This window comes from Microtus oregoni, unplaced genomic scaffold (assembly GCF_018167655.1).
Source record: "Microtus oregoni isolate MIOR12 unplaced genomic scaffold, Mior012 000029F_ref0000214, whole genome shotgun sequence".
In the NCBI taxonomy this organism is placed as follows: Eukaryota; Metazoa; Chordata; class Mammalia; order Rodentia; family Cricetidae; genus Microtus; species Microtus oregoni.
Genome location: NW_024543088.1, coordinates 6,211,382 through 6,324,792, shown reverse-complemented (window position 1 = coordinate 6,324,792; position 113,411 = coordinate 6,211,382). Strand labels below are relative to the sequence as shown.

Here is a 113,411-nt window from a genome sequence, read left to right as displayed (position 1 = left end):
TGACCAAAATTTAGTTTCTTTGACTCACGAATAAGAAGCTCAGTGGCCACTAAAGCAGGTATGCAGGGTGCCCAGTCCTGAGTAGTGAGGTCCAGCTTCTTTTACTTGTACCCTACAGGTGAAAAAGAAAGTCCCAGCTGATGTCCTAGGACACCAAGGACATATTCCTTCTCTATTACATAGAGGGAGAAAGGACATGTTAAATCTGGGGCGATGAAGAGCTGGGGCCTGGATATGGGCTTGCTGGAGTCTCTGAAAGGGTTTAGTAATGGGATGGAGAAGGAGCTCATGCAGAGAGCCAAGAGCTGCCTCATATAAGGGCAGGCAAGGAGAGAAAAAGAGGGGATACAGGAACGCAGGAAGCCAGCTATTCCTAACAATGGATAAAACCTCTTCTTTTGTGGAAGAAACTGCAAGGGACTGAATTAGTTTCCTTCTGTCTAGGGTAATAGCCTTTTGAGTTGGAATTATAGTTAATCCCAAATAAATGAGGGGGTAGACAGTTGGGCCTTAGAAGGTGAGACTCGATAGCCTCTTTTGGACAGGAAATTTAAAAGAGCATAGGTATCAGTTTGCTGATCTCCAAAGATGGACTGCAAAGTAAAATATCACATACTGTTTGAGTTAAGACTTAGGGAGAGACAGTAAGAGGTCTGAAGCTAAAGCCTGACCAAAGAGGTGTGGGCTGTCCAAGAATCCTTGGGGAAGGACAGTCCAGGTGAGCTGTGTGGAGAGGTGAGTGTCAGGATCAGTCCAGGTGAAGGCAAAGATGTTTTGAGATTGTGAGCTGAGAGGAATAGAGAAAAAGGCATCCTTGAGATCTAGAACTGAGAAGTGGGAGGTGTCTGGGGGGATAGTGGGAAGAAGTGTGTAAGGATTAGGCACTACAAAATGAAGAGGGACCACTGCAAAGTTAATGGGCTGGAGGTCTTTAACCAGGCAATAGGTTCCATTAGGCTTTTTAACACCAAGTATAGGGGTGTTAAAGGAAGAAGAGGTGGGGCAAAGTAGGTTTTTTTTTTTTTTAAAGGTTAGAGAAAATAGGATTAAGTTTCTTAAGCCCCTGGAGAGAAAGGGGGTACTGAGCTTGGGTAATGTACTTAGTAGGATCTTGTAATTGAATAACGATGTGGGAATGGTGTTTAGAAACAGAGGGATTTTGGGTGTCACAGACTTGGGGGTCTTCCTGGGAGGCTGGTAGAGGAAAACATTGGTAGAAGTAGACGTTGGGGCTGGAGATTGGGAGGCTAGAAGGAGGAGGAGTAGAGCAGCTGGCAAGTTGGTGTAAGGTGAACAGAAGGAGCAAATGAAATGGAAGCTCCTACGTTTGCTAAAAAAAAATCTCTTCCCATAAGAAGTACCGGGAAAGTTGGCATGACTAAAAATGAATGAATGAGATAAAAACCCCTAAAAACACAGTTAAGTGGTGGGGTCTGCTGAGGTAGGAAAACAAGGAGAGATAGGCCCCTAGAACTCCTTCAGTACCGAGTATGTGGCTCTGGTGTTCAAAAGAAAGGAGATGGGCCTTCCTAATACCATGATGTTTACCCATGGCTCCCTGTTACAACTGATGGTTGTGGTTGGGTCCACAGTTTTACTAGTTGTTGGTCATAGGGAGAGATTTGTCTATTTAGAATATTCTTAGTCCTCCGAGACAGGCACATTATAGGGATTGAAAGGATCGGGACTTTGAAAATTTATTGTCCATGTGGTGACCTGAAAGTCTGTAGGAAAATGTCAATGATAGGTAAATATAGTTGTCAAAAAAAAAAAAAAACCAGTAGAAGATCTGAAGGGGGTGGATCACCACAGTAGAGCGAACTTGTCCTTAGGTACAGCACAAGCATTGATCTGATTTCCACATGCAGAGCAACCCCACTAACAATTCACTGCTCCACAGCTCTCTGTAAATGCGTGATTGTCCAAGTCTTAGAGGGATTTCACTTTAAGTGCCAGAATTTCTTAAAAATCTGCATTTCATTGGGAGTCACCACAGGTCACGGCTCCTGCAAAACTGAAAACTTTACAGTCATCAGGGAAGCAGACTATGACCACAATCAGAAAAGTCATTCTTCTTGATGGCAACTTCCCTTTATTTCCTTAAAGGAAGTGTAAACTCCAGCAGGGGACCACCTGACGTTTATCCTTGTGCTCTCCCATGGCTGACTATTTACCACTTTTGGGCGAAACTCAGTCTTGTGGTTTTATTGTGTCAGTCACATTTTAAAGACTTGTATTATCAGTTTCTCTCCTCAAGAGTTTTCCTTGTTTAGTGGAGATTTGGGCTCAGAGACATCTTTGTGCACCATGTCTAAGTTAGTTTATGATGCTATTAACCATCTTGTATTTCTTTTGGGTCACAAGGAGTGAGGTAGAGACGAACTCAGGATCACCCATTCACACCTCACTGCTACAATGACATGTTCATAGGCTGAATAGATGGCTCAGCAGATGAGAACACTGACTGCTCATCCACAGGGCTGGACTTTGAATCCCACAACCACCAGAGGAGCTTACTACTCTCTTTAAATCCAGTTACAGGGGATCAGATAGCCTCTTGTGGCTCCACTGGTCCCTGGCATCCACTTGGAATATACACTGAGAAATTCAAGTCATCAGGGTTAGCAGCCACTTAGTCCACAGAATAACACATTCCACAGAAAAGGAAAAAAAAGATACCAGTTTATCATTTTAAATTGTTAGATTTTATTATTCAAATTGTACTGTTTTCTTCTATCCTGTAATGAAAACATGTTTACAATCTGAAAAGGCAATATTTTACTGACTTAATGTTTCAGTTTATCAGGGTGATGGCCCAGTGGGAAATGTGTATGGTGTGCAAAGCTGGTGACCTAATCTTGATCACCATATGAAGTGAGACAAAAATCAGCCACACAATGTTGTCTTATGGTCTCCACATATCTGTCAGGCCTAAAACCCTATAATCATATTACACATACATATAATAGAAGCTTTTAAAAATACACCTTATTGATATTACATTATCTGGCATCTATAGATAATTCCCTCAGAAGAAAGCAATTCCATTAGGACTTCAAGCTGTACTGTGAAATATGCAATTGATGACTGATCATCCGACATTATTATATCTCTACCAGTCCGATGTAGAGGTTGGTTTGAACCACATTTGAGGTATTTAAGATTTTTTTATATTCTCTATTAAGCATGTTAACATTAACTTTGTTAAAATATGTTGACAAAACAGCAAATGTTTGAGTACATCATGTACCATTAGATTTACACTCAAGAGACTAAGACTTGAGGTTTCTCAGTTCAAATATATCCATAATTACTGACATACAAGCTAGGCAGGGTAACAAACATCTCAAGGGAATTTGTAAAGATATGAAAAACAAAACCAAGAACAACAATCCTCTACCCTTTCACAGACACCCTTACTTGAAAAGCATGATCACACACTGCCTGATATTTAAATAAGCAATGTAACACTTAGATGATGGGCATCTGATTCTTAACATTTCAGCAGAAAAAATACCTATCACTAAGTTAAAGCACAGTGGGAGATAAACAAAAGTCACAGAAGGAACACAAAGAGCACAAAATAAACTTCAATAAATGGGTTTGTGAAACATATAGAACACTTTAATATCTGTCTCAAATGCTGAAATGTAGAAATCACAATGCAGTGATCTCCACCATCAGTCTTCAGTGAAAATAGTAAATAATTAACTTTCTTCATAATAAAAAAGACATGAAACAAGAATTTCTTAAAACTACAGACAATTGTGATGTCTAAAGTCTTTACCAAATCATTTATATAAAGAGGCTTTTTCTCTTGCAGGAGTTCATTCCTTTTACCTGATATCAAGATGATACAAAAAGTCGTTAAAATATTTATAGGGCTAGAGACACGGACAAGCAGTTATGTTCAGTTCATTGCTAGCAAAAAAAAATTCAAGTTTTTGAGAATTTCCTGTAGATCCTGCTACAGGAATACACAAAAATCTAACCTTCTTGAGAACAAGCACGAAGATTCCCAGACCATACAATGGCGTTATATAATTCAAATCAAAACAAATCTACAAGCAAACAAACTTTCACTTATGTTTGTCTTCTCTGAATATTCATTCGTGTAACACAGGTGTTGAGGCATTTAAAGGCTTACTATCAGAGTTTTTCTTCGTCACTCATGGGGTCATATAATAGAATGCAAACATGTAGACTTGGAGTTAAAGAAATAAATCCTTCTCAATTGGTGGCATCATTTGGGATGTTTTAAAAAACACGGTTCTTCTGAAAGAAGTTTGTCATTGGGGTTCTGCCTGAGATTGTACATCCACACACCATTTCAAGTTCCTATCCCTGGCTCATGCTGCAGGCTAAGGACGTATGTTCTTAGCTTCCCAATGTGGCTGCCATGTCTGACACTTGACATGATACATTTATGGTGATCATATAACCCTCTGGAACCCAGGATCAACTTAAACTCTTTCATAAATTGACATACACATTATGTTTTATCACAGACAAAGATGAGGCACTCATACACATCTATAAAATTTTAAATCTGGATAAGTGTATTTATGTAATTGAAGAAAATATTACACAATGCTTGAACCTACACCTGTAGATTTTTTTCTTCACAATCTTATGTAAGTAACTACGTGTTGACTGAAGATATTACCAAAGATTTATAGTCATATTCCCTTCAGTATGAATTTTCTCAGTGCCTCAAAGGGTACTGCAATATGCAAAGGCTTCAATAGACCTACTATTCAAAAGTTTTACTCTTGTATAAAGAATACTAAAAAGAGGAAAACTTTACCACACTCATTGCACTATTAGAGTTCCTCTGGCCAGAGTCTGGTGGCACACCCCTCTAATCCCAGCACTCAGGAAGCAGGGACATGTGAAACTCTGTTACTTCAAGGCCAGTCTGGTCTATGACAGACTCCCAGTGCTACAGAGAAACCCTGTCTCAAGAAACTTAAAAAAAAATTTTCTCTGCAGTATGATTTTTTTTCTCATGATTTTAAAGACTGATGATACCCTACATAGGCGTTATTGCATTGGCTAAATTTATAAGGTTTCTATTCAGTATGTGTTCTCTGTTGGATGTGAAGACTTCTACAACATACAGTGGCTTTATTACATTGATGGCATTTATAAGATTTCTCTCCAGTATGTGTTCTTTAATGTTTTTGGAGACTACTAAGATGTGAAAAGGCTTTATCACATTGATTACATTCATAGGGTCCCCCCCCCCCCATACGTGTTGTTTTGTGTCTTTGGAGTTTGCAGAGCTGTGAAAAAAAAAAGCATTATCACATTGGTTACATTCAAAGGGCTTCTGTCCAGTATGTGTTCTTTTATGTCCGTGAAGCTTGCCATTACTTGCAAAAGCTTTACCACATTGATTACATTGACAAGGTTTCTCTCTCCTTATGTGTTCTTTGATGTACTCGGAGATGACTGTTCTGGGAATAGGCTTTACCACATTGATTACATGTGTAGGGTTTCTCTCCAGTATGTGTTCTTTTATGTATGGAGAGACAATAGAGATATGCAAAGAATTTACCACATTCAGTACATTCATAAGGTTTCTCTCCAGTATGTATTTTTTTATGCTTGTGAAGTGTGCCATAATCTGCAAAAGCTTTATCACATTGATTACATTGATGAGGTTTCTCCCCAGTATGTGTTCTTTTATGAATTTTGAGATGATGCAGGTGTGCAAAGGCTTTACCACATTCAGTACATTCATACGGTTTCTCTCCAGTATGTGTTCTTTTGTGATTTTGGAGTTTAGAGTGTTGTGAAAAAGCTTTACCACATTGATTGCATTCAAAGGGCTTCTCTCCAGTATGTGTTCTTTGATGTATGCGAAGATAATTGTGATATGCAAAGAATTTACCACATTTAGTACATTCATAAGGTTTCTCTCCAGTATGTGTTCTTTCATGTCTGTGAAGCATGCCATTGTCTGCAAAAGCTTTATCACATTGATTACATTGATAAGGTTTCTCCCCAGTATGTGTTCTTTTATGTGTTTTGAGATGACTTGGGTATGAAAAGGCTTTGCCACAATGATTACATTCAAATGGCTTCTCTCCAGTATGTGTTCTTTTATGTTTTTGGAGCTGATCGTGACTGGCAAAAGCTTTACTGCATTGATTACATTCATGGAGTTTCTCTCTAGCTTGTGTTCTTTCAGGTATTTGGAGACAACTGGTACCTGCAAAGTCTTCATCATATTGAACACCATCGTATGCTTTCTCTGCAGAATGGCTATTTTCATGCCTTTGAAGATGAATGTAACATGCAAAGGCTTTAACACATTGAGTATATTCAGAGGGCTTGTCTCCAGGATGGCTTCTTCCATCCCTGCAAAGATAATTGACACATGTAAATGTTTTACCACATGCATTAGACTGATGAATCTTAATAGCTTTATGAATTAATTTTATACTTTTGTCTAATTATAAAGAGGAATCAGATTTTAAGTTTTGCACTCCTGGTACTTTCCTTCATTATGGAGTGTTTTGTGTCTATGAAGAATCTGTGATGATAATAATAAGGGTCATCATTTCATAGACCACATTTATAGCATCATTTTATATGAGATTTTTTACATTTTTGAAAAGAACCAGATGAACTCAGTTTTAAATAAGCTTTACCATATTTATTGCATTTTTAAGTTTTTCTATAATATAATATATACTATATAAGAAAGTATGCCAGGACAAACAAAAGTAAGTATACAGTCCAACACTCATAGGACTTTTCTTCACTGTGAGTTTGTCTTCCCAATAAAGTTGGAAAACTAATTAAATATAAACTTGTATCACATTCAAATAATCTATTCAATGTTGAAATACAAAATACCTTTCACATCTTATTATTCTGAGTGAGGTCCAGTCCTTTCCATAACCTGAATATTCACTTGCTCGTGTTCAGAGTGACATATGATATTCTTATTAAATGAAGAACAATTTTTTTTTCATTGAATTCACACAGCTTCACTTTCTGTTCCTCCAGCTTATGTGATACAGGGATTAAAGCTTCTCTCCACAAGAGTCTTTTTGACTCTCATGATATCATCCTTTCAATAGGGTTAATAATATCACAATTATTTGAGTAACTCTACCTTTACTACAGACTGTTTACTTCTCAGACAGATTTTGACATGTACTTATTATCTATTCAATGTGTATGCCTTGTATAGTATCAGAGTTGTATGAAAATAAATGGATTGGCTGTTCTATAATATAGTTATCAAGGGGCTATAATTCAAATGGTGGTGTCAGATAAGTCATTGTTTATTTCTTTTCTTTATTAGAGGAATGCCTTAAAAACACTGATATTGCGGCATATGATTTTGTGAGAAATTGATAATGATCAATATACTTTAATCTGTTCATATGTATATTGTTCCTTTGCTTTAAATCTTCTAGGAGACATTACAATTTCTTCAGAGGCGAATTTATATCCAGTTGCACATGAAAATTACCTTTCATGTCTTCTAGGACTTTGGCAATGTTCTTCAAAACTATGGTCTTCCCAACTGTAGCCTAAAATATAGTACCAGAAAATATAGGATATATTATTGGGTATTGTAAAAAAAAAATAATAATTTAAGTGAACTATGCCTTGGTTATCCAGCTCATATCTCAAACTTTCTCCAACAAAATCACACAAGAGTATCAGTAACCAAGACACAGTTGTCCCCTTGTTTCAAAATGTAAGGGAAAGTTTACAGTCTCACCTATAGCCGTGAGGTTCCTGTATGTCTCCAGCATCACATCTTTGTAGAGACTCTTCTGGGAAGGATTTAGCAAAGCCCACTCATCCTGAGTGAAGTCAATGTGCACATCATCATAGTTTATGGTATTCTAGAATAATAAAACCAACAGTAAAACAAAGTCTGATCCTGATATTGTAAATGGATACTTCTTTTACAGTAATATATTCACATAATTCTGGTATGTCCTTCCATGACATAGGTATTATAACTACCTATGTATATTACATAGGTAATTACCATGTTACTTTAGAAAGAAACTGAACAGGAGGACCACATGTGCCATTCCTTGGCCCTTTAAATAGGATACAGCCTTGAGAAAGAAATGCCAATGAACAGACATACAGAGACAGACAAGCAAGCAGATCAGTGCTACTGAGAACACATCAGAAAGATTGCATAGACAATTATTAACTACAAAAGAGATGGATAACTTTAGTATGTTGGCTTATGCCTCTATATTTATTTATTTATTTATTATGTATACAACGTTCTGTCTGTGTGTATGCCTGCAGGCCAGAAGAGGGCACCAGACCCCATTACAGATGGTTGTGAGCCACCATGTGGTTGCTGGGAATTGAACTCAGGACCTTTGGAAGAGCAGGCAGTGCTCTTAACCTCTGAGCCATCTCTCCAGCCCCTGGCTTATGCCTTTAATACCAGTATTCTATGTAAAAGCTGATAAATTAAATTGAGTTGGGTGCCAGCCAAAGCCTATGCAGTGAGTTACAGTTTAGCCAGAGTTACAAATTGATAACACTAGGTCTCCTCCTTCCCAAAAAATCATTCAAATAAAAAATGTAAAAAGAAATCAGAGGTTTTTGCTGAAGTTCCTACAAAAAGTTTTGCATTCATTCTTGTTCTACATTCATCTTCCAGAACATGCAGTGGGCCAGTTTAAAGTGTAACAGAACAAGATCTTTCTAAATAGTGGGCCTGTTTCAAAAGTTACAAATGGACCAAAGATAACATCAGCAATGTAAATGTTGATCATAAATAACACAGGGCAGGAGAGATGGCCCTGCACTTAAGGTGGTCTTGTTGGTCTTGCAGATAGGTGGGCTCAATTGTCAGTACTTACACAGGGGCTTAGAACTATCCATCACTTCAACTCCCTGGGTTTGAGGCCTGTTCTGACTACTTTTGGGAACAAGAACACATGTGATACAAATCAATGAATATAGGAAAAAACACATGTTCATTCAATAGATTGCAAAACAGAAAAACAGGCAGGAAGCATGTAATATACCTCCAATACAATGATTCAGAAGTCAAGGTATTAATATCATGGATACTGCTATCTTGGGAAAGAGAAGGATACCCTCCACTAAACATCAAAAGTAAGATGTAGGGAAGTTCAGCATAGCAACAAATGCTTGAAATGCACAAAAATCTACATTCAAGGTCCATCAGCAAATAAAAATTGCATAAAAAGAAGCATATTGGCCCACAATTAATCCCTGTGTCCAGAGGCCAGAATCATTTATATCTCTGATTTGAGGTCAGCGTGCTCTAAGGAGCTTCTTTCAGGACAGCCAGAGATACAGACAAAAACATTGTCTTTCAAAATCAAAACTGAACCTAAAAATAACTAAAATAAAAATCAGGATAGCAAAGAGTATTGAGTATCAATTACTTCAACTGTGTGTTTTGTCATTTAGTGATACCATCTATAATGGTGGTGAATTCATGACAGCAGGACACACATAACCAGAAATGGGTTGAGGCTATAGACATGTAAATCCAGTCCCCATTGAGGAATTTCATTCAAGAGGCTCCTCCTTCGAAAGGTTCTACAAACACAACAAAGAAAAGCATCAATAATAGACAAGGGTTCAAATGCTTAATCCAATTTGGGGATCTTTTCCGTCAATCAACTGTATTTTGATTATGATCACTAAATATTCATAGTCATCTTATGATAAAAAAAAAAGTATGTTGTCGCCGGGTGATGGTGGCGCATGCCTTTAATCCCAGCACTCGGGAGGCAGAGGCAGGCAGACGTCTGTGAGTTTGAGACCAGCCTGGTCTACAAGAGCTAATTCTAGGACAGGCTCCAAAGCCACAGAGAAACCCTGTCTCGAAAAAAAAAAAAGTATGTTGTCTAACTTCAATGATTGTCATAGCCTGGAACAGTCCCTGAACTGTTTCAATGTGAAATTTCTTATAACACTCATGATATTGAGTTGACTTGGCCATACCCAATCCAAAAAAGCCAGACCTCCTAAAACTGCCACTCCACAGGAGATAATGGGAGCCAACTACATGCAAAATACCACAGTGAGGTAGAGACTCCCAATTATCTGAGGAATTACCATATTGATTTCCATAGTGATAATAGGGATTTGCAATTTCATCAGCAATGGAGTAGTGTTCTCCTTGCTTAATACTCTAGCCAGAATGAGTGATCACTTGTGTTATTGAACCTAGCCATTCTCACATTAGAAGGTGAATTCTAAAAGCTGTTTTGATTTACATTTTATTGATGGCCAAGGATGTTGAACATTTAGTTATGTGTTTCTAAGCCAGTTTAGATTCAATCTATTTAGAATTCTTTGTTCAGATCTCTACCATATTTTTAGTTGATTTATTTGTTGATGTGTAACATTTTCAGTTCTTTTTCCTTCTAAGCAAATAAACTCAAACCACATAGGCTAACATGGTATATACTCATTTTAAGTGGACTTTAGCTGTTAAATAAAGAATAGTCACAGTACAATCCTAAGACCCAGAGATGGTAAGGAACAAGGATGTCTGTAGCAGGGGGTGCAATGAGGCCCCATGTAAACAAGAAATAGACTAAATTTTATGGGTGGACACAGAGCAAAAACAGTAAAGATCATGGAAGTAAATGGAGGGAGAGAGGGGAAGAAACAGCAAAAGATAACTGGAATAGAAAATCTTTCATTGGTGATGTGGAAACAGTGCAGTAGCAACTTTCTACAAGCTACGAGGTGACTCTGGGGAGAACTACCAGTAACTCAGAATATGGAGCTTGAACTGGCCATTTTCTGTAACCACATACAGTTCCCAAGAGTTGGACTAGGAAACTTAGCCAACCATAAAATATTTGACACACACTTGTTGTGTCCGGAATAGATATCAGGGAAATGGTGGCTCATAATTGGTCTAGTGGTAATCCAATGATTAGCCTAACTGAGGCCCAAGTTGGCCAGGATGCATGCCTAGATAGGCAGGAATCAAAAGTTGGATATCTCAGAGAACTAGGGTAGAACCAAATACAACTAAGGAAAAAGAAAAAAAAAAGTCAATGTAATGATACATAACTCTATGTCCAATGGCTCTCCAGGTCTCCAATTCTGTTCAGCCTTGTTGAGTACAACACACTTCTTCTTCTTGTGCTGTGCACTCCCCATTAGCAGCTCTCCTTGGCAGGTAACCTATGACACTGGCATTACTATCATCTTACATAGTTAAATACTTGTAACCTTCCAATATCAAAGATCCACTTACGATCTTCCAGACTCCTTCACAGGCCTTGTGTCAATTACACTGACTCTGCCCTCTGAAGTACAGACAACTGGTTTTCTAGCCTCTAGCTGGCTCAATTTCACTACTCCTGCCATTTTTGACGTTCATTTCACAGTGCTGGCATCTCCAAAACACTGGGGGCTTCTGTTACAACTGGGTTGCACTTTCACCAGTGGTCTCTCCTAGGATCTCCTCAAGGTGCCACACCTCAAATTCTTGGCATGACTTCTAGAGTCCAGGGCTTTCAACTGCCAATGAGACTACACCTTCAGTGATGGCCTTTTCTGGTCTCTACAGTGCCATGCCTCACATCCATCCACACCTTCAAAACCAGTACCACCTGGGTGATACACATTACCAAGTCTATCTACCAACATGAGGTACAACCTTGGCTACATCTAAAAGACAGCTTCTCTGTGCTCTGAGGAAAATAATCCCAAGACATTTTCATATCTGTGGTGCTGGTCTCTTAATCAACACTAATTTCTTAGCTCTACCTGACCAGCCTCAACTACTCAGCAAAGCAAAGTTTCACTTAAATACTTCTCATAACTTGCTCACCACAGCTGATTCTTCAGCCCCAGCTAACCAGAAACAAAGGATTTAATGCCTTTATTCTATTCTTAACTCTTAAGCCAGAACCATGTGGCCAAGGCTGTCAGGTTCTGCTGCTCACTGGGGCTGGAACTGGGCCCCTTGTTTAAATACATCTTCACCAGCTTTCTGTCTTTCACTGCCAAAGCTTGGCTGTCCTGAAACTTGCTCTGTAGACCACAATGGCATTGAACTCAGAGATATGCCTACCTCTCTTTTCTGCATGCTAGGATTAAAGGCATGTGCCACCAACCCCTCAGGTCACCATACCCTTTATTCCATTTCTTAATCATTTTATGTCCTCAAATTTTGAACGTAGCTACATCCCACTTTTGGGTGTCCCCCTTTCCTAAAGTATTTTTCCTTTTTTTAGCTGCTCCTTTCAATATATATCTTCAATAGAGTTACCACTAATATCCATAGACAGAGTCTCTCCTACACTGTTTTGAGATTTCTTCAAATGGAGTTAATCAAAAACTCTTCACTTTTGCCTCAGGCAGATTCTTGGGACCATGGCAAAATTCAACCACATCCTTCACCAAAATATCACAAGAATGACTTCTAAGCAACATACTTAAATCCTACTCTGAAACCTCTTGATCTGGCTCCCGATATTTCACATCATTATCAAGGTCACTCTCTCCCATGCTCCTCCTAGTATGAGCCAGTATGGAGTGCTTAATGCATTTTCTGTTCTTCCTAAGCCAAATTCCCAAAGTTCATATTATTGCAAACAAAAGTATGGGCAAGTATAGCGCAGCAATACCCCAGTCCCTTGGATCAACTTCTGTTTTAGTTAGGTTTTTATTTCCATGAAGAGATACCATTACTATTCAAACTCTTATAACAAAAACATTTTATTGAGGTGGCTCACTTACAGTTTCAGAGGTTGAGGCAACTATCATCATTACAGGGGGCATGTAAGCAGGCTGCCAGATGTGATGCTAAGGCTGAGAGTCCTTTGATCTTGACTCAGGGTCAGCAGAAAGTCATCTGACACACTGAGGATAAGAAACCTCAAAAACCCACAGTGACATACTTCATCTAACAAGGCCATGTCCACTCCAAACAGCCACACCTCCCACTACTGCTACTCTCTATGTGATTATGGGGGCCAACTGCAAACAAACTACCACAGTGTTATAGCTGAGTCTTGATTTAGTTAAATTCCCATACTGATATCCATAGTGGCTATACAGGTTTGCAATCCCTGCAGGAATGGAGAAATATACCCTTTGTTCCACATCCATGAGATGCCACTTGGGCTATTGATCCTAGCTAATATGGCATGTATAGGATGCATTCTCAAAGTAGTTTTTATTTTCATTTTCTTGATGCCTAAGGATATCAAACATTAATTTTAGTGTTTTTAATCCAGGTTAAATTCATCTATTTAGAATTATTTGTTTTGATCTGTACAATAATTTTTATTGGCTTATTTGATTTGTTGATGTCTACTTTTCTGATTCTGGGAGAATAGATCTAGAACTACAGAGACAAACATGATAGATACTCACATGTCAGTGGATATTAGCAGCTGAGTAAAGAATCATCACAGTACAATCCACAGACTCAGAGAGGGTAACAAGGAAGGTTGTAGTAGGGGAATACATTGATTTCCCATGGGAAGAGAAAATAGATTAGGTTTTTATGAGTGGACTGGGAGCAACAACAGGAAGGGTCATAGGAGTAATAGAAGATCAGAGGGAGAGAATGCAGGGAGAGATGACTGGAATAGAGAAACTTTTAGGGTTGATGTGGAAATTTAGTTCAGTAGAAATTTCTGCAAGCTATGGCGGTGACATCAGTGAGGACTCTCAATAACTAAAAATATGGATGCGTCATCTTCTGTAATGACATATGGCTCCAAGTAGTGGGACTAGAAAGAAAGCCAGCCATAAATTATTCAACACACACTTGTGTTGTCTGGAAAATAAATCAGGGAATTGGTGTCTTAAATTGGTGTAATGGCAAACCAGTGACTGGACTAAATTGAGGCCCAAACTAAACCAACACTGGCTGGATGAGAAGGAAGTAGTTGGATGGCTCAGAGATTTAGAGTAAAACAAAATTTAAGTTAACACAAAAGAAAATAATGGCCAATATAATGATTCCTAGCTCTACTCTGCCTGATAAAATCATAGATTGTTTCCTATCCTAATTGTCATCAGAGGGGTTTCCTCTGACAATTGATTGTGGCAGATGCAGAGAACTTCACCCAAACACTAGATGAAGCACTGGAAGGATGCAGAAATTTGGAGGGAGTTTGTATAGTGGCCAGAGATGTCAAGGACACCAGAAAAAACACAATCCACAGAATCAACTAAGTAGGGATCATAAGGGCTTAAAGAGCCTGACAGAGCAATTATGGAGCTTGCAGGGTCTGAGTCCGATCCTCTCTATGCATATTGTGGTTGCTTTGCTTGGTGTCTTTGTGGGACTCCTAACAGTAAGAGTGTGTGTATTTCTGACTCTTTTTATTGCTCTTGGGACTCTTTTCCTTCTACTGGGCTGCCTAATGTCCCCAAAATATGAAGGTTTGTGTCTAGTCTTATTGTATCCTGTCATAATATTCAGTTGATATCCCTGGGAGGCCTGCTGTTTCTGAAGAAAACAGAGCAACAGTGGATCTGAGGCAGTGGGAATCTTGGGGACTAGGAAGAACAGACAGAGTTTAGGCTGTGGTCAGGATGTATTGTATGAGAGAAGAACAAATAAAGAAAATAAACAAAAAGAAATGAAAAAGCAGTTTTAATTCTAACTTATGATCCTCATACTCTTTAACAGCCCCATGCTGTTCAAATATCCAAATTCACCTCTGATAATCAAGAAAAAATATTGTCTTGTGATATCTTGTAAAATCAATAAACAAAGTAAACTATTCAGATATATAATGGCACAGGATATATTCCCATTTAGAAAGAAAGAAATGTGACTGGTGGTGGTCCAGGCTCCAATTTGGGCAGACATTTCATACTCATATACAGACCACAACAGACAGAAAAACAGGTCAGCAGTCCATGAAACTCCCCCTTTCCTTTAGTTCCCATAGACACAATCCCACAGCAATTCCACAGCCTTTGCCCACGTAGCCATATCCGCACACCCAAACTGGGTGTGAGACCCCTGCTTATGAGCAGGTCAAACAAGCCAGAAGAAGAGGTAGGTGAACTCAGACTAAGACTCCCTGATGAAACAGAGTCCACATGAGCCATTATAATTCCAGGCAGACTGCCCACGAATTGATCTCCTCCACTCTTTGAGTACCTCCCCTACACTACTCCAAATCCCACTTGCCTCCTTGTCACTCTGTTTTAGTGCTCAACATCTGTGGGGATGCTCTGTTTGAACAAAAGATACACCAGCTGCTAGAAGTCCATGTAGGCCACCTGCCCACAGACACCCCCACTCTCAAAGTCCCCAACACCACACTGTTCACATCCACCATTCACATTTCCCCAGTCTGCAACTGTCACAAAGACACCCTAAAAGAACAAAGGGCACATCTACCCCCAGATTTCTGGTCCCAAATATGGATAAGGGGGACTGTTGTTGAACCATAGGCTAGCCACACAGACCAGAAAAAGAGAGGAGAGCAAATAGAAACCAAAGAACAAAACATCCATTCCAAAGACACAAAATGAGAAATAGGAGTGTAGACTCACAATCACCACAAACCCAGATACACAGATGCCAGCTAAAGAACACAAAGAACAGCCAGGGCAATTTGTACCCATCAAAGCCCAGCTCTCCTACTAAAAGTCCTCAATACTCCAACACACCAAAAGCACAAGTAAAAGACCTTCAACAAATTTTATAAAGATGATATCAGTCCTGACAGGGCATATGAGAATAAATCCCTTAAAGAAGGAAAGAAAAAGATAAATAAAATATTGGAGAAATGGATAAATCTCTAGAAATCCAAGAAAAAATATCAAAAAGTCAAAGGAAATGGACAAAACTGTTCAAGACGTGGAAGTGAAAATAGAAGCAGTAAAAAAAATCACCAATTCAGCCGGGCGGTGGTGGCGCACGCCTTTAATCCCAGCACTCGGGAGGCAGAGGCAGGCGGATCTCTGTGAGTTCGAGACCAGCCTGGTCTACAAGAGCTAGTTCCAGGACAGGCTCCAAAACCACAGAGAAACCCTGTCTCGAAAAATCCAAAAAAAAAAAAAAAAAAAAACAGCTAAAACAAAACAAACAAACAAACAAAAAAAAAATCACCAATTCAATGAATTTTGGAAATGAGAAATCTAGGTAAGTGAACCAGAATTACAGAAGAAAGCCTTGCAACAATAATAGAAGAGACGAAAGAGAGAATCTTTGGTGTTGATAATATGATAAAAGAAAATTATAAATCTAAAAACATTGCTGAAACATAATATTCAGGAAATCTGAAAATCTATAAAAAGATCAAACCTAAAAATAATAGGAATAGAAGGAAAACAATTCCAGTTCTTAGACCCAAAAATATTTTTTTAAAAAAATCATAATCAAAAATTTTCTTACTGAAAGGACATCAGGTAAACAGAGCCCACAGAATAACCTAAGCAGGCCTCATAGGTGTCCACAGTAAGCAAGCAACAATCATGAAGCCTGAATGAGTGTATGCCATGTTCTCTGCTTATATAGTAGGGCTGTGTAGCTTGGTGTTTTTGCAGGACTCATAAAACTATGTGTGGGAGGTGTCTTGGAATCCTATTCTTCCTATTAGGTTACTTCATCAGGCCTTGATAGGAGGATTTGTGCCTAGTCTTATTGTAAATTAATATGCCATGTTTGATTAATATTCCTGCAAGGTCTTCTCTTTTAAGAAGGGAATGGAGGAGGCGGGGATCTGGAGGAGATGGAGCAGGGGAGGGGAAGGAAAGGGGCAAAGGGAGGGGAAATTGTAGTTGAGATGTATTGTATAAAAGAAGAATTTTAAAAAGAAAAGAAAGAGAAATGTGGACATTGTTGGGAAAGACTGGACCAAAGCAGAATTAAAACTCAGCAGGACAAAAACCAAACCCCATAGTTCTGTCACAAACACATTGGGCTTCACTCTCAAAGAGTTCACATAGTGCTATCCCTGCATCTTTTCACTCATTTTTCTCACTTGCTAATTTCACTCCGTGTGCAGCCACCGATGGCAAATGCCTCATCCCTCAGTTGTGTCACTATCCTGTCTTCCCAACAGAACACAAGCTTCATCTTCACAGCTTCATGCGATCAACTCTCAAAGGCTCCTGACTAGGTTTCTGACCCTGCCAAACACAGATGGGTTCACCAGCGCTGAACTGAACCCACAGAGGGAGAATCCATGACCTTTACATTTGCATCTTTATTGTTTCCAGAACCAGAACAACATGGATGATCATAACAAGTCTGGCTTCTATGTTGGTGTAGGCCTATATTTCTGTATGGTGTACCAGCCAGGCATAAAAGCCATAGACCTGGTCTAAGCTGATCACGTAGCTCTGCAGACAAGCTGTCTCTGCGTAACAATAGCAAGGATGTACTGCTCCTTTCTTCTTTTGTTAGAAATGTAGATCTCCTGAGGAGAGGTGTTGGCTGAAACTGGTCAGGATGTTTGGTGCTTATTTCTTGGTAATTTGGAGGAAGTCTTATAGAGATGCTAATTCATGGCCTACACAGCTACCACACAGGCAGATGCGGAGGGACGTGACTAAAGGCCATTCACCAGGGTTACCAAGGATACAGCCAAATGTGTTTTCCCTGCTCAATTTATGCAATTTATAAACTGTTTGGAGAATAAACGAGAGAGATCTTGCCCTTCCATGACGACCGTGTAAGTTGTGTCTGATTATTCCTCGTGACTACGTTTCAGTCCAGTTTGGGAATATAATTGTCTGTGTTGAACCCACATGGGCTCCAACATGTTGGAATGGACCCTAACAGAGTTGCATGGACTAGAGTTGCAGTAGATTTTTTTTAGGAAGTTGATCCCTGGAACTAGGAAACATTTTGCTTACTCCTTCCATCAGTTGAAAGTTTAGCTGTATGGAATCTTACCCTTAAAACAACTTGCTAGGCTTTCACTCTAGAACAATGGGCTTTTCTTTAATGGTGACAGTCTACTTGAAAATTTCTGCCTGTTTCTCCATACGACTGGCATCTAAAACTTCCCAATGCTTTTTCTTCTACCAAACAAACTTTTCCTTTCTTTCTGTCCCACTTGTTTCATTTTTTACTGTAGACTTGAATGAGACATCAATAATCACCATCCAACAGAAGCAACACTTTGTCTGAGAAATCAGCCCTTGTAATACAGGTCTTCATTTGTTTGGTTAGAGCTACTCTGAGATACTTTATGTTGTTTGTGGCTAACGTAAAGGGTGATGTTTCCCTGATTTCTTTCTCAGCTCATTTATCATCTGTGTAAAGGAAGGCTACTGATTTATTTTTAGTTATCTTGTATCCTGCTACATTACTGAAAGTGTTTCCCAGTTGTCGAAGTTCCTTGGTAGAATTTTTGGGGTTGTTTATGTGAACTGTCATATCATCAGCAAATAGTGAGAGTTTGACTTCTTTTGCAATTTGTATCCCCTGGATCCTTTTGCTGTCTTATTGCTATCGCTAGGACCTCAAGAACTATATTGAGAGAGTGAACAACTTTGTCTTGTTCCTGATTTCAGTGGGATTGCTTTGAGTTTCTCTCCATTTAGCTTGATGTTGGCTGTTTGCTTGCTGTATATTGCCTTTATTATGTTTAGGTATGTCCCTTGTAACCCTGCTCAGTCTAAGACCTTTATCATGAAGGGTTGTTGAATTTTGTATAGGGCTTTTTCAGCATCTAATGAGATGATCATGTAGTTTTTATCTTTCTGTTTGTTTATATGATGGATTGCATTGACAGATTTTCATATGTTGAACCATCCCTGCAAGAAATTGAAGAATTCACCAGAAAACAGAAAGAGCTGCCATATTCTTGGGTATACAGAATTAACATGGTAAAAATGGCAATCTTACCAAAAGCAATCTACAGATTCAATATACAATGCCCATTGAAATCCCAGCAAAAATTTTCACAGACGTTGAAAGAACAGTACTCAAATTCATTTAGAAAAGCAAAAAACCCAGGATAGACAAAACAATCCTGTACAATAAAAGAAATTTTGGAGGCATCACAATTCCTGCCTTCAAACTCAACCACAGAGCTGCAATACTGAATACAGCCTGGTACTGGCATAAAAACAGACAGGAAAACTAAATAAAATGAACTAAAAACCCAGATATTAATCCACACACCTTCAAACACCTGATTTTTGACAAAGACGCAAAAACATATAAAATGGAAATAAAAAACATATTCAACAAATGGTGCTGGTATAACTGGATATCAACATGTAGAAGAATAAAAATAGATCCATACCTGTTACTATGCACAAAACTCATGTCCAAACAGATCAAAGCCAACCACACTGAACTTCATAGAAGAGAAAGTGGGAAATACACTTGTATGCATTGGCAGGAGACCACTTCCTAAATACAATCCCAGACACTGAGAGAAACAATTAATAAATGGAACCTCCTGAAACTGAGATGCTTCTATAAAACAAAGGACATGGTCAACAATACAAAATAGCAGCCTACAGAATGGGAAAACACCTTCATCAACCCCACACTGAACAGAAGAATGATCTCTAAAATATACAAAGATATCAACAAATTGGTCATCAAAAGAACAAAAAATCCAATTAAAAAATGAGGTACAAACCTAAACAGAGAACTCTAAATAGAGGAATCTAAAATGGCTGAAAGACACTTAAGGAAATGCTCAACATCCTTAGCCATCAAAGAAATGCAAAGCAAAACAACTGAGATTCTATCTTATACTTGTAAGAAAGGCCAAAATCTAAAAGACTGATGACAACTTGTGCTGGAGAGGATGTGGGGTAAAGAGAACACTACTGCATTGCTGGTGGGAGTGCAAACAGGTACAGTCCCTTTGGAAACTGATGTATGGCGATTTCCTCAGAAAATTAACAAACAACCTTCCTCAGTGCTCAGCAATACCACTTTTGGGTATATACCCAAAGGATACTCAATGGTACCACAAGTACATGTGCTCAACTATGTTCATAGCAGCATTGTTTGTCATATTCATAACCTGGAAACAACCTAAATGCCCCTCAACTGAAGAATGGATAAGGAAAATGTGGTACATTTACACAATGGAGTACTACACAGTAGAGAAAATAGTGACAAATTGAAATTTGCAGGCAAATTAATGGATCTAGAAAACATCATATTGAGTGAGGTATCCCAGACTCAGAAACACAAACATCATATGTATTCACTAATAAGTGGCTTTTAGACATAAAGCAAAGAAAACCAGCCTACAATTCACAGTCCCAGAGAACCCAGACAATAATGTGGACCCTAAGAGAGACATACATAAAACTAATTTACAATGGGAAGAAGAAAATGGTAAGATCTTGAGTAAATTGGGAACATGGGGACCATGGGAAAATATAGAAGGGGAGGGGAGTAAGGGAAGGGAGCAGAGAAAAATGTATAGCTCAATAGAAATCAATCAATCAATAAATAGATAAAAGCAAAAAAAGAAGAATGCAACAGTAAAAAATAAAATAAATCAGCCCTTTACTTTTGAATTTAGGCTTACTCAATTTCTCAGGTAATGGAAAAAGTAAGAATTATTTGGGGCAAAAATATAATACAATTGACCACTTGCTTAATTTTCATGGAGTCTGATTCTCACTAAAATTCTATGAACTCTACCTTCACTGTCTGCATTACTTTCAACAATCCCATCTTCCCAGTCCCATAAGAACAACCAGTGGAGCTCTGTGTATAGGTTTCTAGAAATTTTGCCATCTAAACTCCTAATATCTTCAACAGTCCTCCAAAAGACATGAATCACAGGTCATTTGCAATAACAAAATCACTCTGGTGTACCACTTTTCATGATAACTTGCTATTTACTTACTATGATTAAATTCTAACCTAAGCATCTCAAGGTTTATTTGGCTGATACTACAAGATCACAGTCCATCATTATTGGAGCTTAGGACAGAAACTAAAGTCAGCAACTAAAGTAACAATAACCATGCCAAAATGTATTGATTAGCTTTCTCTCTCACTTGGTCACTGTCTCATGCTCAGCTCGCTCTCTTATCCACTCCAGCTCCACTTGCTAATGAGTATTACCACACTCAGTGGAGGAGCCTTCCTACATCAGTCATCAATCAACACAATTTCTCACAAAGTAACTAGTGATTCTGAGTGTTCATGCCCTCAACTGATGTTTCCTTGGAAGACTCTAGGCTACATCATGTTGACAGGTGAATCTAATTCAAAGAGACCATAATATATGAAAAAGTTTTAAAAATCAAAATCAGTGTATTAACCACATCAATCACTTAAGGAGCATAAAAACATCATAAAGATAGCAACAATTGGAAAACACAGGTATCCATAGAAATAATGAAAGGCAAGACTCTAAATTCAAGAAAAGGAAACTAAAACTGACTCTCCACAGATAGCATCCAAACCAACAAAACCTCAAGGAAGTCACAAAAATATACTAAATTTTCTGAATACAAAAAATGACTCATGCTGGAGGGGATGTAGAATATGGGGAACACTCCTCCACTGCCTGTGGGTGTGCAAACTTGTACAACCATGTTGGAAATCAGTATTTGAGTTTCTCAGAAAATTGTGAATCATCCTATCTCAAGAACAAGTAATAACAGACTTTGCCATGTACCAAAGGATGTCAATCATACCACAAGGGCATTTGCTCAACTATGTCCATACCAGCATTATTTGTAATAGCCAGAACCTGGAAACATAGATGCCCCTCAACCAAAGAATGGATAAAGAAAATGTGGTACATTCACACAATGGATTACTACTCAGTGGTAAAAAACAAAACAAAACAAAAAAACCCAATGACATCTTGCAATGGAAATGGATGGAACCAAAAAAATCCCATCCTGTTTGCGGACACCCAGAGTCAAAAATCAAGAAAACAGTATTACTCACTCAAAAGTAGATACAACTTATAAAGCAAAGAATAACCAGTCTATAGTTCACAATCACAGAGAAGCTAGGTAACAAAGAGAACCTAAAATAAACATATATGGATCCACCTGGTAAGAGGAAATAGACAAGATCTCCTGAGTAAATAGGGACAATGGTACTGTTAGGCAATGACATTACAGTTTACAGAGATCTTGTATTTTGGTTAAAGTAGTAAAACTACAGCAATTGGGCTTCATGATAAAGTCCATTTTTTATCCAGATTTTTCTTTGCCTTTTCTGTGGATCCCAAGAAATGTCTAGTCATGCCATTTATCAACCCTCTAAAACTGATTACAAAAAAACATATTACTAATTTTTATTGGAAGCCTTGAGTACCAGCCCAAGTACCCTTCAGGTTTCAGAACTGGATATCTATGGCAAGCAAGGATCTCAGGGTAAAACATTTAACTCAAGTATATTACCTCGGCATCGTCTTTATTTTTCATGTGAGAGGAAAAATGAAATGAAGGGGGCATGGAGGAGAGGAAGAATAAGGAGAAGAAAGGAGTAAGGGGAAGTAGTAGAAGTAGTGGAGGTGAAGAAGAAGAGGAAGAGTAGGTGCAGATCTCCATAAGAATTTTAGTTTTTACAGACATGGTTGGAAAAATCCATAGGCAAGGACAGTAGTAATATGCATATCAAATTCCCAAAAGTGGTAGGTAGAACCTGGCAAGCAGTACTCCAGAACAGGTGACCTGTCCTAGGAAAGAGCCAGCATTCAAAGGGAAGATTCTGACATTCCAAGCCCTTAGATAAAGATATTAAACATCCCTGAATTCCTGATTCACCCATAGTCCTCATCTAATCTCTGCTGTGGTACACACCTCTGGGAACACCCAGATTTGTTTGTTAGCAAAAGTGGGGCATGCTGCCTTCCAGCTCAGTGCCTGTCTTCTAGAGAAATTTCTACTAAAGCCGTTGCTCCAAGGCCTCATCACCTGGGGAAATGGAGCAAGGTTAGTCCACTGATCAAGCAGAGGTTGCTCTGCTGTGGTGTTCTGGGAATGAGGCCCATTTCAAAGGAAAGAATCTTGGCTTAACAAGGTTTTTACAGATCTGACGGTGACTTTTTCAAAAGATAAGTGTTCCCACAGCTCTGCAAACTAGGTTGTTCCATGTGGATGAGTACATATACATTTCCCATGGATCTGCCTATTGGTCTGTGCTTTGACTGTATACTCCTGTGGACTCTAAAAATTTTAACAGCTGCGAAAGCAGGAAACCTCTCATGTTGCTTCCTTCCCTCCCCTTTCTGCACTCTGCCTTCAACAGCTACAGAGTAGGTAAATGGACTCAATTCTTTCACATATCTCTCTTCAATTATGAGTCCCCAGGAAAAGTCAGATGGATTAGAGGACTCACATTAACTGGTTTATTTTTCCTTCACAAGGACCAGTCAAAGCCTAGCCTGGAAGCAATTGCAAGAGTGTTTTCCCAGCACTGGACAAAAGCGGCAGAATTAGCAGTGGTCAAAGCAATTCTCAGATACTTAATGTGTGGGCAAGCTGGAGCTAGAAAACACAGATATAAAGAGAAATAAAAAAAATCAGTAACACTCAGGAAAAACAGGAATATAATGTTTAAAAAAAGTGGGGGAAAGAACAAAATAGACATTAAAGAAATGAAATTTGAAAGAGAATACAAATAATGGGCTTTTTAAAAAGATGAAAATAATGTATTTTAAAATCAGTAAGATAGGGACTGGAGAGATGGCTCAGCAGTTAAGAGTACTGACTGCTCTTCCAGAAGACCCAGGTTCAATTTCCAGCACCCACATGGCAGCTCACAACTGTCTGTAACTCTTGCTCCAGAGGATTTGACAACTTCACACCAATGTTCATAAAGTTAAATAAATCATAGTAAATCATTTTTAAAAAATCAGTAAGATAAACCTCAGGTATACTGACTTTGAAAAGGAGTAGGCCATTCCCTTTTAGATGGCATGGCTCTGATAAAAGACAGAATGATATTGCTCACGTGCTCATGTTTGCTGCTGAGATCTGGAACCTGATATACAGAGTTACAGTCAATGGCCTGTTTCACAATCCTTCGAGCTGTATTAACTGGATAAAGCAGGATTGAATCTGCACAGGACAGTTATCTAATTTGAAATCCAATATTCACTGGCTCAAGCTAACCTTCCTATTATAAACTCACAAATCAGGACTGTATTCGTTCACATGACATGAATTAGTACATGCCGGAATATAAAAATTATTACTGAGCTGGGCAGTGATGGCACACGCCTTTAATCCCAGCACTGAGAAGGCAGAGACAGGAGGGTCTTTGTGAGTTCAAGGCCAACCTGGTCCACTAGAGCTAGTTCCAGGTGAGGCTCCAAAGCTACAGAGAAACCCTGTCTCGAAAAACCAAAAAAAAAAAAATTTATATATATATATATATATTACTGTGTTAGTTATGAATTTTATGGATGTGAAGAGATACAATGAGCACCATAGCCCTTATAAAAAACATTTAAGGGCTGGAGAGATGGCTCAGTGGTTAAGAGCATTGCCTGCTCTTCCAAAGGTCCTGAGTTCAATTCCCAGCAACCACATGGTGGCTCACAACCATCTGTAATGAGATCTGGTGCCCTCTTCTGGCCTGCAGACATACACACAGATAGAATATTGTATACATAACAAATAAATAAATATTAAAAAACATTTAATCAGGGTGGCTATTTTAGACTTCCAGAAGTTGAGTCCATTGTCATTATGGTGGAGAGAATATGTTGTGCAGGACAATTTTGCTGCAGGCCACAGGAAGTTGACAGAAATGCTTGGCAGTGTCCAGAACATAGGAATTCTCAAAGCCTATCCCCAGTGCCACACTTCTTTCAACAAGACCATACAGATTCCAACAAAGATACACTGTAATAGCACCAATCCCTATAAGATTATAGAAGCCAATAACATTGAAACTACCACACTGCCACAATCAGGTCCTTTCTCAGACTGCTGACTTCAGCAGCTGATTTCCTCCCATTTCCCCTGCAGTGCACTCAGTAAATTATTCTTTCTACTCTGGTCTGAAGGCAGAAACCATGTTCCACATGCAGATCCTTCTCGTGTGAGTGTAATGAATAGTGGACTTCATGACTCAAGTGGGTAATTTTAAAAGTCTGAGGCCACACAGTCATTTAAGAATTTTGAATCAATGCCTTTAATCCCAGCACTAGGGAGGCAGAGGAAGGCGGATCTCTTAGAGTTCGAGGCCAGCCTGATCTACAAAAGCTAGTTCTGAAACAGGCACCAAAGCTACAGAGAAACCTTGTCTCAAAAAAAAAAAAAAAAAAGAATTTTAAATTAAGAGAGCAAGGTCGTTGACCTGGAATGCAGCAGAATGAAATTGAGGTCTCATATAAAAACATAAGAGACCTTATCTCAGCAATATTTTTCTACAATGCTGGAAGGGCAGCTACTCTAGAATATACCTTTCCAGTGAGAAAACATCATACACACTTAAGAGATTAATAAAGAAAAATCTGCACAATGATAGCATGGCCAGGCAGTGGTGGCGCACGCCATTAATCCCAGCACTTGGGAGGCAGAGGCAGGCAGATCTCTGTGAGTTCGAGACCAGCCTGGTCTACAAGAGCTAGTTCCAGGACAGTCTTCAAAATCACATAGAAACCCTGCCTCGAAAAACCAAAAAAAAAAAAAAAAAAAAAAAATAGGACTTTAGCCGGGCGGTGGTGGCGCACGCCTTTAATCCCAGCACTCGGGAGGCAGAGGCAGGCTGATCTCTGTGAGTTCGAGACCAGCCTGGTCTACGGAGCTAGTTCCAGGACAGGCTCCATAACCACAGAGAAAACTGTCTTGAAAAAAAAATTTCTAACAATGATAGCAAGCATCCATCTCTGGCAAATGCTCAAAGAGGAGAGAATCTAGAGTAAACAATGCATTCCATTACACTGCCATCCTTGAGTTTCTTTTAGGTTCAGACTCTAGCTTATACTTTGAAGAAATTAAATAGCCATGGGAAACTGCAAGTCTTGCCAGTTAGGGAATTGGGAAACTTACACAGCAAGGATATTGCCACGATTATGTCAAAAGTACATAAGTGACCTGAGCAGCAGGTCATACTTTACTGACAGGGCCCTACGCGCAGTGCCAGAAGGTGAGAAAGATAGGAAACTGGAACAAAGGTATGATAAAGCTGGGACAGAGAATTCTTGTATAAGCTATGTCTTATTCCAAGTAAGCTTCTGAAGATGAATAGCTTCTTGTATACCATTTGTAAGGGGAAATGGGAGGAAATAGGAGACTTCTAGGAAATCAGCAGAAATTACCACACAATGAGATAAACTCAGAATAAGGTTAATCAAGCAATGAAATACAAGAGCAGGGCGGTGGTGGCATATGCCTTTAATCCCAGTACTTGGGAGGCAGAGGCAGGTGGCTCTCTGGGAGTTCAAGGTCAGCCTGGTCTCCAAGAGCTAGTTCAACAACAGGCTCCAAAGCTACAGAAAAACCCTGTCTCAAAAATAAATGCAACACAAGAAAAACAAAGGTGTTATCAAGAATATTATAGACTATGCCCAAAGTGGTCTTGGGACCATAGCTCACTGTGGTGGGAAGAGTTGGGTTCTCAGGATCTCAAGAACCTCTCCAGAAAGGCACTGGTTCCAGATCCTTACCATCTCTCCCAAACATATTCCCGGTTTCAATGAAAGAGTTCTGTTTTATTCTCCATAATTCAGTACCTTAGGCAAAACCCCAAGGCCTAGACACTCACTAGGCTGTTCCTGGCTCTGTCAAGAGTATCCCTGGTTTTGAGAAGTAGCTATGTTCCTTCTCCATGAGTTGGACCAGAAATGGAAAGACATCATTGATATGGCCAGCTCTCAATACAACAGCATTTTCCTTTTCAAATGACTGTCACATTTCTCAGCATATACATCTGGCAGAACTATAATTTTCTCTAAAAAGAACTGGACCTTTAAGTCACACCATACCTTAATGTTCATTATGATCCTATAATGACCTTGACCAGCATGTTAGAGGTCTGTTCATTGACATGAGGGGAGTAGTGGCTGTTTATAAATCAGTGGTGTCTTTCTCATGGTCTAGAGCCAAATGTTTAAACAATCCTTGTGAACAATTTTGTATCCTAGCATCTTAATCTCTACCAGGCCTAGTTAGCACACTACTTTGCTATCTTTGGGTAATTTAGAGGCAGGCTTCCTCAGCTAACATCTCCTAAGCATTGGTGATGCCTTTATATCAAATTTCTACTCTTCTGCACCACCAGTTAGTAGTGGAGTGAGAATGAACACAAGGATGCCATTTACAAACTCCACAAAATTAACTCCAAAGGGATCATATTCCTAAATGTTAAATGCAAAGGGCAGAGCTTCTGAAAGATAATAGAAAAACTAGGCATCTCCAAGTTTAGTATCCTGCCTTCCATACGTATCAAATTCACGTTGATGTGGACCACAAAGATGTTTCTACACACAATTCCCCGCTGGAAATGCTTTTCACAGATGCAGCCCACAGAGGGAAGTTATTCAGAGGCCAAGACCTGGTTCTGAGGAGTTGCAAGGACCACATGGGACCTCAGAGAACTCTGATGGTAGCAGTGGGTTCCTACACTCGCTCAGGGAGGGCCTGCCACACTGTTTCCCATGGCTCCTCATCTTGGAACAGCAACCCCTTACTCACCATGTTGTGGCTTCCAGGCTCACCCATGCTCTTCTCAGAGCTCCCTGCAGTAGAACGCACAGCACAGAACACAATCCACTGGTGTCTGCTCAGCTTTAAAAACAATCCAGCAGTATGGCTCCAGGAAGTGTCCTGCCTGACTTCTGACTGACAGGTCGGCCTGGAGGTCTTGATTGGCTAGTGAGGCTTGAGTGACAAGAGCACCTCCCTGAGCTTTACAGTGTGCTTAAAGATACAGCACAGGGTTACTTGGTCCTGCCTTCCACCCCAGACCCAGACTTTTACAGATCTGCAGACATATGAATTTCAATATCACTTATGCCTCTATCAGATAGATGACACAGCTGTCTTCCTGCAATCCACAACCACACTGCCGTAATCCTCCTGGACATGAAGTGGCTAGCTAGCACAGCCCATTGCACAATGTGCAGTAGACTGATTGTCCTGTTCAAAAGATGGACGGGTGCACAGAATACTAATGAGTACAGATTTTAGGAAACCAAAGATGATGTTTGTTCTGTGGCTTCAGGCTGACACCAGGAGTCACAGGCACTTCTGACAGCCATGAGAGCAACCCAAGCACCAAATGACAACTAAGCTGATATCTTTATCTCCTGCCAGAAGATTGCGTGATAGGTACAGAGTATGACCAGCTGGCAAATTTAGCTCAGGTTCTCAGGTGTCCACCATTACAGAGGCTTTGAGACTGCCACATTCTTAAGCTTAAGTGGGTACGGTCATACTGATTTTTACTATACTTGCTGTATTATTTTAACTCATGTAATTACACAATAAGAAGAATTCTGAATCCTCTCCTCTGTTAAAAGCCATAGATTTATCCATTATAGGCTCCTTGTCTTATGAATCAATTAGCCTGTAGGTGTTTCCATTGGCTGACTCTGGGTGCTGACTAAGGGAGGTATAGCCCTTTAAACTTTCGTGTCTGCCTTTCTATTTTTTTTTATTTTACTATTAATTTCTCTGCCTCTGTGTCTCCAATTAACCTATTAGATGTCTGTGTCAGTCTGGAGACAAAGTCTTGAAATAATTTATCTGGTCTCCGTCTTATACTAGACAACTCCTCAGCCTGTTCTTTAGAAGATGGAAATATATGCCAGGCCTTCTTGGCAGCTGCATTAACTTGGACAATTCTTTTTCCTTCTGAGCAAGTAAACTCAACCTACATAGAAAAACATGATACGTCCTTACTTGTAAGTAGATATTATCTGTTGAATAAAGAATCATCACAGTATAATCCACAGACTCATAGAGGCTAAATAACAAAGATGTCTGTAGTAGGGGATAACATAGATATCCCATGGGAGGAGGAAATAGACTAGATTTTGTGGTTGGATTGGGAGCAGCAATAGAAAGAATCACGGAAGTAATGAAGGGACAAAAGGAGAGAATATGGGGAGAGAGGAGAAGAATAGGAAAGCTTTTAGGGTTGATGTGGAAACCTAGTTCTGTAGAAATTTTCTGCGATCTATGAGGGTGACCCTAGTGAGGACTCCAGGTAACTAAGAATATAAAGCCTGAAGTACCCAACTTCTGTAATCACATATGGATCCCAGTGTGGACCTAGGAAAGAGAGCCAGACATATAATATTCAACACACATGTGTTCTGTCTGGAACATATCCTAGGGAATTGGTGGCTTATAATGGTGTAGTGGCAAACCAATAACTAGACTAACTTGAGGCCCAAGCCAAAAGAGGCAATCCATGCCTAACATTGGCTGTATGGAAAGGAACAAGAAGTTGGATGGCTCAGAGGTTTTAGAGTGGAACAAAATACAAGTAACAAAAAAGAAAAAAAATGGACAACATAATGATTCCTGGTTCTAATCTGATATAATCATAGATTAATTTCCTAGCCTAATTGTCATCAGAGGGGCATTTTCCAGCAGCTAATTGTGGCAGATGCAGAGATCGTAACCCAAAGACTAGCTGGAGCTCTTGGAACTCTGCAGATATTTGGGTGGAGGATTTTTAGAAGCTGGAGGTTTAAAGGACACCAGAAGAACACAGCCCACAGAACCAACTAAGCAAAGATTATATGGGCTCAGATAGCCTGATACAGCAATTATGGATCTTCTAGATTCTGAGTCCAGTCCTCCGCATGCATGCTGTGGTTGCTTAGCTTGGTGATTTTCTGGGACTCCTAACAGTAGGAGTGTGGGTGTTTCCTGACATTTTCGCCTGCTTTTCTTCCTACTGGGTTGGTTGCCTAATCCTGCTTGGATATGAAGCTTTCTGCCTACTGTTATTGTATCTTGTTATTATATGTTCATGTGATATCCCTGTGAGGCCTGCTCTTTTCTGAAGGGAAAAAGAGGAACAGTGGATCTGGAGGAGTGGGAAGTTTGGGGGGGGGTAGGATGAGTAGACAGAGCTGAAGCTGTGCTCAGGATGTACTGTATGAGAGAAGAAGAAATAAAAAGAATGAAAAAGAAGAAATGAAAATGCTTTTAGTCTAACATCAATGATCCTCACAATCTTTAACAGCCCCAACACTGTTCAAGTATTCAAAGCTTCTTCTGATACTCAAGACAATATCTTGTGTGTGACATCCTGTAAATTCAAGAAACAAAGTAAATCTTTCTGACATACAATGGCACAGGATATATTCCTTGTCAGAGAGGGAGGAATGAGACTGGCTCTGTTCCAGCCCCTAACTTGGGCAGGCATCCCATACTCACATACAGAACACACAATCCAGAAGAACACTTAGGCTACCAGTCCATGAAACTTCTCCATTCCTTTAGTTTCCACAGACAAAATCCCCCAACCTCTGTCCTAACTCTACCCCTGAGTCATAACCCCACCCCCAACTTGGCTGCGAATCCTTTGCTCAAGAGCAGGCCACACAGGTCAGAGGAAGAGGCAGGTGGACTCAGACTCCCTGATGAAACAGACTTCACACCAGACATTAGAAATCAAGATAGACTGCCCACACATGAATCTCCTCTATTCTTTGAGTACCTCCTCAAACACTACCTGATGGCTGGGCAGTGGTGGCGCACACTTTTAATCCCAGCACTCGGGAGGCAGAGGCAGGTGGATCTCTGTGAGTTCGAGACCAGCCTGGTCTACAGAGCTAGTTCCAGGACAGGCTCCAAAGCCACAGAGAAACCCTGTCTGGAAAACCAAAAAAAAAAAAAAAAAAAAACCACTACCTGATGCATGACTAATAAAAACTCAGGGTCAGAAATTGGAGTCCAACCTGAATATAAGAAAAGTAAAACAGTAAGCCACTGGCTGTTACTTTGACCTCAGTCTGAAATGGCTATCCTGCCTCCAGGAATCTCAGAATGAGACTGTGTGTCTGAGAGCTGTCTCCCTCTGTCTTATATTCCTCTCTAGGGTTGGTATTAAAGACATGCACCACTGGGATTAAAGGTGGGATTAAAGGTGTGTGTTATTGTGGCCACTGGGATTAAATGCATGTTATTGTGGCTACTGGGATGTCGTTGTGGTGACTGGGATTAAAGGCATGTGTTACCATAACCTGGTCTGTAAGGGTGACTAGTGGGACTGCTTTACACTCAGATGTTCAGGTAGTCTTTATCTATTAAAATACAATTGAAATGCCACTATAACTATCTCTAGTCCTACTTGCCTTCTTGTCACTGTGTCCTAGTCCTCAACATGGATGCAGGTGTTCTGTTTGAACAGAAGACATCAGCTGTGAGAAGTCCATGTAGGCCACCTGCCCACAGACATCCCTACTCTCAGAGGCCCCCACACCACACTGTCCACATCTGCTTTCCCCTCTTCACATTTTCTCAGCCCTCAACTTGCACTAAGACTCACTAACAGAACAGAGACCACACCTGTAACCAGATTACCAGCCCCAAACATGATTGTGAAAGATCTCTGTTGAAACATAGGCCCCACAGACCAGAAGAACAGAGAGTAAATAGAAACCAAAGAACAACACAGCCATTCAAAAGAGACAAAATGAGAAACAGGAACCTAGACTCACAATCACCACAAACCTAGATGCGTAGATGCCAGCCTAAGATCACAAACAACATCCAGGGTAATATGTCCCCACGAGCACCCAGGTATCCTACTACAATGACCCTCAATACTCCAATACAGCTGAAGCCCAAGTGAAAGACCTGAAAATAAACCTTATAAAGATGTAGAGGTCCTGAACAGAGAATGTGAACAAATCCCTTAAAGAAGGCAAGAAAATAATAAACAGAATATTGGAGAAAATGGATAAATCCCCTAAAGAAAGCCAAGGAAAAACAAACAGTTGAAGAAAATGGACAAAAGTGTTCAAGACCTGAAAACGGAAACATAAGCATTAAAAAAGCACAAACTCAGTGAATTCTGGCAATGAGAAATCTAGGTAAGTGAACAGGGATTACAGAGGGAAGCTTCACCAAAATAATAGAAGAGATGGAGGAGAGAATCTCTGGTGTTGAGAATATGATAGAAAAATTTTTTAAATCGGAAATATTCCTGAAACATAACATCTGGGAATTCTGGAAAACTAGGAATAATAGAATAATAGAAGGAAAAAAATTCCAGATCTTAGACCCAGAAAAATATTTTTTTTAAAAAAAACTCATAGCCAAAAGATTTTCTCTCAAAAAGAAGGACAGCAGAGAAACACAGCCTGCAGAATCAACTAAGCAGGCCTCATAGGTGTCCACAGTAACTAAGCAGCAATCATGGAGCCCACATGGGCGTGTGCCATGTTCTCTGCATGGTATTTTGTAGCTTGGTATTTTGTAGAACTCTTAATAGTGTGTGGGAGGTGTCTCTGACTCTTGTCTGGTCTTGGGACCTTATTTCTCCTATTGAGTTACGTCTTCAGGACTTGATATAAGAGTTTATCCCTAGTATTATTGTAACTTGATATGCCATGTTTGGTTGATATCCCTGGAAGATCTTCTCTTTTAAGAAGGGAAATGGAGGAGGAGGAAATTTGGAGGAGAGGGGAGCAGGGGAGGGACGTGAGAGGACCGAAGAGAAGGGAAGCTGTAGTTGAGATGCATTGTACAAGAGAAGAATTTTGTAAAGAAAAGAGAGGAATGTGGACACTGTGGGGGAAGATTAGACCAAAGCAAGACCAAAACTCAGCAGAATAAAAAACCAAACCAAAACCAATTCCTGTAGTTCTGTCTCAGACACATAGGGCTTCACTCTCAAAGAACTTAGATAGTTCTCTACTTGCAACTTTTCTTCCTTTTGATTAGACTTTGCCTCTGGGTTCCTCCAGGCAGTGGCACACAGACACATGGCCTGGAAGGCTTTCTCTCTGAAGACTGAAGCATCCTCACTGAGGACAGAGGCGGCCGCAGGTCCTCTCAGTCCTGTCTCTGGCTTTCATCCCTGCAGCCGCATCACACTCTGTGTAGTTGGTGACCCTTCTCTCTTTTTTGATTGGTTTATACAACTTTATTAAAGAAAAATAAATCAATTACTAGGAGAGTTATTAGTTGATCACTCATCCATTGATGACCCCCATGTATTCAGTGTTATATTAAACAGTATTGGAAGATAGATTAACTAATAGCTCCAAGCCTCCAAACAATTTAAATGAAAATCTCTGATGTAGCTCAGACTCCTGTTGCCTCCTCCTCTGTGGAGGAGGTCACTGACTGTATGTTACTATAAGGGACGTACCAACTCTTCATCCTTTTTTATTAACTTGGGCATTAAATTTTTATAATTTCACTTTTTTGTTTTCTTATTCCCAGTCATCATCAAACAACTAGCCAAAGGTGTTGGGTCTTGACAATTGAGTTCCATGCTTCACAATGTAAAAGAAAAGGGGCAAACGGTGATGCCAAGCATCCTGGAGCTGCTGTTTGACCAAGATCACAGTGCTTGGATGACATGGATTGATCCTTAACTGCCCTTGCTGGAAGTTGCTGCAAGACTCTTGCCTATGACTTTGACATGTTTAATGGTTGACCCTCTTGCTATTAAGGGCCTCTCACCGAAGGCTAGACCTGGGACAATGTAACAATCCTTGTAAAAACTGATGTTAAGAATAAAATTTATAGTGATTCTCTGGAAGAATTAGCTGCATAAGAAACTGAGTCTTCCCCGGGCGGTGGTGGCTCACGCCTTTAATCCCAGCGCTCAGGAGGCAGAGGCAGGCGGATCTCTGTGAGTTCGAGACCAGCCTGGTCTACAAGAGCTAGTTCCAGGACAGGCTCCAAAAACCACAGAGAAACCCTGTCTCGAAAAAAAAAAAAGAAAGAAATTGAGTCTTCTATAGAAATTAGTGCTCAAGTGTACTAATAAGCATGACATATAGGATCTGGAATACATCATTTAAGAAGAAAACTTAGAGAAATTTTCAAAGTTGACAAATTATGACTGAATCATTAGGTTTTTTTTTGTTTTGTTTTGTTTTGTTTTTTGACTCAGAAACACAGAACTAGTATGAACACGGAAAACATTCTTGATTACAAAGTTAATGACAGGCCTTGGTACCCTCCCGAAAGCAAAGTAAACAGTTTTAGGAAACTTGATGTTCTTTTACCTCCTTTTTGTAAACTTAAAAAGGGATCCTGCAAGCTTCAGGTAGTTTACTTGATTCCACCTCTCACAGGTAACGGACTCCAGGTAAATACTAAGAGTCAACAGCCTGTTTCCCCACCTCCTTGGCCTATGGAACAATTCTGAACTAGCTACAAACAAGCAGTCTTTGCATCAGCAAATGAGAGCCATTGAGTTCAGCTCAACTCAATGACGCATTGGTTTCCGAGATTACAAAAAAAAAAAATTACAATCTCTCACTTCTTTTGTTTCAGGACAGAGCTTAAGTTCACAAACAAAAAGTGGGGGGAGATGGCACAGCCATATCTGATGGGGGTGGCACAGCTGTTTGACAAGATCTAGCTACATGATGGTTGCCGTGCCACCTTTGCTTTTTATCTTCACCTGGTGCATACTTGAGAGACTTTTAATATTTGTACAATTTAGTAATATTGGATTAACGGAAAATTTCGTATGAATCATTCATGCCTTCTCCCAGGAATGCTATTTCCAAGCTTCCCCAAGACAGTCTTGAACATACTACTTCCCCACCCCACTTTAGGGAGATATCCTTATCTACTTGAAGGTCTTCTTTACACCTTGGAGGTTGTGACACACATAAAGAAGCCAGAGGTCTCTTTATGAGGCTATGAGACATTTTTGAAACATCTGTCCCTGCACTTACTCAGGAACAAGATAACCAAAGCAAAGTAAACTTAAAAAGGTCAACAAGATTCAGTGGGCTAGAGGAGTTGACCACAGTTCAGATTACAAGCATCTTCCTATTATACCCCCGGGCAGTTACATAGCATATACAGCAGGAAAGTTAGGCTAGCTGAAGCTACCTCTGTCCTACACAGAGGCTTATACTGATGAGCAAAGAGTGATGTAAAAAGATGATAAAAGTATTCTATAAAGATATAAAATATAAACATTATAATATTCCAAAATTTAAATAAAAATACAAACTATAAACATTATATTATGCCAAAATTTAAATAATAACAGCAGCAGCTTTGGCCTGAGGGTATTTCTTGGGCACTCTGATGATTAAGGGTTAATAATACACTGCTTGGGACATGGCAGTATGCCCGGATGGCTTGAAGATTGTTTTGATCAAATATTCTCATAGTCACAGAAGCAACCCAGCCTGAGAAAAACTTGCCATATTTCTTAAAATTTGGGTTATGAATAAATGATAACTCTGTTCTGTTTTAGTTTATTAATGATGACTAAAAGATGAGCAAAAGAAAGTGAAACACATATCCAAAACAAAACATGAAACATATCATCTCCAAATGAACCTGCAGAATATTGCACTGAAGGGACACAGGTCAAAACACTAAGTTCCTTGTTAATCTGTTTCAGCGTCATAGCTATAGTCTGTGTTTTTCACCCGGGCTCCTCATCTTCTTGCTGATGCTCAAAGGTCAGACTAAAACTCCTGATTATCCTTGTGCGAGGAAGGAGTGTCTGTTCTTCTCACACTGGCCTGGCTAGGTACAGGCACAGCCATAGGCACAGTCTCTGAGCCCTTCACCAATGCCACCACTTATTGGTCCGCTAACACTGCCCCTATTGGCTCTCAAATGCTCTTGCATATCTATCTACCACTGTCAGTTCTTGGATGGTTGACAATTGAAGGGGGCGGTTTGGCTCCCTTGTTGGGGCCCAGTGGGCCCACTACCCTCTTCCCAGGTCCCTATTGGAGCCGCATCTCGATACTAAACTGGTTATGATTTGCAGGGGACTGAGGTGGTATATGGGCTATAAGGGAGGGTAGACCTGGTGACTCTTCCAAAGCTAAGTCACCTGCTCTCTAGGTATCTGAGCATTTCCTCCAGGGCTTGTTCTTGAGCAGGCTCTTCTGGGAATTTGGAACCATTGTCAGGCTTTTTTTTTTTTTGACAGTTATCACACTGAAGGGAGTTGATACTTTTCTATTCTTTGGATAAACTAGTAAACAAATATTTTGGCTTTGTGGCTTAGCACGCATGGGTCCCTTAGTCCAATCTATAACTGTGTAAAGTCAGGCATGGTAGCACAGACTGGTGATCCCATTGTGTAGCACACACCTGTAATCCCAGCATTTTGGAGGTAGCATAGAAACACAATATACACGTGTGCTTCAGATGGTCCTAAAAGTACTGTACTATACACGTGTGCCAGACATCTCCCATGAGAAAAATATAAATGATTCTGTATAAAGTCTACTGCGGGGACTAGAGAATTGGCTAGAGTTAAAGTGCTTGCCACACCAGCATAAGGACTGGAGTTCAAATTCCTCTGAAATCCATGTAAAATGACTTGTGTGCCTCAAAGCCTGCCTGTAATTCCAACCTCAAGACAGAGCCCAGTCTTACACGAGCATGAATAGCCATGTAGACAAGCTTGAGCTTGATGGAGAAACTCCACTTCAGTGAACAAGCTGGAAGAGCAATCAAGGACGCCCTTCAATATTAACCCAGGGTGCTATAAGCACATACATGAATGCACAGCCATGGTATGTGTGTGCATACACCTGCAAAAGCATGCATGCACATACATGTACACCATACACTTACTTACATGAAAATGGGAAATAATAAAGTGAACTGGAAATTGTGACTGCAGTTTTTCATGTTAAGTCTTCTTTGTTTGGAAAAGGCCAGTGGTCTCTCATCGGAGCATTTATAATATCATGATTTTATAGCGTGCTCTTGGCAGATGGGAAGACACGTAAAAACATGGAGAGGAGGGACTAGACAGACAAGTCAGCATTAAAAGTGTTTAACTGCTGTCACTGAGGCTAGAGTTGGCATCTGAGCACCCACATCTGGCTGCTCACTGGAACTCCGGATCCAAAGGATCTGGTGCCTCTTTCAGGCCTCTGAGAACACACACATGTACACATACACAAACAAAAGAAAAGACATTAATAATAATAAAGAACAGAAGGGTACTTACAAAGTAATAAAAAAGGAAATCTTCAACTCTGATTAAGGTAAGGGGCACACACTAACCCAGGGTTGCCTTGGAAAAACACCATTATGTGGGTACTGCCTCCCTTTCAGCTATCCATATTAAGTTCAGGGGCAACAGTTTATTCAGTGTGACTAAGTGAGGCTGGGAAACAGATTACATGGGTAGCCCACAGACTTATGAAGACGTCTACACTTCAAAGATATGTTCAGCTGTAAACAAACCAACTGTTATCTGTGTGTGTCTAGAAAGTACCCCTCTGTTTTCATTAAAGTGTGTTTTCTAAAGCACCTGATTAGTCTAATAAAAAGCTGAATGGCCAATAGTTAGGCAGTAGAGGGATAGGCAGTGATGATCTGCAGAGAGAATAAGTAGGAGGAGGAATGTGGGCTAGGGAAGGGGAAAAAAGAAGAGGGAAGAGAGGAGAGGGAGACAACAGGAGTCAGCCAGGCAGACAGCCATCAGCCAGCTAGTCATGTAAGAAGCAGGAAAAGTAGAATATACAGAATGAAAGAAAGGTAAAAAGCCCCAAAGCAAAACATAAATAAAGAGAAACAGGTTAAATTAAGTTATTAGAGCTAGTAGGACAAGCATAGGCTGAATATTCTCAACTAATAATAGTCTGTGTCACGATTTGGGAACTGGTTGAGAGCCTAAGGAAAGCCTGCTTCACTAACCTATGCACCACAGCTTGTCATAGATAAATGATAGATAGATAGATAGATAGATAGATAGATAGATAGATAGATATGTTTTATTTGGTGACTAGGCAGTGGTTTATGTAAGTGATATCTAAATTTACATATGTAGGATTCTTATTCTTTTTTCATGTATTCTGTGTTTAAATTTACCATTAGCTTTAATAATTATCATTTCATATTTTAAAAAGATTTAATTATCCAAAGACATAAAGATACAAAGAGATACAAAGTCACATATATGCCATTTCCAATAGGCAGCATGATAATACGTTTAATTTGCCTGGTTCCTAGTGGGGACCCCTCCCCGAGGTCTCTGTACCTTTCAGAGCGGAACTACTCAGGCTCTGGCCAGTACTCAGGATACCGATGAAGAGGAAAGGTTGGTACCATAACTACAGTCCCTTTGGGAATGAACACTCCATTGATTTCCACATTCTTCTTAGAGATTCTGTCTAGCCTGTTAGCATCCAGATACAATCTGAGAGTTTCACTCACTGGTCAGTGAGGAATCCTGCTGTCACTCTGGATGACTGAGAAAGTAGAAACCAGTTGACATCTTTATAGAGAACCTTTGATTAGAAACTGAACTGTTCAGGGAGGCAGAGGATAGGGACCAACCACAAGACAAGGAGGCTGGACTTAATGTGCCACAACCCTAGGGCAAGAGACCACCTGAGAAACAGTCGTGTAACGTGGGAAGGTTAGATGCTTAGGAGCTTAAAAGTACATTGGGCAGGAGGCTGAGGAAATAAAGTTCTCAGAGAAAGGTGTTCCCCTATTGATTGTCCTGACCAGATCTCCTAAATGGAGAATAATTGGAGAGTGTCACAGCCCCGAGCCCAAACTCAGCAGGCAGGTTTGTCTCTGCTCTAGAGCCCCTATAATAAAGCCCTAGTACTGTCCTTGACAGGATGCAGTCTTCCGCAGGTGATTGACACATAGGAGGTCTTGAAAGCATAAAGGCAGACACTTCTCTTGTGCATATCTAGGCGCATTCCCACACAACTGCAGCTGAAACATTCATTAGCCACCTCATCAAGAACCTGCCCAGCACACTCACTGTAATGCATGCTATGGTCAGCAGAGGGCAGTGACACTTCAAGAAATTATGAAAGTGCTGTTACCTGCACTCAGGGCTACAAACAGCAAGGCCTCTGACACACTGAGCACCACAGGAAAGAAAAGAATCCCCTAGTTGATTCACACACCCACCTACATAAATACCATGCTATTGGACTGGACAGCAGAGCCATTGAGAGTAGTGTCAGGTCAGCCTGCAGGGACCAACAAGGCTTCCCTACCAGCATAGATAACTGGGACAACACCTGAGGACATCAGCAGAGATAACTGTCAAGACTCCTGAGAGACTGGTTATGAGGCTAAACCCATCCTCCTGCTCTTATGGGCTGAAGAAACCATCTGGGGGAGGGGGGAGGATGCTCAGCTGTCACATCAAAGGCAGCAGCATTAGTCAAACAGCACCCATTCTTGTTTAAGCCTTCCACTGTCATAGATTTGAGGTTACAGAATATACTTTATGCTCATAAGTGATGTGATGGAGAATTGACACTGAGTTATAGCTTCAGGAGATCAGAAATGTGATGTATTTTATGCATGTGAATTAGGAATGGCCTTTTCATATTCTTCAGAGATTGGAAATTAGAAGTCAAATATCCTTTGTATTCCAAAAACATTTTGGAATTTTCATTTAAATTGTTTAATTTAGCACTGAATAAAATGATGTGAGTTGTCAATGGATGAGAGATCAACTAATAGCTCTCCTAGTAACTGATTTATTTTTCTTCAATAAAGATGTATAAACCAATCAATAAAGAGAGAAGAGTCAGCAGCTACACAGAGTGTGATGCGGCTGCAGGGATGATAGCCAGAGACAGGACTGAGAGGACCTGCGGCCACCTCTGTCCTCAGTGAGGATGCTTCAGTCTTCAGAGAGGAAGCCTTCCAGGCCTGTGCCTGCATGTCACTGCCTGGAGGAACCCAGAGGCAAAGTCTAATCAAAGGAAGAATTATCTCACTTCCTTTCCATCTCACAGCCTATTTCTGAGGCAATTCAGGGCAAGAACCTGGAGGCGGGAGCCATGGAGGAAAGCTGCTTGCTGGCTCCATCTTTGACTTGCTCAGGCTCATGCTTATCTTTCTTCCTCGATTTCCCCGGGCCCACCTGACTAAGGGTGGCAGCACCCACAGTGGGCTGGGCTTTTTTGCATCATTTATCAAGACAATTTATCAATCACAGACACACCCACAGGCCAGTCTGAGCTAGTCGGGTCTTAAATTAGGGTCCCCTCTTCCTAGATGACTCTGGATTACTGTACAAAATTTACAATAAAATCTAGCCAGCACTGAATATGCACCTAAAGCAAAACAAACACAAAAATAGAACAAGAGAAGGAACTAAATTCCTGGGCCCATCTCCACATCAAGGTTTCTTTTCTTTCAAGAGATGGAGTATTGCTATTTGGTCCAGGAAATTTGAATACGATTTTTGAATCTTTACTCCACCTCCAGGGAAATTAAATTTACAACCACGACTTACATAAAGCTGTGCAATTAATAATCCCTAGTTTCTAATTCCTGAAGATCTGTCTATCTACTTTTTGTCTATGTCTGCATAGTGTTATTTGATCGTCTGTCTATAATTTTATCTATCTGTTCTACTTTTTGTCCATCCATCGTCCACCCCCCATGACAGCAACACCAGATTCAATTGATATTGTGAATAATTTTGTCCAAATGTAGTCTTTTTACATTGATTTTGAGGACTGATCCCCAGTTCAGCCATACTGCATGGAGAATTTTCTCCCTTCATCCCAAGTGAGTGGTCTATTTATATCTCTAAGAAATGGAACGTTTCTCTCCCAGTTTCACCCACAGCCCTCCTTTAGCAGAGTACCATAGTAGGTGGAGAGAAGTTTGGAGCACCTGATGAATAATGATTTGCTTTGAACTGACACATTCCCTCCTAGAGAAAGGAAGGAAGCTCCAGGGGTTCAGGAAGTAAGCACTCTAATCCTGAAACTAAGAGGGTCTGCATGGCTCCTCTCCAAGAAAGAAAAATTAAACACTTGCTCAAGAGAGGAGAACTTTGGGACCAGCCACTCTTTCTGGAGGAGAGACTGACCTGTCCAATGTCTGCAAATTGTACATTGTGCCCAATGATGTGGTTTGTGTGAATTGTCACCTATTCCGGAGTGTGGTTTTGGATATGTAGCTGCCTTTGTGTGCAGCCTGATCCAGTAATCACCCTTCACCTGTATTTCTGTAAGTGACCCTAATAAGCTCGCTGCTTTACCAACTTGCTCTGTGGAGGAATGTTTCTGCCATCTGTTCTTTGTTCGTCATATGTGGTGAGTAGGGGTTACCTTTGCCTTACACAACAGCATCTAAAACCAGAATCACCTCATCCACAGTTGAAACCCCTCTCTTGGATGAAAAGCCATTCCTGAAGTCCTTTCCAGGGAGCACAGCTTCAGGAATAAGTTAACAGAGCAAAATACTCCAGGGGGAGCATTTGCACCATGGGAAGAAACTATCTCAAATGCTTTACTGTTTATATAGCTGAATAATAAGAAATTCCATGAATTATTATTTAGGATTGTCATTTTGTTCAGGTGGTGAAAGTAAGTCTTAATGATGTGGAGGATTAGAATGATTTAAAATCCCCTGTTGTGCCTGTAGCTGTGAACAAGATGTACTGTATCCTGCTTCTGTAATGCCCTTACTTCTGGCATCAGTTAGGACACTCCCCCTCTTGCTTATCTTGACAAACAAGTTATAAAACAATGAACTCCATCTCACTCATCTGAACATGGGGAGACAATTTTCACCCACCCCCAATTGCTCTGCGACCCTTAGAACTACATTGTCTTAGTTCCCAGGTGAGATACCAATAGTGTGAGAGAAGTGCAAAATGCCCAAAAAGGCTGCAGACTGAGGAGATGTGGCAGGGAAGAAGAAGATGGTGGTGGTGGTTAAGACCAGCAGTCAGCCAGAATATGTTGCAATTTGAACAAAATCAATAGCAACGCCTGTCTTGTATTTTCCTACAATACTAGCTCACTGTCATAAACTTTGTTAAATATTAAACAAAAAACTCAGCTAACCTTGTAACTGCCACTAAGCATTGAAAAGGGGACTTTAGTTCACCTTGGAAACTCAGGCCTTGGAAAAGCTTTAGGGCTGGCCACTGACACTCAAGAGCACTCTGATCCTTTCTCCCAGAAAACATAAATCAAAACAGAACCTTAAAAAGCAGTTGCTTTGTGTTAGCCAACCACTCCTGATCAAGGCCCTGCCAGAGATGTGGTTAAATACTCAGGGAAACTTCATTGGAGAAAATGGATTTTTCCTTTGCCAAGGGCTATCAATTGCAAATAGCTTCTTGGTTAGAGGTGGGAGCCCCTGCCTACTTCCCCCTCACAGTGCTAATACTCAACCTGGCTTGAAGCCTTGCAGGCACTGATTTGTTTTGTCTCTATGCCGAAGAGTTTCATGTCATCTTGACACAAGCTAAGGTCATCTGAGAGGAGGGAGTCTCAGTTGAAAAATTAAAAAAAAAACCACTTCATTGTTATGACAAGCCATGCCCACTCCCTCCTCCATTGGCTGAGGCAGGCTGATCTTCAGCTTCCGGCCTGAGCTTGCTCTCTTTTCTGCCTTCCTCTCAGAGAGGCAGCTTTGCTTCTGACTCTCTCCCCACTTCTCTGCTCCCCCTTTTCTATCTCTGCCCTCTTCTCCTTCTTCCCCACGCCTCTTTCTCCTCTAAGTAATAAATATCCAATTCTATTCTGTACAATGTGTCTGTAACTCTCTCCTTCCCTGCTGCCATGTGTCTCCCTGCCTGGGACCAGCCACAACTCCGGGATTGGCAGCCATCTCTGCCTGGTACTGGCTGCTCCCAGGGCCCTCTGCCTGCCACCACATGGCCCATTAACACCATTTGGGAACCTACAGCATTTCTGCTGCCTACTATATATACCAAAGAGAAGACCCTCTGAAACTGTAAGCGATGGAGGATGAGGGGAGAATACTTTGAAATGCTGTCTTTTAGATATGTCAGGACCATTCCAAATAATGGACACACAGCAACTGTGGCTAACTGCACAGGACCTGCATGCAAAATAGGCCCTGATATGTGAGAGAGGCTAGTTTAGAAGAAGTGAAGAACTGGAGAGATGGCTATGCCATTAAGAACACTGACTGCTCTAGATAAAGACCCCCATTCAATTCTCAGCATGGACATGGCAGACCACAACCATCTTTAATCCCAGTTCCAGGGGATCCAATACTCTCATCTGGCCTCTTCTGGCACTGCATATACATATTGCAAAAACATGCATTCAGGCAAGCTCTCATACACGTAATATTAAAATAAATTAATTTTAAAAGAATGAGTCAGTAGGAGTGGCAAAGGGATGAGAGTCATGGGAGATGATGGGGTGGGTAATGGGGGGAGTATGATTATTGAACATTTAAAGTAAATGAAAAAATACCAAACAAACTTAAAAGGAGGGAAGAGAAGGAGGAGGGAAGGAGAAGAAAGAAATTCTGAATCTCCTAAAGATTCGAGGCTGAGATCTTTGTTTCTTCATCAACAAAGACATGCCAGTGAGATTCTGTTATATGAAAGCATTAGCTCCATGTCATTATTGGTGGCTTTTCCATAACTGTCTTTAGGTTCCATTTCAATGTACACTGCCTAAGGAAAAGCTGTCAAGGGCATCTTTGCCAATGCCAGCACTGGAGTTGTTCCTAAGGCTGTGCATTTGGGCTGAGCCAAATCCCTCTCATCAGAGTTTCCAACACTGAGTGAAGACAAAGTGAATGTCATGAAGTTCGTGAGGTTAGATGAAGTCTTTGTTTAATATTTATGAAGGATTATCTCAGGCCTATGGTTCTACATGACAACAATCAATACTTGTCATAATTAGTGTCTTAGCTCTAATCGCAAGAAGTTCTAGATGGCAGATAGCTTCAGTCACCCGCTGTGGTGCTTTGAAAGAAAATGGCTTCCAAAGGCTCAGATATTTGAGCACTAGGTCCCTAGCTAATGCAACCAGCAAACTGGGAAGGATTAGGAAGTGTGGCCTTTTTGGAGAGTAGTATTTGAAACTTCTTCCCTCCTTCCTTCCTTCCTTCCTTCCTTCCTTCTTTCCTTCCTTCCATTCTTTTTTTTTTCCTTTTGAGACAGGGTTTCTCTGGGTAGTCCTGACTATCTGGTAACTCACTCTATACACATGACTATGCCTCCTGAGTGCTGGGATTAAAGGCATTATCCACCACCACCCAGATCCAGCTTTATGATTTCAAAAGTTCATGCCATTCTTAGCTTTTTCTCTGCTTTGCAGCTGTTGTTTTAATATGCAAGCTCTCACTTACTGCTTCAAATCTATGCCTGCCTACTGCTGCCTTGCTTCCTTGTCATGATAGTCATGGACTAAGCCCCTGAAACTATAGCCCCTGAAACTCTTTCTTCTATAAGTTGCCTTGGTCATAACATCTCTTCATTAGCAATAGCAAAGTAATAAAGACATCTACCTACGACTGACCTCAAAGTCCACTTTCTTGGTCATTTTGAACTTAGCTCATAGCATCCTACTACTTGGGAATAGAGAATGTCTACACAATTTAACAATGGCTATTAAGATGTTCATGTGGATTTTGTGCTTACAAAGCCATTTTGTAACAATTTTGGCCACACTAGGAGTATTTTAGGAGGTGTACAGTGAAATATTTACATGGTGTGATGCTGACTCAATCAGCAAGGTTCTTAGGAGCCTATTCAAAGACAAGCACAATGCTATCTACAAAATTATGATTCATCAGAATTCTATTTCCTGCCTTCGCGGTTCTGTCTTGGACACTTCTTTCACCTCTTCCTGTCTCTGTGCCTATAAAGTGATAATGAAAATACCACCATAACATACCCAACAGACTTGATAAGGCTCTATTAAAAGAGACATAGTGACTGCAAGTGTCTTGCTGTAAATGAGATGTCTCTATCAACTCTCCTATCCAGGGCTACAGTTCCCTAACACCTTAGAAAAGATGGAAGAAAGAAGGCAAGAGCTGGAGGATAGGAAAGAATGCCATGAAACGTCATAAAGAGAAAATAAATGTAAGAGTACAGGGAAAAACAATGGAATTTTGTGCCAAGGAACAAAGGAGTGGAGAATGGGAAGTGATTTTCAGTTGTGGGTTTCACATCTTCAGGAACACATGGGGACCTTAAAGGAAGAATGTTGTAATAATTGGAGCGGCGGGGCTGCGTCCCCGGCACCCCGGCCGCCTGCACGGCTAGCTTTAGCTTATGCCCCGAAATAATTACACGGAAACTGTATTCTTTTAAACACTGCTTGGCCCCTTAGTTTCAGCCTCTTAACCCATTTCTATTAATCTATGTAGCACCACGAGGTGTGCTTACCAGGGAGATTCTAGCCTACGTCTGTCTGGAGTGGGAGAATCATGGTGACTCCTGACTCAGCTTCTTTCTCCCAGCCTTCTGTTCTGTTTACTCCTCCCACCTATGTTTTAACCTATGAGGACTAAGCAGTTTCTTTATTGCTTAACGAATGAAATCAACAGATTGATATATGACATTCCCACATCATGTCCCCTTTTTCTGTTTAAACAAAAAAAGGAAGGCTTTAACTTTAACATAGCAAAATTACATATAGCAAAACAGTTATCAAGCAAGAATTACAGTTACAATATTTATATCTATTTTATCTTTTATCATAACTAAGGAAAACTATAACTATCTATTCATTCTTCAACTCCATCAAAGACTCCAGAAGGATATAATACTACCTAAGTAAACAAGAAATAAGAAAACTCTAGAAATGACAGAGACATCTCGCTGCCTAGACAGTCACCCAAAGTTCTTTTGTACCATTGGGGCATCCATCTTCAGCCTTCAGGCCCATAGTATCCAGCAGACATTTTCATCAAGCAGGAAATTCCAAAGACAGTCCAGTCACTTTCTGCTGTGTCCTGTAGAATGTCTCGCAGACTCTTTCATGAGTCAGGAACCCCAAAAGACCATCTCACCTTTAGGCAAGTTCAGCAGTCCTCTCTCTGCGGGTTCTCTTTGTCCAGTTTATGCAACAGTCCAGGCAAAAGCAGTTTCTTGCCCAAATGGCTATCAAACTCCATAACGATCCTCTTCGATGCCCATCTTCCTCTCGAAGTAGATTGGTGCCGCCAGGAGCAGACATGTCTCATTGTCATGAAAAGTCCTAAGTTATTAAAATATTTTAAATGCCATATTCTGTAGCCTTTGAGAGATATGAAGAATACCTATTTGAAATGTATCTCTATATATCTAGAAAATCTAAGTAACATGACTACAAACTTGACTATTATTTATGATTATCCATCAACAACCTATATTTCCTAATTATACATTACATTTTAAAAATGAACTACACAATCACACCTTATTCAAGATCAAAAATACATATACATATAACAAAATTGACCTTAAAATCCATACCAATGCAAATTATTCATACCTATATCAGAAGAAGGCCTTGCATAGGCAAAGATCAGTATCTACAGTTTAACTGTGTGGACTTAATGTGTTTTGGAATTAGAACAGCCATGGACACAACTGCAAATTAGAAGAAAGTAGTACCAATAGATTTGGGCTTTTGAAAAAACAAACACAGAATGCAAACTCAAAGGTCAGAGCAAGGAAATTCATGAACTTTGACACTTTCACAGTGCCATGTGGACAGACCACACCTCCAAGTTCAGACAGTGTGCCAGTGGCCCATCTACTGGCTGCAGCCCTGACACCTCCTCCTTTCCCAGAGCATTAAACACTGCAGACTAGCCTCACTGAGCATTAAACACTGTATCTCACTGGATCTCAGCTGGGCACACCAAGACTCTCAGTTGGGAGGAAATCTTGGAGCCAGAACTACTGAAGGAGAGCTGAGATGGAGCTCATCCCCAACCTTTCCACAGAAACCTTGGTGCTGCTGGCTACCAGCTTGGTGCTTATCTACATGTGAGTAGCTGCCCAGGTTCCTCGCCTACCTGTAACTGGATTTCGTGTAATATTCAGGGCACCACTTCCTTTTCCTGTTGAAACAGCCAAAGAGATCATGGAGGGGAAGTGGCAAATCAGCACTTAGGTAGTTCCTATCATCGTTGGCCCATCCGAGGAGATCCCACTCAGAACTCTATCTAATCTTATTGCTCGGAGGGTTTTGTCTATTCTCTCTGTGCTCTTAGCTGTACTTGATACTCGGGTTTCTGTCTTAACTTCCCAGATACAATAGACTGCAATGCAGAACTGTCAGGAAAATAAGCCCTTTCTCCCTATGTTGCTTCTTATACATTAGCAGTCATGGCCTTTCCAAGGATTTGAGACTCCAACAGCCTGTTTGTTTAGGTGTTTTTTTCTCATTTTCTTTTCCTTCTCTCTTTTGTCAGCTTAAGTGATGTGTATGTGACAGGTGCCCTGTGGATGTGGGTGTTTCTTTTTCTCATCTGTCACACCTTCCAACCTGATTTACACAAAGTCACACAATGCCTCTGTTCTAATTTTCTTTCTACTATTGTGATAAATACCATCCACGAACAAAAGCAAATTGAAAAGGAAAGGCTTTGTTTCACATAAGAGCTTACAATTCATCAAGAAGAGAAGCCAAGGAAGGAACCTGAAGGCAGGAACTGAAGAATAAGCCATGGAGGAACACTGCTTATGGGTGTGTTCCCCATGGTTCACTCAGCCAGCTTTTTTACAACCCAGGAACCAATGACACCATAGTGAACTCAAGTCCTTCTACATCAATCATTAATCAAGCAAATGCCCCGTGACTTGCCCACAGTTCAATCTGACAAAGACAATCTCTCATTTAAGATTGCCTCTTCCCAGATGACTCTAGCTTGAGTCAAGTTAATATAAAAGAAACAAACAAACAAGTAAACAAACAGAAAACCTAATTTGCACAATACCCACGCTCTTGTAGAAAGGTCAACATCTGTTCTTCTCTTCTCTGGTCTTTATCTGGAACACAATTCCTTCCTACAACCCGTGTTTCTACCCTGCAATATGGAAACCACTTAACACTAAAAGTTTTGTTGCTGTTTTCTCTGATTTATTGTTTATTTGTTAATAGCAAAAGACATCCAGCACAATCTTTGGGGAAGAATCCCAGTTGCTAATCAGGCCTTGATGAGGTGCTCTGTAGGCAGATTTTTCTGTCCCACCTGCCAGCTCCCAAATAACAACACAGAGACTTATTATTAATTCGGAAAGTTCAATTGATAGCTAGCTCTTACAATTTAAATTAACCCATTTTTATCAATCTACATTTTTTTCCCCGCAAGGCTCTATTACCTTTACTCTACACTCCCCCTGCTGCTTGCTTTCTGTCTGGTTGCCATCTCTCCTCATCTCTACCCTTCTTTCCAGTGTCCTCTCTGCCCTAAAAATCCTGCCTAGCTTTTGGTCATTCAGCTTTTGGGATTGTAGTTGCTTATGTTTTTACTGTTATTTGTTGCCTAGATGATATTTCAGGGGTTTGATTCTTGCAGCTATTAAGTCAATGACTGACACATGTCCACCTGTGTAAAGTCACAATGGCAATCCCGACAACTTGGATTTCTCTATTACTTCACAGATATGGGACCTATTCTCATGGGATTTTTAAGAAACTTGGAATTCCTGGACCAAAACCTCTGCCTTTATTTGGCAACATTCTTTCCTATCGTGAAGTGAGTAGTGTTTAAGTTTTTCCATTCATTTCTTTTCCGCTTTTGGTATTTCATGAAAGGGTTTCTCTGTCCAGCAGCCCTGATTGTCTGGCTGTCCTGGAACATGCTCTATAGACCAGGCTGGTTTCAAACTCACAGAGATCCGCCTGCCACAGCCCCTCAAGTGATATGCGAGAGTCTTCTGTTTTGTGTTGATTTCATTGGTTAAATAAAGAGACTGCCTTGACCCTTTAATAGAACAGAAAATTAGGTAGGCGGAGTAAACAGAACAGGATGCTGGGAAGAAGGCAGTGAGGTCAGTCACCATAGTTCTTCTCTCTGAGATGGATGCAGGTTAAGAATCTTTCCTGGTAAGCCACCACCTTGTGGTGTTACACAGATTATTAGAAATGGGTTAATCAAGATGTGAGAATTAGCCAGAAAGAGGCCAGAGCTAATGGGCCAAGCAGTGTTTAAAAGAATACAGTTTCTGTGTAATTATTTTGAGTAAAGCTAGCCGTTGGCCGGGAGCTGAGCTGTGGGAAGCGGCCCACAGTTCCCCACTACACTCAAGTGCTGGAATTAAAGGTGGTATGCACCACTGCAGCTATTATCTGGCTTCTTTATCATTTCTTAGAGTTGCAATTCCTTCTAAAATTAGATTTATCTATTTTCTTTTTGGATTATGAGTATTTGTGTGCACTTACTTCTGTGCACCACATGTGAGCCTGGTGCCTGCAGAGGTCCAAAGAAGGTATCAGGTCTCCTAGAACTGGAGTTACAGATGGTTGTAAACCACCATGTGGGTGTTGGGAACTAAACTTGGTTCCTCTGCTAGAGCAGCCAGTTACTCCAACTGCAGAGCTATTTCTGGGACCTTTTTGGAGACAGGGTCTTACTATGTAGCCAACTTGGTTTAGAACTGTATGTCGATCAGACTGACTTTGAACTCTTAAAGATCCTCCTGCCTCTGCCTCCCAAGTGCTGGGATTAAAAGCATGTACCAACACACTCAGCCCAACTACAACTTCTTATGCATCCATTTATGGATCACTTCCATAGATACATATGCCAGTCCTTGGGAGGAAGTTCTGGGGTGTCAGACCACTGGAAACTGTGTGTCCAACCAGGAGAGTGCTCAGGCTTTTTTTTTTTTTTTAGGGTTTGCTGACATTGCTTAAAACTTCCAACTTGCTTTGGTTAGAAAATTGTGACCACAGTTAGAGCCTGGTGTTCAGGACTTCACACACAGGTTGTAAGGAGCAGCAGAACTCTGGGGTTTTTTCCAGTGGAGTCTCCAGGAAGGCACACGTTCCTAAGCCAGCACTTATGGGAAACCATGCCTGGTCACGGTAGCGCTGCGCCAGCCTGTGTGCACTAGACTAGACTTCACACCCGACTCTGGAGCAGCATTTGTTTTCTTCCTGCTGGCCAGCTATGCAGCATCCGGGCATCAGGTTGTCTGTATATTGACTACAGGGGACTCCCCCTTACCAGAAACCTCCCGGGGACTGCTAAGTCCCCTGCAGTTACTTCAATGGCTCCATGCAGGCTTTAGTACTCAGGGCATCTTTGGGGATTTGACAGAATAATAGTGTTCTGTATTGCTGCTTTTTCTTCAAGGCAGCACGCTGAGGGCCAGTGTGAGCAGGATGTGGTTGCAACTGAGACGAAATGGTGCTTTTTTCCCACCCTCAGATACCACAGCAAATTTTGCTTTTCTATGCAAAGGTGAACTCACTTCATGGAATCACCATATGAAAGATGATTTAGCAACAATTACCAAAAATTTGGTACCATCTACAATGAATGACTGATTCTTGTGAATAGCCTGGTCTAACCCCGGCCCGAGGCTGAAGCCTGGCCAGAAAGTAATGAGATCAACTTCCAAGTGCATGTGGGCTGCTCTCTGCTAAGATTCTATGCCCCCAAAGACTTTAGTTGTCTGTCAGATTCTACATTTTATAGCTAGAAACTTATTGCAGGCCTGAATTCTAAATGAGGCCTCCATCACTTCATGGCTTCCCATGGCTTCATTCTTCACATAAGATTGCATGTGTATATCCTGTGGGAAGGAAATACTTCTGAGTGAAAAAGTGAGAGGTAAAGCCAGGCCTTCAGGCACACATCTATAACTCCAGCCTTCTCAGGTGAACTCTCTAATAGACGTTCCCCCAAGAGCTAGAACACACTTGCTATAGTGAAACTTCTTTTATTTCCTTATGAGGTCTCACGTGACCAAGGTTTGGCCTGAAACTCACTATGTAGGGAAGGATGACTTGAATTTCTGATCCTCCTGTCTCCACCTCCCAAGTGCTGGGATTAAGTACAGGAGTAGCCACAAGAAGCCTCCAAAGATGCAAACCAGGTCTTTGTGAGAGCGAGGCATGTGCTGTGCCCATTGCACTACATCACAGCTGTACCTCAGTGATAGGAAGCCTTCATTTCTCGTCTTTAGTACTGAAAATTAAGACCCGGTGAGTGTCCTTTACTCTGCCCTCCTGTAGGAAGGGCATCTCCATTTGGCTGTGATTTTCATAGTCTTCGCTCATTCTCTCACATTGACACCTTCTGTATTGTTTCTTCTTCACCTCTTCCTAGAGGTGTCTTCCCATTTCTGTATTTATTTATCTATCTGCTTATTTATTTATTTTATAACTGTAGGTACCAAATATCACTGCACAGCCCATGGCAACTATCAAATTTGTGATACTCCTGCCTTCACCTCTGGAGTGCTAGGATTTGCAGGCATGTGTTACTCTCTTGCTTTATTTTTAAAAATGTATGAGTGTTTGCCTGAGGTCCGTCTGTATACCATCTGTGCACTATCTGAGGAGGCCAGAAGAGGGTCTCAGATCCCTAGAGCTGGAATTACAGATGGCTGGGAATTAAACTTAGGTCTTCTGAAAGAGTAACCAGTGTTCTCTCTTTGTTTAGTTTTGTTTTTGTGTATTGCATTGTTTTTTCTTTTATTTTTTATTAGATTTTTTAAAAAAAAAATACCAATCCAAATTCCCACTCCCTCCCCTCCTCCCATTCCCTCCACACACCCTCCTACCCCACCCCCTCCAATCCTAAGAGAGGACAAGGCACCCTGCCTTGTGGACGATCCAAGGCCCTCCCCACTACATCCAGCATGAGCAAGGTATACATCCAAAGAGAATAGGATCCCAAAAAATGCCAATACATGCAACAGAGACAAATCCTGGTGCCACTGCCAGTGCTGCTCAGTCTGTCCCAGCCATACAACTGTCAACCACATTCAGAGGGACTGGCTTGGTCCTATGCTTGTTCTTTCCCTGTCTGGCTGGAGTTTGTGAGCTCCCATTAGCTCAGGCAAACTGCTTTAGTGAATGACCCCATCACGGTCTTGACCTCTTTGCTCATATTCCCATTCCTCCCACTCTTCAGCTGGACCTTGGGAGCTTAGTCCAGTACTCCGATGTGGGACTCTGCTTCTGTTTCCATCTGTTGCTGGATGAAATTTCTTTGGTGATATTTAAGATAATCATCAATCTGAATACAGGGCAATGTCAGTCCAGGCATCTTCTCCACTATTGCCTAGGGTCTTAGCTAGGGCCATACCTGTGGACTCCTAGGAACCTCTCCAGAGCCAGGCTTCCCACCAATCCCACAATGGCTCCCCCAATCAAGAGATGTCTCTCCCTTCTCTCATATCTGCCCCCCCTCCATCTTGACTGTCCCATTCCCCCAAGCTCTCCTCAACCCTCCATTCCTCTACCCCCCCACTCCCATGCTCCTCATCCTGTCAGGTGACCCTGTCTGTCTCCAACCCCCAAGTGGTTCCATATATGTTTTTCTTTTATAACTTAGTTTCTGTAGGATCATGAACTATAGGCTCCCTGTCCTTTCTTTATTACTATAGTGTTCTAAACCCCCGAGAAATTGCAAGAACAGCTTAAATTCGTTATTCCAGACAACTCCTCTAGTCTCCCCATCCCTTCAGATATCTCTAATGATAACTTGCATCTGATTGCCAATGGGACAGGCAGCCCAATTTTGTGAGACTTGAGTCATTTGTGCCCTAGTTAGGAAGGGTTAGTAGGTAACAGAACAATAACAAATTTCATTTTACTTCTCTTACCAGGGTACATGGAAATTTGACGAATATTGCTATAAGAAGTATGGGAAAACATGGGGGTGAGTCTTCTGAAATTGGCTATTTGGAATACTTGTTAGGATAACACAACTCCCTTAGGAGGACAGTGTCAGGACACAGTTCTTGGGGTAAGGCCTTTGAAGGTTTGTTCTGATAAAGATGATACATATCACAGGCATCAAGTTGACCAGTGTGAATTCAGTTGTGAGTGTTGTCTGTCATGGCACCCTCTGGGATTTGATGACCCTAGGGAACAGCTCATTGCCTCTTCCTTCTCATACATCAAGTCTATTTTTAAAAATAGAAAGTCCTATGCATACAGTCATGCCAATGTCAGTTCAAATGCGGAATTGTACTGTTGGGTCCAGAAAACAGTTTCACCAGGGTCATTCGCAGCCTCCAGCTCTTACAGTTCTTCCAACCCCATCTTCCAAGATGATGCCTGAGCCTTGGAGAAGGAAGATGGGCTGGCTAGTTTTGTAGTATCTTGATACAAGTAAAGTCATCTGAAAGAAGAGAACCTTAGTTAAGAAAATGCCTCCACAACATTTAGTTGTAGGGCATTTTCTTAATTAGTTATTGATATGTGAGGACCCAGTCCATTATAGGTGGTGCCTCCTCTGGCTTGGTGGTCCTGGGTTCTATAAGAAGGCAGGCTGAACAAGGCATGAAGAGAAAGCCAATAAGCAGCACCCCTCCATGGCTTCTGCAACAGCTCCTACCTCCAAAACCCTGCCCTGTATGAGTTCCCGTCCTGACTTCCTTCAGTGATGAGCTGTAGCATGAAACTGTAAACCAAATAGACCCCTTCCTCCCTAACTTGTTTGGGTCATAGTGTTTCATCACAGCAATAATAGCCCTGACTAAGAGAGGGTGTGACAAGATGCCCCATTTAGGAGCAAGCACACCACAGTCTTATTTTAGTCATGTTGACTAGATGCTAGTCACCATCTGCTGCTAAAGCAGCAGTTCTCAACTGTTGAGTCATGGCCATCAGAGAATAAATATTTCTGATTGTCTTAGGAACGTAAGTTTATTTTTATTGCTACTTTATAACTTTCATTTTGCTACTGAGTGGTATTTCAGTTCCTAAGATCATTGAAAATATGTATTTTCTGATGGTCACAACCCACAAGTTGAGAGCCACTGTGCTAAAAGAAGCTTCTCTAATGAGGGTTGAGATCGGCACTAATCTATAGGTGTAAAAAGACTTTTGGAAGTTGGTTTGTTATTGTCCATTTTGGGCCTGTGACTGGTCTATCCACACAAGATCAAGTTAGACAAAATCCCAGCATGGTGGGGGGAGATGGTCACGAAGTCCCATCCCTAGCTGAGAAGTTGGCAAAGCATGGCTGATAAGAGAACAAGGATGGGGCTCCTGAATGGCTACCCCATGCTCCAATAGATGACCCTATGCACATCAATACATTGGCAGCATTAAGTAGACAGAGTAGCTTAGAAAAAAGAAAGAGCACATGAAATTGGAGGGGAGTAGTGATGGTAGGGATTGGAGGGGAGGAAATGAGAATGGTCTTCCAGCCATCGCCAATGGCTTGTCAGCTAGGGATGGGACTTCTGGCCCACCTCCCTTCTCTATGCTGGGACTTTTCTTCAGGCCTGAGTTTAAGAAGTACTTGTGCGTGTTGTCACAACCATTCCATATGAGTACAGAAGACAGTTTCCTTATTGTCTTCTGCCTCAAGCTCTTAGAATCTTTTTACACCTCTTCTGCTATCATCCTTGAGCCTTAGAAGAAGGCTCTGCTACTATCATTATGCAAACTAGACATAGCACTGAATGTACTCCAGATGACTTGTCTGCAGGCCCAGAGATTATTTCGCCTCTCAGTGCTCATCAGCAGAGCTCCTTGCTTCAGGAGGTCATGACTGACATAGAGGCCCACACTGGTCAATATGCAGACAAGAGACTCCAGATTGCTCAACCTTATGTGGGGCGTCTGTATCACTATTTTGATTTTGGTCCATTATTAATTTCAAGATAAGAACTTTTGCTAGAATATATGGATACTTCCTGTCCATTTAATTCTACTGACATTGAAGAAGAAGTGAAGGGAATGTTTAAGCCACTCTTTACTCCTTCAAAGTTAAGCCTTCAGCAGTTTTGCTGAGTGGCTGAGCTTGTGACAAAGCCCTTCCCTGTTAGAGGTTTGGAGGAAGTGCTGTGAGACATAAGTTAGTGGGAGGAGGCTCTGCCTCTTCATCTCCTCTCATCCATCCCCAGAAACCATAGATCTGGCCACAGGATCTTCTGAGGTGAAGCAATCCTTAGAGACCATGTGATTCAATGCTAAGCAAGGCTGTGCTGCTCTCTGGTGACCCCAAACAGCTGTTCCTGCAACATTATTAGGAACGGTGATTAGTTTCCTCTGATACATTCTGCTTTGACTTCAGAATCATTTATTCATTTTTCTGAATTGTTTATATCTCTTGGGGTGTCAAACCCAGTGCCACACACTTGACAGACAAGGGTTCTACCACTGAGCCGCATGCCCAACAGAGATAATGAACTATTTAAACATGAAAGAATGGTATTGGCAATAACCATGTATGTTTGCCTAGCCTAAACTGATGTACCAGTGTTTATTCTTAATAAGGACGTCTTTGAAGAGCTGTTTTCATCCTAAGTGTCTCTTCCCTGCTTTAGCCACACTACCCTTCATTTCACAAGACTCCAGTGGCTTCTATAGTCAGAATTTGAAGTAGGAGTTCAGGTTACTATGCTTTATAGAGCTTGGGGTGTGGCCTGTGCAGCCTCGGGGGTGGAGTCTGGCATCCCAGGTGTAAATCCAGGTGCAGAATCTGACTTCTGAGGTTCAATCCACCTGTTTTCCCACCTCAGGTTATACGATGGTCAACAGCCTGTGCTGGCTGTCATGGATCCAGAAATCATCAAAACAGTGCTGGTGAAAGAATGCTACTCCATCTTCACAAACCGTCGGGCAGGTGTCCTTTTTGAAAAAATATAAATCTTTACTATTGTCTTAGTTTTAATAATGTGTTATTGCTGTGAATAGACATCATGACCACGGCAACTCTTAGTAAATAAAACATTTAATTGGGGCTGGCTTACAGTTTCAGAGGTTTAGTCCATTGTCATCATGGTGGGAAGTACAGCAGGATGCAAGCAGACACGGTGCTGGAGAGGTAGCTGAAAGTTCTACATCCAGACTGACAGACAGTAAGAAGAAAGAAACACTGGGCCTAGCGTGGGCTTCTGAAACCACAGATCTCACCCCTTGTGACACACCTCTTCCAACAAAGCCATACCTCCTAATCCCTGTAAAGCAGCACCATTCCTTGATGACCAAGCATTCAAAGCTATGAGCCTATGGGGTGATATAGGTATGAATAATTTGCATTAGTATAGATTTTGCTTTATTGATAGAGATTTACGGTCAAGTTTGTTATATGTATATGTATTTCTGATATTGATTAAGGTATTGTGATTGTGTAGTTCATTATTAAAATGTAATGTATAATTAGGAAATATAGGTTGTTGATGGATAATCATAAATAATAGTCAAGTTTGTAGTCATGTTAGTTAATATTTTCTAGATGTGCATAGATATTCTTTCTGTTTGAACTCTAGTCTTTTGGGCCAGTGGGATTTATGAAAAAGGCCATCAGTATTTCCGAGGATGAAGAATGGAAGAGACTTCGAATACTGCTGTCTCCAACATTCACCAGTGGAAAACTCAAGCAGGTGATGATGGAGAGGGAATTTACTGAAATCTAGGGACAGGTAGAAAACTAGCCCATAGTCCTTTTCCAAGGGTCAGTCCTCTGCATTACAGTTCCTATAAGATGGTCTTTCATTTTCATACCCAGAGGATCCATTATAAAATCCACTGTAACATCTGACTCATTGCTTTGTTACTGGGAACAAGTTGTCTTTCTAGTACCTGAGTTTCGACATTTATCTACAAATGTTGTGTTTTATGCTTAGATGTTTCCCATCATTGGACAGTATGGAGATACGTTGGTGAAAAACTTGAAACGAGAAGAAGAGAAAGGGAAGCCCGTCACCATGAAAGAGTAAGTGATGATGTGGTTGATAGCAGTGCAAGCACTTAGCATCCCCTCAACTATAGGAAAATGACATCTGCAAACCAACCACAGGCAAATGTCCCATGTATGTTATAGAAACCTTGACTTCACTGCCGATGCAGCAGGAGGTTCTGACTGTGTGGCTCCCTGCCTGGGTAGCTCAGAAGTAAGAGCTGCCTCAGATGCAGATGTTGATTTCCATGTCTCTCCCTACTCAGCATCCTTGGAGCTTATAGCATGGATGTGATCACCGGCACATCATTTGGAGTGAACGTTGATTCCCTCAACAACCCACAAGATCCATTTGTACAGAAAGCCAAGAAGCTCTTAAAGTTTTCAGTTTTTGATCCATTTCTTCTCTCCATATGTATGTACACTATTTCTTTTCTTTTTTTTTGGTCCTGGATCTCCTTCTGTAGACCAGGCTGGCCTTGAACTCACAGATAATTTGTCTGCCTCTGTCTCCCCAAATGCTGGGATTAAAGGTGTATACCACCACCACCCAGCTTCTTCTTTCTTTTTATTCCTCTCTCCCACACACCAATCAAAATAACACCATAATTGAGATATAGTTCACATGTAAAAAGTTCAACTATTTAAAGTGTATAATTCAATTTTTGTTCACCAAAGGGACAGAAACCCATCACCCTTGTCAACCAGGAAGTGTGTTGTCCAAGCAAAATTACACCTTTTCATTCTCATCTTCCATTTCTCTGCACCATAAGAAATGTTCCATTAACTGTCTGTTCCTGTAAAACTGCCTATTCTGAGCATAACATTAAAACATAATACAAATATTTTTTACAGTATATGGAATTTGGCAACTAGTTTCTGTCACTTAACATCCTATATTCAGCAGACCCATTTGTTGCCACTCCTATGTTCCATCATATTCTGAACCATCTGATGGCATTTTTTCATGGTTTTTGAGTAGGAAATTGGTGTGGGATTAATGAATTATAGAGGAATTTTTTTTATCTGACTTGTTGGGGAACTAAATTTTTTCAGGACTTTTTGTTTGTTTTGCTGCCAGTAGTTCAGAAGGGTTCCATTTTCTCCAAATTTTACCCACATTGGGTGCCAGATGAAAATGGAATTTACAAATTAATCCCATATTGGCTCAGAACCGCGTATACTAAAGGGTTATTTATTTAGGGGTAGACTCACAGATCATAGTCCTCTGCACAAACAGGGAACAGGAACTGAATCCAGAAGTCAGGAGAGAGAGTGAACGCTTGCCTTACACAGGCATTTATAGTATAAAAGGCCACACCTAAGTGGGCTGGTGTCTTAAAGGCTAGTGGCCGAAGGAGTTCTTACAGCACCATCCCATCTGAAACTTCACTTTTTTCTTCAGGATTTTTTATTATTGCCTTCTTAGGGTACATTTAGGAGTCCAACTTTATGGGGTATTATTTACAGTTCTTATTTTTTTAAATTTTATACGTGAGTATATATTTTCTTTATTTCTAGTACCTCTAACTCCACTCATGTCCCCAACTCCTTGAATCCATGACTCTTCCCTTATAACTATAATGGTTATATATAGATATATGCACATGTATATATCCTACAGAATCCATTTAGTGTTGCTCTTATATACGTGCTTATGGTTAACTACTTGGAATTGGATTACCTATCTGGGACTCATCCTTGGGGAAAAATCATTCTTTCTCTCAATAGTCATTAGTTCCCCGTGGCTCTTCATCTAGAAGTAAGAACCAGTGGGATTTCTCCGTCTACATTGGCATGTCAACCAGTGTTATCATTGCACAGATATTATCTAAATAACACTATTATTGAGATTTCATGGGTCCAGTTTCTAGGCTGTGTCTAGAAGATGCAATCTCATAGCAGACTTTCTTATATTCTTGGTTTTATACCCTTTCTACCCTCTCATACATGATTTACCCTGAGCCTTAAATAAAGAGATTGCTTTGTAGACATATCAGTTGATGTTGGACAATCCTTAGTCACTTATTCTCTGCGTTTATTTTTTTCTCTGTAGTTCTGTTTCCATTCCTTACTCCGATATATGAGTTACTAAGTCTCTCCATTTTTCCAAGACAATCAGTGAACTTTTTCAAAAAATTTGTAACAAGCATGAAGAAAAATCGCCTTGATTCAAACCAGGAGGTAAATTTTGATGCTGCTTTCATGGTGCTCAGGATTTGGTCATGATGCTCAGGATTTGGTCATGATGCTCAGGATTTGGTCATGATGCTCAGGATTTGGTCATGATGCTCAGGGTTTGGTCATGATGCTCAGGGTTTGGTCATGATGCTTGGGGTTTTGGTCACAATGTTCAGGGTTTGGTCACAATGCTAAGTGTTTGGTCATGATGCTTAAGGTTTTGGTCACAATGTTCAAGGTTTGGCCACAATGTTCAGGGTTTGGTCACAATGTTCAGGGTTTGGTCATGATGCTCAGGGTTTGGTCATGTATCAGGCTGTGAGTATGTGATTTATGTACTTTACTCTGGGTTCTCTTAAAAATAAAGAAAACTATGCTTAGGGTAAGGCAATGTTTACATTTTAGGGAGAAGAAAAAGATGGAAGATTCTATATGAGTATGATTGAGAGAAACAGTTTCACATTTGTCAAAAGAGTGAATATACTATGCTCTAAGATAATCACTAATTAAGTAAAAATATTGCCACCACACTTTATTGAAAGAAGTCAAAAATAGAATTCATACTTAGAAAATATATCTACTACTGTTATTCTCCCCCTAAAATTTATATCATCAAAAGGATGTTTTAAATTTTAGACCTCTTATTTTGATATAATCTTCAAAAGAAGTATGGTCATACCTGGTGGAGATTGGCCTATGTTAAATTTGAATGCCTCCTGCTTTGTGTATAGGTATTCTCTTGGCAGTGAGACCAGAAGCCACTTACCCAGTAGGTAAATACTTCCTCTGGACAATCAGTTTCCAGGCTGCTTACATGGCTCTGCTCTATGTAGCCTGGAGGCCACAAAAAGGTTGTCTGGAGATTATGGAGATGAACACCTGTTATGACACTTGGCATTGTGTACTGCCTAGAGTGTGTGAGAGTCAGGAGATGCTCACCCAAAACTTGGCAGTGAGAGTAGAAATAGAATTAATAAAAAAAGTGCTGCTGGCTGAGTACTGTGGTAAGAAAACAGAGAGAGTTGGTGTTCAGGGACTTTCCTGAGCAAGCATGATGATAGAAGGATCTAACAGCTCTTTTGCCAGGAATCTGCTCAAAAGCCAGAGAAACATATCAGGAGAAAAAAGACCAAAAGCTGCATTTCTCACAGGAAATGTATTGTTCTCCAAGGCTCACTGATAGAGTCTTTAGTTTTCCTTTATTTTTTAATTGTATGGGTGTTTTGCTCATCTGTATGCCATGTGCAGTCTCTGCAGAGGCCAGAAGAGGGCATGAGACCCCCTGGAACTGTAATTTCAAGTGGTTGTGATTCACCTTGTGGATACTAGAAACTGAACCCAGGTCCTCTGCAAGAGCACTTAGTGCTCTTAACCACTGAGCAATTTCCTCACCCCATAAATGCTTTTATTCATTGGTAACTCAAACCATACTTGTGGCTTCAGGTAGCCATATTCTCAGAAGAGAGGTGATGTTCTGAACCCTTGTTTCAAGTCTGACCTCTCAACTAAATATTTATCATTGACTTTTCTCTTTCTGTTTCCAGACACGAGTGGATTTTCTTCAGCTAATGATGAACACTCAGAAATCAAAAGGCGAAGAGTCCCAGAAAGGTAACACAGGATACTTCACGGTGTGTGACTCAAGAAGCCCAGAGAGAAGAGGGTATCAGAACGTATACATGAGGTGGTCCAGGATGGAAGAAATTCTAACAAATTTCAGAAAGATGTGCACATTGATGATACCTATGGGGTCCAAGGTAGCTTTCTAGAAGTTCACTGGACCAGAGCTTGTAGGGCTGCCAGAAAGATACATTTTGTTTCAGGAAGTCCTCATTGGTACTGGGTTATCTGTCAGAGAAGAGTCTGATTCTCATTTCCGTTCAATCCCACTTTTTTTTTCCATTTTTTTATTGAGAAAAGGAGAAAAAAAAACAAGTTTCCACCTCCTCCCAGCCTCCCATTTCCCTCCCCCTCCTCCCACCCTTCTCCCCCTCCCCCCACTCCTCTCCCCCTCCCTCTCCAGTCCAAAGAGCAGTCAGGGTTACCTGCCCTGTGGTAAGTGCTAGGTCCTCCCCTCTCCGTCCATTTCTAGGAACGTGAACATCCAAACTGGCTAGGCTCCCACAAAGCCAGCACATTACGTAGGTTCAAAACCCCGTGCCATTGTCCTTGGCGTCTCATCAGCCCTCATTGTTCTACTAATTCTGTATCTCTGCTGGGAATTTGCATCTAGGCCCCCATCAAAGTGCACTGTCCAGCAATGAGGATAATACCTGGGAGAGAGTGGTGTGATTGTGTTCAACAGCTTCATCTGCGATTTATTCTGCTCTGTGGAAATAGCATCTGGGAAACTCTATACCCTGCTCTTCTTCATTCTTTTAATCCCCTGATTTCTTATCTCTGTGAATACTTTGTGATGAAAACTATTATTATTGTTGTAACTACAGAATAATGGCTTTTCTCCTACCCTTTACTCTATGCTTCCCAGCCATTACCTCGTGTAAAGGAATGTCCTCTTCTTTACTTTTTAAATTCTATCAGTTATCTCAATTTTGTTCAGTTGTTTCTATCACTGTGATCTCACGCATTCCCTGTTACTTTCCTTTAGCCACTAGTTTCTTTGCATTCAACTCTCTTATGCATATTCACCCCGGGCTCTTTTGTATGTCATGGTGGGTCCTTTTTTCTCTCTGTGTGTGTCTGTGTCTCTGTGTGTGTGCATACACACATGCACATGGGCTCACAAAGACCAGAGGAGAATGTTGGCATTCTGCTATGTTATTCTTATTCTTTGGGGGCAGGGGCTCTAGATGCATGTGGATCTATTCTGGTATCCAGAAAGCCCCAGTGACCCTCTTGGCTCCATTTCCCTTCCTCAATGGGGTTGCAAGAACACATGGTCACCTATTTATGTGAGTTCTGGTAATTTGAACTCAGAATCTTCCATTGGCACAAAAGGAACTCTTACTCACTGAACCATCTCTCCAGACCCCTTTAATTTAAATTTATTATTATTATTAATCATTTGTGTGGGGGTATGAGGAAGTACACCTGCTATGTTATGCATGTGGCAGTCACAGGGTAACTTGTAGAGTCAGGGTTTTCTGTCCACCTTACATGGATACGGGAATCAAATTCAGTTCATCTGACTTGCTCAGCAAATACCTTTAATCACTAAGCCATCTTACCAACCCTTATTTAATTTTTGATTCCTATAAGAGAATAATATTTGTAGAGCAATTTCTGGTCATAGAGGAATTGAGAAGAAAACTAAAAATCTCCAATAAACTCTAGTGAGTACATGTACTGTCCACCACACTACCCACACCCCTCCACTACAGAGGTTTGCAATTGTGTGCCTCTAATAAGCTCCTAGATGCTGCTGATCCATGGACCACATTTGAATAGCAGGAGTTTCCCTGTAGCCACATGTTCTTCTTTGAGTCTCTTCTAAAGCATTTAAGGATTCCCATTTTTTAAAGATTCATGTCTAGTTTATAAGTATAAATGTTTACATGTATATTTATATACATTCACCACTTGTGTGCTGGTACCTGTGAATGTCAAAAGAAGACATTGGATAGCCTAGAACTGGAGTTATAGGCAATGTTGAACTGCCATGTGAAGAATGGGAATCAAATCCAGGTCCTCTGCAAGAACATCAAATACTCTTAACCACTGAACCATCTCTCCAGCTCCCTCAGAGGTGTTTGGAGGGAAAATTCCTGAATTTTCTCTCTATGAGTCATTGACACAACAAACAAACATTTGACAGCTATATTTTAATGAAAATCATTTACATATTTTTCTTGGGTAGTAAAGGGATTCCATATTTTACTGGTAGCTACAGTATTTGAATTAGTTACTTATATTATTCCTCTGTCAAAATAATTGACAGAATCAATTTAAGGAAGGTTTTTTTTTTCTCCTGACTCACACTTTGAAGGTATGGTCCATCATGGTGGAATAGTCATGGCAGCAGAAACTTGAGCCAGCTGGTCACACCGCATCCACAGTCAGGAAACATGAACTCCAGTACTCGGCTTCTTCTCTCCTTTTTATTAAGCCCAGGAGGCTAGCTTATGGGATGGTGACACAATTAAGATAGATCTTCCAGGAGTGATGAGGTGACTCAGCAGTCATGGATACTTGCTGCTCTTTCAGAGGACCTGAGCTTGTTTGCCAAGGCCCATGATACACAGCTCACTTGTAACTCCAGCTCCAGGGATCTGACACCATTGTTTGGCCTGTGCACCCACACACACTCACACAAATAAAAATGAAAATAAACACTTAGAAACAAGAAACAAGATAGGTCTTTCCATGTCAGTTAAGCTAATAAAGATAAACCATACAGGCCTATCAGGAAGCAAGTTAATCTAGATAACATCACAAAACCATGCCTGGAAGCTTGTCTTCTAGGTGATTCTAGATCTTGTCAAGTTGTCAGTCACTGTCAAGTACCGCAATACTTTTGTTTTCATTCCACACTATGATAATAGTATACGTTAGAGAGAATTATTTCTCTCGAAATTGCCCAGTTGTGATGATATGAATTTGACCTAATATTTATTTTTTTCCTTTTTTAAAAAATATCTATCTATCTATCTATCTATCTTTCTATTATTTATACAATATTCTGTCTGCATGTATGTCTACAGGCCAGAAGAGGGCACCAGACCTCATTAAAGATGGTTGTGTGCCACCATATGGTTGCTGGGGACTGAACTCAGGACCTTTGGAAGAGCAAGTAATGCTCTTAACGACTGAACCATCTCTCCAGCCCCCTTGGCCTAATATTTCATAATATAGATCTTAGCTCAACCTGAATTAAAATAATTTGACCTTGGGACTGGAGAGACAGCTCATCAGTTAAGAGCACTGTCTGTTCTTTCAGCAGACCTAGATTCAGTTCATAACACCTACATAGCAGCTCAAAGTCACCTGTAATTCCAGTCGCAAGGTATCTGGTGCCCTCTCCTTGCCTCCACAGACACCAGGGATGCGTGTGGTACACAGGCATATGTACAGATAAAACACCCATAACCATAAAAATATATTTAAAAATAATTTGACCTTTCCCTGGTATATCAGAAAGACATCTGAGCGGAACTCAGCACCAATGACCCTGTTCTGCTTTTCTCTGTTCTTCCCCAGACAATGAGGAGTGCCATTTGAATTTCTTCTCATCTCAACTATGATGTTCTGCTTTGATCTTCCTTATCTGCAATGTTTTTTTTTCCTTTTAGCTCTTTCTGATCTAGAAATGGTAGCACAAACTGTTGTTTTCATTTTTGCGGGCTATGATGCCACAAGCACATCCATTTCCTTCATCATGTATGAGCTGGCCACCCACCCTGATGTGCAGAAGAAACTTCAGGATGAGATTGACAGAGCTCTGCCTAATAAGGTGAGTGGATGGTACCCAGAGAGGGAGGGCAGAGGTAAAGGACTAACAAGCACATGCAATGAGAATTTTTATGGAGGGCCATGCAATAGTTCTATAACCCAACAAGAGACTAAGAGAAACAAAGGGAGGGACAAAGGAGATGAATGCAACCCATAGAAATATGCAATCTTTAATACAGTACTGGCTCTGATATATCTTTATCTATTATGACAATAATACTAAGAGACACAAGGAAAACCTGTGTGACACTTGAGAAGAAGCAAAGTGTCTGAACAATTATTTCTGCTGATGTCCTTGGGGTGCTCTCCCTGCTATGTCTGTTAGTAGGCTGACCTTCACTGGTCTGTGCAGGTTTGCCTGACACTACTCTCAATGGCTCTGTTGTCCAGTCCAATAGCATGGCATTTATATATGTGGGTGTGTGGGCCAACTAGGGGATTCTTTCCTTTTCTGTGGTTTTGATAGTGTATCAGACTACTTCTTCTCTGAAGCCTTGAGTGCTAACTCGAGTCACTTTAATAGACCCTTGCTTGTATTACAGCCAGTGTGCTGGACAGGTTCTCTCACCCTCTTGGAAGTCTCCAAGTCAAACCCTCACAGATAGCTAATGTTCTAGCATCAGCTGTATGGGAATACACTCAGTGGTGCAGTTAGAGGTGAAGGAGCCAATGATGAGTTTGTGTCTCTAGCTCCTAAGTAAAAATATTATCAATGAATTATTTTGATTATTCACATTCTGTGTGTGAGCGTGTGTGTGTGTGTGTGTGTGTGTGTGTGTGTGTGTGTGAGAGAGAGAGAGAGAGAGAGAGAGAGAGAGAGAGAGAGAGAGAGAATAAGTGTCCATACCATAGCACATGTATGGAGGTCAGAGAATAACTTGCAAGAGTCATCTCTCTCTTTTCACTATTTGATCTCTGGAGTTTCAGTTCAGGCCATCAGACTTGTCAGCAAATTCCTTTACCACCTAATCCATATCACTAGCAGCCTAAACCAAACTCTAAATATCTACAGGATAGTCTTTTGAATGTCACACTAGATGACAGCCATAATGCCCATACTGTCTTCATCTCTTTGCTCAAACTGCAAGGTTTGGTAGTGTGAAGCTACCCAGGTCCTGTGTGCCTATTTGAGCAGAGTAGTGCAGAATGCATCTCCTCCAGGGCCCACTCTCAAGTCCTGAAGCAACAACTGATCCATTGATCCAGTTACCAAGGATGGTAATGAGTGTGACTTTTGGTCCCCACTGGAAGATGCTTTAAACATTTTAAAATGTATTCCTTTTAAAAAGTTAGCACACAAAGCAATGTGTTTCACTCTGGCATTTTTATATCCATGCCATTAAAATTGATTCATGTCCATCCGTCTTCCATTTTGCCCTCCCTCATTCTCCCTGATGTCTCTATCAGGCTTCTTCCTTCCCTTAAAGAGTATGCAGAGCTGCCTTCATTTCACATATCCCTCCCTCCCTCTGTCCGCACTCTTTCTGAGTCTGGTTTGTCTTGCTTAACCTAAAGATCTCGACTTGTACCTGTTTCCAGCAAATTTTATGGTGTCATTCATCTCTGTGGTTGAAAAACGTTGTTTTGCATAAGTACCACATTTGCTTTCCTCATTCACCTGTAGCTGGACATCATGTTTGGTTCCTTTTCTTAGCTACTGTGAAGAGTGCAACAATAAACATCTGTTCGCTAGTATCTCTGTACTGTGCTGGTTTAGAGACTTCTAGATATATACTAAGGGTGTGTGTGTGTGTGTGTGTGTGTGTGTGTGTGTGTGTGCGCGCGCGTGTGTTCCAGATAGTATTAACTGTCACCTATATATAGCCTAGAAGCACCTAAAGAATAAATGTCCTGTGGTTGTGCTCCATTGGCTGGCCCCAGTGACTGGTTATTTTGCAACAATAAGTTCTCTGAGTCATACTGAATGACCATGGGACTCTCAATGTGTCATTGAAACAATTGTTATCTCACCCAAATCCAAACTGGATTTTAGGCTTGTGAGGGTTAGGAGATTCTCTTGTAGATAGGGCCCCAGTTTCTTTCCATCAGAATGCCTGCTTTAACTTTTGGAGTATCCCTGACTTACTTTCCTCCCTATGTTAGGGCACAGGGCAGCTGGAGCCAACTTCAGCTTGGCTTCTTTCCCATAAGTTAAACAATTTTTCCCTCATACTTTTCAACTGTCTTGCCACTTCCTTCGTATGTTGCAGAAGTTCTTCTCTTTCTTTCTCTAGAAAAGATACATATTTTTTTCTCCTTCAAAATCTTCTCTATAACCAACTCACACAGAAGCAGCTTCTAAGTATGTCATCTTACCCAGAATCCTTTATGGTACCTTTCACTGAACTAATCCCATAATCAAAGGGGCTACCAAGATGTGGCATTGTCAATTTTAGCCTCATTGGACCAGGAGTGAGGAGTTTGTTCCTTGCCATGACATATTTCTTTGGTATAGACTGATGATCAATGGAGATGTCTGAGTGTAACTGTCATAAGATGTTGGTTATATATGCTCACATGGTAAAGAAATCAGTGCATGACAATGAGGGGATCTGGATGGAGGAGTGCCCCAAATGGCTCCTGTGCTAAAAATTATACTTCACATCCTAATGGGCCATAATCAGGATGAAGGTCATCATCAGAGTAGAATGATTAAGGATAAGCTTTACTAATCGAGGTTAGTCCTTTGAGATTCTAATATATTTGAGATGACATGACTCCAAACCTCATCTGCAAACATGTTTCCTCTTCCCAGGCACCTGTCACCTATGATGCCCTGATGGACATGGAGTACCTGGATATGGTAGTGAATGAAACTCTCAGATTGTACCCTATTTCTAACAGGCTAGAGAGGGTCTCAAAGAAGGATGTGGAAATCAATGGAGTGTTCATTCCCAAAGGGACTGTAGTTATGATGCCAATCTATCTTCTTCATCGGGATCCTGAGTACTGGCCAGAGCCTGAGGAGTTCTGCCCTGAAAGGTACAGAGACTCTGTAAGAAGAGAGAGACCCTGGACTTGGCATGAGCTTTTGAAATCTCAAAGCTACTTCCAGTGACACTATTCTTCCAACAAGGCCACACCTAATAATCCTTCTAATCCTTTCAAATAGTGCCATTCCTTAGTGACTAAGCATTCAAATGTATACGGGCCATTATTTTTTTATTTTTTTATTTTTTGCTATGTAGTCAGTGGTTTTATTTTCATGACCATTCATTTCATTTAGATACACTAAGGCTCCATAGAAGAAGATTATAAATACAGAATATGCAATTCCAAACCACATCTTTCTGACTCCAGTCCACAGATGTGAAGAATACCCTTTCTGGAGGGGTTGGTTCCCACATTCTCTTGTGCTGTGTTTGCAGACAATGCACTGCAGATTGGGTTAGTTTTCACTGTTTCAAGGTCATGTTTAAACCCGGCTGACCCCAAACAAACACAGCTGAAGATTAACTTGAACTTTTGACCTTTCTGTGTCTACCTTCCAAGTGGTGATCTCACAGTTGTGTGTCAACCACATATAACCCAGAATATTGTCCCTGACATCTGAACTGTCTTTCCTTACTGTCTGTGAGGCTTCCTGTTTCAGCCACTGAGAGTCCCACAACACCTACCTTCCGGGATCCAGGACACGGGAGACTAGAAAGAGCATATTTAGATAAACATGAGGAGATTAGGAACTAGCCTTCTCACACCCACACCCCATTCCTGAGGATCGTGCATTTCTCCCCTGGTCCCTTAATTAATGTGTACTCAGGTTAATGATGATGGGTTCAGTCAGCAGAGTGATTGCTTCGAATGCGCAAACTCTTTTTTTTAAATTTATTTATTTATTAAAGATTTCTGTCTCTTCCCCGCCACCGCCTCCCATTTCCCTCCCCCTCCCCCAATTAAGTCCCCCCCCCCCTCAGCCCAAAAAGCAATCAGGGTTCCCTGTCCTGTGGGAAGTCCAAGGAACCCCCACCTCCATCCAGGTCTAGCAAGTTGAGCATCCAAACTGCCTAGGCTCCCACAAAGCCAGTGTGTGCAGTAGGATCAAAAACCCAGTGCCATTGTTCTTGAGTTCTCAGTAGTCCTCATTGTCCGCTATGTTCAGAGAGTCCGGTTTAATCCCAGGCTTTTCCAGACCCAGGCCAGCTGGCCTTGGTGAGTTCCCAGTAGAACATCCCCATTGTCTCAGTGTGTGGGTGCACCCCTCACAGTCCTGAGTTCCTTGCTCGTGCTCTCTCTCCTTCTGCTCCTGATTTGGACCTTGAGATTTATGTCCAGTGCTCCAATGTGGGTCTCTGTCTCTGTCTCCTTTCATTGCCTGATGAAGGTTAATATTCAGGAGGATGCCTATATGTTTTTCTTTGGGTTCACCTTTTTATTTAGCTTCTCTAGGATCACTAATTATAGGCTCAATGTCCTTGGTTTATGGCTAGAAACCAAATATGAGTGAGTACATCCCATGTTCCTCTTTTTGGGTCTGGCTTACCTCACTCAGGATAGTGTTTTCTATTTCCATCCATTTGCATGCAAAATTCAAGAAGCCCTTGTTTTTTACTGCTGAGTAGTACTCTAATATGTATATATTCCATACTTTCTTCATCCATTCTTCCATTGAAGGGCATCTAGGTTGTTTCCAGGTTCTGGCTATCACAAACAATGCTGCTATGAACATCGTAGAGCATATACTTTTGTTGTATGATAAGGCCTCTCTCTTGGGTATATTCCCAAGAGTGGTATTGCTGGGTCCAGGGGTAAGTTGATCCCGAATTTCCTGAGAAACCACCACACTGCTTTCCAAAGACTGCTTTCCAAAGTGGTTGCACAAGTTTGCATTCCCATCAGCAATGGATGAGTGTACCCCTTTCTTCACAACCTCTCCAACAAAGGCTATCATTGGTGTTTTTTTTTTTTTAATACGGGCCATTATTATTCAAACCACCATAATTCCTCTTAAAGAAAAGCATATATATGTGATTTTGTACCCCTTTACATCTATGAATCCTTTTGGAATTATAGTACTTGTGTGTGTGTGTGTGTGTGTGTGTGTGTGTGTGTGAAATGTGTGTGCAGTTGGATAGCACATTCCAGGGATCTGATCATCTCCACCTCCTATCTTGCCACTGCTAGGATTAGAGGCACACCCCACCATGCCCAGCTTTCTGTGTAGGTTCTGGGAAACAAACCCAGACTCTCACACTTACTGGACAAGCACCTTACTACGTAAGCTACCTCCCAAGTCCCATACAATTACTATAATACACTTCTTGTGGTTACCTATGTGAACTCTCTGTCCACAAACAACCTAATTTGTCCACACTCTCCTGTTATTTCATAGCATTTATATGTAAATACCTCTCTTTTCCCCCTACAAATTAACAAAACAGTTTTTAAAACACCGATTATTCTTGTTCTTGTCACTTTTTCACAATAATTTCTTTTCACTTAAATAATCAAATAATGAAAAGTCAAATTTCAATAAATTCAGGGCTACATGTTTAGTAGATATTTTTATCTTAGTGGAGAAGGTAGACTTGGATGTCATTCATGATGCTACAGTAGAAACTCATCCTGTGCACCAGAAAGGTAATTGGCTTTAGCCATTCTGTGGAGGGAAGTAGGGAAAGCAAAAACAATTCTGAGGAAGAAGTGGACAAGGAAAATACAAATGGGGGAAGCTACAAAGAAAGGAAAGTAATGAAAGGAAAGGGAAATAATGGGGGAGGGGAAATTAACATTTCCAATACTAACAGAGAGTGTTTATCTCCCCATTCCTAAGTGTGAGGCAGGAGACTACTTTGCCATCAGTTTGGCCAATCCCAATATGTCTTTCAGAATAGAACACTTCACCATCTGGAAAGGAATATTTTGTGTTTAAGGATGTGTTTTCTTTCAAAAAGCATTCATTTCCACTTGTCTTAACAACATAGAAAATACCTGTTTGGGGTGAAAGGGAAGGGCCTTTAGCTCACAATTCCTTTGTCAGACACCTGCAGCAAGGGTTCTGTTGCAAGTCCATAAATGTTCGCTGAACCACTCTGGTTGAGGGTGTGAGGACTCCAAACAGAGCTCTTTGGATCAATGTTCCATAGCCTTGTTTTCATCCCTACTGTGTCTTCAGGTTCAGCAAGGAGAACAAGGGCAGCATTGATCCTTATGTATACATGCCATTTGGAAATGGACCCAGAAACTGCCTTGGCATGAGGTTTGCCCTCATCAGCATGAAACTGGCTGTCATCAGTGTCCTGCAGAACTTCACCCTCCAGCCTTGTGAAGAAACTCAGGTGAGGCAGAAAACTCTGAATAACTTATATTTAAAAGACTTACAGTGTTACATACACAAATAAATTGCTTGTCTTGGTTACTTTTCTGTTGCTGTGATAAAACACCATGACTAAGACAATTTGTGTCTTAAAAGGTGCCTAAATTAGCTTATAGTTCCAGAGGATTAAGGTTTATGGTGGCAGAGTGAAGGTATGGCAGAAGGTACAACTGAGAGTTCACAGAGAGAGAGAGAGAGAGAGAGGAGACTGTAAATGAATGACACTAGTCTCCTAGAACCTCAAAGCCCACCCCCAGTGACACACCTCCTACAACAAGGCCACTCTTTCTAATCCTTCCCAAGCAACTGGGGGGCCAAGTATTCAAACATACACCTGTGCGGGCCATTCTCATGCAAACCACCACACTGCTCACTGATATTTTAATAATGTATGTAACAAAGAATGTATTTATTGTCTGATATGAATCCTTTCATACTGAACTGAATCTGAATAAAACACAAATAAGGAATTCATTTAGAGTTAGTGCAGATTAGTGGAAGATGACTGAATGAAATCTCCTTGAAATTGAGTTCAAATTAACTGGAGATGGAGAGATATTGTACATACAGCATGTAATAAAGACCTGATCATGATGTGTGACTGGTGGGCATCACTAGGACTTAAGAGAAGTTTCCAGGTGTCGGGGGCTCCCAATCACTGGCTGTGCTTTAGAGCTGCTAAAGAGCCTTAAACATTCACAATGTCTGGTCATATCAGATATGTTGAAATGATTTACCCAGAGTGTGGCTGTTAAACATACAGGTAAGTCTCCTTCACAACCAAAGTTGAAAGTCACTGATGTGACACAGGATATGTGTGTCACTGAGGATGGCTTTTGAGGATTTCAAAGCCCACACTAGGTCCAACGCTGCTAGTCTCTCTGCTTGTGGATCAAGATGTAGTTCTCAGCTCCTTTTCCAGTACTATATCTGCCATGCTTGCTGCCATGTTCCCCACCCTGATGATAATGGACCAAGCTTCTGAAATCGTATGCAAGTCCCCAATTAAATCCTTTCTTTTATCAAAGCTGTCATGGTCATGGTGACTCTTCATGGGAAGACAATGGTGACTAAGACTATGAACATGCTATGTAAATCACTGCCTGATAATTATGTTCTAACACACATGCATGAAGTATGCAGTGCTTTCCTGTTCCATTGCCTTTCTTCATGGGAGCTGAGGAGGATATAAGCGGCCTACAGTTGCAATGTAGCTGTCCTGTAAATGTGTGCAGGGGGTTATTTAGATGAATAGATGGACAGAGCATTTGTCATGAAAGCAAACAAGGATCTGGGACAGCAGACAAGCTCCAGTCAACCACAGTTTGACACCCTTCTCTGATGACAGTTTTCTTTCCTTTCCTGAACTAAGACCAAACAGCTATGTTATAGGCTTCCTCATCCCCTCAAGACTGAAGAAACTGAGGCAAATGATTATATGAAAACATTGAATTACTCAAGGTTACCTTTCAAATTACCCTTAGAAGCTAAGAGGACAAGGATCGATGCTTTCTGGAGTCCTTGTCCACCATCAAATAGAATGTGCCAACCTGGTGTCCAGGCACTTTGATAACTGAGTCACTTCATAGGGACCAAATTGTGATATGTGCTCAGGATTACCTTATACTTCAATGAAAGCAAAATTAACTTTATACTGCTTTCAAAATTCATTTCCATATGTTTATGGAATAATCTAAACTTTTAACTGGGCCTTTTGACTTAAAATTTAAATCACTAAATAACACAAACCAACTTAACTTGTTCCCTGGCTCTGTACACACAATAGGTGCTCAGCTAATACTTACCTGATTAAGAAGATAGATAAGTGCTTTTCCCATCCAGTCTCAGTGAATATTTAGGTATAAGAGACTCAGGATATAGGATACTGATACATAGTGTTTTTAGGTATATAAAGCATGTTCCTTAATGTATCTGTACTCTTTGCTTCTATCATTGCTGGTGTGTCACCCATTGCTTCTCACTGTGATTGTTGAACTACTACAGATACCGCCAAAGTTGAGCAATCAACCAATTCTCCAACCAGAAAAACCCATCATCCTGAAGGTTGTATCAAGAGAAAAACCCATAACTGGAGCATGAATTTCCCTCAGGAACCATGTTATATTCTTCAGGAGGGCTGTGCCACAGAACACTAGCAAAGTTAATATACCATACAATGATTGAGTGTTCAATAATTCATTGAACATGCTCAGTGTCTATACAGAGTATCATCTATTGTGTGATTCAACATAAATAATTAAGTGATTAATAGGTATGGAGATTCATTTTCTGATTCTCTTGGGATCATCTACACTGATTGCAACTGGTTATTTCCATTCTGAACTCTAAATGTAGTAACTGTTTCTCTAAAGTTCTATCAATAATTTTTAATGAAAATAGGAACTATCATGTTGACTGTTAGTAAAAGTATATCAAATTGTTTTTTGTAAAATTTTATGTTATTGAAAATATAAATAAAAATCTCTTTCAAAAATATATGGTGTTATACACATTAATGGGAAAACACTAAATCAACAAAACAAGATGCTAATCCTTTCCAATAAGCATGGTCACTTATTGTTTGAGCCAATAGGGGATCCACACTTGACTCTTAAGATTGGTGACACTGACCCATTTTGAAATGGCACATTGCTTGAGAAATTTGCGCATAGTCCAATTCGGTAGTCCTTGAAGGATTTTTAATATAACTCAAGTGAAATGTTAATATTCTTTTTTAGGCTTGATCTATTTTATAATCTACATCTCCTCTCACTTCTCTGATAGTCTGTTTCCTCAGTCTTCTTTGGAATGCGTGGTTTTTGCTATTATCAACTTCAGAGACACTGGAATCACCTAGGATGGATAAGAACCTCCAGGCATGCCTGTGGGTGACGGTTGTTTGATTGAGTTGGCTAAGGTGTGAAGCCCTACCTGCTATAGGTGGTGCCCTATGGTGTCCAGGATTATATAAGTAGAGAAAGGGAGCTGAACATCATGCACTCATTGCCATCTGCTTCCTGATTATGGAGCACATGACCTGTCTTCTAGCTCCTGTCCCTGACTTCCCTTTGATGACCTACTCTCCACTAGAACTGTGAGCCAGAGTAAACTCCTTTCCCCTTATCGTGCTTTTCTCAGGGTGCTTATCATACTAACATCAAGACAGAACCAATCTTTATCTCCTCTCTGTCCTATAACAGTGAACATAAATAACAATTTCTGGCTGATCAATGGATTGGGCAACAAAGATTGTTCCATCTTATCTAGTATCAGAAGCCTCACTGGATTCTTCCGCTTTAGTGTCCAACCTTCCATTCTCTTTCTGGGTCATTTACTCTAAAACCATTGTGTGGGGCTCATGAAGGAGGCTACTGCTGACTCCAAATGAGACCCAGTGGTTTGGGGTAGAGGTCTACATGGAAGGCAGCCTGGCTGGGTGTGAGTCCAAGCCAGCTATAAAGCCTCCACTGAGGCGTGTCCTTAACAAGAAGCTTGTGCTTCAGTGAGTAGAGAACCCACTGGTGACTTCAGTGCTAGAGTATCTGATGTTTCTTCTAGCCTCTGCAGGCACCAGTTCACACATGCACAGGACCATATAGGAACACACATACACAAGCACACAAATTTAAATAAAATGATTTTTTGAAGGGATGAGCATTTGTTTACTGGGGGAGAAATTTTTTTCAATTGAAAATAATTTTTTTCATATAATATATCCTTCTTATTTTTCTTTTCCTACTACTCCTCCCAGTTCCTCAGTCTCTGTGAGTTCATACCTGCATTAGTAGAGGACCTTATTTTCTGGGCATGCTCCATATCTTCTGGCTCTTATATTCTTTCTACCTCCTCATTCACAGGATTCCCTGAGTCCTGAAAGGAGGGATTTGGTGGAGACATTTCATTTAGGGATCAGTGTTCCAAGGTTTGCATAATGTTTGGCTGTGGGTCCCTGTATTTGTTCCCATCTGCTGCAGGATGAAGCTTCTCTGGATGATGGCTGATCTGCTTGCCTGGCCAGACACAAAGTAAATTTCTAAAAATGAATTGATCCTAAGAGTAGAATATGAAGTGTCTAGGAAAATGAATAAGAGGGAGAAGAAAGGAGGATATGGCAGGAATTATGATCAAAGGACATTATATGCTTGAATGAAAATATTACTAGGTGCTATGTATAATGATTACATGACAGTAAAACATGAATTGACCTAGCCAGGTATGGTTGTACTTGCCTTAAATCCTAAGACTTGGGGGGCAGAAACAGGCAGATCTCTGTGAGTTCAAGGCCATTCAATTCTACTAAGTGAGTTCTGGGACAACAGAGAAATCCTGTCTCAAAACCACAGCAAAAATTAAACTGACCAATTTACAAAGAATATCTTGAATAATGAAAGCCAAGTTTCTCAGTCTTGGTAAAATGAGACATGTTCAGAGCAAAAAAGAGTCTTTGTAGGTAGGCAGTGTAGAGTAGGGTGTTTTGTGATAGAATCTTATTTCTCTAAATAGGTGGTAGATAAAAATGATAGAGAAGGGATGAGAAGATGCTCCCACGTCTCTGAAAGAGTTAGGAAACAGTAATATTCTAGCTGGCATGAGCAGTACTATATCCCAACTCCTGGTTTATGTTGACTATGTTTCTGGTTCTTTGGAGAAATGACAGAGTCTGAGGTTGTGAAAATCCAAGAGGAGCTCAGAATTCCTTCCTGTAACAGAAAGTACACACACGCTCAAAGACAAGATGTAGTGATAGAGAGGCAAAGATAGGGCCATCCATGGAGCTTAATGGACAGATGATCTTGCCCAAGAAATGAGCTTCAAGACACTGAGAGACACCCATCTCAAGAGGTAAAGTGGAAGTCCAACAAGATGACTCAGTGGGTAGCAGACTTACAACCAGGGTTCAGTCCCTAGACACCACATGGTAGAAGAAGAGAACCAACTCCTTCAAGTTGTCTTATGACTTCTACACAGGCACCATGATACATATGCATGTGTGCACACACACACTAAAATGCAATTTAAAATGCTAATAATAAAGTAAAGAACAATTGAGGAAGATGTCAGCACATCACCTTCTGGCTTACACACATGGACACACATATGTGAACACATAAATATATACACAAACATACAACATACACACAAGTAATGGCAGATGAATGGATATATTTCCAAGCAATAGGAAAAGTCAACAAGGGTTACACTCACCTCTACTAATAAGACTAGATCTCAACTAGATCGAACTCCATTGTTTATGAAGCCAAAAGCAGGTAGTTTTTGGTGTCTTCTGGACCAGAGAGGACAATTGCACTCATGGAGCCACAAAAGTTCTGGTTACCTGCACAAGACCCACACAAGATCAGCCAGTCATCTTTCCATAATGGATGTGGAGGGGCTCTTCAGTCCTAACCACATAGCTGAGGAGCTCATGAGAGTTTATGGTTACTAGAGAAGGAAAAGCCATTTTTTTCAGAGATATAGCCCTAGATATTTGCATCTACTCCAGTGAATGACCTCATACTATGAACATATGGGCAACACTAATTAGACTCAGTTGTTTATAAGTGAAAAGAAGATATGACATTGGGAGGGGGATTTGGGAGGGCATTCAAAGAAATTTGATCATGAAACTAGGGGATGTACATGAACAAATTACATTGTATACGTGTAAGAAAATCTCAAAGAATACAACTTTTAATTATATGTATAAAAAGTGTTTTATTTCTGGTTCTTCTTGGTTCAGATTTCTATCTTCCCTCTAGATATATATGAAAATATCATTTTATCTTGTAGTGTTCACAGTGCTTGAAGGTGCCATACACTATATTGGGTGAGAAAAGTAATTTACAGTGTCATCCAAGTGTGAACCATGTAAGTAACAATAATGATCTGCCTGAAAGCTATGCCCATTGGTGCAATTGTGGCAGAAATGTTATGGGAATAGCCAAACACTTATTAAGTGATATTTCAGGACCATTCTATGAGATGGAATGCATATCCAACACTGAGTTCAATGAGATCAAGAACCCGAGACTAGATAAACCATGAGTCCTAGGAGAATACCTACTACTATCTATTAAATTAATACAGCAAAAAAATGCCTAATGACATACTGCTATTTCCATAGAATTGGGCATCACTTAGCCCTTATCAGTAAAACTTCTTGTAGTAGATAGTGTTTGCAAAAACCCCTACAACTTGTCAAAATAAAGAGACTTTGGAATGCTCAGTTCTGACCATGATGTCTATATCATACTCCTCTCCTCAAGGCTCTGGGATCTATGTAGAATAGAAGTCAGAAAGTTTGTAAGAGCCAGAGGTAGTGGATGACTTCAAGGAAACAGCATTTTCCAGACACAGCATGGCAAATGTACATATGAACTCACAGAGACCATGACAGAATTCACATGAAGTGCCTAAGCTCAAACCAGAGAAAATCCTAGTATATAGGAGCTCAGTATCCCACCCCTATCCAAGAAAATATTGTCAACTTACAACTCCCGAGAGAGGGAAAGTCAGTTTTCTTCAATGGAGTGACAAAGGTTTGTCAATTACACTCAAGAGCAGGCGTCACACCCAGGAATAGCTACTCAACATAAACTGGATGCCATGATCTGGTGTGGTTTGAAACAGTTGGAGAGAATATAGAGTTGGGTGAGAGGAAATTAATTATTATAATCAAAATATGAAGCTTTGGCCCTGCTGTCTGCTAGGTCCTTTGCTCAAGAACAGTTTTCCACTCCTACACTAAGGCTACCCACCCAGAGCGGTGAGTGCCTGCCTATTGGGCAGGCCTCAAGGTCCCCCGCAAGGGAGCACGGGCACCCTCAGCATGCGCTGCAGGGTCTCCTGTGCTCTTCTTGACCCCGCCCTGCCCCCCAAGTTCGTCCTTTTGTCCGCGGGTCATTGGACTACCAGGTGTCCATGTTTCGGTGCTGAGGAGTCGCATCTGGACGGGAACGGTTCCTGCTTCTACACTGAAGAAATACACCCAGAGAGTCAGTCACAGCAAAGATTGGACCAAGACACCAGGCCTCTCCTGGCTCCATTTGAAGGAGGAGATGGGCAGGCGCCAATGCAAGAATTCCTCCAACAAACTGAAAGGCAACATGACATCACCAGAATCCAGGGATCCCGAAATAAGAAGAATTGTACACCCTACTCCAGAAGAATTAGAAGAAATCGACTCAAAGGTGAATTATATGAAAATAATAGAGGACCTTAAACAAGAGGTGAAAAACTGCCATAAACAATTAGAAATTACAAACAAAAAGGTAGAGGAAATGAATAAATCTCTCAAAGATACCCAAGAAAACCAAGAGAAACAAGAAAAAGCAATCAAACAGGTAAGAGAAACGGTTTAAGACTTGAAGAATGAAATGGAAGTAATGAAGAAAACACAAACCGAGGGAAGGATGGAGATGGAAAATCTGGGTAAATGAACAGGAACTACAGAGACAAGTACTACCAACGGATTACAAGAGATAGAAGAAAGACTCTCAGACACTGAAGATCCCATAGAGAAAATAAACACACTGATCAAAGAAAACAGCAAAACCAACAAATTCTCATCACAAAACATTCAGGAAATATGGGACATAATAAAAAGACCAAACCTAAGAATAATAGGGGTAGAAGAAGGAGAAGTACAGCTCAACAGTCCAGAAAATATATTTAATAAAATTATAGAAGAAAACTTTCCCAACCTAAAGAAAGATATTTCTTTGAAGGTTCAAGAAGCATACAGAACACCGAATAGACTGGATCAAAAAAAAAATCTCCTTGCCATATAATAATCAAAACACAAAACATACAGAATAAAGAAAGAATATTAAGAGCTGCAAAGGAAAAAGGTCAAGTTACTTATAAAGGTAAACCTATCAGACTTACACCTGACTTCTCTATGGAAACCATGAAAGCCAGAAGGTCCTGGATAGATGTACTGCAAAAACTAAGAGACCAAGGATGCAAGCCCAGACTACTATACCCAGCCGAGCTTTCGTTCACTATAAATGGAGAAAACAAAATTTTCCAGGATAAAAACAAATTTAAACAAAATATGAAGCTTTCACTTAAGATAAAAGGGAATTTTACTTTTCTTTTTTTATTTTATTTATTAAAAATTTCCACCTCCTCCCTTCCTCCCATTTCCCTCTCCCTCCCCCTCTTCCTCCCTCTCCAGTCCAAAGAACAGTCAGGGTTTTCTGCCCTGTGGGAAGTTTAAGGTCCTCTTCTGTTGCGGGAGGTCCTCCCACTCCTCCAGCCTATCACCGCTGAGGTACCAGCCCATTGGGGTGTGGTTTCTCTCCCTTTAAAAAAGCTGCCACTTCCCTCTCCTCTCTCTCTCTTCACTTCCTGCTCCGCCTGCGACTAGACTCCTTTCCTGGTTGCGTAGAGGGCTGTTGCCTGGGACAGTGATCTGTAAGTTTTTTCCCCTTTAAATAAATACCACCCTAATAATCATAACCCCGAATTGGTGTGGCATTGTTTGTGACTTACGCCTTCATTTTGGCACCCAACGTTTGGTTTTAGAACCTCTCCTTTCCCCACTCGCAGCCACGAGTTCGGCTTGGCGGCCCCAAGTTCGGCTTGGCGGCTGTGGGCTTGGCGGGCGCAAGTTCAGCTTGGCAGCTGAGGGCTTGGCAGGCTCTAGTTCGGCTTGGCGGGAGCCCTCTCTTCCTCAGCCGCCAGCGGCCTTGGACTCCCCACGTGGATTTAAACTCCACAGGCCCATGTAGTCTCTGGCCGCGTGGTTTGCTCTTTTCTGAGTCATTTTTAAATCACCCTTGCAAGTACAGCTCTTAAGTGGCACGAACCAGAGCACATGGTTGCCGAAAGCTGCAACCCCTCAGGGTGACTCTGTCACGTGGAGGCATAAGCGGCTTCCAGATTGCTCTTCTCTACCCCTGGATTCTGGGTTTCTGGTTCCGTCTCAGGAATTGATTTAATTACATTTACTTTGTTGAGAAACTTGCATTTTCCAGTTTTTAACAGCTACTAAGGCACTGAAACAGGACCATGTTTTCACCGCGACTCTGCAACAGCGCCACCTGCTGGATAATAGGTAATATTGCAGTTTTTGTTTCTAACGCAAATTTTACTGCTTTGTTTTCACTAATACAATGGATTAGTAAATTTATATTTACTAATACAATGAATTACATCATACAAGGTTTATATGATTATGGGGATACCTTAATTTGCTTGTTACTAGGCTTCAGTTTTCTTTTCCATATTCTATCATTAAGGAAGAATATGGCACTCCTAAGAACAATTGAATCTTTATGTACTAATAATGAACAGAAGAATATGGCACTCCTAAAAACGATAGAATCTTTACAAACTAATAATGAACAGAAGAATATGGCACTCCTAAGAATGATAGAATCTTTACGAACTAATAATGAACAACTAATTGACAGGATTAAAATTATTGAAAATCAGAGGTTATCTGAACAAGTGGATACTATGACAGACAAAATTGATTCCATATCCAAGGGTATTAGAAAGTTACCTGAAAGGGTTCAGGCTGTTGAATTTGATGTTCAGACTTTATCACAAAGTTTTGATAAGGTAACAGACAGAATGTACCTCCAAGATGGGAATCTACATGATATACAAGAAAAGTTTAAGGAGGACATGTTATCTTTGAAGGAAAAAATTAAAGCTTTGGAATCACAGGTGCAGAATGGGGACCAAAAAATTGATACCTCAGTGAAATCACTGGAAATATATACAGGTCAGGAGATTCAGGATTTAAGAGAGACAATGATAAAAAGATTTGAAAAGATTGGGGAAATTATTGCAGCTGGTGAACAGAGTAAGGAGGCACAAGGACAGGATACAAGGCCTCCACCAGCTATTAGAACTGACTTACCCAGGGTTCTAGTGACATACCCTATACTTAATTCTGAAAAAGCATCAACTTCTAAAGGCTCAAAGGGAGTCAGAGAAGCTAGATGGACGCCAATAGCAATGAATGATCTGAAAGAAATTAAGCAAGCTGTTGTTAATTTTGGCTTGCACAATGCATATGTAAAGGAAATGATAAGGACTTGGGCTTCTAATGCTGGAGCTACTCCCCATGATTTCCATCAGTTAGTGTCTGCAGTTTTAGATAATGGACCTTCCTTGATGTTTGGAATTTATTTCAGAGAAGAATCCAAACATATGGAACAGCAAGGAAGAGCAAAAGGTATTGAGGTTTCCCAAGATCAAATTCTTGGTGCAGGAGAATATGCTGATCCACAGGTCCAAGCTCTTTATGACGATGAAGTACTGTGTCTATGTCACCAAGCAGCTTTAAATGCTTGAAATAGGATACAAGATCCAGCAAAAAGGGTTGAATCATATACCAGAATTAGGCAGGGACAGAGAGAACTCTTTATTGACTTTTTGCAAAGATTAATTAAGGCTCTGGACATAGGGGTAACAGACCCAGAAGCTAGACGAATACTTCTTGAATCTCTAGCTTTTGAGAATGCAAACATAGAATGCAAAAAGATAATTGGGCCTTTAAAGTCTAGATCAGCACCTATGGATGAATGGATTCAGCATACGATGAATGTTGAGACGTTTAGCTATAATGATGAATCTTGGGTAGGAGAAGCGATTTCCAAAGCAATGAGGAGACATCAAACTGCCAGGTGTTTTAATTGTGGTAAATTAGGACATTTGCAAAGGAATTGCAGGCAAAGAATTTCTAGGAATAATATCTCTTCTGGGAATGACAAAAATAGGAGACCTCGGCCTTCAGGTATATGTAGGAGATGCAGTAAAGGCAGGCATTGGTCCAACGAATGTAGGTCAACAACAGACAGACAGGGCAATCCGATATCATCGGGAAACTCCTTGGGGGGCCTCTCGCAGGCCCCCAAGCCAACAGTGGCCCAGTCATTCCCAGTCACAGTGGAGAACGTGCCTCACCAAGAAAATTAAAAGCTCCAATTTCTGCTGTAAAAAGTAATACTGGTCTAAATGAAGAATTACGTGTGGAGGATGAGTCAAAAAACCCAATAGGACAGAGTAAACGTATATTTTGGCAGACTTCTATTAATGATCAAAGACCAAAGCTAAGAGTCTGTATAAATGGCACTTTTATTGAAGGCTTATTAGACACAGGTGCGGATGTAAGTATCATTACCCCAGAATCTTGGCATCCGAATTGGCCTCTTCAAGAGGTAGATGTTCAGTTCCTGGGAATTGGAACCCTATCTCGTGTAAAACAAAGCACAAGATGGGTTGAATGCATAGGGCCCGAAGGGCAAATAGGAAGACTAAGGCCATGTATAGCCAATATTGCCATAAATTTATGGGGCTGTGACCTGCTACAGCAATGGGATACCCAGATTAACATTCCTGTATTTCCAGGAACTCATAATTCTGGGAAGGATATGATGAGGCATTATGGAAAAAGGTCACCAGCCATTCAGGCTGTACAAGAACATACAGCAAATACCAAACCTTTAGAGGTACCAACGGCCCTACCTTTAAAATGGCTAACTGAGAAGCCAATATGGACCAAACAATGGCCTCTAGCTGAAGATAAACTACAGGCATTGGAACAGCTGGTGCAAGAGCAACTAGATGCTCACCATATTGAAGAATCAACCAGCCCTTGGAATTCTCCTGTGTTTGTTGTAAAAAAGAAATCTGGTAAATGGAGAATGGTGACAGATCTAAGAGCTGTCAACAAAGTAATTCAACCTATGGGCCCACTACAATCTGGAATTCCTTTGCCTTCTCTGTTACCAAAAGGATGGCCTTTTATAGTTATTGATTTGAAAGATTGTTTTTTCACTATACCGTTACAAGAAAAGGATAGAAAAAAATTTGCCTTCACAGTGCCTACTTATAATAATTCTCAGCCTAATAGGAGATATCAATGGACTGTCCTCCCACAGGGTATGCTCAATAGTCCTACACTGTGCCAATATTTTGTAAGTAAGCCATTGGAAATAATTCGTAAACAATTCCCCAAGTCCATCATTTATCATTACATGGATGACATCTTATTATCTGATTCAAATAAAGATACTTTAGAAATGATGTTTGAAGAAGTAAAGAAAGTCTTGCCTAGGTGGGGATTACAAATTGCCCCTGAAAAGATTCAAAGAGGAAATTCTATTAATTACCTAGGTTACAGAATAAGGCTAGAGAAAATTAAAATGCAAAATGCACAAATTAGGAGAGCCCGGTTAAAGACTCTTAATGACTTCCAAAGATTGTTAGGAGACATTTCCAGTCTACGACCAGCTGTTGGGATAACACCTGATCTAATAGTTCATTTAAACAAAACCTTAGATGGTGATAAAGATTTGAATAGTCCAAGAGAATTGACAGAAAAGGAACTGACAATGATTGAGGAAAAATTACAGGAGGCACATGTGGATAGGGTGAACCCAAATCTTAGCTGCATCCTAGTCATATTGCCTTCCAGAATTTCTCCTACAGGGATTCTAATGCAGAGGGAAGATATTATTTTAGAGTGGATATTTATACCTAATAAACCAAGTAAAAAATTAAAAACTTATGTGGAAAAAGTCTCTGAATTAATTATAAACGGTAAGCTGAGACTTGGTCAACTAGCAGGTATAGACCCAGCAGAAATTATAGTGCCTTTTACTACTGAAGAAATAAAAAAGTTATGGGAAGACAATGAACCGTGGCAAAGAGCTTGTGCTAACTTTTTGGGAGAAATTAATAGCAACTATCCCAAAAGTGATAGACTTAATCTCATAAAAAAACTTCTTGGATTCTTCCTAGAATTGTACGTGATGCTCCAATAACTGGAGCCCGTACGTTCTATACTGATGCAAATAAATCAGGGAAAGCAGGTTACAAGTCAGATGAATTGAGTAAGGTGGAACAAAGCCCTTATAATTCTGTCCAGAAGGCAGAATTATATGCCATTCTTATGGTGCTAAGGGATTTTAAAGAACCTCTTAATATAGTTACAGATTCACAATATGCAGAAAGAGTTATCTTGCATATTGAAACCGCTGAATTTATACCAGATGACACAGAGTTGACTTCATTGTTTATCCAGGTACAAGACATAATCAGGAACAGGCTTTGTCCGATGTACATAACACACATCCGGTCCCATACAGGTCTGCCTGGTCCTCTAGCCCAAGGCAATGCTGAGATTGATCAATTATTGATTGGAAGTGTGTTGCAGGCCTCGGAATTTCATAAGAAGCATCATGTCAATAGTAAAGGCCTAAAGAAAGAATTTTCCATTACTTGGCAACAAGCTAAGGACATTATAAAGAGTTGTCCTACTTGTTCTTTCTATAATCAAACACCGTTGCCTGCAGGGAGTAACCCAAAGGGTACTAAGAGAAATGAAATCTGGCAGATGGATGTGTTCCACTTTATGGAATTTGGTAAATTAAAATATGTACACCACACCATAGACACGTATTCAGGTTTTCAATGGGCTACAGCCCTGAGCTCAGAAAAGGCTGATTCAGTAATCACACATTTATTGGAAGTTATGGCCATCATGGGTATACCTGCACAAATAAAGACAGATAATGGTCCAGCATATGTATCTAAGAAAATGAAACGTTTTTTTGATTATTATAATATAAAACACATTACTGGTATACCAAATAATCCTACAGGTCAGGCAGTTATAGAAAGATCAAATCGTACTATAAAGGATATGCTGAACAAACAGAAAGGGACTGAAAATACCCCCAGAAATAGATTACATAATGGTTTATTAACCTTGAATTTTCTTAACGCTAATGAGAAAGGAACGACAGCAGCAGAAAGACATTGGATAATGGAAAAGTCTGCTGAACTAAATCAACCGATTTATTTCAAAGATGTGCTGACCTCTCAATGGAAGCCAGGAGATGTGCTACGTTGGGGAAGGGGTTTTGCTCTTGTTTCCACAGGAGAAGAAAAATTGTGGATACCATCAAAATTAATAAAGTTTCGATTTGAAGAGGAGAAACCTCTTGGAAAGGAGAAATGACAACTCTTCCACAATGATGATATTCATACAGGTGGTAAGAAAAACATATAGAATGGGGGCAGGGTTCTGTTCTTATCTCCACAGGAAAACACTCATCTTTGAGAAATTCAAGGGACCCTGGATGTTTGGATACTGACAGATGGAAAAATACCTGCCCAATAGGAAATATCAAGACAACTGAATGGGTTGTGTAAGTAATATTAAACCATATTTCTAAATTTATAAAGCTGGTTTTGAAGTTGGACTCTGGCTCAGTCCCTCTCCAATTCCAAGCCTGTTGGTAAGAGAAAAACCCAGAGTTTCTGGAGTTTCTGTCTCATGTCAAGAGCCATGATATGGGACAGAAAGAAATATGAGTTTAGAAAACATCTTTGCTTTTCTTCATATCTATCATACTTTTCATTGAATATATCTATCATGTCTTTCATTGAATATATATATATATATGTCTATATATGTCTATATGATTAATGTTTAAGTTTTTCATAATGAACAATGAGTTTTTCCTGAAGTGACATTTGAAGTTTCCAGGAAGAAGATGGGGCCCCATAACAACAACTCCAGCTGGTTGATATGACGTCATGATACTGATAGCACTACTACAAGACCTGCTTTTGGTACCAGCTGCACAAGACAGTTCCAACTTGGTTAGCTGAAATGGTGCACATCTTATACAACATTTTGGCCAGACCTGCACAAAATACTCAGAGACTATTGGCAATTTTAAAAGACATTGATCTTGAAATTTAACCATCATTTCACTTTCACAGGATCCCCCAGAAAGAACGTCGCCCCCATGACAGCTGGAAGTAATTCTAGAGGACGACGTCCCCTTTCCCAGTAAAACTTGCCCTTGGGTTTAGGGACATCATTTAGGGGTTGATTATAATTAGTATACGATTGAGGGTTGGGGGAGGAATTTTATAGGCTCAGGGATCATTTTGAAAAAAAAAAAGAGGGATGATGGGATAATAGATTTGTAATTGTGAATTACTGTTTTTAGACAAATACATTGGTATAGATTCTTGTATATTGATACAAAGTTAAATTATATTGACTATTGTACGCATGCATGTTTCTACCTCTGTTTAAAACATTTTTTATGTATTGACATATATTGTATTGATTATATATATATATATTGTATATATTTACCATATTGCAGTGTACATTTCTACCTCTGATTAAGATACTTATATAAGGATTGTGTATTGATATATATTTACCTACTGCAATGTATATTTGTACAGTGTTTATATTTGCAGGTCATTGTCCTCATTTGTTTCACAGTCGTTTATTGTCTTAGTCTTTAAGTTAGATAGATATTGAGAATTATATAGACTAATAGTCATCTAAGTTTGTCATTTATAATAGACTAATCAGGTTCTTTAGATATATAGAGATTATACTCAGTATAGATAGATAATCTTCAACTTCTTCAAAGAGCTGTAGAAAATGGCCTTTAATCTAACTCAGAGTTTTGTGGTAGTGAGACACAATTGCTCCTGGCAACACCACTCTATTCCTGAGAGAATGTTGAGCACCAAAGACACTCCACCTGGAGCCTTCTTTTTGGCAGAACTGGCCTTGGGGCAAAGAAATGCCCATACCTCAACGACTGACAAAGATACAGAGCGTGCATCAATGGATAAAACAGGGCTGTCATATCCTGCCAAGACAGGGTAAGATAGTTTTGAAAAGTTGCTTGCCTTTGAAAATGGTATGTCAGTTATGTTAGGCCTTAGCCAAAGTTGGTTGCTTCAACGCTGCTAACGTGATTTTGGGTGATTGCCCAGGTAGCCAGTTGTCTCTGTGATTTGTTGCATGTTTTGGAATTTGTTTTACTGAACTTCCTAATTACCCAGGTAACATTATTACCCTTCTCAGATCTTTGATGGGGTTGAAGACTATATAAATGTAGTTACTTTCTCTCATGACTTGGCCAAGTTATTTTTTATACAAGACCTAAGCTAGTTAGAATAGGATATTTGTACTTATTGTATATAATTTCATAGTAGGTTTAGAACTCTCTTATTTAAACAAAAGGGGGAGGTGTTGCGGGAGGTCCTCCCACTCCTCCAGCCTATCACCGCTGAGGTACCAGCCCATTGGGGCGTGGTTTCTCTCCCTTTAAAAAAGCGGCCACTTCCCTCTCCTCTCTCTCTTCACTTCCTGCTCTGCCTGCAACTAGACTCCTTTCCTGGTTGCGTAGAGGGCTGTTGCCTGGGACAGTGATCTGTAAGTTTTTTCCCCTTTAAATAAATACCACCCTAATAATCATAACCCCGAATTGGTGTGGCATTGTTTGTGACTTACGCCTTCACTCTTCCCTCCATCCAGGTCTAGGAAGGTGAGCATCCAAACTGACTAGGCTCCCACAAAGCCAGTACATGCAGTAGAATCAAAACCCAGTGCCATTGTCCTTGGCTTCTCAGTCATCCCTCACTGTCAGCCATATTCAGAGAGTCCGGTCTGATCACATGCTAGTTCAATCCCATTCTAGCTGGACTTGGCGAGCTCCCATTAGATCAGTCCCACTGTCTCAGTGGGTGGGCACACCCCTTGCTGTCACGACTTCCTTGCTCATGTTCTCTCTCCTTCTGCTCCTCATTTGGATCTTGGAAGCTCAGTCCAGTGCTCCAATGGTGGTCTCTGTCTCTATCTCCATCCATTGCCAGATGAAGGGTCTATGGTGATATGCAAGATATTCATCAGTGTGGGTATAGGACAGAGCCAGTTCAGGTGTCCTCTCCTCAGCTGCTGAAGAAACCAACTGGGGACATCTCCTTGGATACCTGGTAGTAACCCCTCTAAAGTCAAGCTTCTTTCCAACTCTAAAATGGTTTCCTTAACTAAGATATCTTCTTCCCTGCTCCCATATCCACCCTTCCTCCATCCCAACCATCCCATTCCCCAAAGCTCTCCCCATCCTCCCCTTCTCACTTCTCTCTTCCCATCTCCCCTTATCCCCATCCCACCCCACCCCAAGTTCCCAATTTTTGCCTGGCAAGCTTGTCTACTTCCAATATCCAGGATAACTATATGTTTTTCTTTGGGTTCACCTTTTTATTTAGCTTCTCTAGGAACACAAATTATAGGCTCAATGTCTTTTGTTTATTGGCTAGAATCCACATATGAGTGAGGACATACCATATTCATCTTTTTGGGTCTGGGTTACCTCACTCAGCATAGTGTTTTCTATTTCCATCTATTTTCAAGCAAAATTCAAGATGTTACTGTTTTTTACCGCTGAGTAGTACTCTAATGCATATATATTCCATATTTTCTTTATCCATTCTTCCATTGAGGGGCATCTAAGTTGTTTCCAGGTTCTGGCTATTACAAATAATGCTGCTATGAACATAGTTGAACAAATGCTTTTGTAGTATGCTAGGGCATCTCTTGGGTATATTCCCAAGAGTGGTATTGCTGGATCGTGGGGTAGGTTGATCCCGAATTTCCTGAGAAACCGCCACACTGCTTTCCAAAGTGGTTGCACAAGTTTGCATTCCCACCAGCAATGGATGTTCCTAAAAGGGAATTTTAAATAAGTCTTTTTAAAGAAGATGCCCAGATATCTCTGGGAAGGGAAAATAGAAGAGATTCTGTAAGTGGACTGAGGGCAGGTGGGTAAGGGTTCATGAGCAGTCAGGTTGTGAAGCACAGAGTGGGAGAATACTAAAATAAACTTCTGGAAAGCAAAGGGCATTTCACGGTCAGGTCAAAATCTGATGTAAGGGAATCTCCCAGAAATCTACAAGGATGACCCTAGCTAAGACTCTTAGAAATAGCAGATATATACCCTGAACTGGCTTTGTCTGTGACCAGACTGGTATCTAGCCCAATTTTCATCAGAGAGACTTCATCCAACAACAGATGTGAACAGATGCAGCCCCACAGACTAATATTAGGTGGAGTTTAGGGAGTCTTGCAGAAAAGGGGGAGAAAGGATTGTAGGAGCCAGAGGAGTCAAGGACACCACAATAACACTCACAGAATCAGCTAATCTGGCCTCGTAGGAGCACACAAAGACAACCAGGGAACCTGCATCGGGCTGATCTAGGCACTCTGCATGTGTGTTAGAATTGTGTGGTTTGGTACTCTTGTGAGCCCCTTAAAGGGAGAGCAGGGGCTCCCTCTGATTCTTTTACTGACTTTTGGAACCCCACTCCTCATTCAACCCAGCCTGGAAAAATGGAGAGGTGCTTAGTCTTACTGAAACTTCATATCCTTTGTTTTATTCACACTTCTCATGGGAGACCTGCCCTTTCCTAAACATAAACAGGGTAGGAGTGGATTGGGGAGGGGGAACAGAGCAGGGTGGTAGGGGAATGGACTGGGAGGAGAGGAGGGAGGAGAGACTATCCAGGATGCAAAATAAACAAGCAAATGAATTTATTTTTTTTAAAGAGAAGTTTACATTTTCAGTGTAATGTTTATTGTAGAATATTGCAACTAAACCATCATATCAATTTTACAATAAGAGTTATTATAATGCTTCACATTTTCATTAAAAATGTATTATTGATCAAATGTAGAGGCAAGGTTACCCTTGAACAAGCTCAAAAGAACAGATGGAGGACCAGAGAAGATGAATTTCTCATTCTGTCACTGACTGTCACACTTTTTTACACTTTGTATTGACACTGAGAAAGCTCAATATATGTATGAAAGCTCATCATGATCCATCAAGGCCACTCAATTAAACTCCATTATCACCTGGGTTTTATTCATAAAGTAAATTAAAGATTTCAATGTTCTTAGAAATCACCTTCTTGAGGAATACAACAGAACTTCTTGATGGAAAGTCACGCTCCATTTGTGATTGCATCTCGTGGCACAACCTTTAGAACAATGGGTTTTTCCGGTTGAAGCATTGGTTTTTGGCTTAATTTCAGAGGGATCTGCAATAGTATAAGCAAAATAAGAAAATCAATGAGTGAACCAACAGCAATCCCCAAAGAAAAGCTTAAAGTATTCAGGATGATAATTTTTTGCAGTAACCTAAAAGCTGCATTTAACATAAAATATTTTGACTTCCTTATTCTCCAAGATGTGTCAATTAGATGGTGAGAGCATACATCCACACTATTGGGTATAATGTTGATTGAGAATCTACTGTATATAGAAGGTAAGATGAAGTTATGTTGGTTTATGTTATTTCTGTTCTGTGTTGATTTAGAGTAAAAAGACAAGTTTAGCATTTTTGAACCTGATTTCTAGTTATTATGTCATATTATTTTTCAAAGCCCTGAAATGCTATTTTTGGTTTGTTGATACTTGCAAGCTAACTCTGAGAAGATACATTTCACATCTGTGGACAGTCCTCAGCTCCTAGATCATATGTCACCATGGCAATTGAACCTATTCTAGGCAAGGCTTTAGGACTACAGATATTTGTTTGCTTTTCTGGAGTCTACTCTCATCTTGTATGGATGGGGTACATGAAGAATTCTGAGTTCTCCAGTGTTTCTGTGGTGCTTTAGTCTCATGCTATACAGAGATGGTGGGAGAATGCCTCTTACAGAGTTATCTTCTGATCACAGGAGAGGGAAGGGGAACAATGTTGTCATGAAGATATAGAAGTGTCAAATTTAATATGACTGGGGCTTCCCAGTGCTCCTGTCTTAGGTGTGTCCCATCTTAGGTGTGTCATGGGCTCTCACAGCTAGAACCTTGCTTTGTCCGTCAGAAACTGCGTACATGCTTATTGTTTAAATATTTTAGTAAGAAAACAGTAAAATAAGTGAGGTTGTATGGATGTAAAACTACACAACTTCCTTAAGCCACAAACCTCAGAATAAACATTCCCATCCCTCTATTCATCCACAAATAAAAAAAATTGACAAAGAGACAACATAGCCTAATATAGACATTCTATAAATTTTAGCTATCCCTTTACATGAACAGGAACATGCTTTTCAGAAAAGTATAAATTCTTTCTCCAAATGCTCCATCATATTCCTTTTAGATTTTAAGAATTATACATGTGTTTTCCATAGAGGCATATAAAAGAGATGTATATAAAATCTGAGTACTAATGGTGTGTATTAAAGGTTTATCTGGCTTAATGTTTTCTTGTAAGAATATTATAATTGTTAACCATACTTTAAGCCATTTACTAAAGACTTTCAATGTACACACTCTCCTTAAAAACCATTTGGAGTTTGTGGAAGAAATAATATGAAATGACATACAAAAGAGAAATGATATTTTTCAATATAGAGAGAACAAACATAAACAAACTAGAGGCTTTAATGACAAAACATTGGCAAAAGGGGAAAACAGCCTTTGGAAGCCAAAAGAAGAGAATAAAATAAATGAGGAAAGAAGCCCAAGAAGAATATTGATTTGGGGAATAAACAAGAACACAAGAGCAGAAAATAGGGGGAGAAACATGATTTATGGAAATATGACAACTACCTGTTTTCTGGTGAATGAACCCCAGAGATTTGAGGTAGAACTGTGAAGATGTCCCATAAAGTTGGAGCTCATCATAAATTGGAACTTTGGAAAGATTTATTTATTTTTATTTTGTGCATATAAATGTTTTGTCTGCACATATGCATGTATACCACATATGTACAGACTCACAGAAGTAAGTAAAGCATATCAAAGCCCCTGTGCTTGAAGTCTCAAATAACTATTTGAGACTCCCACAGGTAAGCCACCATTTGGGAGCTTGGAACTGAACCAAGCTTCTTTTTGAGACCACCAAGAGTTCATAAGTGCTGAGCCATCTCTTGAGCCCTAGCAATTGTGCTTTAAAATAATAATTTTCAACTTGGTCTCACATGCTGAGTCAGCAATGTGCCTTTAAAGCCACACTATGGGTGAATTATTTTAGGGCTTCAGAAATGGCCAGGAACCACAAGTTTCTATTTTTCTTTTTGAGGCCAGATTTCATGTAATCCACGCTGGCTTCAAATTCACTAAGTGGCCAAGAATTACTTGGACTTCTGATCTTCTTGTCTCCACCTTATGTGTGCAAGGATTACAGGAATGCACCACCACAGCTACTTCATGCAGTACTATGCATGGGAAACAGGATTTTGTGAGTGCTAGGTAAGAACTTTGCCAACTGAGAAACATCTAAGACCCCATAAATGAGTTGTAAAGCTCCTCAGTGATACTAATGGATATGCAGTCATTGACAAGACTGTCATAGGAGGGCTTCTTTGAGCTCTTGAAGAAGAGAGCACCACCCAACAAGCATGAAGTCATGATCACAGCTCCTCTGGCTAGGACATGACATACTCAAACTCCAGTGGGCTTGACTGGAATTTCAAACAGGATACATATAATCTTTTCATAGTGATCTGTACTAACTCTTCCGAATGTTACAGTTTGACTCTTTATTCACACAGAACCAAAAGTTCCTGAGTACAAATAACTCATTTAGCCATAAAACAAATTAGCAAAACTCAAAGAAGCAGATTCATTTTTCTACACAGAACTTTCAATTGAGATCATTATTTACAGATAGTTTTCTCCCTCACCTGTGTTTCCTTAGAAGGCTGGAAGGAGAAATTCTGCAGGACTTTAGTGAGAGCAAGTTTCATGTTCATGAGAGCAAACCTCATGCCAATGCAGTTCCTGGGTCCATACCCAAAGGGCATGTACACATAAGGATTAATCCTGCCCTTGTTCTCTTTGCTGAACCTGGAGACACACAGTAATAACAAGTTAGAAAAGGAAAGGCACATAAGAACTACATATGTGAAGTTTCCTTTAGACATCTAACACATAACATACATGAATTTTTTGAGAAAGGTTCATTGAACTTCTGCTTCCAGGTATTTGACTCTGAGAATTGTACATTAAAAGTTCTTTCCATTTTCTTTGTCCTATAAGACTTTCCATATGGTAGATGAAACACATGGTGAGAGAAAATGCATCCTGTGTACCCGATATACATACAATAGTGGTGTTACAGGTTAGGGGTAATCAACCATTGGATTGGAATTCCAATTTATAGGTGGAATTAATGCCTGGTACTGTAAACCTGATCAAATTCCTATGGCTAGCGTGCTCATCGGCTCTAGGAGAGAAAGTACTACTGTAGTTTTGATAAATGGACTTGATATCAAACTGTCTTCTAGATATTTGTTTATACACAAATATTAGTGCTGCTCTCAGTTTTGGTCAGAGAAGCTTCTGATTGCACATGGAAACAGTTAACAAAGAAACCATTAACTGGTCATAATGCTGAGAATAAGTGATGGTGGAATGCTCAGCATTGAATAGGATATCTAAATTATCCCCACCAAGGATAGAGAACATCTCAGAAGATGAAGCAAAAAGATGTAAGAGCCAGGGAATGAAAAGGATGCTGTGAAACACTATCTTCTGGACCTGACACAGTCACTGTACTCATGAACTCCCAGCAGCTGTGGTTTCCTATACAAGGCTAAACCATGTTGGTGCATTCCATCATGGATGTGAAGGGAATTCAAGAAACCTCACGTCAGTAAAGAGCTTTTGACAATGAATAGTTGTTGGGAGAGGAGAAAATTCTCTTCAGTGGTGTCACTACTGGTGATTTGTACAAACTCTAGTAAATAACTTCTATTTCTACACTTATGTGAGCAACCCTAATTAAACTCATAAGTCATAAGGAAAAAGGAACTTGTGAAAACAGGAGGAAGACTTGATGGGGACAAGTAGAGATTCAACCCGTGTGGGAGGGAGAAAAGACAAGGCAATGTCAGGTGGAAATGACCAAAAATACATTCTTTATGCATGCGATTGTCAATGAATGAAAAAAAGAGAAAAAAATACATTTTTAAATTTAAAAGTTCATTCAGGATAATGCTGGGTTACATGCCTGAAAAGCACATATCAGTTAGACTGAAGGAAAATGGGCTCCTGTTTCACACTTCAGTCATTTGCTACTTGAGGAAGGAGGAAAAACATCACTCTGAATTCAAATTGTCACATTTTTTCCTGTCTCTCTTCCCCTCTTGTCGTTTTCTTCCCTTTCCTTGCCATTCTCCTCATAGAATGAAAATGGTTGCAAAATCACATTTAAGTCATCTTCCCATAAGAGACACCATAGCATACACAGGCCATCATAGCTCACAGTGGGTTTCCATGCCTGATTTTCTGGTACCTTTCAGGGCGGAATTCTGCAGGCTCTGGCCAGTACTGTGGGTCATGGTGAAGAGCATAAACTGGTACATTCACAATAGACCCTTTGGGAACATGCACACCATCGATTTCCACATCCTGTTTACAGACTCTCTCAAGTCTCAGACCAATTGGGTATACTCTGAGGGTTTCATTCAGCACCATGTCGAGGTACTCCATCTCCATCACTGTATCATAGTTGGGAGGTGCCTGGAAAGAAAGAAAAAGATTTGTGTTGGGATTTTACCTTAATGTTCAATAGGTCTTTGTTGTAACTTTGTGTTCTCAGTAGCTCCAAAGCTGAGCTCAGCATTTAAAAAGACTTAGGCACTTAAAATACATTTTGAATGGATCTTTAATTGTTTTATTTTATGTGTGGAGGTGTTTTGCTACTTACGTGTATATGATCCACATGAGCACTGTGCCCACAAAAGTCAAAAGAGAGTGCCGTATCTCTTGTAACTGGCATTATGGAGAGCTGAGAGCTGAAAATCAAGCCTGAATTGGTCCTCCAAAAGAGCAGCCATTGAGCCATCTACCCAGCATCTTACAAGTTGTTAGAGTAACTAACTAACACTTAAGGCTGGGACGATGCCTCAATTAGTGAAATGTCTACTACACAAGCCTGAGGACTTGAGTGATGATACACACCATTCATAACCCAGACATAGTGGCACACATCTTTAATCCTAGTGGGGGGGGCAGGAAAAGGGAACTGGCCAGATAGCATAGCCAAACTGATAAGCTCAGGTTCAGAGAGAAAGCCTGTTTTAAAACATGGTGGAGAGTGATTAAGAATGATACACAGTATAGGCTTATGCTCTACAGACGTGTGCACGCACACACACAAACACACTCACACACATGCACACATACATAGATGCTCACATGCTTTTGCTCTCTATTTCTCTTTCACATACACACACACAGCATTGCAGGTAATGAGTAGGGTCTTCTTTTCACTCATCCTGCAAGCACCATCTGTTCACCTTATTGGGCAGAGCCACATCAATCTCTTCTTGCAGTTTTTTCTGGATATCAGGGTGAGCGGCCAGTGCATGCAGGGCAAAGGCAAGGGTGCTGCTGGTGGTGTCATAGCCACCAATAATAAAGATAATTGCCTGGGCTGTGATCTCCATGTCAGTCAGAGCTGAAAGTAAGAAAATAATTCAGGAAAGTCCAGTCAGGGTGGACAATCAAAAAGGAGATGAGGAGAAAATCAAACGAGGCTCCAGTTTCCCTATAGATAAATATGGGGAAGCTGCTCAGTCACCCTGGGACTGTTATCACTTTGATGTTCATGTGACACAGCTAGAGAAAGGGACTATTGCTTTAGTCAGGATGTCCCATGGTTTATGTTCTGTTCCTCTTCATCATTAGATAACTTCAAGACACATTATTTATTCTGTTTTTAAGATTTTTTATTTTTTATTTATGTGTATTCATTGTGTAGGGGTGCTGTGTGTGGAGGGGTGCCCATGACGAACAGAAGAGGGTATCTGTTACCCAGGAGATGGAGTTTTAAAGTTTTGAGCTTTCAGGAGTAGGTTCTGGGTACTGAACTCCAGTCCTCTTTCAGAGCTTAAGTTTTACATATGTGTATGTGCACATACATGTGTATAGGTGCACACGGAGAACAGAAGATGGTTTTGGAGTCCATAGAGATTGAGTTACAGGCAGTTGTAAACTGTTGCCATGAGTGCTATGATTGTGTTCTTGGCAAATTCTTTCTACCAAATAGTGTAAATACTTGCTACTGAATTGAAAATGGACTATAAACCCACAATCAGAGGGTATCTTTAAAATTAATATTTTTTAGCTGTCAAAAATGAAACATAAGGGCTGAGAAGCAGATGGGGAGCTAGCCTGGCATTTCTGAAGCATGTGTTCCATCTCCAGCACTTTATAAACTAGACATGGTAGCATAGAAGTTAAAAGGTCATTTTCAGGTACACCATGAATGTGAGGTCAGCCTGGGCTACATAAGACCTGGTCTCAAAAAGAGGAGATACAGAAGAATTTGGAGTTAGCTGAACAAATGAAAGGATGTCAAGTGAAAAGACTGGAGAATAATTTAACGCAAAGCACATGATGAATTTATAAAGCAAATTTGGGGTCCTAGAAGATCATATTGCTATATATAAGTGATTGTGTGCACTAAAAATAAGAAGATATGTAAGAACAGGAGATTCCCTTTACATTAGCTACTGATGCACACATGTAGATTTAAGCCTGGAATTGGGATTCTATCATTTTGCAACTATGATAGTGATTTTAAATTAAAATGTAAACCTAGAAGGGAGGCTAGAGCGATGGCTCAATGGGTAAGAGCACTTGCTGCACAAGCATGAGGACCTGAGTTTGAATCCTCAAGTTTCCATGTAAAAAGCCAAGTGTAGTAACACATGCCTGTAACTTCAAATCCATGGATCACTGGGACCTGCTGACTGCCAGACTAGCTCCAGGTTTAATAAGAGACCCTGTCTGGAGGAAATAAGGCAGAGAGTGATTGAACAAGACACTTGTTGCCTTCCTCTGATATCCATTCCCACACCTAGTGGTGTGCACATGTGCATATACACATGCACAGACATAAATATGCCACCTGAAAAGATAAAATTCTTTAGATTTAAGTATGTAAAATAATGAAGATAACCAGTGTGTTTATTCAAAGAAATTTTCCCCAGATGCCACTTATTCAACCCACAAAGAAAAGTAAATCTTCATTATAGATTAAGATGGAGTACTTGTACACCAGGGACTCTCAGAAAGCACCAGTACTATTTGGGTACATGTCTCTTTACTGGATGTAGACTCAGGTATCTAGGCATAGTTCCTAGTGAGTTCCTAGTCTGTCTTTCTGGGAAAGACATAAACAGCGTCTGTACATTCCTAAGTAACACAAAGAAACTAATGAAGACTCCTATCATGGCTACCCTTCCTTTTTAGAATGAACTTGTGCCCATGTGCTTCTAGAAAATTCCATGTAGATAATAGCCATGTCCTTCTTTCAGTAACCTGACAGAGGGATTCTTCTGCTAAAAGAACCTTCCTACACATTTTCTGTACGATTTGTCCATTCCCTGAGATCTTACTTGTCCCTAGACCTTACCTTTATGAGACTCTTTGTCTTTGGGATTATTTTGAGTGTTCATCATCAGCTGAAGAAAATCCACTCGGTGCTGGAAACAGAAAGAGAAGTTGCAAAAATTGAAGGTCAATGGTGAGGTCAGAGGTCAAAGGTGGACCAGGAGTGCAGAATCTTAACCTTCTTTCTGAGAATGTAGCTCCCTTAAATTCACAAGCATGGTTAGTGTTGTTTGAGTCATCAAAGAACAAAAACACCAGTGGCTACCAGGAAGAAATACACGTACACTATCAACCACTTTTTTAATAAATTACAATAGGACATTTTAAAACAATAAGTGATTCAAATGATTCTCTGTTGTAATAGGAGTGGTGGGGCTGCGTCCCTGGCACTCCAGCTGCCTGGCTAGCTTATGTCCCGAAATAACAACACACAAACTGTATTCTTTTAAACACTGCCTGGCCCATTAGTTTCAGCCTCTTAACCCATTTCTAATAATCTATGTAGCACCACGAGGTGCGCTTACCAGGAAAGATTCATCATGTCTGACCTGGTGGCTGGCTGCATTGCCGTCTGCCTCAGAGAACAGAGCTATTGCGGCCCGGGAGAGTGGAGCATGGTGTCTCTGAGCTCACTTCCTCTTCCTCCCAGCATTCTGTTCTGTTTACTCCACCCACCTATGTTCTAACCAATAAAATGGGCCAAGGCAGTTTCTTTGTTTTTTAACCAATGACCTTCCTCCATTAAAATGTTTCCCCTTTTAATCATTTTTGTCTATTCATAATTTCATAAACATATACAATGAAATATGGTCATATCTAACCCACCATTTCTTTCATTCAATTCCTAGTATATCTCTTGTAATGTTTCTTCCAACAAACTTCATGACCTTTTCTTATTAATAACCCTATGAGTTCAATTGGTACTGCCTATATGTGTTTGACTGTGGGGTCATACACTGGTGCATGGGTAACCTACTGCTGGACACACCCACACTCCAATCATCCAATAGTTCCTCAGTTAGGCATAGGGATTGAAAAGTTCCTCTCTCATCTAAGGTGGATATTTGATAGTATTAATCTTTCACAGGTCTTATACTTTGTGAATATTTTATTTCAGTCCTTATGCAGGGCACTCTTGCTTTCATTCTTACTGCTAAGGGTTAACTTTCTGTATTATTCTCAATCAATTTTTCAAAACTCTATCTTCTCATCCTCTGGAAAAAAGAAGTGCTCCTTCTATCTCTCTAAATCTAGCCTTCTCTGAATAAATTTAGTGATTGATGAAGGGAAATACACAGCTGACATGTTCACAGCCCAACACATTATCAAATCCTATACCTCTCATGAGACCACCACTTTTTACCTTCTGGTTAGAATCTAGGCGATTTTCTTTCATTCTGCCGACAAATTTTTTGAAAAATGCTACAGAATCCTTTGGAAATATGGAGACATTCAGCATCTCATATATTGGGATGAGAAATGGAAAGAGATCTGGAAAAGAAAGATAAAAAATAAGTTAGTGGAAATGCAAGTTTTCTTTAGAAGAAATCATGAAACAATCCAAATAATAAGTCAAGTAAATCATTCTCTCTGTGACCTTGCTCACACTGGGTCACCATCATAATGCTCCCTCTGCACTCTAGAGTAGTCATAGGAATAAATCTGACTCTTAGTTTTAACTCTGCTCCTGACATTTGTGTGGATCCAAAATACAGATAGGGCCATTGACTTGGTTCAATAGCTAAAGGGTCCTGCAGAAAAGTCTAACAACCTGAATTTGATCCCTGCATCCCACACTGTGGAAGGAGAGAACCAACTACTGTAAGTTGTCCTCTGATCTTCACATGTCACACACCGCACAAACACCAAGGCAGGCAGACAGACAGATACACACACACATACACACACATGTTGTAGAATATTTGTTTACACGGTGTGAGGATATGTAATTGTGGTTGTTTTGACAAAGAACTAATGGCCAATAGCTTGGCAGAAGAGAATAGGCAAGGCTTCTGGGGGAAGACATCAACTCTAAGAAGAAGTAAGGCAAAGAGCTGCCAGGAAAGCACTGGGGAAGTCAGACATACAGTATGGAGGATAGCTACCCGTGCCATATGGCAGAACATAGATTAAAAGAAACATGTTAAGTTGCAAAAGCTATCTGGGAAAAAATCTAAGTTAAAGTCAAGTTTTCATTATTAATCCTAAGTCTCCCTGTCATTATTTGTGAGGGAGAAAGTCAAAGAAAATTTAACTGCACACACATAAATACACACACACACATACTCACACACACACAAATAAATAAATAAGCTTATTATTATTGAAAAAAATAATAAAGAAAGTACAGCCAAAATTGCATTTGTTTCTCAACTGACATGGTGGAGATTTGTTTAAATTGACACCATATCCATTCTGGGAAAATTAATCATTACACTATGATCAAATAAAAATATGTCAAAGAACTCCAGGAGGTGATAGTAACATTTGTTGAGATACAGTTTCATGACAGAGTACATGCCTAGCATGCATGAGATTTTAGGATCTCCTCCACATAGCAAGGAATTATCTCAAAAGAGTATAAAATGAAGATATACCAAGATCATGAAGAGAAAAGGCAGAGAGAGCCTTACAGTTTTAATCTCAAATATGGGAATAAAGTAAGAGCTGAGGAGGGGTGGTGTGAAATGTTATATCTAGGACATGGCACGGTCCACTTATTAACTGACAACCAGATTGAAATTGTACTAATTATATTGATCAGCATCCTAGCAGGCAGCACTGATTGAACCCAATGGGTGATTAAAAAAGAGAATGGGACATAAATTGGGAGGAAGATGTGTTGAGGTGTCTCAGGGAAGTGGAAGGTGAGAATTAGGGGAGGGTATAATCAAGATAGGTTGTATATCTGTATGATATTGTCAAAGGATACATAAAAGAACTCCAAAACAAAGCCAGATGTAATGGTTTAAGCCTTTAATCCCAGCACTCAGTAGACAGAGGAGAAGGGATCACTTTAAATTCAAGGCTAACCTGGTCTACACAGTAGCTTTTAGGCAGGCTATAGCAACACAGTTAGACCCTGTCTGAAATGAAAGTGAAGTTCCAAAATAAAAGTAATGGGCTACATATCTTTGAATGCATTAAAAATATTGGATTGTGCCATTAAGGGGGTGAATTTTATTCCAATAGAGCTGTTAGTTTTGGTAAATGTGGAAGAGAAAGACAGAATTGAAAAACATGGCTACAGATAAGAGCAGTGGGTCAAAAGACAAAAAACCCATCATACATACTTATTGACAAGAATACTGGATCAAAAAAATCTAGTTTTAAGAGATTCTTGGCCTTTTCCACAAAAGGGTCCTTTGGGTTGTTGAGGGAATCGACGCTCACACCAAATGCTGTGCTCGTGATCACATCCATGCTGTAGGCTCCAAACACTCTGAGGAGAGAGAGACATGGGATTTAACACATGCAGCAAGAAGCCTGAAATATTCACATTCTTGGTCAAGACAGGTTAAGTCACCTCATCTCGGTATTGACCAAGCACCTTCCCCTCCTCCCCACACTCTACCCTTGTGAGCTGGGCACTCTCGTGTTCCTTTCTCAATTGTACATTTCTCACCCAGTGTCTAAACGGGAAGAAGGAACAGCTGGACATGTGGGACACACAAAAGGATGACCCTTCTGCCCCAGTTGTCCTTCCTCTCCCAGAACCACAGTGGATGTACCACTACTCACTCTTTTATGTAGAGAGGCTTGCCTTTCTCTGCCTCTCTTCTCAAGTATTTTACTAAAATATCTCCGTACTGTTCAATGATGGGGAACATCTAGGCACAAAACACAAAGGCACCCATGGTTGTTAGGTGTGGAGACTCAATTCACACAAACATTTCAGCTAGAAGTCCTTTTAGTCACCTCTTTGAGTTTTCCACTGGTGAAGGTGGGAGACAGCAAGGCTCGAAGTCTCTTCCACTCCTCATCCTTAGATATGGAGATGGCTTTACTCATTATCCCCACTGGTCCCATATCCTAGATTCCAAAAGTATACAAATATACAAATATTATTCTCTGTAAGTCCAGAACTTCCCATGGTTACAAAAGTGCTAAGTGGATATTGGTGTATAACAATTAGTTACTGACTGTTTACTATGTCTCAATCCTCATACCAGATGCAAAAATAGTCAGAATCTCCTATAATCTTTAAGAAATCAGGTGCTCACTGGGCTGCCTGTTGAGATCTCAAATCTTTTTATTTCAGGATCCTTATAAATGTAGATCTCTCTGTGGTTGGAAAATTAGTTCCAGGGTTGAGGTAGAAGATGGGTATAAAAATTTGAGTAGATTCTCCAGAGCTATGCAGATGGAAAATGGACAGACAGAAAGTTAACTTTGCATCAAACAAGTTCTGAAGCTCTGTAGTTACAACATAAGCAATGTGAAAAGGGATTTCTAAATATGGGGTGTGTGTGTGTGTGTGTGTGTGTGTGTGTGTGTGTGTAGACTAGAGTACCAGTGTGCATGCTCATTTGGATACCAAAGGTCTGACATCTTCCTCTACGACTCTCCACTTTCTTGTTTGAGACAGGTCTCTCAGTGAATCTAGGAGGTTCTGGTTTGGCTAGGATAGCTATCCAGCAAGCCTGTAGGATCAATCTACTTCCAAACAGATCTCTGAGATAGCACATGCCTGCTGCTATGCCCAGTTTTTATGTGATGCTGAGATTCAAACTTCAGTTCTTTATCTACTAAACCATTGCCTTGCCTGAGACACTTAAAGGATTTGGAGTTTGAGTTTTAAAGATGCATTTTAATATTTTATACATGTCTGTCTGTATGTGTGTATAGAATTTATGCATATGTGTGTGCAGTGTGGTCAGAGGCCAAAGAGAATTGGAACTTGTGAAGCAGGAGTTACAGGTACTTGTTAACCACTGGATGTGGATGTAGACAACAAACCCTCCAACCTCTTTCAGATCTGTTAGTCCCTAGGTCATCTCTCCAGACCCTGGTTTGTTTGGTTTTGTGTTGTTAGTTCATTTAGAAATAGTGCTGAAGATGTCTTTTTCCTTAATTCATTATGCAGTGATAAAAGGGACAATATAATTTCTCTGGTGGGAACTTCCTTCTATCTTCTGATGTGGGATTCCCCTCTGTATGATGTGAATACCATTGGCTGATAAAGAAACTGTCTTAGGTGTGAGTAAGGCAGAACTTAGGTAGGTGGGGAAATCTAAACTGAAGCTGGGAGGAAGAAGACAGAGTAAAAGAGAAGCCACGGAGCTGCCACTGGAGACAGACATGCTGGAACATTGCGGGTAGGCCACGAGCCTTGGGATAAAACATAAAATAATGGAAATGGGTTAAATTAAGACATAAAAGCTAGCCAATAAGAAGTTAGAGCTAATAGGCCAAGCAGTGATTTAATTAATATAGTTCCTGTGTGGTTATTTTGGGAGACTGGGCAGCTGGGAAACGAACAAACAGCCCCCTTACTACAATCTTCCACACTTATTTTATACAATGTGGAGTCTCCCAACTGCCTTTATATTAAAGCACTCAACACAACAGGAAGGAATGAAAGTGACTTCCCTTGATGAAGGGCAGATCCAAACTAGCCCTTCAGTCAACTTCATCAAATGACCAAAGGCTGAAAGAGGGGCAGAGAGATGAATCAGTAGACAAATGTGCTTGCTGACAAGCCCAACAACCTGAGTTCGCTCCCCGGGATCTATGGCATTGAGAGAACCAACAGGTTCTACTCAGTGGAGTAGCCATAATTATAAAAAAAGAGAAGCAACACTGAGCTCAGTATTATATCACACACAAAATTAACATTAAAAAAGCCAGAGTTTTGAGAGATAATCTCAAAGGGATATAATTTGTACACAAGCAAATCCACACAGGCAGACCAGGTGAATAATCATCAGACTGCACACTGACTGCATAATCTATTGCCATGGGAGATGGATACAAAAGGAGAGAAGAAGGCAGGCCATATGTGGTATCTAATGGGCTAGCAAGAGGGAATGGCAGGTCAAGGAGCTGTTTTCTATTCTGAGTGTTTGTCACCACATAAACCTAGACCAGTAATAAACTGTACTGTACCACATGAACATAAGAAAGGACCTGTGAAACAGGAAATGTAAACACAATCTAGATGACAACAGTGTTCATTTACAACTTGATCAAAATAATATAGTATATTTACACTTCCTCAAGTCATCAGTATTAGCAAAATGAATTCCTAGATCCTGCTTGTATATTATTATGAAAGCCACTGTGAATATATATTCATTTCATTCTTTTAATTAAAGAAGTAGCCAGGTCATGGTGTTGTACAACTTTATACCAGGTATCAGGTGGTAGAGGAAGGTAGATCTCTGTGAATTTGAGGCCAGCCTAGTCTACAAAGTGAATTCCCGGGCAGCCAAGGCTGCATGAGAAACCCTGTCTTGAAAAAGAAAAAAAAAGAAACCAAATACCAAATCTTGTTAAGCAACACTGGCACATGCCTTTAAGTCCAGCATTTGGAAAGCAGAGGCAGGTAGAGGCACGCAGATTACTAAATTGGGGCAAGCTTTGTCTATAGAGTGTGTTTCAGGAGAGTTGGGGCTACATGTATCTAAAAAGAATTCAGTAAGTAAAATATGAAGGTTTGCATTATTAAAGGGCTTATTATTATTATATGGCTCAGTGGTTAAGGGTGCTTGTTGCTCTTCTGTGGGAGCCAGGTTCAGTTCCCAGCACCCATGTCAGGCCACTCACAACTGATTGGAATGCTAGATACAGGGGATCTCACTCCCTCTTCTGACCTCCACAGAATCCTACACACATGTGGCATTCAGCCATATAGACACATCAATAAATATAACAAAATAAATCTTTCTTCTTTCTTTTTTAGTTAAAAAAGGAAGTTACTTACTGGTCGGTTTGTGAAGACAGAATAGGATTCCTTCACAAGTACATTTTTGATCATGTCTGGGTCTGTGATAGTAAACAGGGGTGTTGGACCATCAAACAACCTGTGTGTGGGGAAAAAAACTGATCAACCTGTAGTGATATTTTATTTGCATTTTATAAATAAAGCTTGTATGAACACCAGAAAATAAAACTAAGCCACTAGAGGCCAGGCCATAGTGCTGCACTCCTTTAATGCCAGGATTTGGGGGATGGAGGGAGATGGATCTCTGTGAGTTTAAGGCCAACTTGGACTACATAAGATCAATGCAGAAACAGATCCAGGTGGTGGTGGCTCACACCTTTAATCCAAGCACTAGAGAAGAATATAAACCAGGATGACACAGAAACTTTCTCTCTTTCAGTCTGAGGATTTCTTAGAGTTAAGAGCTCTTTAGTGGTTTTGCTGCTTTGATTTTCTGATCTTCAGGTTAAACCAAAACCGGAATCTCTGAACATGGCAGACAATGAGGGCTGCTGAGAAGCCAAGGACAATGGCACTGGGTTTTGATCCTACTGCATGTACTGACTTTGTGGGAGCCTAGCCTGTTTGGATGCTCACCTTCCTAGACCTGGATGGAGGGGGGAGGACCTTGGACTTCCCACAGTGCAGGGAACCCTGACTGCTCTTTGGACTGGAGGGGGGGAGGGATGGGGAGTGGGGGAAGAGGGAGGGAAAAGGAAGGCAGGGAGGAGGCAGAAATTTTTAATAAAAAAAAGAAATTAAAAAATATAAATAAACCCCAATTATCTATCTCTGTTTTTTCTTTTAAATTATTCCTGCTACATTTGGTGCCAAATGTTTTGGGTACAATTTCATGAAAAAGGTGTTTGCCTGAGCCTTTTTAATGCTGTGGGACAGTGCTCTTGTACACTGTAAGGATTTGTTACTTGTATTGGTTTAATAAAATGCTGATTGCCCTGTAGCCAGACAGGAAGTATAGGCAAGACAACCAGATTAGGAGAATTCTGGGAAGAGGAAAGGCAGAAAGTCAGTCACAAGCAAGACACAGAGGAAGCAAGATGAGAATGCCTGGCTGAGAAAAGGTGCTAAGACACGTGGCTAAACATAGACTAGAATTATGGGTTAATTTAAGTTTTAAGAGCTAGTTAATGATAAGCTTGAGCTAATAGTCCAAAATGTTCATAGTTAATATAAGCCTCTATGTGTTTCTTTGGGACTAAATGGCTGTAGGACCAAGTGGGACAGAAAGTTCTGTTTGCATTAACCCAAGCCAGGTTCTAAGTGGAAACCCAAATCCAGACATTGATTCTCACTTTATATGACTTTCACTCTGGTTAAACAACATGTTCTCACAAGAGGTCCCAGTCTAATTTATGGAGTCTGATGAATAATACAGTGGAGTCTTTGTAAAGTGACAGGTCATTCAAGACACAATGAGTCACTTAAAGACAAAATAGGTCCAGAAGACATCATAGTGAGAAATCACAAGTGGAAGTTTTAAGTCTCCATGTGAATATATGAACGTTGCCTATACCATTTACCTTGATTTTGTATATTTACAATACTGCAAGGGACTGGAGAGATGGAAACATAATTAAGAGCACATATTGATTTTGCACAGGACCTCAGGTTTGGTTGCTAGCACCCATGCTGGTTGGCTCACAACTGTTTGTAACTCCAGCTCCAGGATAATCCAATGCCTCTGGCCTTCATCATCATCATCAATACTCATGTGCAGACACACACATACACACATGCACATATATATATAATAAAAGTAATAGAAATATATGTTTAACAGTAAAATATTAAAATAAAATTAATAATTAAATGTTTAAGATAAAATGTTAATGTAAAATTCAATATTTTAAAGTGAAAATGAATCCTCAAAACATAAAATTTTAAATGAAAAATTAATCTTAATTAACCCAGATCCTGAAAGATGAGCATGGTATGTACTCACTCATAAGTGGATACTATCTACAAAGCAAAGGATAACGAGCCTATATAGTCCAGGACCCCAGAGAAGCTTAGTAATGAGGAGAACCCCAAGAAAACATATATAGATTCCCCTGGGAAGAGGAAATAGACAAGATCTCGTGAAAAAAATGAGACCAGAGGGGTGGGGAGAGAAGGGAGGGTCAAAGAGGAGGAGAAGAGGAGAAAGATGGTGGGATTGAGAGAATGGGATAGTCAAGATGGGAGGACAGAGACAGAGAGAAAGAAATAAGATATCATGATTAAAGGAACTATTATGTGACTAGCAAGGATTCCCAGGAATCTACAAGGATGACCACAGCTAAGACCCGAAGCAATTGTTGAGAGGGTGCCTGAACTAACCTTGCCCAGTAGTCAGATTGATGAATATCTTAAATGTCACCATAGTACCTTCATCCAGCAACTAAGGAAGCAGAGGCAGAGAGCCACAGCAGAGCCTTGAGTTGAGCTCCCAAAGTTTAGTTAAAGACTGGGAGGAGTGAGAATATGAACAAAGATGTCAAGACCATGATGAGTACACCCACTGAAACAGCTTACCTGAGCTAATGGAAGCTCACCAACTCCAGTTGGACAGGGAAGGAACCAGCATAGGACCAAACTAGGCCCTCAGAATATGGGGGACAGTTGTAAGGCTAAGGCAGACTGAGGGGCCATTGGCAGTGGCACCAGGATTTATCCCTTCTGCTTGTACTGGATTTTTGAAACCCATGCTCTTTGGGGGGATAGCTTGCTCAGCCTAGATATAGTAGGGGAGGCCTTGGTCCTTTGTCAAAGCAATGTGCCTTACCCTCTCTAAGGAGTGGATGGGGTTAAGATGGGGAGAAGGCCGGAGGAGGGGAAGGAGTGGGAACTGGGATTGGTATGTAAAATGAAAAAGAGCACACAGGTCCTGGTTTTGACACAGAGCTAAAACACAAATGAAAATACAGAATTTCAATGAGGATCCTATACCAACATCTCCAAGACTTAGATAACATAGAAGCGAGCACAGAAAAAATATTAGAGCCAGTGGGTGGAGACCAAAGTTGCAATGCAATCTTCCATATCCTGGAGTTGCCTGCAGCTAGGACTACCTCCACAACCCCTGTGGGTGATTTGATGGTCAACACTCCAGGAGGAACCTCAAGGTTCTGAACCTGTCTGAGGACTTGCACACAGCTATCTCCTGGAATGGAAAAGCAAAATGACTCAATCAACATCAGTCCAATCCCTGGGATCTACAGGATGGTGTGAGAGAACTGACTGCCACAAGTTGTCCTCTGACCTTTTCATGTGCTACATGGAGACATGAGCACATATAATAGAAAATCAAAAAGAAAATAGTTGTTGGGGGAGGTCAAGAAGTCTATGTCAGTAGTGAGCCATTGGAAGTTGTTCACACTCCTGTAAATACTCTCTTGCTCACTCATGATTCTGTAAATCCAGTTAAATTCATTGTTATACATACAGACACACAAAACTTATAAGAATTGTTAAAAAAAATTCCATAGGAAAACTTATTAGGTCCAGGCATGACATACAACTTTAATCTCAGCACTTGAAAGACAGAAGGAGATAGATCTCTGAGTTCAAGACAAGCCTGGTCTATGTAATGAGTGCTAAAACATCAGGGATACATAGAGAGATCCAGTTTTATAAAAAGCCAATAAATGAATAAATGAAATAAAAATATAATAGGTCAGTGAAAAGCTAAAGAAAAACACTATCAAATGTTGGCAAGCAAGAATACTGCAAGGAGACATTCCCATGGGGCCATTGCACAGATAACAAAGCCTGATGTTGACTCTGAGTGACATGTCTTTATGGGGTGTGCCTCTCAGCAGATCCCTGTGTTAAGGATGGATGAGAAGAGATGAAGAGGCAGGAAGAGCCAGAGCCTCCTCCCACTTGTTTCTGTCTCATAGTGTAATGATAACACCTACTCCAAACCCCTAACCAAACTCCAGCATCAGTGATAGGGAACAGTTCCTGCCTCTGCTTCAGACACTTTACAGAACTATTAAGGACATAGACCCAAGGAAGAACATTTTGGTTTTTAAATACAATGGATCTCCAAAGTCAGCTCAAGAAGACAGGACAAAGTGATATACACTTCTATCAAATGTCTTGCCTGGGGTAGTGCTGGCCCACACCTTTATTTAATTTCAAATATCAGGAGGCAGAGGCTGGTGGATTTCTGTGAGTTCGAGGCTACCCTGGTCTACAGAGCTAGTTTCAGAACAGCTAGGGCTGTCACACACAGAAACCCTATCTCTGAAAAACAAAATCTTGACTGGGGATGATAGATAGCTCAGCAGAAAAAGGCCCTTGTACCTTGCCTGATCACCTGAGTACAATACTCTAAAAGTAAAGGACCAACTACCACAAGTTTCCTCTGACTTACATATGTGCACCAGGCCATGTGACTCCCTCCCAGGAAGGATAAATTACCTTTGACTTAAAATAAAATATAAGCAACAATAAAAAATCTCTATGTTGCAAAGGAATATTTTAATGCTAAGCATTAATCCCTTCCCAAGTGCTTAGCTATGTCCTCCCATCCCTGCTGTCAATGGACATGCTAAAGTCAATATTGAATAAGGAGTAAGTGCTTCTAAAGTGAAATGAGTGAATGTGGCAAAGAGAAGGTATCACACCCTTGTGTAAACCAGGCTGGCCTCAAATTCACGATCTTCTTGACTATGCCTGCTTCAGCAAATCCTCCCAATATGCTCCACCAATATCAGTGATATCACACATTTATCAGAGCAGATTACAGGGACACAAAACAGTGCATTTCATGTAATGAAAAGGAAATTTCAGAAGAGAAAAGAACAATAGGCCTGCACTGGATAAAACACAAGGCCTTGCTGGCCTTGGTGGCCCATATCTTTAATCCCAGCACTCAGAAGCAAAGGCAGGTAGATCTCTGTGACTTTGAGACCAATCTGGTCTACAAAGTGACTTCCAGGACAGCCAGGACTGTTACAGAATAACCCTGTCCCATAAAACAAATAAATAAAGTAAAATTAAATTAAAAAAACCCATACAGGATGCCCAGAGTCCACAGAGCTTCAAAGCCTGTCCAAAATCCACAGTATGTTCTAAAAATAATTAGACCTGTAATCCACGGTACTTGATGACACACGGTGTCACCATTACAACAGAAAGGTGAAATACTACATTTCTGAGCTGGCTTTTTCCTTGAACAAGTAGAGTACATCCTCTTAAAAAGAGTCAACTCATGGAACTTTCCAGAAATACTCACCCCCATATTTTTCCATACTTTTTGTAGCACTCGACATCAAATTTCCATACACCCTGAAAAGAGAAATAACACACAATCCATTATTGTCCTGTATGCAATAATCCTTCTGTTGCCAGGGAAGTAAGCCCTCAAATTCTGTGAAATGAGATTTACCATTTCTGACAGAGAAAAGTTCTTCAATTACATGTAGTGCAATTGAAGCAAAATGGCTCAGTGGGAAAAAAGCAGAGTAATAGGGCAGGACATATCCCTTCCTGTGGCCTCTGCATGCACAGTCATAGACATACACATGTGCACAGCACCAGATACACACCACACACACCTAATGATGATGATGGTTATGATTTTAATAACAACAACAACAATAATAATAATAAATTGTTTTAAAGAATGTGGTAGTTAAGCATAGAAAATTTAGGAAGAAAAAAACTGAGCAGACGGCAGAGTAAGCTTTGCCACTTGCCCTCCCCATGCCCCATGTGAGCTTGGGAAGGTCTGCTGTGGACTGACCATTGGTCAGGTATCAAATCAGGTTTGTTACAAATGATCCAACAAGACTTAAATGTGGCAAATGGCATGCTTATTACTGAAGTTTCTATTTTGTTAAGTCATTCTTTTCCCAGTGGTTTTGCCTTTAATATTTTTAAATGAAAATACAAAGCACATAATATAGTGCAGTGTGTGAGGTGACTGACAGCCATCATCTTGTCTTAATGTTTTCAAACTGGCTGCTCACATGCATGCACAGGCTGCTGAAGCAGCTGTAGGTACATTTGAGTGTTAGAGCACTTGCCTGTCATGTCTGAAGTCCTGGATCCCATTTTCAGCACCACACAAACAAAACAGAATAGAAAATCTGTCAGTAGTGCTGGAGATGTGACTCCTAAGTTAAGAGCAGTTGTTGATCTTCCCAAGGGTCCAATTTCTGAACCCAAATTCCACACCCAACAACTTGTAACCATCTGTAACTCTGGCTCTAACAAATCCAGTGTCCTATTTTAGCCTCTGTACATACTTCACTTATATACATAAATTCACTCACAGATACAAATAAAATATTTCTAAAAGAAACAATTACTAATCTGAACACAAGTTCCAATATGTAGAGACAAAAGCAAAATGCTAATTCTCAAGAAACTCCACCATGCCATGAAGATCTTACCATGGTGAGGTTAGATCTATATCTTCAAGGTACAATAATTATGCAAAGAACTCAAGTATATGAAAAGTTCCCCCAAAGATGTGTATGTGGGTCTGTGTTATGCTGATTCTTCAGAAATATTCAGCAAAAGGAGAAAATGTTGCTCATGAACCAGATACAAAAAGGAGAATTTTAATCTAGTGAATACGGATTGATGTCCTAGAAGCTTAAAACTCCCTCAAAATTTTCTTCAAATAAGTACAGAAGTGCCTTCCTGGAATCTGCACTGGGTAAGAAACAAACTTTCTTTTGTTCACAAAGTCTGAGCAACATGTCCTGAATATCAAGATTAAATGGGTTGGAGATCCGTGCATTTTACCTAATGCAAACTTGAGGCTCAATAAACTGACATCAGAGCCAGTGACATGGCTCCAAATGAAAACATACTTGTCACCAACTCTGACAACTTGAGTTTCATCCCTAGGAATCATATGGTGGAAAGAGAAAACTAACTCTCACAAATTGTCCTTCAACCTACAAATGTATGTGGTACATACACACTCACTCCAAAATTAATAAACATGGGGGGGGATTGATTATGGTAGCTGTGGATATAGTTAAGTGGGAAGAACACACCATAAAAAACAGAGTTTGGGTCCCCAGTTTCTGTGTAAAGAACAGTCAGAGGTTAAAGAACTCCTGATGGGGGATTTCCCTCTGTATGCTGTGATTACCATTAATGATTAAAGAAACTGCCTTGGCCTGTTGATAGGGCAGAACTTAGGTAGGCGGGGAAGACTAAATGGAATGTTGGGAAGAAGAAGGACAGAGTTAGAGAGAAACGATGGAGCCGCGAGAGTCAGACATGCCGAAACTTTGCTAGTAGGCCATGACCTCATAGTGATGCACAGACTAATAGATATGATTTAAATTAATATAAAAGTTAGTCATAAAGAAGCTAGAACTAATGGTCTAAGCAGTGATTTAATTAATACAGTTTCTGTGTGATTATTTTGGGCCTAAGCTAGCCAGGTGCCGGGAACTAAGTAGCAGCCTCCTCCTATACACTCCAGTATCCCCACTTGTAAGAAGCAGAGTCAAGGGGATCCCTGGAGTGAACTGACCAGCTAAACTAGTCAATTCGGAGAGAGCTAAGTTCAAGTGAGAGACCCTGCCTCAAAGGAGGAAAGAAGATCAAAAATACCAACCCCTGGCTTCTACATGCAGATGCATATCCATATACACGTACCTGCATGCTCATGGCACTCATGTACATGCAAATACTTCAAAACACACACACACACACACACACACACAATATTTTATAGTTTTAAGTTGGCAATAGATCCCTGATAAATCATTGGACATTATATAGCCTCATCAGAACACATAGTATGAGGACATGGAATCTCAGAGTTTCCTTCCAAAGAGCATTTAATAGAACTAACCATTATTGACTAACAAGAATCAACACTTACCTTGTAATAATTCAGCAGAGTCCCTAAAATTGGTAGAGGTTTGGGTCCAGGAATTCCCTGTTTCTTAAAAATGTCATGTTTTTTAGTCCCAAATCTATAAAGTAAAACAGAAAGACTTGTCACCACACATACAGAAGAGAAGAGATAAACATGACCAAAACCAAAACATGAAACAAACCAACAACTTAGCTGCCTCTCCAGTTCCCAGAGAGCTTATGAAAAAGTAGAGGGGTTCAGTGTGCATTTCAGCTCATGGTTTGTGTCTGTTTCTACTGAGTTCTGGTGGATGTAAGAAGAACCTGAAAGTCAATCAGTGGTGTGAGTGGTCCTTCTGTCTATGTGTTGCTTTTATTGGTTAATGAATAAAGAAATTGCCTTGGCCTAATAGGGTAGAACTTAGGTAGAAGGGGAAGACTAAACCAAATGCTGGGAGAAAGAAGCGCAGAGTCAAGAGAAGCCATGGAGCCTCTGGAGACAGACACTGGGAAATTTAGCTGGTATACCACAGCTTTGTTGTGATATACAGATTACTAGAAATGAGTTAAACTAAGAAGTAAGAGTTATCCAATAAGAAGTTAGAGCTAATGGGCCAAATAGTGATTTAATTAATACAGTTTCTGTGTGACTATTTTGGGGCTGAGCAGCCGGGAACCAAGTGACTTCTTGTAACAAATCAGATCGTACAAAGAGTAAATATTATCAGTAAACCTCCAAACCTCAACAAGATGGAGTTGGCAGTGTGTGAGGGTATCTCTAACAGATCTGTATAATGTCAATATTAACTTTAAGAGTTAGTATCACTAGGAATATATCTCTGTAGTACAGTGCTTGCCTAGCACATATAGGCTCTTATATGACTATTATTCCACCAAAAATAAAAATGCGCAATGAACTCAGTTGTCACTTCATTTCTGTCCTTCAAGCTGCCTGCACCATAAGGGCACTGGATACCAGTATTCATAATCTGAGTTTCACCTGCAAGACTCACATGATAGGAGAGAAGTGACTTCCCAAAATTGTCTTCTGACCCTCCAATACACACTGTCTCACATCTGACCCTAGCCCCAATAAATAAGAACGTGTAAATTCAAAGTGTTTTTACAAAAGTTAATTTCAACTTCTGCTATTACTTTTAAATATTGTATTCCAGTACCTGTGGAGGGCATGAGATCCCCTTGAAACTGTAGTTGTAGGTGATTGTGAGCCACATGTGGAACACAGGATACAAAAAATGGGTCCTCTAGAAGAGCAGTCTGTGTTCTTAATCACTGAGCCATCTCTCCTAGCTCTGATTCCTATGTCAGTTTTGACCTTCTAGTCAATACCAGAATGCGTGTCTGAATATAAGCCCATACCAAAGACACAGTGGGAGAGGGACTTTGGTGGTTACTCACAGGTATAAGAGCATCAAACTGATTGCCAGGAGCACCCAGGTTTCCAGTGAGACAGCTGAAGTCAGGTCCATCGTTATTTGTCTATCAGCAATGTACCACTCTGTGTTCTTCCTCCAGTTGTGTGTGCTACACTTTGCAGGGCTTGCCTTCTGTCCTGTTGTGCTGAAGAGTTCCCAGCCTGTAGTATTTATACCCTAGAAGGATGGGTGGGGACAGGGCTCCAGCCAGTAGATGGCTCACATCTGCATTACCTGGAATTTGGTATTCTCTTAGCCTTGAGAGATTATAAAGTACCTGTACTTGCTATTTTGATGTTCTGTGAGTTAACATCCTGGGAAGAATCAATAAATGATGTTGTCATTTTAGGAAGATCAAAGGTTCTTACTTTTCACCAAAAATTAAACAAAATCATCGACATGAAATGCCCTCTCACCAAGACTTTCTTCATTTAAAAATACATGAAATAAAGTCAACATTTTGCCATCTGCATGGAGATC

General features: G+C 40.4%; 3 protein-coding genes across 3 annotated transcripts; 1 reads left to right on the top strand and 2 right to left on the bottom strand.

The window, feature by feature from the left end:
• Nucleotides 1–4,753: 4,753 nt before the first annotated feature.
• Nucleotides 4,754–12,926, bottom strand: LOC121464641 (zinc finger protein 695-like). The gene is made up of 4 exons (XM_041677674.1): nt 12,909–12,926; nt 7,748–7,874; nt 6,149–6,366; nt 4,754–4,786 (listed from the first exon to the last, which is right to left on the bottom strand). The coding sequence occupies exons 1-4, from the start codon at nt 12,924–12,926 to the stop codon at nt 4,754–4,756; spliced, it is 396 nt and encodes a 131-aa protein (XP_041533608.1).
• Nucleotides 12,927–46,640: 33,714 nt separating this feature from the next.
• LOC121464909 (cytochrome P450 3A25) lies at nt 46,641–73,024 on the top strand. Its single transcript, XM_041678014.1, has 13 exons — nt 46,641–46,792; nt 48,414–48,507; nt 52,595–52,647; nt 55,466–55,565; nt 56,216–56,329; nt 56,573–56,661; nt 56,892–57,040; nt 58,682–58,809; nt 60,351–60,417; nt 64,056–64,216; nt 66,971–67,197; nt 70,328–70,490; nt 72,533–73,024. Exons 1-13 carry the CDS (start codon nt 46,722–46,724, stop codon nt 72,626–72,628), a joined length of 1,512 nt encoding a protein of 503 aa, XP_041533948.1. The 5' UTR covers nt 46,641–46,721; the 3' UTR covers nt 72,629–73,024.
• Nucleotides 73,025–88,890: 15,866 nt separating this feature from the next.
• On the bottom strand, nt 88,891–113,081 carry LOC121464905 (cytochrome P450 3A11-like). The gene is made up of 13 exons (XM_041678011.1): nt 112,915–113,081; nt 111,521–111,614; nt 108,902–108,954; nt 103,657–103,756; nt 100,650–100,763; nt 100,473–100,561; nt 100,025–100,173; nt 98,095–98,222; nt 96,754–96,823; nt 94,631–94,791; nt 93,625–93,851; nt 92,012–92,174; nt 88,891–89,416 (listed from the first exon to the last, which is right to left on the bottom strand). Exons 1-13 carry the CDS (start codon nt 112,983–112,985, stop codon nt 89,321–89,323), a joined length of 1,515 nt encoding a protein of 504 aa, XP_041533945.1. The 5' UTR covers nt 112,986–113,081; the 3' UTR covers nt 88,891–89,320.
• Between the last annotated feature and the right edge of the window lie 330 nt (nt 113,082–113,411).

Excerpts from the sequence above, each read along its gene's own strand:
- LOC121464641 (XM_041677674.1), bottom strand. Across the intron at positions 6,367-7,747 it reads CAGGAACCTCACGGCTATAG|GGATGGAAGAAGCCATCCTG; the intron begins GTGAGACTGTAA and ends TTATCTTTGCAG. Across the intron at positions 4,787-6,148 it reads CCATGAATGTAATCAATGCA|TATTCTTTATACAAGAGTAA; the intron begins GTAAAGCTTTTG and ends TCCTCTTTTTAG.
- LOC121464909 (XM_041678014.1), top strand. The coding sequence starts at position 46,722 with ATGGAGCTCATCCCCAACCTTTCCACAGAAACCTTGGTGCTGCTGGCT. Across the intron at positions 52,648-55,465 it reads AAGTATGGGAAAACATGGGG|GTTATACGATGGTCAACAGC; the intron begins GTGAGTCTTCTG and ends TTCCCACCTCAG. Across the intron at positions 57,041-58,681 it reads TCCATTTCTTCTCTCCATAT|TTCTGTTTCCATTCCTTACT; the intron begins GTATGTACACTA and ends TTTTCTCTGTAG.
- LOC121464905 (XM_041678011.1), bottom strand. The coding sequence starts at position 112,985 with ATGGACCTGACTTCAGCTGTCTCACTGGAAACCTGGGTGCTCCTGGCA. Across the intron at positions 103,757-108,901 it reads AAGTATGGAAAAATATGGGG|GTTGTTTGATGGTCCAACAC; the intron begins GTGAGTATTTCT and ends CCCCACACACAG. Across the intron at positions 96,824-98,094 it reads GCCTAGATTCTAACCAGAAG|CACCGAGTGGATTTTCTTCA; the intron begins GTAAAAAGTGGT and ends TTCTGTTTCCAG.